Raw genomic sequence first — 128,362 nt, 5'->3', positions numbered from 1 at the left:
GTTATTTATCAGTACCATTATTTTAGTGCACCTGTTTGAGAACTAGTTTATATGTTTATTTCTTTTTCAAAAATAATTAATATTATGCAATTATGCATATTTAATGGGAGAATCTGCAGCACGTTCCTTTGCACATGCAAACAAGAAACCCGGATCTGGATCCGTACCAACTTGGGGTTCAGGGTCCATATGTTCTGGACTCTGAATTTCTCCGTCAATCGCATCGCCCACATCAAATCATCTCTCTGTCTCTCTTCTCTCTCTCTGACGGCTGATGAGGTCGGAAATCCGCCGGCGACGGTCAGCGTGGCGGTGAGGTCTGAAAAGCGACTGACACGTACCAATTGACAGTTGACCGATGATAAGATTTTCTTTCTTTTTTTTTTTCTTTTCAGTTAGTCAAAAGTAAAACTGGATGTCCGTGAGGGCTGAATCGGAAACAAATTTAACCCCGTCCACGGTTCGCAGTTCGTATCGGGATCGGCGAAATTTGAAATTACGACGACCAGGTTCCTGAAATCGAGTGTTTGAAGCGGTGGAAGTTCTTCCAATTTCGTGAACTTGGTCAGGCTTAAGGTGCATAACCGAAGGTTTGTGCTCACCTTAAACCTTGTTGGGGATGATGGAAGAAGTGGGGAGAGATTCGCCCACCTTTTTTTTAAAAAAAAAGTTTTCACTAAGTTCTTCTTTTCAGAGCTACTTCGGGTGAGAGAGAGCCTTGGTTTCTCACAATAGCATTATAAAAAATTATCAAAGATAGTTTAGTTAATTTAGAAAATGGTTTTACATTCAAAACAATGAAAGGTTTGTTTGGATGACACCCTTTTATTAATATCTGTTATGAAAAAATTGGTTTGATGAAGAAATAGTTTTTAAATTATTTTTCAAAAATTGGTTTGCATCTACACCTAAAACTCATTTTCTTTTTCCCTTTTGAAAACCAGATTTTCAATCATGTAAACACTCCGGCTTTTGTATGGCAAATTTTGTTATTGTTTTTGTTTATAATAACTTACATGCCGTTCTTGCAATCAACATATATTTATCACATGTTCTAAGGGCTGTTGCTTATTTAAATGAATAAAGTCCGTTCCGAGTCAATCTGTCGTTTTATGGATTAAGCTCTGTGTCGATTAAAAAACTACGTTTCACAATGTGCTGATAGTTCAGAAAAATACTAGTGTACCGAGTATAAATAAATGGATCACAGTCTATATTATAATATTTTTATAAAAAGACCATAGTTTTATCAATTATAGATATAATCAAACACTAGCATATACCTGGAAGTTAAGGCTTTAGTCTTCAAGTGTACGTACCAATATCGCTTCAAAATTAAGTCTTATTTAGCAAGAGAGATCATCAAGGTGCAACTCTCTTCACCTTATAAAATTGCACATTACAAGAATCATTTCTGCAGTTATACTGTCATACGCTGATCAGTATACTGACGACTCAATCAGAAAGTGACCTGATCTTGCTTCAGTAGATAGTGGCGAGTATTCTCTTCATCACCCTTCACTTTTATCAAAAACATGCACTCTAAGAAGTGTGAACCTGAAAGTCAAGGGCGTCAGAGCGAAAAATGAAGACAAAAGTGAACCAGCTGTTCCTCGAAAGAGCATAGGAACATATTGATTTTATCTCGATCCTGTTTCAACTTCTGCTTGCAAAGAGAACAGGAGTAGAAAAAGTGAAAGATCTTATGCCGAAGAAATGGAAGGCAGTATATATAAACAAGGCCAATTGTCATGAACCCATTAGTAGGAACTTTTAGAGAGTCCTTGATGGCTCACATAGGGGCCTGCCCCAAGGCCTGTCCTCATGTGACATCAAATCACACTATGAACAAGCACCCACAAGGGTTAAAAGCTTTGGTGAAGCTATGTTGGCATTGTGTCCTTGATTGGGAATCATGTACCCAAAAGCACAAAAAGGAGATTGAGGTAGGCACTCTGTTCTTACATCATGAATGTCAGATCCCATGTACCTTTTCCCTTGCTGAAACTTCAAAAGATCAGTTCTATTTCTGCAAAAGAAAGGGGTGAAGACAAAGTCTGCTTGATTTAGTAAGTTGATGAAGATGAACTTAGTTCAGTTTATAACTAAGTTTTGCCAAATGTGTTAGCTTATATGTCCTATTGATCAACAAGATAAAGCTAGTGAATAGCATGTCGCAAAGCCAAGAGCTGGGAGTGCACCAGTGCTTCTCACTTTTATAGGTCTGTCTAGAAGAGGTACATCAAAATAACGGTAACCATTCACTTGGGCACATGAATTCATGGTCCTTTGCAAGAGGGAGAGATCTAGAGAGAGAGAGAGAGAGAGAGCTTCTAGGTATCCATGACTGCAACACTACATGAAGGGCCAATACTTGACGTGAAAGCACAATGAGAAAGGTAGCCTAGATGATCCACTGTGTCGATTGGCGAGAGGAACATTTGGGTAGCCATTCACTCTTGAGAAGTTGAGCACATTTACTATGATATCTTTTCCTGGTTTATTCAGCATTTTGAGGGTGAGCTCCCACCACCATCCTATACGAGGAGAACACCGATGACAAGAAAACAAGGTTGAGACTTGACGTTTTTTACATTGTTCTCTTACTGGTGGAACCGCCTACTGGTGGCACCGCATGGAGTTTTCGCTGACTGATGGGCACTGATTCAAAAAAGAATTATAGTTGGCTGACTCACCCAGTTAGCTCGAGAATTGCCCTGAGTTAGATCGAATCGTTAGAAAACATGGCCACAAGTCCAGTTGGCCCAACTCATCCCTGACTCGCCCTTGGCTCAGCTTGACTTGCTTGATTCAGGTTATTTTAAAACTGGACCGAGTCGATGAGCCAACTCGCCAACCTGGTCATCTGCCAATCGGAATCCAAGTCACCGGTTTGCCAAAAAAATCTTAGATCCTTCACATGTGTAGTAACATGATTGAGGAGACATCAAGTGCAACAATATAAGTAAGTAAATTTTGTGAAATTGTGTAGGTAACTGCCCCGACAAGTCCACATGTAGCTCCGCCATTGCTTCTTACCATTTATTTGCTGTATATGAAGGTCATTTCTTGTCATTTATAAATTTGAAACTCATTAATCCACTTTTGTAATATTTTAAAGGGACATAGTTTCCTAATTCGTTTTCACCACCTAAGTATCTCTCCTTTACAATTAATTTAAAGAAAGAAGATTGATCTCACCATTTCAAATATTTTGTTTAACTTTATATTTAATTCATTAATTGTACCTATAAACCATTCAGACGAGAGTGTATTTTTGTTCCTCCTTCAATAATTAAGCATGTTTTGAACTAAGACGCTCAAATTTTATCATTCTCATATATATATACGAAAATTTTGTTCACCAATATCTCCTTCGGGTGAACAAGGGTATTAATCCCACCCTCCGAAAAAGGCCCGAAGGCCCCCCATTCCCCATGCCTCCGGGGTCCTGATCTGCGTCGGTGTTAGTGATAGCAACGGTGCACCCTTCAGCTTAGATGTCGCGCCTTATCGCCTTAAGACACAGGACACCAATATCTCTTCAATGTGCTTGGTATATAACGCAAAAAAACACCAAATATTATCCATATACATGCATCCAATCATACCGTACCACAGGATCCCAAAGTCACAAGCTAATTGGATTTTACGTGGTGTAGCGATGAGAAGAACAGTACCAATGAAACAAAAGGAATGCATCTAATTCATCTTCAACATTTTAGTATTTTGGGTATCAAGAAGTGCAGTGTGGGTAGCTAGCTAGTCACTACTTTTGGTGTACGAAACAAGGAAATATTAACGAATTTTATGTGAAGGGGAAAAGGACACTCTTCACCAATCATCAATGGCAGGCATACGGCAACCAAGTGGGCGCAATGATCGTGCTTGTGCATGTATATGTACGGGTTCCATACCTAACCAAGGAGCTTTTATAGGTATTTTCATTTTGGTTTTATTTAGTATGTTGTACTATCAATATGTTAATATATATTGGAATCCACTTGCCGCAAAATGTTTTTGGTGCCAATGTTCCTGGTCGCAGTATTTTGATATGCTCGCTTTTCAGTCAGTTAAGAAAGAAAGGAAGAAGATGATGAGCAAGAACAACTAGAAGAAAGCGAACCTTCACTTACCTAGGGTTGCCCCTCTTAAAGATGAGAAGCAAGAGAAATATCGGGTGGGGATCAGGAAAGAATGCGTGGAGTAAGAAGCATGCTGACATAGTTGAACATGGGCAAGGATCGATGTCAAACTCTGCGTATTTAGTGAGATTTTTTACCATTTGCCGAATACATTCACCAAATTGGTACTTAGAATTACATTGAAGGCAATTTTTTCTATCACCGACAGTATATTTTGGACATCAAGAAAGTCCGATTTCATGTTCAGAAAAGTGTGCAACATTTTCTTGTAACATGTCACGTGTTGGGTTTCAAAATGCGGTATCATATCTGATCTCTTGCTTCCGACGCGATATTCCAGGAAAGACTAGTGCATCCATGTGTCGAAACCTGGAAAGTAGAATTAAACCGGGTTAATTTGATGCTAAGACTAGATTGTCTAACATGGTTTAGAATCATATCCAGATGATTGTTCAACGTTGTGAAAAATTATACACTTAGGATTTCTAACCTAGCTTTTAGCTTTTGTGTAGAGCTTTACAGCAGAACTGTAAGCAACAGGAGATGCTACAACAAGAAAAACCTAATCAACAGATTATTTCATCCATCCTCACAAGCAACTTCCATTTTCTTGTTGGTAGTATGTATAAGATGAACACGTAAGTGCGTGGAGAAAGTAATTCTGTAATTGAACTAAACTGACATTTGGTTTACTGAGTATTCAGAATAAGGTCTTTCTTGTTGGTATAGTGCAGAAATAGACAAAGGCAACAAAAGTCCAAAAGCAATCAACTAAAACTTTATATGAAATCTTTTAACATGTTGTGTCAAATTTATAAAGGAAGCTACATTGGTTCCTCCTACCATCTACAAGGTAATTTGGACGGTTTCGATTTCCCATCCTCCAAGACATCTGCTAGCAGTTGATCGCATCCGGAATGGTCCTTCAGCGGCTAGGAAACTATTCTTCTATCATGTTTTTAAATGAAAAAAACAGAGCACTTGCAGTTAAAAGCAAAAGTTCTGCGTTGAATATTTCAAACAATACATACCATTGATTTTCAATATACGATTATTCAATTAAAACAATAATCATTTAGGATCATATGCATCTACATTTTATAAATGCATAAAAAGAAGTAAAAAATTCAAGACCAACCCACACATTCCGGCCATTAAGAGAAAGCAATTGCTCATGTTACAATATGAAACATACAGTGTCATCTCTTCTTGATCCTGGTTAGACCTCAGGGTCGCAGACAATCACTACCAGCGGTGGCATTATTCTATGTGGAAACATCTGCTTCAGCAAGAACACATTCAAATGTCTGTGGAAAACTGATGTTAATCTTCTTGTTTCTGAATATCTTTTGTATCTCACGTTGGAGTATCCCTTTCCTTCTAGACCTCACAGCTGAAAATATAACCGGTATATCAAGTTGTTTCTTTTCTCTCATGAAAAACTTCTAGAAGGATCCACCGAGGAGTTATGCGGTCCTCAGTCATTTTTTTATGAACGCATTTATCTAGTTGACTGCCATTTTGCACCAACATCCATGAAGCTCTTAAACTCTGAACATTTATAATATAATGGTGAAAGTTCAAGTTTCACTGAGCAGCACGGGCACATGTTTTCCCAGTTAGTCGATTGATCATTGATCCGTAGACATTATGATTTCATGATTTCACGAGCACCAAGAAACGCAAAGTTTTAAGACCCCAACCTTGAAGAGTTATTCTGAATTTCAACGTTTTTGCCTCCTCCTGAGCATGCAGGAGCTGAAAAAACTTTTTGCTTATTCAATCAGTCCGGGGAAAAAATAGAAAAATGGTAATTTAACTGAATGTTTTGTGAAAAAAATCTAGAGAATTGTAAACTTACTAACATCTTGGGGAGAAATTTCATAAAAATCTTGTATCACAGTACTTGCTCTGAAACTGTTTTCCTTTACCGTCAGTAGATCTTTGTTTTTTGAAGTTCCTTACAGGCCCTTATTTGCTAACTGATGGAAGGGGTATAATCATGTTATTTTAACTTCTATCCTATTCGTTTTTTCCACAAGATCAATACGAAACATCCATAAAAATATCTGAAGTTAGCCAGAAAAATGTAGACAATGGTCATCTGACTTTCTTACAAAAATCTGGAAGAAGGCAGCCTTACTGACTTCTTTTGCAAGAGTCTCCTGCAAATCTTGTACTGTAGTACTCTCATTGGAGCTGTTGTTCTTTACTGTCAAAAGATCGTTATCATTTGCAGTTGCTTGATGACCCATATCTGCTATCTGAATGAATAGAGGAGTGCAATCATGTTATCTTAACTTCTGGCCTATTAGTTTCCACAAGATAGTTTGTAAACATCTGAAACAATACCTGAAGAACCATCTCCAACCCACATCTTCATGCTCAATATTCCTGAGTGGGTCCTAATCTGCACTTAGAATCATTTAACTTCATTTAAAACACAGTCCTTGAGATTTTGTTTAGTTACATAATGCAGACAAACAACCAAACTAATTGTTGTAACAAAACCCAACCCCTTGATCTTACTACACAATGATTTTGAAAGGGCCCTCTTCTAGACCATGTGAAATCCATGAACTACTAGACAAGCCAAAGCAAGGGAATTATGTCTGAGTATACAACCTAGGCTCACCAAGGTTCATAATTGGGTTTTGTCCTCCAGCCTACCTTATGCTACAGACATTTGTGCATTGAACCAAAGGACAACCTCAGCAGGTCCTGGGCCTAGGTGTGCCCTAATAATCTAGTCGGTCCCGCCACATGGGGCTTGGTTCCTGTCCTTGCCCGGTGAACCCAAAAGAGAGTCAGGTTCAAGGAACCCTGCTGACAGAAAGGCTTCTCTGGTACCCTGTTGTAGTTCAGAATAAAGGGCAGGCCGAGACCCCGACACGTGAGCAATGCACCGGTGTGTGGGGCCCACATTGCCTTGGCATGCAGTGTCTTCATGTCCTAGATGAGTGGAACCAGAATGATGCAACTTCCACTTTCTATCATGGGATCATAGAAGCTGCACAATTATGATCAAGTAGAATATGTAAGAGAGACCCTGCACCTGACCTCCCTTCTCCCCAGCTGAACTTTCTCCTTGTGTTATAAAATGATGGAAATTGTGTAATCTTCTCTTTGGTATCACATGGTACCACCTTCGTGATTCATAAAGCATATTGTGACACTTCCTCTTTGGTGTAGTGGTCATAAATTTTTGCTAGGAAATGTTGATAACCAGCTTATAGGAAGTAGATTGTGCACATTTGGTTTTCATCGACTAGTAATAACTTATGTAACTGGGGTTGCAATTGACAGACTCAAAACTACCACATTTTCTTCGTAGCATCATTCTAGTTGAATATGATTCCAGTTCTCATAATCTAACTTATGGTACTGAGATTGCTAGTAACCAATCAACTATCAGCTTATTTTCAATGTTTCTCAAGGAACATCACCTTCCCTCGTAACCATTTTCTTCTAAGATGCAGTTGCTCTCTCAAGTGAAAAATTAAGGAAATTCAGCTCATGAAAGGCTTCATTGAATTCACAAATTTGGTTCAGCAAATGAGCCTAAGTGATGAGTTGGCCTTAGTTTTGCTCACACAGGCTTGTTGAATAGCAACCAGGTGCTCACTTTTTCTCACACAGGCCTGTTAACTAGCAGCAGATGTGCGAGATGCATTCTTGACATAATATCAATCAAAATGGTTTTTCTGCAGTATTTAGCTCTGGACCAAAAGATCTAGAGCTCAAATCCGACTGCTTTCAGCATTGAAGCGCATAGCTTTTCTGTAATGACCCAGTTCAAACCAGGCTATTTAAATAAATATATTGTCTAGATCCAACTATAAGCATGAGTAAGCTTGACTTGATTGATTTTCTGAATGTGTAGGAGGTTAACAATCTACTGCCCAAAAGAGAAGCCAGAAGGCTACCTCATTCCTCTTGCATCGGGGGTCGAGGGCTACATCAGCAGCCTAAGTGACGTTCAACACACTTTTAAGGGGTATCACAATCCCACTTGTGGGTGGTCCCAGAAGAGTATTATCCACGGGAATCAAGCCGGCAATGTACCTTTTATACACTGCCTACCCGACCAAATATGCTATGCCCCTTAACGTGTGACTTGTCTGATTTCCAACTCCTACATAATATAGTACATATCTTTTAGATAAAGATTCAATGTCCAATTCTATTAGGGGGCCTTTGATTGCCTTGCATTTGGGATCGGTATAGATTTGATGTTGGGCCCAGTTAAAATCCATGGTCTTATTAAACCGCGGATTTTAGAACCATGAATTTATGATATTCCTGTTGTCCACCAAATCTATGAATCTCTAGCTAGAGAAAGGGAGGTGCCGGCTGGTTCAGCCGGCTATATCTGCTTTGGAATGAGGAATCTAAAGTCCCTATTGAAATCTGTGGGCGAGAAACCTTGGCGTAAAATTTGAGAATTTCAAATCATGTCGATCTGAGATATGGGACATGCAATTGTGACGATAAGGTTGTGCTTGTTTCACCGTAGATTTGAGATATGCGATGATCTAATATTTAAGATTCATGGATTTAAGGCCAGACCTCACTCCACCCTTATCCGACCTTAAATCTATGGTCTTTAACATGTAGCATGAATTTAAAATCCATGATATTAAGATACTCGGTTTGTTTAAACTATGGATTTCCCAAAAGACACCTTTTAATGCAGCATTCGGTATTAGATCCATGGCTATCAAACGCAACGAAGACACATGTTACTAATTCCAACCCTAGTTAAAGCCTTGGTTTTAGCTGAAACTTGGTTCTTAATGTCGCTTTAGTGTTATAAAGACCGGCGCCAGAGGGGAAGAGTGTGAGTAGGGATGAGTGAGCCGAGCATCTCAGCGTCTGAGTCATTGTGGAAGCTTTTAGGGTCTAGTGTTGCGTTAGTGGCCAATTTGTGTGTTCAAAAGTATAAGAAACCAGAAAACGTAAGTTCTTGAAACATTTAATTTGCGCCTTTTGAATGTCATTCAAATTTGAAAGAATATGATGCAAAGTAGTCTCGGATTTGAATTGGCAGCTTTCTAACTGCTAGCCTAGAAATCACGCTGGAACAAAAATAAGGTCAGCCGTGTAGTTATTTTCTTTAATTGCTAATATAGCCATATACAATATGGAGATAAGAAACGTCAAATACAAAAAAAAATTGTCCCGTTCAAAAAGTGAAACTTTTAGAAAAGTTACGTTATGTGTATCTGTTTGTAAACTTCCATATCATACTGACTACATCATTGAAAGTTAGTGCCCATCAAGTGTTCATATTTGACTATGTTGGCAGTTGACAGAATCTTGTGCGCGTCTGTGTCTGTGCGTGTATATGCCACCCAATTTTTCAGTGGGAATCAGCTTGTGAAAATATAAATTTTATCAGATTTTACTGATCCCCACTTTGATTCCAATAGATGTTATTTCTACAAATATGTTGCATATATTAATGAAGTACCGTACATCCACCATTTGAAGCACAGAGAAAGAGTGCCCTTGAGAATCGAATTGACGACTAGACTTTTACCAGTCTGCCACCTCACCAGCTATTCCATGCTCCTCTTGGATCAGTCATGGATCGGGTTGTTGCAACCCTAGAGTGAGAAATGGTTAATACCTAACGGCAAATCAGGTAGCTTAAGTGGATTTGGTTGTTTGTCTCTTGGCCTCGAATTTTCAAATGCATGCAAAACCAAGTCCAGATCTGGTCAATGATCAGATTTAGGGAGGTAAGCAGTTTAATTGGATTCAAATTTTTATCAACTTAGCATGATCTTTCTCAGTGTAATTGGGTCCATATTTTGAACTTGATTTCACATCTTATTTCTTTGAAACCTCATTCGGGTCTGACTAGCATCAGATCTCATATTTATATATATGTAATAGATTAATCGCATCTTTATGCTATTTGAGTCGGGTTCGAATTCGGTTACAGAACTTGATAGCATAATAACTGCCTATTTCTTTTGCACTGGAGTTTGTTTCATAAATAGAAGCTAATATTATCCCATAAAGATTCGTTTGATGTGAATCTTACAAGAAATCACGCCTTACAGACAACGACAACTCCTTATGCTCTTTTTTATCTTTCTCTTTCTCGCTCTCCCTCTCTGTCTATGGGGTGCACTAACACATGGATGCTTAAGAAGATCGAGTTGCTCCAAGAGGAGCTTAGAGAATTGAGTAGGAAGGTACCACTTGTACTTACAGTTATACACAAAATTGAACAAGTGATTCATTGTTTTTTTCCTGTTAATTCCATCTTTTTCTTCGGCCATGTAACTTCTCTTCCAAGTTGTAGAGAGGGAAAGAAACAAAGAAAAAGGAAGAAGATATTACATTTTCACTTTTCTCTCGCGCCAAAAGGCAAAGAAGCCCCTAGTGATAGATGACCCAGCACGGGTTTTCGACTTTGGTACTCAAGAAGAGCAATCCAGAGACCTTCAGTGTCAAAGTCGTCAACCCGCACTGGGTCATCTATCACTAGGGGCTTCTTTGCCTTTTGGCGTGAGAGAAACAAGCTAGGTAAAAGTGAAAATGTAATATCTTCTTCTTTTTTCTTTGTTTCTTTCCCTCTCTAGAACAAGGAAGAGAACTCGTTACATGGCCGAAGAGGAAGATGGAACCAGCACAAAAAAAACAAGAATGAATCACCAGTACAATTTTGTGTATAACTGTAAGTAAGTGGTACCTTCCTACGCAATTCTCCAAGCTCTTCTTGGAGCAACTCGATCTGCCTAAGCATCCATGTGTTAGTGCACCCCATAGATAGAGAGGGAGAGCGAGAAATAGAGCGATAGAGCAGAGCATGAGGAGTTGTCGTTGTCATTGTACCTCCCTTGAGCGAACTCGATCTAGTGAAACTTCAAGTTGCTTCTGAAGGTGTTTCAAATCGGTCTTGGTGAGAGTGGTGAGACCCTCCCCAGTTAACTGTCGCATGGTTGCTTGCAGCTTGTCATTCTCATTCTTGATTTTCGTCATCTCACGGTATGTCTGTTGGCAATGGTCAGGTAATCTTATCAAACTCAATTGCGAGAATCAATCTTCTACAATATTGTACATCCTACTAATTTACCTGAAAGGAAAAAAGAAATGCGAAGATCTGTCGCTGCTGACCAACCTGTTTATCATCGTATTCCTGAATTCGAGTGCCTGATGCTTCCTTGAATCTATCAATAATCTGGCGCATGCTGCAAGAATGACCACTTTCTATTTCATCATTTGATACATGGTAATAGCTACTATGCGCTCACAAGGATGAAATAAATATTCTATAACATGACTAACAACATTTAAAAACAGAAACAGAGTATAGACATCTGATTGTGAAAATTATATTTTAGAAGAGAAAACGTCTAAAGATCTGGCAGATTATTAGTGCAATCGACCAACAAAATGTGGTATTTAATTGGGTAGCTCTCCCTTCATAATCGTTAAAGTTCCTAGATCTGGAATTCTCGTTTATATGTCCTGCAGGCTAACTAGTAGCAGTTGGATTGAAATCTTAGCATCTCGGCTCCTCTAAGCTACGCATAGCAGCAAAAGTTTATATGCATGTCGTTCTTTTACCATACAAATTACCAGCTCCTCCTGCACATTTCACGAATAGAGTCATCCACTTCCTTTCCTTAACTATTCTCAAGATGAATCTTGGAAAATTTAAACCTCAAAATTACTCAAGAAACCCATCTACCCCTTTCAGGAAGCCATGAGGGGCAACATACACCAGCAAGCAAGGGGTGTGCCCAAGGGAGGACGCCCAGCGTCTTGAGGCTTCTTGGGCGGGACACTCAAAGCTTGTAAAGCGGGACACGCCGGGGTACAGGGGACACTCTATCGGAACACCAAGGTGACGCGGGCTACCCAGACACGGGTCTGGACCATGTAACAGAGGGCGGGTTTGGATGAGTTATAAATCCATAACCCGAACCCGCATCACTCCTTGGTACTGGATCCGAGCCTTTAGGACGGGTCTGAAACCTGCACCAACCAGGTCCAGGGAACCAACCGATTACTAGGGACTCGGGACGAGTCAGCAGAGGCAAGTCATCCAGATCAGACCGCTAAACCGGGTCAGCCGATTCAGACCCATGCAACATGACCGACCCAAACAGATCTCGATCCAACACCATTTCGGAATAGGTCTTTGGATCAATTCACAAAATCAGATCTGCTATCCTGATCCAGATCCCGGATCCATCTCACCCTCCAGATCCTGACCGTCCATCTCTAGCTTCGCGCTTAGATGTTTCTAGAAACCCTAAGATCCATCCGTTCACCCTTCCAAGCCATCCAGGCCATTGATGTAGCCCGAAATAAACCACAGCCGTCCATCCATAGACCCTAGCAACGGGTAAATCTCAGCCCTCCATCTAGGAACCCTAAACCCTGGCCACCCATCTAAAACATCTAAGCCGAGATTGATTCCTGGCCGCTCATCTCGCCCCACCTAAACCCTAGAGGCGGAAGGAACCCCGACCGCTCATCTCAATCACCAAAGAGATTCAGGCCGTCCATCTTTCTATCGTTGGACCTTAGATTCCGCCTAGCTCCAAGAAGGAACCAGAAACCCTAGGCGCAGCTGAAGCTAAGCCGTCCATCTCTATGATCAACGATCCAAGATCCACCGGCGAGCTAAACGCTGGCCACCCATCTACAGACTTAGAACAGTCTGCCTGTTCAGATGACCTGCAGACCCACATGCCAAACCCAGTACCTCTACTTGATGTCTTGCTCATTAACCCCAAGACTCAGTTAATTTGGTTCGACTATCGTGATTCGTTTATATAATCCTTTTGATTAACAGTCGTGCGTCAATTAACTATGGTTCATGATCATCGTATCGCCAGCTTCTTCATAACAAGCATATCAGAACAAAATTATTTGATAGGCACCTTCGATTTTTTAGTCAAAATAATCCATTGGAGAAGAAGATGGACTCAGAGGCTGAGACAACATGTTCAAATTAAATAGAAAGAAAGCAATGTCATTTTCATGTCAAGATTTACGCTAGCATCTATAAAACCATCTGAAGGAAAAGGAATGATCCTAAATATCTTAAAGCAAAGTCTTTATTGTCAATTCGGTCAAAGATTTCAGGATCTCATAACTATGAAACCTGGAATCGCTTCATAGTCAAATAAAAGTAAGCAGAAAATCAGAAAACTTGTCACATACTACCAAAATATATAGAATCTGACTAAAGGCTTCACTTCATCAAATTTTCTAGACCAAGATCCAAGGCAAGAGAAAACAATTGTAAAACAGAACAGCATTGCTGCAACAGAGATATATGGAGGAACCTGGAGTTGGGACTGCAGTACTCGAACATCTGCCCGCTGCTGGAAAAGAGGATGAGTCCGATCTGGGCATCGCAGAGAACGGCGATCTCATGCGCCTTCTTCAGCAGCCGGCCCCGCCGCTTGGAGAACGAAACTTGCCCGCGTTCTCCATCCTAAATTCCTAATGAGAAACGCGGTGATGGACAGAAGAGAGAGAGAGACATGAAGGGAGGAGGGGAGGTGCTCTCAGTCATGAATGAGGTCTGCCTGCTTCGTATTCGTGGTATTGTCCCGAGAAGGGAAAAAGGAAAAGGTGGTGTGGACGGGTAACCGCCCTCTGGTGCCATTTTTGGGAGGGGGAGAATAGAGAGTCGTTGCTGCACTTTTGAATTTGATATAAAAGCAAGTTAAAATTTTTTTCATGAAAAGGACCCAATTAATTTCTATATAGATAAACAGTAATAGTTATATGTAGATAACGTGTCTTAAGAAAACAGTAAGTCATAATGCTTTTGAGACCCAGGTTACAAAGAAAAAGCAAAGTTATTTTTAAAAATATGATAGGTTTATGCTTACCATTTGATCTATAAATCTAAAAATAACATCAATGGTGACACCGTTTTTCAAATTATAATATCTTTTGTATCATTATCAAATACGGACCTTTGATTATTAGATCTGAAAGTACCTTTAGTAATCACATTGTGTTTCTTGAAACAAAAACACTTTGCTTTTGAAAAATAATCTTTTATTATTATTATCAAACGCCTTCTAAGGCAACGTGCCTTTGTTCTATAACCATCAATTTGATCCTAAAAGTTGTCCTATTTTTGAAAAGCAAATAGTTTGAATAACTCATGGCACCTTCTAGGTTAAAAAATTTATATGTGCTGGATGATTCTCAGGTTGTATTTCGGAAAACATTTTTCATGCCTTTCCTAGAACATAAGGGCCCGACCCATTAATGGCTTCGCGGAGTGGATGGAGGCCAAGGATCCCATCAATGCTTCATCGAGGCATTTGACTGTTTTAGCATAAATACATGGATGGCTGCCACCTTCCACTCACTCAAAGCATAAATAAAACAAAAAGGGGTGGTTGAGAAATTAAAATTGTGACCTTGAATTAGATGGAATTTTGTGTGAGGGAGAGAGATTGAATGTTAGAGCTCTCACACAGTTATTTAAGATAGTTAAGGACTTGGGGCTATATGCGCATTTTGTTGGTCCACAGGGTTAGGTGAAGATTTCATTTGTTGGGCATGGTCTTTGGACTCTGGATCCAACTAGATCTGCATCTGTTTGTTGTGCTCGTCGCCTTGATATGCTTAAAGTGCAGTTTGATTACTTGACGAAAGGACATCGTCCTCTGGTTCAGATCTGCCTAACCCCAACTTTGCCATTCCAAAGAAAGGGAGAGAGAAAAAGAAAGCACCTTGATCAAGTCAGATACAAACCACGACTTGTTCATGATGTGGCATAAATTCTTCACCTAAACCCTGGCCACCCATCTACTGACTTAGAACAGTCTGCCTGTTCAGATGACCTGCAGACCCACATGGCAAACCCAGTACCTCTACTTGATGTCTGCCTGTTTAATGTCTTGTGCTGCTGCTCATTAGCCCCCAAGACTTGTATATCAAGGTGGGTCTGCAGGTCCACCTTGATATACAAGTCATGGGGTTAATGAGCAGCAGCACAAGACATTAAACAGGCAGACATCAAGTAGAAGATATGGACAGAAAGGAGAAAAGAATCATTGTCATTCACAACGACTATTCCTACCTTAGAATGAGGTTTAAGTCTAAGACGCAGAGCACCGCGTCTTTTTCTGGTTTCCTTTCCTTCGCTTAAGTTCTACTTAAGTGTGATGTTTAAACCGTACACCTATCGCCACCACATACCACACCAATTGTCCTGTTTCGTCGTCCCTACCGGCAAGGATTTCCGATGAGGTCAAGGTCGGCCACCTCCTCCCAGTGGTCATATACACATTCCCCCACCCACTTATACAGATGAAACAAAGAGAGGAAGAGAGAGAGTAATCCAACCCACCACCTTCAGCTTATACTAATTGACTATTAGGAAAAGAAAAGTTCTATCATTAGTTTAAAAAAAATTGCATGTCCTTGCATTCTGCTTTCCAAAAGTAGTAAAGAGAAAGGGGGAGTCAAAATTCATCTCCAACTTGTGCCTGCGTTAGGGCATGCCGAATTTTTAGACTTCAATGAATAACCAAGATATTTGAATCATGTTGTGAAGATTAAGCTATTGAACCACCTATCCTCCATGTCCAAACTGCAGGCTTAATTACTGTTACTCATATGAAGCACACAGATGTTATAAGTTACAACCCCTCTTATTTAATGGTTACTGAGGGCCATGGCGACAACAAATTCAGATTTGAAGTTCACTCACCCCACCCTTTCTGTATGCATGCACCTAGATGTGTGGGTGTGTGTATGCATGCGCGATTGACAAGCTTCTCTCTCTTTGGGGATAGGGGAATTATTCTCTTTCTGTAGCTCTAGGCTTGGAATCATGTTCACAACAATGAGGAAGACATGAAAGGAAATGGAGGGACCAAATCTCTCAGCCATTATGGCCTCTAAATGAAAACATGAGGAGTGGTTGATGGGAAGAATGGTGAACGCATAAAAGCTAACACTAAATGTTGTAGAACGCAAGTACACTTATTTCTAAGGCAAGCACTCAACTAAACCCAACATCCCTTTCTTGGGTCTTCTTTATCCATGGACTATGTTTACACTAGAAGATTTCCTTTTATTAACATGGAAAGTTGGTGATATATTGATGTTCAAAGGAACACTTTTCATAGAGCTCAATCAAAATGCGGCCCCACGCGTTGCCTAGATAGCAGGGCAAGCACCATGATGCCTAGAGGCCTCAGATGTCATCTGTTAATCCTCCTTTTTGTATTGGACGCTTCCATCGTAATGCTCTTCAATTTTCAAGTACTGGTAAGTATGGAGATTATCATGAAGCGAGAATGGAACTGCCAGATCGGACTCATAATATTTTCCAGCAGCGGGCAGATGTTCAAGTACTGCAGTCCCAACTCCAGTCTCAAGATCTGCCTAACCCCAATCTAAGTCAGTAGATGGGTGGCCAGGGTTTAGGTGAAGATTTTATGCCACATCATGAACAAGTCGTGGTTTGTATCGTCCAGCACATATAAATTTTTTAACGTAGAACTAACACCACGGTGCCATGAGTTATTCAAACTATTGGCTTTTCAAAAATAGGACAACTTTTGGGATCAAATTGATGGTTATAGAACAAAGGCACGTTGCTTTAGAAGGCGTTTGATAATAACAATAATAAAAGATTATTTTTCAAAAGCAAAGTTTTTTTGTTTCAAGAAACACAATGTGATTACTAAAAGTACTTTTAGATCTAATAATCAAAGGTTCGTATTTGATAATGATATAAAAGGTATTATAATTTGAAAAACGGTATCACCATTGATGTTATTTTTATCCCCAACTTCACCCCTCGTCGCCTCGAGGTTCATGTCGCGGTAACAGGTGCAAAGGGGAATGGGGGAGGAAGATCAGAGGGCGCGCTAGGAGCGGAGGTGAGCATGGATTACCGCTTGCTGGGCGACTATGTAGGAGGAGAGGGCATGAGGGGTGAAGTTGGGGTCGATGCTGACCGCCGAACAGCTTCTTGCTGAAGGAGTGGCTGATCAGGTGGATCACGCCGTGGGTTGATATTGGAGAAGATGCGGTCGAAGATGTCAACGTCGTGGATGAAGACCATGAAGTGGCCAAGGATGAAGTTTGCACAGAGGCCGAGCAGGGCCATCTGGGCCTGCTCCTCCCAAAACCTGGCAGGGTTCAACACCAGGGCGCTGCAGGAACAACAGAGTTAAGGCCGGCCCCGGAATGTATCAGAAATAGGTCAGAGTTCCTTCTTGCTTTGCTAGAGTTCATATCTGAGGCCAACATAACTGAACAATGTTCATACCGTCTGCAGCTATGAAGCAGAAAACTCGATATTGGCTGCAAATTTTTCATTTTGAAAAAAGAACTTTGAGATCAGATTGGCTTAGCGTACTAATCAAGATTAACAAAAAAATTGTTCTATGACTCTTTCAGAATTTTCATTGAGAATCCAGCCTTTCACCACCGAACCTTACCACACGAAAGTCACATAGATGCACTAAAACAAACTGATTTTCCGAACCTTACCCACGCGAAAATCATTAAACTAAAATTGACCAATAAACTTGATGATCATGATGATGATTTACCACAAACTTTAAAACCCAAACCAAGGAAAACAAGCCGAGGTTGGAACATTCCCTACAAAAGTATATATGAAGAGAACATCTGTTGTGCAACCAAATCCAACACTGTCGCATATGCTCCCCCCTCTCATGCTTCACCCATCTCAGCATATGCAGTACTTGTGTGCTTAACAAGGGAAAAGAAAGAGAAAGATTTGCGAATGCAAAGTATAACGTCGTTGAACTCTAAACAGTTTCATTTGCCAATGTGACTCTAGAAACCATAGTATAAGATGATACCCGAAATAAATCGTCCAGTTCTTCAAAGAACTGCAATGATGCAATTCAAAAAACAAACAGTGCACAATCTCTGAGAACAAGAATACCTCTGGTTTCGATGATTATGATACTCTCAGAAAGCACTGTATGCACAACTCCTGGACCACCACAATAAAAACAAAAAAAAGATAACCCGGTTTGCAGGTAATCTTACGGTTGGATAGCCAGAGAGAGAGAAAAAGAAAAGTCATTTGCTCTAAGTAGGACTACCTAAAGAAAAGCTGGAAGAGGTCAAGTAATGAAAGCATGAGATTTAACGTGGTTTTCCACTACGGAAGACCACCAATGGCCTTAAGAATTATAGTGTTTGATTTGATATTTATACTCTCTCTTTGCAATAATCTCTAGGGATATCTTTGATTTTCTTTACAACTCTGGATCGCCAAATTTCCTTGGTGATAGCGATGCAATTATTATTTTTGTTGGTTTCTTTATTTTTCTATCATTTCCTTATAGGTTGCAAAATTGTCGTCAACAATAATAACATTTCTTTTGTTGAACAAAAATACTTTGCCTAACATCAATATTATTAGATTTGATATTTAAGTTCTCAGTTTACAATAAGACCAAGAAACTTGATTTTTATTGCAAATTCAGGTGGATGACCATGTTCATTGATAACAATGTTTTTATTATTTTTATTACATCTTTGCTTCCATAGATGTTGTTCTCTTATAAGTCACCACATTATCCTTAACAATAATAACGTTTTTTAGTGAGAAGATTGTTTTTACAACGTTAAATCATTTGCATAACACTCTCTATTTTCATCTCCAAGACATGCTTGAAAAATCCAAGAGATCGTATTTGATATTTTAAATTTCAAATATAGATATTGATTACTAACAATGATTTCAAATTATTTAGTTAAAAAATTCGAAAATTGCATCATATATTCATAATTGTTGATTTAAGTCAGCACGAGAACAATCAAGTTATGGGAATAGAAATCCGCAAATGGCATAAAACTCTATTTTAAGGGAAACGACACATATAGAATTCACAGACATAAGAAACTAAAGGTTTTCTTTCAAAAGAGCAACTAAATAACAAAACACCATAGAATGCACATCAAACGTCCAGCCAGTTTGAGTAAAGAAGTATACTTTGGTCTTGTTCTTCACAAAGTACTAATGCTTCAAATTCTTTTCAGCAATGCATATTGCCAATACAATGCAAGGAACCCATTAAACGTTCAATTTGCCTAAACAATTACAAAAAGTTCAATGAAAATTAAAGCAGCCAACAACGCACTGCCCCGAGCCAAGCCCAAAATATAAACCCAAACTCTGTCCAAGTGTACAAGGGATGCCAACCTCCACACATATGTGGTTCGCTTCTTTCAACTTCAGACACTAAAAGTGTGTTTAACAATTAGCCTCATATTTTATTTCCAAAGCTCATCTGGCTAAGATCCTTTTTACGTGGCGATGCACAATTGAAACAAACACTAAATTTTGCTACTAAGTGAAAAAAGATGACTTGTTTCCCAAGCACTTACGGCAAAAACATCGGATTTGAGGTTGAATGGGATGAGATCTATCCTTAAATTCATAAATATGTGATTCTAGTGATCTCAAATCCAAGGTTACCAAACGCTCCATAATGGAGTTTACTTATTGTCAAAAAATAAAGTTTTTATTCATCAGACAAACAAGATGCACGTAGTCAACAAATAGTACACAAAACAAAGTACAAACAATGAAGCACTTTATCTCTTATAAATTTGAGCTAAGCTACCCGGAGAAGCCCAGTAATGTTTTTTGAATTTCCATATCAGAATACATGGAATTCGACTACCTTTGTGTTCAAAAGTTGACTAGTATGTTGAGTGCTTGATTAAAAATAAGATCATGCCGCCTTGATGCCTTGACTTGAACAAACTTAGCAAATTTCATACTCGTTCGTTTAAAGCAAGTGTGCCACTCATAATTGTGTCCTCCTGTAAACTTATGCGGATGCAAGTCAACTTGATGCAAAATAACTTCAAATGCCAATTAGTTTAGCCTAAGTGCGATATTGGGCAATGAAATTAATAAGGTTGAGATTAATGATGTGATAATTGAAATTAAACACTTAACGAAGCTGGTAATGGCTGAAGACTCAACTTAGCTCATACTTACCAAGTTCATGGCGTGTAATCGGGTATGTGGTGGCCTACTATGTCTAGCAGTCATTGGGTTCACGTTGGTGGACTTAGTTGAGGTTGGTTGGATAGGCTTATCTGGTTGGGGATTTAAATTGTTACTTCACCCAGATTTTCTTCTAACCTATGTACATTTGGGTTGTCCATGTTTGCATGTTGTTTTGGAGACGTATTAAGTGCTTAGAGGACATTTATTTGCACCTTATCTAAAATCCTTAATAACAGTGGACTTAAAATCAGACTTCCCTTTATCTAATCTTAAATCTGACATTTTCTCAATGCAAAAAAAAAAATGTGAAGTAAGGATTTGAGGATCCAACTTAAGATCCTTAGCTTCGTGAATTATCAGTAAAAAACATGTCATATCAGATTTATATCAAATAGTTCAAATTTGAAGGAACTAAGTGACGTCTCAAGATTCACCCAATGCAATTGATTTATAAAGGAACGGGTAGGTGTCAAATTCCTATAAATCTGTTGTCAATTGTGAAATGTATTTTCTTCATAGTCAACTTTTACTGACGTCTTACTGCCATTTATTTTTATGTCATACGTAGGTTAGTTGATTTGGTGGCTCTAATATATATATATTGGAAAACTTTATATGGGTTTGGTTATCAATACCACTAGTTGTTGCTTGAAAGTGATATATATATATATATATATATATATATATATGTGTGTGTGTGTGTGTGTGTGTGTGTGTGTGTGTGTGTGTGTTACATTTTGAATAAAAGACAAATTTACATGTGAAAAATATGGTCTATCTTTTTGTTTTTATGGGTCATGTCACATACTCTCATGTCTTGATCTAATGCGAGCCATGCACTTTAGTGCAAATGGTTAGGTTGGATGTCACATTGTAGCCATGTTGGTAGTTCAAATCTTGGAAAATGTTACGCGCCCTTATAGATGTTCTTGTCCCTCTCTCTCTTTGGTTTTTGAATATAAAAATAAATAGCCAAACATCTAAAACAAGCTCACCATCATTTTAGTTATCATTCTTAATAATAACATAGAGCACTAGAAGTTTTCCATTAATCAAATGAATAAAACATGAAAATACGGTTGGTGAGACACTGAGAAAATAAAGACAACCCCTCCTTGCTAGCTGCCTTTTACCTTAGCAGGCCAAAGGAGACAAGCCATATTACACTAAAAAATAAGGGGAAAAAAAAACTTGTTCAAGAACTCATTCCAAGTGTTAGGCAGCCCAGGCAGGCACCAATGGATACAGTCGGCGTAAGTCTCGGGGTTAGCCTTCTACTGGGGGTTCAGCAGCTTGCCTTGTCGGATCGTGTAAATGGATGTATGTGCATTTTTCTGGTACTCGGATAGGGTCGTCAGGTTCACCAAGAACACTGGAACCTTCATTGCCATCACTAAGAGTCGCCGGTCCGTTTCCACCTCCAAGTGTGAGATGTTCTTTGGGATCGGCGTGGTGTCCAACGCACACTTGATTCCATTCAGGTCGAACCAGTCCATGTTGCAACAACATCCAACATTATTATTAAGGGGAAAAGTTGCCGGCAATGCCGGCGGTGTCCCTTCTACCGAAGCTTCTTTAAAAATCAGTTTTCAAAAATATGTTATGTTTTGGCAACAAAAACAGTTCGTCACAATTTGTTCTAAAAGTTAGAGAATTTTTGTGAAACATTGTAATACAATATTTTATGAGTGCCTAATTCTTAAACAAATTTACGAAACCATCGGGAGCAAAAAGTTGAGCACTTAGGCATCCAACACTTTTTAGCATATTTGATTTGTTTTAGAAACATTGGAACAAGTAGTTTTAAATTGCAAGGTAAGTCTTACAATAATAAATCAGAGGTGCTTATGGACTGGGGCAAAGCAAAGGGTCCCCCTTAAGATTTTTGAAAAATAAGATGTTAGATGTTGGTGGAAGGCTGGATTCTCAATGAAAATTCTAAAAGAGTTCTTAGAAGAAATTTTTTCTTAAACTTGATTAGTACGCTAAGCCAATCTGATCTCAAACTTCTTCTTTTTTCAACATGAAAAATTTGCAGCCAATATCGAGTTTTCTGCTTCATAGATAGCTGTAGACGGTATGAACATTGTTCAGTTATGTTGGCCTTATATATGAACTCTAACAAAGCAAGAAGGACCAATCTGTTTCATGGAATGAACTCTGGCCTATTTATGCTTCAAGTCGTCCCCAACTCTTCAAACCGAGCAAAAGTTCAAATCTTGCTTTGAAGTAGGAATTTCTTGCCATAAAAAAAACTAGGGATGCACTTGCAGTTGTATATTAAATATGACATAGATGCAGATATCAATTTGTACACCAATGGCAGGATGATTTGTTTACTCCTGTTACAGGTTGGTCAGGTCAATTTCCAAGTGTGAGAAATCAACTGTACTATTTTTGGATGGGTTTTATTGTAATGTTCATAATAAAGAAGGTTTCCTAAAAAAAAGCACAAAATCCCAGTCTTTCCGAAGAGGCCTCGTAACTTTTGTTATATATATTATGTGCTTCTTGTGTAAGCCTGAGCACCGGGCCGGGCCGCCACCGGGTACCCAATACCCGGCCCGCCAAGGGCCCGGGCCTGGGCCTTGAAAAATTAAATTTCGGGCTTTTTTTATCGGTAAATAACGAGCCGGGCTCGGGCTTGTCACTGCGATCGTCGGCAGCCCGAGAAGCCTGTTATTATTATTATTATATTTTTTTCACCAAAGTTAGGGTTTTACTTTTGGACTTTTGTCGAAAAAGTTTCATCTGTCGGCTGTCGTGACTCGTCGACACTGCCTCCTCGTTGTCCTCCCCGTCGCTGTGAAGGTCCGACTTTTTTTCGAACATTTTTTTTCTGCTCCTCTCCCTTGCTACCGCCTCTTCATCACGCTCTCTCTCGCTTCTCGTTATCATCGCCTGCACAGAAACCCTTTGAAGTTCTCATCTAAGCCCCCTACCTTTGAAGCTTCCATCTGCAACTTGTTAGCAAGAACATATGTGGATCTTTCTAAGCTGAACTATTACTTGTGAAATCACATAATGAGATGCCGTTTTATATTGCTAAAGTTTTCAACATATTCAATTTTTATATAGCTTTCATTGGCAATTAATCCGTTGACATTGACACATTGTATCAGTCCAGAAGCAGGCGTGGCCCGACCTGAAAAAGCCTGGTCTGGCCTGGCCCGCTTAAAAGCTCGCCTCAGCCCGCCAGGACCGTTAATAATCGTGTCAGGCCGGGCCTTGGGCATAAGCCGAAGCCTAAGGCCCGATATATAATGGGCCCGGCCCGACCCGTTTCTAAAGGGGCCGGGCCTCGGGCTGGCCCGTTTCTAATGTTAGGTTTTGCTTTTTACATTGTTATTGGGCAGGGCCGGGCCGGCCCGATGCCCAGCCCTATTCTTGTGTAATCCAATCTTACAAATATGATGTTGAGAGTCATTTGATATGCAATGTATATTAGGTTAATTCTTTTGAACTTATAGGTACGTTCTTGATAATAAAAAATTTAAGTGCTTTTCCAACATCAAAATTTTAATAGTATAAAAAGCAATATTTTCCACTTGAATATGAAAAATATTTTGAATTAGTGCATGATTTATATTATGTGGTTGAAAATATTCAATATTTTGAATTAGTACATGATTTATATTATATACACATATTTATGTAAAATATTTTCCACATGATTTTTGTTTTAATATATATATATATATATATATATATATATATATATATTGGAGAACTTGATCATGTTCATATATCATTGTCACATGTCAAAATAGAAATCGACCACAGAAATTGATTTATGTCTTACACCCAATCTAATTATGATTTAGTTCTCAAATCAAATCAAACACTAACTTAGTTGACCATTCATTATGGGCAGGAAAGTTTTTCTAACCATGCTTGTAGATGGACCTATGCTTCATAACCAGATCACATAGAGGTATAGAACATGCATTCTTGCTCCATGGAGAAAGTTTGATGGGGATATAAGATGGCTAAAATTAGATGTAAATGTAATTGCTGTTAGTGTCATATGTGTTCAGCGAATCAGTAACCATGCTCTTTCTGCCTTTGGAATGTCATCCAAATTTGAAAGATCTATGATGCAAAGTAGTCTCGAAGACAGCTTTCTAACTGCTAGCCTAGAAATCATGTTGGAACAAAAATAAGGTAGTCCGTAAGCTAGTTTTACAAAATTAATGGTAAAATGCATGGCCTACTTTACGTAATCGGAAAACCAAACTCACCTGGCAACCAAACTCATCTTTCTGCAATATATATATATATATATATTATATCGAAAGATGTAGCTACTTAAGCTTTTAACTAAAGTGCTAATAAAGCTATTGCACCCACATTTTGAAATTCAATTGGCGTGTTGGCATCCTATACATTTTATTTCATAAGAATTGGCTCTTAATTGGGACATAAAATTAATTCCATGTTTCCATGACGCTTGAAAATTAACGGGACAGAATTTTCTTTTCAACATATTCATGCCTTACAAGCAGTTTTTATTAAAAAACATACGTATGGTACAAGTGTCGATACCTAGTAAAGGAGTCAGGTTTAATATACCTGAGGTCGAATCTTCATAATTTCTTAAGAAGGAAAAGAAGGTCCGAGTAATCAATTTTGTTCATATTGAGTACGGCTTGGGGTGCGTAGGTTTGTGGTTCATATGTGTGCATGTATTTTTTCGTAAAACTATACTCCATTTGATTCATACAACCAACGTAACAGTTGTAGTACTGAAGATGGTTAAGCTTGCTAAATTGGTATGTAAATCATTCATAAGTCTGAACACCCTCATGTAGTTAAAACTCGATATCAAGCGCCGAGCTAGATCTACGCAACACAAGTGTTCTCTATAATGTGGACTTGAACGTTTAGGATATCATCGGCCTTGGTCATCCAAAATTTCTTAACAAAAGATGAGCACGGCTATCCAAGACAAGCGATTGAATATGCAGACACACTTTGGATGCGATTGAATATGCAGAGACACACTTTGGTCATCCAAAGTGTGTCTGTGTTCGTGGCCAATAAAGATGACACGCGATCATTGTAGCGAGTAGGTTTTTCAAAACTTGAAAATGTAACCACTCGGATTCTTCATAATTTAAGGCCCAAAATTCACGCCTTACCAAGAGAAAGTTGTGATCTTGCAGCTGGTATCTACCACATAACTCCTCTTTACCCACTTTGGACCCACATTTGTGAAGAAGAAAGCACAAGGGTCGACAGTTTCGCTTGACGCCCAATTTCATTTTATCGCAAAATAAAGAAAATTGAATGCGGGCGTTAAGGTAGGGGAGACTGCTGCTTCTCCATTGCGGCCGGCCGGCAGCCGCCGACCTCCCTTGCCGTAGGACGGTCTGTCGCAGTGCAAAGGCAGACGGCAATTCACTGGTGACGACAGAAGCGACGGCCTCCCCTTCCTTTGACCGCTAAAATTAAAACTCATGTTCTAGTAGCTGCATGTTTGACGTGCAATGCGGCGGACTAATAAAGAAAGCATGGTGCATTTTTTCTGTTGAGAGAGAAATTATAAGTGCTACCAGGTGATGAATTTTTTCTGTTGAGAGAGAAATTATAAGTGCTACCATGTGATGATTGAAGATCTTCCTTGCATTGAAGTAGAACTTTCGGTCTGACCTTATGGATTTCGTTTGTTCATCTTCTCGGTTAAATAATAAAGCGAGGACCTGGAACACTCCATCGTAAGGCATTAAATCATGACCGCTATATTAGATAACAGTGAAGGTTCGCAAAAGATGAGCCCCCTAAATAAGTTAATTTAAAGATAAATTCTAGATCACCCACGCGTGGAAGCATTCGTCAATTGCGGATAGATCATGCATAAATTTAGAAGACCCAAAAAGACGGGCATCACTTGTCAAATAGGGTTGTCTGCAATCAGTTGGAAAGAAAAGATTTTTTCGGTGAACAGTTGGAAAGAAAATACTAGAAACAATGCACACTTTAAAGCAATCAACTTAGCCGTCTGCCAAGCCTATCCTCAACTCACTTTTTCATAGTACACGGGCACTTCCTCATTAATAGTCATGTGTTGTAGAAAGCACAGGTAATATCCAGCGGTCGGCTGATCTCAATTACCTTATTATAAAGTTCAAGTTCAAATTCCACCATCCCATATCAGGTTTGCCAATATAAAATCATCAAGTTTAACCTAAGATCTTTAGCTTGATGCACTACCATCAATCTTTTGCCACCTAAAAATTTGAGACCTTAAGATAATTGGTAATCAAACATACCCCTGCACACAAATGAAGCTCTAGAAGTCAAGTTGGAGTTTTATGTACTTTGCTACACGACGAAATCATTATCAAGAAAATAAAGATTAGTTTATAGGACCGATATATGAAGAAAAAATCAGAAGTGTATTATAACATGCAGTTCTTAAGAAATTTGGTAGAAAAATATACTTAAGTGTTATCAGCCTCGGTTGGGTGAAAAATGCGAGACTTAAACCTACATGGCTTTTCTCGTTTTTTGGACAGTTTGAGTAAATAAACTACAACTCAATGAGGCAGAGATGCACCTCGCAAATTGCAAATTAACTCATGCCAAGAAATATCATTTACAAGATTTAAACGAGTGTTTTTCATCTCAAATAATACGGTACGGCAAATCTTCTTTTTTTTTTACAAAATTCTTCCGAAATCTTAGAAAAATTTTAAAAAATAAAAACTCTTTAAGAATATATGCGACAGTACAAAATGACGCCAAAACAACACCAAGAAAAACACTTCGGCCTTCCTTTCCTTCGGGATTTTTCCAGAAAATGGGTATTCCAGCAACACTTTTTGGAGCTTATTTCCAACGTATAAAACACATTTCGTTCCGAAAAGGAACTTATTATATGTGACAGTGGTACTTTAACCACATACGAGAAATTGGTGAGCTACTAACTTTCTTTTAACGGGAAAATTAATGTTTTATAAATTATTAATTGTTTTCTTTTGCGCACAGATATTGGTGAGCTACTTACTGCCCCTTCACGAAAAGTTAGTAGTACTATTAGCACTTTCCAAAGGCAATACCAACAGAAAGCAAGAGTTGATCTTATCCCTATCATTTATAGTCCACAACCTATTCATATCGCCTTTGAGTATCTTCAAAATAGTTTCAAAGCTGCCGCAAAACTAAACAAAAAAGGAATGTTCGATACTGTGGTAGTTTCTGACTTTCTGTAGACAGTAGAGATGGAAGGGTACCTCAGAGCAACGTATGAGTCTATACCCTTCAACGTTATCATCTTGAGTTAAACGACGCTGTAACAAAAAAACGTCAGTGCCATTCTTTTAAAGCTGATTCTAACAACATTGGTAAGTAAAACTAACAAAGTATTTAAAAGAATCAGAAACTTACGTCGCATATTTGATACTCTCTTCAAAAAAGGAGTTTATACTAAATTTTCCTTAATATTCATCTTCTCATGTTTTCCTGGTAATACTAACTTTGCCTCATCTTAACAGGTCTTAAAGTACATTTTTTCGCATAAATAAGAAAACATCAATTGTATCCTGATTATGCAAAAAAGATGTCAAGACTCGTCTGGTAAAAGAAAGAGTAAAAAATGCTGAGTAAATTACCTTTGGTACATTTTGGGACGAGGATCTTGGACCCCCCAACTAGTGGATGTCAGACCAACAGCTTTGAACGGTATCTTCGTTTCTTCTCAGTGGTCAAAAATTCTTGGAGCAATAAAGGATTTTCTAAAAAAAACAACACTATGAGATTCAATAAATTATGTGGTGTGTGCACACCAAACATAACTCAAGTGCCCTTTAACCAAAAATATCCTACTGCTGCTACCACAAAAAACCAAAAAATTCATTGAAAGCTGACTGTGGATGCATGTGTGTGTCTTATATGAATGATTTGATGATCCAATATGAATGATTTACGATCAATTGAGTTTGAATTAATGTACGAGTGTGGGGGAGACACAGAGAGCTGCTTTGCACGCTGCTTTGCACATTTCATGTTGTATGTTCTTCCCAATTGCTATAATAATCTTATCTTCCCTTAGCACTTGAGCCAATTAAATAATAAGGTATGTTCGGACGGGGCCTATCACTAGACTGCCTTAAATTTTGTCTAAAAATATTAATAAAGTTTCAAAAACACAACAAGCTGATATTCAAAAGACACCTACATTTTCAATATAGTTAAAAAAACAAATTTTTCTAATATCCTTTAAAAGTTGATAAGAGCATTTTTGTCAAAATGATTGTTAAATCACAAAAGTTTTACTATTGTTAAATCAGAAAAGTTTTAACTATTTCCTAGATTACAGCTAAATTGAGTATAGTTGAGCTACTGATTATTGGGTACGTTTCAAAAGATGAATACAAATTAATGAACTTAAAATTGGTTTTACTTGAGAGCAACTTTAGGTCCCTTATAAAACTAATACATGAGAGACTTTTAGTTCTTTACCACATAAACACCTGCTTAAATAGTAAGCTAGCCATAATTGGTTCGTTGAACCACACACACCATAGTTGTGTTCCATGAAATGTCACCTAGAGGGACACTGCACAACATATTGGATTCGCAGAACAAGGGTACGTACCAAGTCAAATGTCAGGAAACAAAAAGACATGATACTATTATAAAACAGCTACTTAAATAAAAATTGTATGGAAACATAAACACAAGTGAAACATAACAATGAGTAGAAAAGACAATGAAATAACAACAAGCTGCACTCACACAAGGACAGCTTCATAAAATGTAAAGAGCAATGCATGACCCAAAAAAATGGACCAGACAAAGCAACCAAATACGTTAAGAATATCCAGCAAGAAGCAAAAGACAAACCAACTACTGGATTCTGAATTCCTCAAAAATAGAACCTCCCGTTGACCTTATCCTTAGCTAATCCTTGTAAAAGCAAATTTTTGAGTTCCAAAACTTCCTGTTTGTAGAGGAGATTTAAGTAACATGGGTCTGTTAAAAAACATGGATTTGTGCAAACCATTTTAAACAAATGATAAAGAAAATAAAAACCTATGCAAGTTTTTCAGTAACCAAGGTTCCAACATGGTATTCAACAACGAATGATCAGACATAACTAAACGACAACTTTCTATGGTTCATCAAGTTACATTCTACTAAATGCTTTGGAGATGTGGACATGACCGTGTACCTGTCAAATGACAATGTGTTCCCCATGCTCTAACAGGAAATATAATAGAACATCAGATAATTATTTCCATTCCTTGAAAAGTAACTCATTACACTACACATAAAACTGCAAAAAAGATATGAAAAGTATATGTTGACATCCGAAAACATTGGATATTTTCATATTATGCAAGATTTTGCATATAAAGAAAACATCCCAAAATGCAGCTGGAATGACAATTAAAAATAAAATCTGAAAATTTGAAAAATTCCCCCACAATTAAACAACCAGTGGTAAAAATTTGCATTTTCTTGAGAAACAATAAAAAAAAATTAAGAAATTAAGCAAAATCCTACAAAAAATTACCAGACCAAGTGCTTGAGAAAAATATACAAATTTTCTTCCAAAGCTAATATACAATCATGGGCAAAAAATGTCAAAGATGTTGATGAAAATCCAAGAAAATTTTCAATAGAGAGATAAATTAAAAAAAAAAAAGATTGGAACTGTTCAGCCCGTGACAGGAACAATCGGGGAGAAAAGTCATGAAAGTATAAAAAAGAGCATTACTATTCACAAATTCAAAAATATCTAGGAGAGTTTTAAATATTGTGGAACTTCGATCAATGGTCTTATCTAACCTGAAAAGTGCTAAACTTTGATCAATGGTCATATCTAATCCTAGAGTATTCGAATTTGGGTGTATTGTTGTTTTAGATCAATAGTTTTAACGTATCTAGAAATTGTAGGATTTGGATTTGGCAGTGGGTTCAGATCAATGGTCTTATGTGATCCAAAATTGTTGGATTTAGATCAATTTGTGAGCTCGGATCAATGGTCTTATTTGATCCAAAAATTGTGCATTTAGTACTAGTTGCGAGTCTTCATCAGTGGTCTTATTGAATTCATAGATTGCTGGATTTAGAATTGATTGTGGGTCTGAGCTACGGGTCTTATCTAATACAAAAACAATTGGAATTACATCTAGTTGAAGATCGCAATTAGTGACCTAAGTTGAAGATGAATAATTAGTGACCAAACGTACAATTCTTCATATTCACGAATTGTTCTCATGTGGGTTGGGATCCATGGCCGTATAATTTCTAAAAATTGTTGGATTGGAATATATTTGAGAGTGTACATCAATGGTGTTATTTGATTTGAAAGTTGTTGAACTTCGATCAATGATCTTATCTCAAAATTGTTGAAATTCGATCAACGGTCTCATCTGATCAAAAAATTGTGGATCTTCGATCGATTGTCTCATCTTATCTCAAAATTCTTGAACGTTGATTAGTGATCTTATCTGATGTGAAAATTGTTGAACTTTGATCAGAGGTCTTATCTCATATCAAAATTCTTGAACTTCAATCATTGGCCATATCTGAACTGTAAATTGTTGAACTTCCATTAGTGGTCTTATCTGATCTGAAAATTATTGAACTACGATCAGTGGTCTTATCGGACTGAAAATTGTTGAAGTCCAATCAGTGGTCATATCAGATGTAACAATTCTTGAAGTTTGATCATATGTCTTATCTAATTTGAAAACATCTGATCTAAACACTCTTGAAGTTCGATCAGTAGTCTTATCTTATCTGAAGATTGTTGAAAGTGGCCTTATGTAATCAAAAAATTATTGAACTTCCATGAATTGTCTAATCTGATCAATGGTCTTATCGGGTATGAAAATTATCGATCATCGATTAGTTGTCTAATCAGATTTGAAAATTGTTAAACTTCGATAAGCAGTCTTATTTGATATGAAAAGCATTGAACTACCATCAATGGTCTTATCTCATCTAAAAATTGTTTATCTTCGACCAATCATCTTATCTGATATGAATATTGTTGAACTTCAATCGTTGGTCTTATCGGATCTAAAATTGTTGAACTTCGATCAGTGGTCCTATCTGATCCGAATATTGTTGAACTTCAATCGATGGTCCTATCTGATTTGAATATTGTTGAACTACGATCAATGGTCTTATCTAATCTCAATATTGCTGAACTTCGATCAGTGGTCATATCCGATCTAAATATTGTTGAACTTGATCAATGGTCTTATCTGACCTAAACATTGTTGAACTACGATTAGTGGTCTTATAAGATCAAAAAAATGTTGAAATTCGACCAGCTACCTTATCTAATCTAAAACTTGTTGAACTTTGATCAGTGGTCTTATTTGGTCTGAAAATTGTTGAACTTCGATCAAATGCCCTATCCATTATGAATACTATTGAACTACGATCAGTAGTCTTCCTCGATTAGTGGTTTTATCTTATCCAAAGACGGTTGAACTACGATAAGTGGTCATATCTTATCGGAATATTGTTGAACTTCGATCAGACGTCTTATCTAGTCTGAAAATTGTTGAACTACGACCAATGGTCTTATCTAATCTGAAAATTGTTGAACTTTGATCAGTGGTCTCATCTGATATGAAAATTATTGAAATTCGATCAGTAGTCTTATCTGATCCGAATATTGTTGAACTACGATCAGCGATCTTATCTTATCTAAATATTGTTGAACTTCAATCAGTGGTATCTGAATATTGTAGAACTTCGATTAGTGGTGTTATCTGATCTAAATGCTGTTGAACTACGATCACTGGTTATATCTGATCTGAATATTACTGAACTACGATCAGTAGTTATATCCAATCTAAATATTGTTGAACTTCAATCAATGGTCTTATTTGATATGAATATTGTTGAACTTCGATCAGTGGTCTTATCTGATACGAATATTTTTGAACAACGATTAGTGGTATTACTAATTCTGAAAATTGTTGAATTTCGATTATTGGTCTTATTTGATAAGAAAATTGTTGAACTTCGATCGGTGGTCTTATTTGATCAGAAAATTGCTGAACTTCGATCAGTGGCCTATCTAGTATGAAAATTATTGAGCTTCGATCAGCAGCCTCATCTGATCTGAAAATTATTGAGCTTCTATCAGCTGCCTTATCTAATATGAATATTGTTGAACTTCGATCAGTGGTCTTATCTGATCCAAACATAGTTGAACTTTGATTAGCGGTCTTATCTGATCTAAATATTGTTGAACATCGATCAATGGCCTTGTCCAATCCGAATATTGAAGAACTTCAATCAGTGGTCTTATCAGATCCGAATATTGTTGAACAACGATCTACAGTCTTATTTAATATAAACATTGTTGAACTTTGATCGGTGGTATTGTCTGATCCAAATATTATTGAACTACGATCAGTGGTTTTATCTAATATAAACATAGTTGAGCTTTGATCAGTGGCATTGTCTGATATGAATATTGTTGAACTACGATCAGTGGTCTTATCTATCAGATTCAAAGATTGTTGAACTTGGATCAATGGTCTTATCTAATATGAATATTGTTGAACTACGATCAGTGGTCATATCTGATTTGAATATTATTGAACTTGGATCAGTAGTCTTATTTGATTTGAAAAATGTTGAGCTCCGATCAGTGGTCTTATTTGATCTAAAAATTGTTGAACTTCGATCAGTCATCTTATCTAGTTTGAAAATTGTTGAACTACGACCAATGGTCTTATCTAATCTGAAAATTGTTGAACTTTGATAACAGGACTCATCTGATCTGAAAATTGCTGAAATTCGATCATTTGTATTATATGATCCAAATACTGTTGAACTACAATCAACGGTCTTATCTGATATAAATATTGTTGAACTTTCATCGGTGGTATTGTCTGATCCGAATATTGTAGAACTTCGATCAGTTGTCTCATTTGAATTGAATATTTGTTGAACTACGATCAGTGGTCATATATGATTTGAATATCGTTGAACTTCAATAAGTAGTCATATCTAATTAGAATATAGTTGAACTACAATTAGTGGTCTTATCTGAACTTAATATTGTTGAACTTCGATCTCTGATCTGAACATTGTTGAACTACGATCAGTGGTTATATGTGATCTGAATGTTGTTGAACTTCGATCATTAGTCTTATCAGATCTGAATCTTATGGAACTTCGATCAGCTAACTTACCTAATCTAATTGTTGTTGGACTTCGATCAGTGGTCTTATCTGAACCGAATAAAGTTGAACTTCGATCAGTGGTCTTATCTGATCTGAACATACTTGAACTTCGATGAATGGCCTTATCTAATCCAAATATTGTTGAACTTCGATCAGTGGTCTTGTCTGATCCGAATATTATTGAACTTCCATCAGTGGTATGGTCTGATCCGAATATTGTAGAACTTCGATCAGTGGTCTTATTTGAACTAAATATTGTTGAACTACGATGAGTGGTCATATTTGATTTGAATATCGTTGAACTTCGATAAGTGGTCTGATCTAATTCAAATACTATTGAACTACAATTAGTGGTCTTATATGATCTTAATATTGTTGAACTTCGATCAATGGTCTTATATGATCTGAACATTGTTGAACTACGATCAGTGGTTATATTTGATCTGAATGTTGTTGAACTTCGATCATTGTTCTTCTCATATCTAATTCTTATGGAACATCGATCAACAACCTTAACCAATCTAATTGTTGATGGACTTCGATCAGTGGTCTTATCGCATCCAAATATAGTTGAACTTCGATTAGTGGTCTTATTTCATCTGAACATAGTTGAACTTCGATCAGTGGACTTATCTTATCCGAATATTGTTGAACTTCGATCAGTGGTCATGCCTGATATGAATATTGTAGAACTTCGACCAGTTGTCTTACCTGATATGAATATTGTTGAACAACAATCAATGGTTATATCTGATCTGAATATTGTTGAAATAAGATCAGTGGTTATATCTTATCTCAATATTGTTGAACTTCGATCAGTGGTCTTATCTGATTTGAATATTGTTGACCTACGATCAGTGGTCATACACTGATCCGAATATTGTTGAACTTCGATCAATGGTCTTGTTCGATCTGAATATTATTGAACTTCGATTAGTGGTCTTTCCAAATATGAAAATTGTCAAACTTTGATCAACGATCATATTTGATCAGGAAATCGTAGAACTTGGATTAGTGGTCTCATTTGATCGAAAAATTGTTGAACTTCGATTAGTGGCCTATCTAATCTGAAAATTATTGAACTTCGATCAGTGGTCTTGTCTGATCTTAAAATTGTTGAGCTTCGATCAGTTGCCTTATCTAATATGAATATTGTTGAACTTCATTCGGTGGTCTTACCTGATCCGAATATAGTTGAATTTCGATCAATGGTCTTATCTGATCTGAATATTGTTGAACTATGATCAGCGATCTTATATAATATAAATATTGTTGAACATCGATCAATGGTCTTTACTAATCGGAATTTTGTAGAACTTCGATCAACTGTCGTATCTATCTGAATATTGTTGAACTATCATCAATGGGTATATCTGATCCAAATACTACTGAACTTCGATCAGTGGTCTTATCTGATAAGAATTTATTGAACTACGATCAACGGTCTTATCTGATCTAAATATTGTTCAACTTTGTTCAGTGGTCTTGTCTGATCTGAATATTGTAGAACTTCGATCAGTGGTCTTGTCTGATATGAAAATTGTATAACTTCTATCAGTGGTCTTGTCTGATCTAAATATTGTAGAACTTCCATCAATGGTCTTATCCAATCCGAGTATTGTTGAACTATGACCAGCAGTCTTATTTGATCTAAATATTTTTGAACATCGATCAATGGTCTTGTCTGATCTGAACATTGTAGAACTTCGATCAGTGGTCATATCTGATCTGAATATTCTTGAACAATGAACAGTGGTCATATCTGATCCGAATATTGTTGAACTTCGATCAACAGTCTTATATTGTCTAAATATTGTAAAACTTCGATGAGTGGCCTTGTCTAATCTGAATATTGTTGAACTTTGATAAGTTGTCATATCTGATCCGAATATTGTTGAACTATGATCAGTGGTCTTATTTGATCTGAATATTGTTGAACTTCAATCAGTAATCATATGTGATCTGAATGTTGTAGAACTTCGATTAGTGGACCTATCAGATCTGAATCTTGTGGAACTTCGATCAATTACTTTATCTAATTTCAATGTTGTTGGACTTCGATCAGTGGCAACTACGATCAGAGGTCTTCTCTGATCTAAATATTGTTGAACTTCGATCAATGGTCTTGTTTAATGTGAATATTGTAGAACTTCGATCAGTGGTTTTGTCTGATCCGAATATAGTTGAACTTTGATCAGTGGCCTTATTTAATCTGAATATTGTTGAACTTCGATCAGTGGTCTTCTCTGATATGAATATTGTAGAACTTTCATGAGTGGTCTTATTTGATCTAAATATTATTGAACTACGATCAATGATTATATTTGATCTAAATATTGTTGAACTACATCAGTGGTTATATACTTATATCTTATCTGAATATTGTTGAACTTCGATCAATAGTCTTATCTGATTTGAATATTGTTGAACTATGATCAGTGGTCGAATTTCATCCAAATATCGTTGTACTACGATTAGTGGTCATGCCTGATCTGAATAATGTCGAACTTCGATCAGTGGTCTTGTCTGATCTGAATATTATAGAACTTCGATCAGTGGTCATGCCTGATCTGAATAATGTTGAACTTCGATCAGTGGTCTTGTCTTATCTGAATATTGTACAACTTTGATCAGTGGTCTTGTCTGATCGGAATATTGTTGAACTTCTATCAGTGGTCTTATCAGATCTGAATGTTGTGGAACTTTGATCAACTACCTTAACTAATCTGAATGTTGTTGGATTTTGATTAGTGGTCTTACCTAATCAGAATATAGTTGAACTTCAATCAATAGTCTTATCTGTAGTGAATATTGTTGAATTACGATAAGAGGTCTTATCTGATCTAAATATTGTAGAACTTCGATCAATGGTCTTCGTTGATCTGAACATTGTAGAACTTCAAAGAGTGGTCTTGTCTTATCTGAATATTGTAGAACTTGGATCAGTGGTCTTGTCTGATCCGAATATAGTTGAACATCAGTCAATGGTCTTATCTGATCTGAATAATGTTGAACTTCGATCAGTGTTTTTGTCTGATTTGAATGTTGTAAAACTTCGATCGGGGGTCTTGTCTGATTGGAATATTGTTGAACTTCTATCAGTGGTCTTATCAGATCTGAATGTTATGGAACTTTCATCAACTACCTTAACTAATCTGAATATTGTTGGATTTCGATTACTGGTCTTATCTAATCCGAATATAGTTGAACTTCGATCAGTGGTCTTATCTGAAGTGAATATTGTTGAATTACGATCAGAGGACTTATCTGATCTAAATATTGTTCAACTTCGATCAATGGTCTTATTTGATCTGAATATTGTAGAACTTCGATCCGTGGTCTTGTCTGATCCGAATATAGTTGAACTTCGATCAGTGGTGTTCTTTGATCTGAATATTGTGGAACTTCGGTCAGCTACCTTATCTAATCTAAATGGTATTGGACTTCGATCAATGGTCTTATCTAATCAGAATATAGTTGAACTTCAATCAGTGGTCGTGGTCCTATCTGATGCGAATATTGTTGAACTACGATTAGATGTCTTTTCCGATCTAAATATTGTAGAACTTCGACCAATGGTCTTGTTTGATCTGAATATTGTAGAAGTTCGATCAGTGGTCTGGTCTAATACGAATATAGTTGAACTTCGATCAATGGTTTTATGTGATCTAAATGTTGTTGAACTTTGATCAGTGGTCTTGTCTGATCTAAATATTGTAGAACTTCGATCAATGGTCTTGTCTGATCTGAATATTGTTGAACTTCGATCAGTGGTCATATGTGATCTGAATGTTGTAGAACTTCGATCAGTGGTCTTATCAGATCTGAATATTGTGGAACTTCGATCAATGGTCTTGATTGATCTAAATGTTGTAGAACTTCGATCAGTGGTCTTGTCTGATCCGAATATAGTTGAACTTCGATCAGTGGTCTTATCTGATCTAAATATTGTTAAACTTCGATCAGTGGTCTTGTCTGATCCGAATATAGTTGAACTTCGATCAGTGGTTTTATGTGATCTGAATATTGTTGAACTTCGATGAGTGGTCTTGTCTGATCTGAATATTGTAGAACTTGGATCAATGGTCTTGTCTGATCTGAATATTGTTGAACTTTGATCAGTGGTCATATCTGATCTGAATGGTGTAGAACTTCGATCAGTGGTCTTATCATATATGAATATTGTGGAACTTCAATCAGCTACCTTATCTAATCTGAATGTTGTTGGAGTTCGATTAGTGGACTCATTTAGTGAGAATATAGTTGAAATTCGATCAGTAGTCTTATCTGAAGCGAATATTGTTGAACTACGATCAGAGGTCTTATCTGATCTAAATATTGTTGAACTTCGATCAATGGTCTTGTTTGATTTGAATATTCTAGAACTTCGATGAGTGGTCTTGTCAGATCCGAATATAGTTGAATTCGATCAGTGGTCTTATCTGATCTGAATATTGTTGAACATCGATCAGTGGTCTTGTCTCATCTGAATATTGTATAACTTCGATCAGTGGTCATGTCTGATCTAAATATTGTTGAACTTCGATCAGACTTATCTAAATATTGTTGAACTACGATCAGTGGTCATATCTGATCTAAATATTGCTGAGCCACAATGAGTGGTCTCTATCTTAGGCATTTTCAAGTGTATAATTAACTCGGTTGTTTGCAATGGGATTTACTTCCCAACAACCTAAGAGGTCGGTGTTGTTTGGTAAGAGAACCTAAGATGGTTGTTTTGCAATCATAGATTGCACATGTTGATCTATAATGGCGTAACACTCATCAATTTGTCGTATTGCTTCTCAACCTCTTCCATCCACACAACCACAGACTTTCGATCTTCTTGAATCTGCTTTGACACCCAATTGTAGCAGTGGACTACCCTAGGAGAAAACGATGACAAACAAGAATTAAGACTACCCAATAACTCTCAACTCCTTTAATTAAGATTAAGCATCCAAGGGCATTAACTTCTCATTAACTATAGCCCACTTGGGTATCACCTCACCCTACACATTTATATGGTCATTAATGGGGTTCGCATAGGCATAAGACGCGACCCAACTATTAATTACTTCTACACTAACTACTAACTTTTCTCAAATTTCCTTAAGCAACCAACATCTATCAAGAAAGACATGAAAACATAATAAAAAAAACCATTGTTTTCCATGAGTCTATAAATGTCCAAAAGCGCCTATTAAAAAGTATGTAATGAATTTGCTTCAACTTGTTCAAACATTCATCTTTTAATGATGCATGAAAATTTGTAGTTCATTTAGAATCATGAAGGCAATAAAAAATGTTTAAAATCTGTATATATAATTTTCAAAAATGTTATGCAAGTGTTCATCAAACCACATAACGATGCATGAAAATTTGTAAAAAATTGACAACACTTTTCAAACTTCTATGAAAACTTGTGCAAGCCATTTAAATAGCAATAAGTTTGAAAAAAAAAACTTTGTTTTGTCGCATGAAAGTTCACCAAATGTTTATGTTAGAGAACATTTGAATCTTTGTAAAAAATTCCAACATGAGAGTAACAATCTTTGATAATCATGGTATTTTGGGTGTGAAGGGTCAACAAATATGTTTGGGAAACTAAGTACAAATATAAAAAAGAAATTAGAGAGGTACTAATTCAGAAAAATATGGAAATTGTCATCCAAGATAATAATATATGATCATCGGTTTAAGTCATCATAGATGTCTATGGTAATTCCAAAAAAAAAATCTAAAAGATTAAAAAATGCTTGCAAGCATTGGTTAAAAGAATCATGAAAATCTAAAAGAACAAAAATGTTTCACGAGCATTAAAATGTGCACAAGACTTTGCCAAAATCTATATAAACAATTTGTTACTTCCAACTTTTTTTAATAAATGTGAAAAATTAATTTTAGAAATTTCTATAAAATTGTATGAAGCAACAATAATGTTACTAAAGTTTTATAAAAAAAGTTTTAAAAAGTGTTTACCTATGTTCAAGAAACCATATCAAAATACACAAGGTTTCTAAATATTTATGACACTTGTCAAACATTTAAAAAATTTCACTACAAGAAAATGACATTTAGTGATGTACAACATGCTTCAATAAATGTCATCAATGATGCTAACTCTTCATCACGAATGGCACCATTAAAAATAATTACGGAATGAATGGTGCACTCATTGCTATTAACTATCACAATTAGTCATGCATTAACAATGATAATGCAGCTGCTGTGTCACCAACTATCCCTCAACGGTTCATGAAACAACAAAAGCGTAAGATGCATGAACAACCAACAATAACAAATAAATGCTCAAGCAGCAAAAATGAAAAAGTTAAGCTGCAATCAATAACACTAGGATATATAACTACAAAAGCAGTTGAAAGCATTTTCAGATTGAGAGCTAGCAGCATAACTGTTTTACTTACTAACCTTTTATATGATATAGTATTTTCTTTGGTCTAAAAGACAAAAGAAAGTTGTAAACGCTACCATACCACTTTATGGTGCTCTGCAAACTTCTAATATCTGTATAATTGTACTAAATAAAGCAAAATAAATCCTCTAACCTGAATAAGGAGGTCAACTAGCAGCCCTCAACACGCAATTCTGACCGGCTTGGACCAGTATAATCCACTGGCACACCATGAATAAAAAACTTGAGAGTTGGAAACCCACTGCATTACAAGAAAACTTTTTAGATGCAGTCACTCCTGTCCTCAATCTAATCACTAAAATAATGCAAACAACTCAGTCCCTCAAAGCAGGAAAATTCTTTGATGACACAAAATTCAGAAAAAGATCTAGAACACGAAGAAGAAACTATTTTAATATGAAAACAGCTGAGAATAGTAATGAACAATCGATTTGAAGCACCATACTTGCCATCAAATTTTGAAGCAAGATGCCTGCATTTGTCAGCATTTACTTAAGCAACTGCAATTGGTCTCTCCAAGCCTGCTAATATTGGTGCAGCAGCATGTAACTGCTAAAAGAACAATGGAAGCATCAGTTTTGAAGAAAGAAAAATATACACATTGAGAACAAAAAAACAAAAAAAAAGATATACATACAGTTATACACTAGACGGGAAGATACAATAAACAATAGAAAGAACAGGCACCAAAACAAACTCACAGTGTAGTGTAGGACAACTTCCCTAACATAGCAATGCATAGCAAAAACCATAAAACACTTTTGAAACTACAACAATCTAGGCAGTAAATAAAATATGACCAGATAGACAAAAACAAATATCTCCAATATGTGGTGGAATCAACGAAAACTTTGACCATAAATTGTTAGGTAGAAACTTGATAGTCACTATGTGGACAGTGTGTAAGAAAGTTTGTCTATTTAGATTATGAAGGTTCTATTAACTTACAAAAAAAAAAAAAAAGAAAATAGTTAGGTTCTCACCATTCTATATTCTAACTGCATTAGCTCATCATGACAAAGAACCTGTCACTTCTGAAGTCAGAGCTCATTTGATGGATTATATTAGCAAGCAGCTACTTATAACAATTAAAGCAGCTTGATCAGCTCATCTACATCCACCAAGTCCAGGTGCCTGTGTTGCATCCATCTGTGTATATCTATTTGTAATTTGAACTAAAAATTAGTTGAGTACTTCTCTTAACTCCCTTAGAGTGCATTTGTTGTCTGAGGCCAAAACTTGGTTTGGTAACAGACAAATATAAGACTTACAAAAAATTCATTTCTAAAGCAGCAGGCAGCAACACTGAAGATGTTCATTTGCAAAAAGAAAAAAGAAAAGGCTCCTAGGTCCAATTAAAACTGAGAATGTTTGCAGCATTAGCAATTTTCATTTGGTCATTTATGTCTTGCTTCATGTATACATGTATAAGCTCTATTGTGTTTTCTCTGAATATATTTTTCATGATACAAACAAACAAAAATTGGAGGTTATTCTGATTCCTTCCAGCCTTAATGGCTGGATCCCTTTCCTCCTTTTAATGAAGAAAAAATGGTATGTACAAAGAATATTCTTTGTGAAAAAAATCAAAATGTTCCCCATATTACATATTAGATTGAAAGACAGAAACTAGGAGGCAACATGAGCCGAAGGTCATTCCTTACTGAAGACTAAAGAAGAGAAAACTATCGATAGCAAAATACTCCATTTGCAAGACAGGCCTCCCCTCTATGCAACTGCTCAAACCCGCTCCAAGCTTATTGGAGATTATAAAAATCTTCAAGGGATCAGATCATTCAAGCTGATAAGAACTTGCTCCAGCAATCTAGTATCTGAATGACAACCATTTTTTCAAGAGGCTTAAAAAGCCTAACCCTAGGGGTCCCGTGTTTTCACCTAATTTTTCACATAAGAAGAGACAAAAACAATTTAATTGCAATGTAAGTATTTTTTTGCTTGAGATGTTGATGCAGGGGCATGTCCTGCTGCATTTTAATAACAAATTAATGGTTCATGGCTCCAAATATGTGCTATACCCAAGTTCGATCATGCTCATTGACTATTAAAAGCCCACGTTTCACTTGATAACTACTTAGCCAAATCAACGATTGGAATTAGAGTCGCCACAAAAACTTAGACCCACATAAGAGGCAAGTCGACCATCATTCTGAACATGGAATACCAAACCCTAGCAAAGAGAAAGGCAAAAAAAGAAAAACAAAGGAAAGTCGAGAGCAATAAAGTACCAGAGAGTGGAGGAAAGAAACTGAAGATGTGCATAAGGTGCCCGTCGTCCAATGAGTTGATGATCGACGGCCGGCAGCTCAGCTTCGTCTTCCCCCTTCCATCGTTCTCCGTGTCAAAATACACAAAACGCAGAGAGAGACTCAGAGATTGACATGTTTTTATATTTTTAGTGAAGGAAACCCTATAAAGCAAGGAGAGAAGAAAAAGCAATCGAGAGAGATTACTTACCTAGAAAACTGATTAGGTCAAAGTATTGAAACCCTAGAAAGCGTTAGATAGAACAACGGTAGGAAGGAAAGCAACGTTGATCAGATATGAGGTCCAAACAGTAGGGAGGTGAAAGGCACGGTGATCAATCTGCCACTCCAACGGGCGGTGAGGTAGATGGAGAGAATGATCCCGCAAGCTGTCTAGGGCCACATGATTCGTATATGCCTCCCTATGTGCCGCTATCGCCCTCACGAGTAACCCAACATCCACAAAGACTGAAACGAGAAACTGAAGATGTGCATAAGGCATCCGTCGTCCAACGAGTTGATCGACGGCCTGCGGCTCAGCTTCGTCTTCCCCCCTTCCATCGTTCTCTGTGCCAAGAAGTGGTGCACAACCACTTATTCGGCGACTAATATGACAAACACATCATATTGAATTGGCGGTCTTTATCATAAATGGAAGTCAGATGAGCCAAAAGCACTTTGGCTTGCGGTCTTTCAACATTTTCTAACAAGAAATTAATAACGTTCCATAACCTTCAGATTTTGCATTAAGTTCGCTTCTCTTCGTGTTAAATTTTTAATATGTTTATCAATAGCTAAACCCTTAGAGGGGGACTATTAGAGCCGACCAAATGGCGAAAACTTTGACTAAAGGGCAATTACTGTTCCCTATGTTAGGGGGTTCCTAGCCTGTAGGGCACTAACTCGGGGCTGGTGTGACCGTGTGGGTATTCCACATGGGTATTCAAAATGTAAGAGTTTTGGTTATAGGATATTTATTTTAAATTAAATTTTATCTGAATCCAACCACATATTTATGTATTTCTGAAATTGAATCCGATTAGATGTCATTTCTTAATATATATATATATATATATATATATATATATATATAATATTAAAATATATATATTTATCATGATTTATATTATACATACATATTTATGTAAAATATTATCCACATGATTTTTGTTTCATTATTATTATATATATCAGAGCTACATATAAGCTGGGGAGGGCAGTCGGCCACGCCAGCAACAAAATTTTAATTTAACTTTATATACTTTTACATACATTTCTTACAATTACTTATTTATTTATATATGTTGTGCCCCTTCAAAGAAGAGAATTTTTATAAGAGTGTCCCATAGCCAAAAAATTCTACCTCTACTATATATATATATATATATATATATATATATATATATATATATTGAGCATCAATTTTATGTCAAATTTTCATATAAGACTTTATTATTACCATTTTTTAAAGATTATAGCTAGAATTTTAAATTTTTTATGTAATCATTAATTATGAACGACGATTTGGATGTTACGGTATTTTACCTACGGCAGTATTGTCATTTATACATGATTAACGGCAGAAGCAAGTGTCCGTATTTCAAAATGTAACCAAAAGCTAGGCCTGTAAATGAAAAATTTTGCCAATAAAGGTCAGTTGTTGGAGAATGAATAATTATTAGGTTAAACAAACCGTCAGTTCAAGGTACCGCTTCGAGTGAAGAGGACAGATCAAGTAGCGGCTGGTATTTTAATTATCTCTTGCTTGGAAAAGAAATAAAATAAAGAGACTAGAAAGAAAGTGAAACGACGCATATAAATTATTCCAAGTACTTATATTCTCTCCATCTAAAAGTTGAGGTGATCATGATGTGGTCATTTTGCGATGTATTGATTGCGGTCTCAGTTCACTTGATCATGATCATATATCATTGTCACATGTCAAAATAGAAATCGACCACAGAAATTGAGCTTCATTGATTTATGTCTTACACCTAACCTAATTATGAATTAGTTCTCAAATCAAATCAAACACTAACTTAGTTGACCATTCATTATGGGCAGGAAAGTTTTTCTAACCATGCTTGTAGATGGACCTATGCTTCATAACCAGATCACATAGAGGTATAGAACATGCATTCTTGATCCATGGAGAAAGTTTGATGGGGATATAAGATGGCTAAAATTAGATGTAAATGTAATTGCTGTTAGTGTCATATGTGTTCAGCGAATCAGTAACCATGCTCTTTCTGCCTTTGGAATGTCATCCAAATTTGAAAGAATTATGATGCAAAGTAGTCTCGAAGATGAATTAAGCAGCTTTCTAACTGCTAGCCTAGAAATCATGTTGGAACAAAAATAAGGTAGGCCGTCAGCTAGTTTTACAAAATTAATGGTAAAATGCATGGCCTACTTTACGTAATCGGAAAACCACTCATCTGGCAACCAAACTCATCTTTCTGCAATATATATATATATATATAATATAATATCGAAAGGTGTAGCTACTTAAGCTTTTAACTAAAGTGCTAAGAAAGCTATTGCACCCACATTTTGAAATTCAATTGGCGTGTTGGCATCCTATACATTTTATTTCATACGAATTGGCTCTGAATTGAGACATAAAATTAATTCCATGTTTCCATGACGCTTGAAAATTAACGGGACAGAATTTTCTTTTCAAAATATTCATGCCTTGCAAGCAGTTTTTATTAAAAAACATACGTATGGTACACGTGTCGATACCTAGTAAAGGAGTCAGGTTGAATATACCTGAGGTCGAATCTTCATAATTTCTTAAGAAGGAAAAGAAGGTCCGAGTAATCAATTTTGTTCAGATTGAGTACGGCTTGGGGTGCGTAGGTTTGTGGTTCTTATGTGTGGATGTATTTTTTCCGAAAACTATACTCCATTTGATTCATGCAACCAACGTAACTGAGCGCCCTTTGGTTAATGAACTGAAACTTGTTGATTGTCACTATTTTAATATTACAATCATAGTACTGAAGATGGTTAAGCTTGCTAAATTGGTATGTTAATATATGATCTGAATGTTGTAGAACTTCGATCAGTGGTCTTGTCTGATCCCAATATAGTTGAACTTCGATCAATGGTCTTACTTGATCTAAACATTGTAGAACTTCGATCAGTGGTCTTCTCTGAAGCGAATATTGTTGAATTACGATCAGAGGACTTATCTGATCTAAATATTGTTGATCTTCGATCAGTGGTCTTGTCTGATTTGAATATTGCAGAACTTCAATCAGTAGTCTTGTCTGATCAGAATATTGTTGAACTTCGATCAGTGGTCATATATGATATGAATGATGTACAACATCTATCAGTGGTCTTGTCATATCAGAATATTGTATAACTTTGATCAACTACCTTATCTAATCTGAATGTTGTTGGATTTCAATGAGTGGTCTTATTTAATCTGAATATAGTTGAACTTCGATCAATGGTCTTACCTGAAGAAAATATTGTTGAATTACTATCCAATGTCTTATCTGATTTAAATATTGATGAACTTCGATCCATGGTCTTGTTATATCTGAATATTGTAAAACTTCGATCAATGGTCTTGTCTGATCCAAATATAGATAAACTTCAATTAGTGGTCTTATCTAATCAGAATATAGTTGAACTTTGATAAGTGGTCCTATCTGATGCAAATATTGTTGAACTACGATCAGAGGTGTTATCTGATCCAAATATTGTTGAACTTCGATCAATGGTCTTGTTTGATCTGAATATTGTAGAACTTCAATCAATGGTCTTGTTTGATCTGAATGTTGTATAACATCGAAGAGTGATCTAAATATTGTTGAACTTCGATCAATGGTCTTGTTTGATCTGAATATTGTAGAACTTCAATCAATGGACTTGTTTGATCTGAATGTTGTATAACATCGATCAGTGGTTTTATGTGACGTGAATATTGTTGAACTTTGATCAGTGGTCTTGTCTGATCTGAACATTGTAGAACTTTGATCAATGCCCTTGTCTGATCTGAATATTGTTGAACTTCGATCAATGGCCTTATGTGTTCTGAATGTTGTAGAACTTCGATCAGTGGTCTTATCATATATGAATATTGTAAAACTTCGATGAGCTACTTTATCTAATTTGAATATTGTGAACTTCTATCAGCTACCTTATTTAATCTGACTTATTTAATCTGAATGTTGTTGGACTTCAATCAATGGTCTTATCTAATGAGAATATAGTTGAACTTTGATTAGTGGTCTTATGTAACGCGAATATTGTTAAACTACAATCAAAGGTCTTATCTGATCTAAATATTATTGAACTTCGATCAATGGTCTTGTTTGATCCGAATATAATTGAACTTCGATCAATGGTCTTATCTGATCTGAATATTGTTGAAAATTGACTAGTGGTCTTGTCTGGTCCGAATATAGTTTCACTTCGATCAGTGGTTTTATGTGATCTGAATATAGTTGAACTTCGATGAGTGGTCTTATCTGATCTGAATAACGTAGAACTTGGATCAGTGGTCTTGTCTGATCCGAATATAGTTGAACTTCAGTCAATGGACTTATCTGATTTGAATATTGTTGAACTACGATCGGTGGTCTTGTATGATTGAAATATTGTTGAACTTCTATCAGTGGTCTTATCAGATCTGAATGTTATGGAACTTTGATCAACTACCTTAACTAATCTGAATATTGTTGGATTTCGATTACTGGTCTTATCTAATCCGAATATAGTTGAACTTCGATCAGTGGTCTTATCTAAAGTGAATATTGATGAATTACGATCAGAGGACTTATCTGATCTAAATATTGTTCAACTTCGATCAATGGTCTTGTTTGATCTAAATATTGTAGAACTTCGATCCGTGGTCTTGTCTGATCCGAATATAGTTGAACTTCGATCAGTGGTCTTCTATGATCTGAATATTGTGGAACATCGATCAGCTACCTTATCTAATCTAAATGGTATTGGACTTCCATCAATGGTCTTATCTAATCAGAATATAGTTGACCTTCAATCAGCGGTCCTATCTGATGCGAATATTGTTGAACTATGATTAGATGTCTTTTCTGATCTAAATATTGTTGAACTTCGACCAATGGTCTTGTTTGATCTGAATATTGTAGAAGTTCGATCAGTGATCTGGTCTAATACGAATATAGTTGAACTTCGATCAATGGTTTTATGTGATCTAAATGTTGTTGAACTTCGATCAATGGTCTTCTCTGATCTAAATATTGTAGAACTTCGATCAATGGTCTTGTCTGATCTGAATATTGTTGAACTTTGATCATTGGTCATATGTGATCTGAATGTTGTAGAACTTCGATCAATGGTCTTATCAGATCTGAATATTGTGGAACTTCGATCAATGGTCTTGATTGATCTAAATGTTGTAGAACTTCGATCAGTGGTCTTGTCTTATCCGAATTTAGTTGAACTTCGACCAGTGGTCTTATCTGATCTGAATATTGTTGAACTTCGATCGGTGGTCTTGTCTGATCCGAATATAGTTGAACTTCAGTGGTTTTACGTGATCTGAATATTGTTGAACTTCGATGAGTGGTCTTGTCTGATCTGAATATTATAGAACTTGGATCAATGGTCTTGTCTGATCTGAATATTGCTGAACTTCGATAAGTGGTCATATGTGATCAGAATGGTGTAAAACTTCGATCAGTGGTCTTATCATATATGAATATTGTGGAACTTCGATCAGCTATCTTATCTAATCTGAATTTTGTTGGAGTTCGATCAGTGGGCTCATTTAGTTAGAATATAATTGAAATTCGATCAGTGGTCTTATTTGAAGCGAATATTGATGAACTACAATCAAAGGTCTTATCTTATCTAAATATTGTTGAACTTCGATCAATGGTCTTGTTTGATTTGAATATTCTAGAACTTCGATGAGTGGTCTTGTCAGATCTGAATATAGTGGTATTATCTGATCTGAATATTGTTGAACTTCGATCAGTGGTCTTATCTGATCTGAACATTGTAGAACTTCGATCAATGGTCTTGTCTGATCTGAATATTGTTAAACTTCCATCAGTGGTCATATGTGATCTGAATGTTGTAGAACTTCGATCAGTGGTCTTATCAGATCTGAATATTGTGGAACTTCGATCAATGGTCTTGATTGATCTAAATGTTGTAGAACTTCGATCAGAGGTCTTGTCTGATCCGAACATAGTTGAACTTCGATGAGTGGTCTTGTCTGATCTGAATATTATAGGACTTGGACCAATGGTCTTGTCTGATCTGAATATTGCTGAACTTCGATCAATGGTCATATGTGATCTGAATGGTGTAGAACTTCGATCAGTGGTCTTATCATATATGAATATTGTGGAACTTCTATCAGCTACCTTATCTAATCTGAATGTTGTTGGAGTTCGATCAGTGCACTCATTTAGTCAGAATATAGTTGAAATTCGATCAGTAGTCTTATCTGAAGCGAATATTGTTGAACTACGATCAGAGGTCTTATCTGATCTAAAAATTGTTGAACTTCGATAAATGGTCTTGTTTGATTTGAATATTCTAGAACTTCGATGAGTGGTCTTGTCAAATCCGAATATAGTTGAACTTCGATCAGTGGTCTTATCTGATCTGAATATTGTTGAACTTCGATCAGTGGTCTTATCTGATCTGAACATTGTAGAACTTCGATCAATGGTCTTGTCTGATCTGAATATTGTTGAACTTCGATCACTGGTCATATATGATCTGAATGTTGTAGAACTTCGATCAGTGGTCTTATCAGATCTGAATATTGTGGAACTTCGATCAATGGTCTTGATTGATCTAAATGTTGCAGAACTTCGATCAGTGGTCTTGTCTGATCCGAATATAGTTGAACTTCGATCAGTGGTCTTATCAGATCTGAATATTGTTGAACTTCGATTAGTGGTCTTGTCTGATCCGAATATAGTTGAACTTCGATCAGTGGTCTTATCTGATCTGAATATTGTTGAACTTCGATGAGTGGTCTTGTCTGATCTGAATATTATAGGACTTGGATCAATGGTCTTGTCTGATCTGAATATTGTTGAACTTCGATCAGTGGTCATATGTGATCTGTATGGTGTAGAACTTCGATCAGTGGTCTTATCATATATGAATATTGTGGATCTTCGATCAGCTACCTTATCTAATCTGAATGTTCTTGGAGTTCGATCAGTGGGCTCATTTAGTTAAAATATAGTTGAAATTCGATGAGTGGTCTTATCTGAAGCGAATATTGATGAACTACAATCAGAGGTCTCATCTGATCAAAATATTGTAGAACTTTGATCAATGGTCTTGTTTGATTTGAATATTCTAGAACTTCGATGAGTGGTCTTGTCAGATCTGAATATAGTGGTATTATCTGATCTAAATATTGTTGAACTTCGATCAGTGGTCTTATCTGATCTGAACATTGTAGAACTTCGATCAATGGTCTTGTCTGATCTAAATATTGTTGAACTTCGATCAGTGGTCATATGTGATCTGAATGTTGTAGAACTTCGATCAGTGGTCTTATCAGATCTGAATATTGTGGAACTTTGATCAATGGTCTTGATTGATCTAAATGTTGTAGAACTTCGATCAGTGGTCTTGTCTGATCCAAATATAGTTGAACTTCGATCAGTGGTCTTATCTTATCTGAATATTGTTGAACTTCGATCAGTGGTCTTGTCTGATCCGAATATAGTTGAACTTCGATCAGTGGTTTTATGTGATCTGAATATTGTTGAACTTCGATGAGTGGTCTTGTCTGATGTGAATATTGTAGAACTTGGATCAATGGTCTTGTCTGATCTGAATGTCGTTGAACTTCGATCAGTGGTCATATGTGATCTGAATGGTGTAGAACTTCGATCAGTGGTCTTATCATATATGAATATTGTACAACTTCGATCAGCTACCTTATCTAATCTGAATGTTGTTGGAGTTCGATCAGTGGACTCATTTAGTCAGAATATAGTTGAAATTCGATCAGTAGTCTTATCCGAAGCGAATATTGTTGAACTACAATCAGAGGTCTTATCTGATCTAAATATTGTTGAACTTCGATCAATGGTCTTGTTTGATCTAAATATTGTAGAACTTCCATGAGTGGTCTTGTCATATCTGAATATAGTTGAACTTCGATCAGTGGTCTTATCTAATCTCAATATTGTTGAACTTCGATCAATGGTCTTGTCTGATCTGAACATTGTAGAACTTCGATCAATGGTCTTGTCTGATCTGAATATTGTTGAACTTCGATCAGTGGTCATATATGATATGAATGTTGTAGAACTTCGATGAGTGGTCTTATCAGATCTTAATATTGTGGAACTTCGATCAATGGTCTTGATTGATCTAAATTTTGTAGAACTTCGATCAGTGGTCTTGTCTGATCTGAATATAGTTGAACTTCGATCAGTGGTCTTATCTGATCTGAATATTGTTGAACTTCGATCAGTGGTCTTGTCTGATCCGAATATAGTTGAACTTCGATCAGTGGTTTTATGTGATCTGAATATTGTTGAACTTCGATGAGTGGTCTTGTCTGATCTGAATATTATAGAACTTCTATCAATGGTCTTGTTTGATCTGAATATTGTTGAACTTCGATCAGTGGTTATATGTGATCTGAATGGTGTAGAACTTCGATCAGTGGTCTTATCATATATGAATATTGTGGAACTTCGATCAGCTACCTTATCTAATCTGAATGTTGTAGGAGTTCGATCAGTGGGCTTATTTAGTTAGAATATAGTTCAAATTCGATCAGTTGTCTTCTCTGAAGCGAATACTGTTGAACTACAATCAGAGGTCTTATCTGATCTAAATATTGTTGAACTTCGATCAATGGTCTTGTTTGATCTAAATATTGTAGAACTTCCATGAGTGGTCTTGTCAGATCCGAATATAGTTGAACTTCGATCAGTGGTCTTATCTGATCTCAATATTGTTGAACTTCGATCAATGGTCTTGTCTGATCTGAACATTGTAGAACTTCGATCAATGGTCTTGTCTGATCTGAATATTGTTGAAATTCGCTCAGTGGTCATATGTGATCTGAATGTTGTAGAACTTCGATCAGTGGTCTTATCAGATCTGAATATTGTGGAACTTCGATCAATGGTCTTGATTGATCTAAATTTTGTAGAACTTCGATCAGTGGTCTTCTCTGATCCAAATATAGTTGAACTTCGATCAATGGTCTTATCTGATCTGAATATTGTTGAACTTCGATCAGTGGTCTTGTCAGATCCGAATATAGTTGAACTTCGATCAGTGGTCTTATCTGATCTGAATATTGTTGAACTTCGATGAGTGGTCTTGTCTGATCTGAATATTATAGGACTTGGATCAATGGTCTTGTCTGATCTGAATATTGTTGAACTTCGATCAGTGGTCATATGTGATCTGAATGGTGTAGAACTTCGATCAGTGGTCTTATCATATATGAATATTGTGGAACTTCGATCAGCTACCTTATATAATCTGAATGTTGTAGGAGTTCGATCAATGGGCTCATTTAGTTAGAATATAGTTGAAATTCGATCAGTGGTCTTATCTGAAGTGAATATTGTTGAACTACAATCAGAGGTCTTATCTGATCTAAATATTGTTGAACTTCGATCAATGGTCTTGTTTGATTTGAATATTCTACAACTTCGATGAGTGGTCTTGTCATATCCGAATATAGTTGAACTTCGATCAGTGGTCTTGTCTGATCCGAATATAGTTGAACTTCGATCAGTGGTCTTATCTGATCTGAATATTGTTGAACTTTGATCAGTGGTCTTGTCTGATCTGAATATAGTTGAACTTCGATCAGTGGTTTTATGTGATCTGAATATTGTTGAACTTCGATGAGTGGTCTTGTCTCATGTGAATATTGTAGAACTTGGATCAATGGTCTTGTCTGATCTGAATATCGTTGAACTTCGATCAGTGGTCATATGTGATCTGAATGGTGTAGAACTTCGATCAGTGGTCTTATCATATATGAATATTGTGGAACTTCGATCAGCTACCTTATCTAATCTGAATGTTGTTGGAGTTCGATCAGTGGACTCATTTAGTCAGAATATAGTTGAAATTCGATCAGTAGTCTTATCCGAAGCGAATATTGTTGAACTACAATCAGAGGTCTTATCTGATCTAAATATTGTTGAACTTCGATCAATGGTCTTGTTTGATCTAAATATTGTAGAACTTCCATGAGTGTTCTTGTCATATCCGAATATAGTTGAACTTCGATCAGTGGTCTTATCTGATCTCAATATTGTTGAACTTCGATCAAGGGTCTTGTCTGATCTGAACATTGTAGAACTTCGATCAATGGTCTTGTCTGATCTGAATATTGTTGAACTTCGATCAGTGGTCATATATGATATGAGTGTTGTAGAACTTCGATGAGTGGTCTTATCAGATCTGAATATTGTGGAACTTCGATCAATGATCTTGATTGATCTAAATTTTGTAGAACTTCGATCAATGGTCTTGTCTGATCTGAATATAGTTGAACTTCGATCAGTGGTCTTATCTGATCTGAATATTGTTGAACTTCGATCAGTGGTCTTGTCTGATCCGAATATAGTTGAACTTCGATCAGTGGTTTTATGTGATCTGAATATTGTTGAACTTCGATGAGTGGTCTTGTCTGATCTGAATATTATAGAACTTCTATCAATGGTCTTGTTTGATCTGAATATTGTTGAACTTCGATCAGTGGTTATATGTGATCTGAATGGTGTAGAACTTCGATCAGTGGTCTTATCATATATGAATATTGTGGAACTTCGATCAGCTACCTTATCTAATCTGAATGTTGTAGGAGTTCGATCAGTGGGCTCATTTATTTAGAATATAGTTGAAATTCGATCAGTTGTCTTCTCTGAAGCGAATACTGTTGAACTACAATCAGAGGTCTTATCTGATCTAAATATTGTTGAACTTCGATCAATGGTCTTGTTTGATCTAAATATTGTAGAACTTCCATGAGTGGTCTTGTCAGATCCGAATATAGTTGAACTTCGATCAGTGGTCTTATCTGATCTCAATATTGTTGAACTTCGATCAATGGTCTTGTCTGATCTGAACATTGTAGAACTTCGATCAATGGTCTTGTTTGATCTGAATATTGTTGAACTTCGCTCAGTGGTCATATGTGATCTGAATGTTGTAGAACTTCGATCAGTGGTCTTATCAGATCTGAATATTGTGCAACTTCGATCAATGGTCTTGATTGATCTAAATGTTGTAGAACTTCGATCAGTGGTCTTCTCTGATCCAAATATAGTTGAACTTCGATCAATGGTCTTATCTGATCTGAATATTGTTGAACTTCGATCAGTGGTCTTCTCAGATCCGAATATAGTTGAACTTCGATCAGTGGTCTTATCTGATCTGAATATTGTTGAACTTCGATGAGTGGTCTTGTCTGATCTGAATATTATAGGACTTGGATCAATGGTCTTGTCTGATCTGAATATTGTTGAACTTCGATCAGTGGTCATATGTGATCTGAATGGTGTAGAACTTCGATCAGTGGTCTTATCATATATGAATATTGTGGAACTTCGATCAGCTACCTTATCTAATCTGAATGTTGTTGGAGTTCGATCAGTGGACTCATTTAGTCAGAATATAGTTGAAATTCGATCAGTAGTCTTATCCGGAACGAATATTGTTGAACTACAATCAGAGGTCTTATCTGATCTAAATATTGTTGAACTTCGATCAATGGTCTTGTTTGATCTAAATATTGTAGAACTTCCATGAGTGGTCTTGTCATATCCGAATATAGTTGAACTTCGATCAGTGGTCTTATCTGATCTCAATATTGTTGAACTTCGATCAATGGACTTGTCTGATCTGAACATTGTAGAACTTCGATCAATGGTCTTGTCTGATCTGAATATTGTTGAACTTCGATCAATGGTCATATATGATATGAATGTTGTAGAACTTCGATGAGTGGTCTTATCAGATCTGAATATTGTGGAACTTCGATCAATGGTCTTGATTGATCTAAATTTTGTAGAACTTCGATCAGTGGTCTTGTCTGATCTGAATATAGTTGAACTTCGATCAGTGGTCTTATCTGATCTGAATATTGTTGAACTTCCATCAGTGGTCTTGTCAGATCCGAATATAGTTGAACTTCGATCAGTGGTCTTATCTGATCTGAATATTGTTGAACTTCGATGAGTGGTCTTGTCTGATCTGAATATTATAGGACTTGGATCAATGGTCTTGTCTGATCTGAATATTGTTGAACTTCGATCAGTGGTCATATGTGATCTGAATGGTGTAGAACTTCGATCAGTGGTCTTATCATATATGAATATTGTGGAACTTCGATCAGCTACCTTATCTAATATGAATGTTGTTGGAGTTCGATCAGTGGGCTCATTTAGTTAGAATATAGTTGAAATTCGAACAGTGGTCTTATCTGAAGCGAATATTGTTGAACTACAATCAGAGGTCTTATCTGATCTAAATATTGTTGAACTTCGATCAATGGTCTTGTTTGATCTAAATATTGTAGAACTTCCATGAGTGGTCTTGTCAGATCCGAATATAGTTGAACTTCGATCAGTGGTCTTATCTGATCTCAATATTGTTGAACTTCGATCAATGGTCTTGTCTGATCTGAACATTGTAGAACTTCGATCAATGGTCTTGTCTGATTTGAATATTGTTGAACTTCGCTCAGTGGTCATATGTGATCTGAATGTTGTAGAACTTCGATCAGTGGTCTTATCAGATCTGAATATTGTGCAACTTCGATCAATGGTCTTGATTGATCTAAATGTTGTAGATCTTCGATCAGTGGTCTTCTCTGATCCAAATATAGTTGAACTTCGATCAATGGTCTTATCTGATCTGAATATTGTTGAACTTCGATCAGTGGTCTTGTCAGATCCGAATACAGTTGAACTTCGATCAGTGGTCTTATCTGATCTGAATATTGTTGAACTTCGATGAGTGGTCTTGTCTGATCTGAATATTATAGGACTTGGATCAATGGTCTTGTCTGATCTGAATATTGTTGAACTTCGATCAGTGGTCATATGTGATCTGAATGGTGTAGAACTTCGATCAGTGGTCTTATCATATATGAATATTGTGGAACTTCGATCAGCTACCTTATATAATCTGAATGTTGTAGGAGTTCGATCAATGGGCTCATTTAGTTAGAATATAGTTGAAATTCGATCAGTGGTCTTATCTGAAGTGAATATTGTTGAACTACAATCAAAGGTCTTATCTGATCTAAATATTGTTGAACTTCGATCAATGGTCTTGTTTGATTTGAATATTCTAGAACTTCGATGAGTGGTCTTGTCATATCCGAATATAGTTGAACTTCGATCAGTGGTCTTGTCTGATCCGAATATAGTTGAACTTCGATCAGTGGTCTTATCTGATCTGAATATTGTTGAACTTTGATCAGTGGTCTTGTCTGATCTGAATATAGTTGAACTTCGATCAGTGGTCATATATGATATGAATGTTGTAGAACTTCGATGAGTGGTCTTATCAAATCTGAATATTGTGCAACTTCGATCAATGGTCTTGATTGATCTAAATTTTGTAGAACTTCGATCAGTGGTCTTGTCTGATCCGAATATAGTTGAACTTCGATCAATGGTCTTACCTGATCTGAATATTTTTGAACTTTGATCAGTGGTCTTGTCTGATCTGAATATTATAGAACTTGGTTTTATCTGTGGAAATTTGATCAGTGGTCTTATCTGAAGCGAATATTGTTGAACTACAATCAGTGGTCTTGTCTGATCCAAATATAGTTGAACTTCGATCAGTGGTCTTATCGGATCAGAATATTGTTGAACTTCGATCATAGGTCTTATCTGATCCAAATATAGTTGAATTTCGATCAGTGGTTTTATGTGATCTGAATATTGTTGAACTTCGATGAGTGGTCTTGTCTGATCTCAATATTATAGAACTTGGATCAATGGTCTTGTCTGATCTGAATATTGTTGAACTTCGATCAGCGGTCATATGTGATCTGAATGGTGTAGAACTTCGATCAGTGGTCTTATCATATATGAATATTGTGGAACTTCGATCAGCTACCTTATCTAATCTGAATGTTGTTGGAGTTCGATCAGTGGGCTCATTTAGTTAGAATATAGTTGAAATTCGATCAGTGGTCTTATCTGAAGCGAATATTGTTGAACTACAATCAAAGGACTTATCTGATCTAAATATTGTTGAACTTCGATCAATGATCTTGTTTGATTTGAATATTCTAGAACTTCGATGAGTGGTCTTGTCAGATCCGAATATAGTTGAACTTCGATCAGTGGTCTTATCTGATCTGAATATTGTTGAACTTCGATCATTGGTCTTGTCTGATCTGAACATTGTAGAACTTCGATCAATGGTCTTGTCTGATCTGAATATTGTTGAACTTCGATCTGTGGTCATATGTGATCTGAATGTTGTAGAACTTCGATCAGTGGTCTTATCAGATCTGAATATTGTAGAACTTCGATCAATGGTCTTGTCTGATCCGATTATAGTTGAACTTCGATCAGTGGTTTTATGTGATCTGATTATTGTTGAACTTCGACGAGTGGTCTTGTCTGATCTGAATATTATAAAACTGGGATGAATGGTCTTGTCTGATCTCAATATTGTTGAACTTCAATCATTGGTCATATGTGATCTGAATGGTGTAGAACTTCGATGAGTGGTCTTATCATATATGAATATTGTGGAACTTCGATCAGCTACCTTATCTAATCTGAATGTTGTTGGAGTTCGATCAGTGGGCTCATTTAGTTAGAATATAGTTGAAATTCGATCATTGGTCTTATCTGAAGCGAATATTGTTGAACTACAATCAAAGGTCTTATCTGATCTAAATATTGTTGAACTTCGATCAATGGTCTTATTTGATTTGAATATTCTAGAACTTCGATCAGTGGTCTTGTCTGATTTGAATATTGTATAACTTCGATCAGTGGTCATGTCTGATCTAAATATTGTTGAACTTCGATCATATTTATCTAAATATTGTTGAACTACGATCAGTGGTCATATCTGATCCAAATACGATCAGTGGTCATATCTGATCTAAATATGTTGAGATACAATGAGTGGTCTCTATCTTACGCATTTTCAAGTGTGTAATTAACTCGATTGTTTGCAATGGGATTTAGTTCCCAACAACCTAAGAGGTCGGTGTTGTTTGGTAAGAGAACCTAAGATTGTTGTTTTGCAATCATAGATTGCACATGTTGATCTATAGTGGCGAAACACTCATCAATTTGTCGTATTGCTTCTCAACCTCTTCCATCCACACAACCACAGATTTTCGATCTTCTTGAATCTGCTCTGACGCCCAATTGTAGCAGTGGACTACCATAGGAGAAAACGATGACAAACAAGAATTAAGACTACCCAATAACACTCAACTCCGTTAATTAGGGTTAAGCATCCAAGGGCATTAACTTCTCATTAACTGTAGCCCGCTTGGGTATCACTACACATTTAAATGGTCATTAATGGGGTTCGCATAGGCATAAGACGCGACCCAACTATTAATTACTTCTACACTAACTACTAACTTTTCTCAAATTTCCTTAAGCAACCAACATCTATCAAGAAAGACATGAAAACATAATAAAAAAACCATTGTTTTCCATGAGTCTATAAATGTCCAAAAGCGCCTATTAAAAAGTATGTAATGAATTTGCTTCAACTTGTTCAAACATTCATCTTTTAATGATGCATGAAAATTTGTAGTTCATTTAGAATCATGGAGGCAATAAAAAATGTTAAAAATCTGTATATATAATTTTCAAAAATGTTATGCAAGTGTTCATCAAACCACATAACGATGCATGAAAATTTGTAAAAAATTGACAACACTTTTCAAACTTCTATGAAAACTTGTGCAAGCCATTTAAATAGCAATAAGTTTGAAAAAAAAAAATCTTTGTTTTGTCGCATGAAAGTTCACCAAATGTTTATGTTAGAGAACATTTGAATCTTTGTAAAAATTCCAACATGACAGTAACAATCTTTGATAATCATGGTATTTTGGGTGTGAAGGGTCAACAAATACGCTTGGGAAACTAAGTACAAATATAAAAAAAGAAATTAGAGAGGTACTAATTCAGAAAAATATGGAAATTGTCATCCAAGATAATAATATATGATCATCGGTTTAAGTCATCATAGATGTCTATGGTAATTCGAAAAAAAAAAAACTAAAAGAGTAAAAAATGCTTGCAAACATTGGTTAAAAGAATCATGAAAATCTAAAAGAACAAAAATGTTTCACGAGCATTAAAATGTGCACAAGACTTTGCCAAAATCTATATAAACAATTTGTTACTTCCAACTTTTTTTAATAAATGTGAAAAATTAATTTTAGAAATTTCTATAAAATTGTATGAAGCAACAATAATGTTACTAAAGTTTTATAAAAAAAGTTTTAAAAAGTGTTTACCTATGTTCAAGAAACCATATCAAAATACACAAGGTTTCTAAATATTTATGACACTTGTCAAACATTTAAAAAATTTCACTACAAGAAAATGACATTTAGTGATGTACAACATGCTTCAATAAATGTCATCAATGATGCTAACTCTTCATCACGAATGGCACCATTAAAAATAATTACGGAATGAATGGTGCACTCATTGCTATTAACTATCACAATTAGTCATGCATTAACAATGATAATGCAGCTGCTGTGTCACCAACTATCCCTCAACGGTTCATGAAACAACAAAAGCGTAAGATGCATGAACAACCAACAATAACAAATAAATGCTCAAGCAGCAAAAATGAAAAAGTTAAGCTGCAATCAATAACACTAGGATATATAACTACAAAAGCAGTTGAAAGCATTTTCAGATTGAGAGCTAGCAGCATAACTGTTTTACTTACTAACCTTTTATATGATATAGTATTTTCTTTGGTCTAAAAGACAAAAGAAAGTTGTAAACGCTACCATACCACTTTATGGTGCTCTGCAAACTTCTAATATCTGTATAATTGTACTAAATAAAGCAAAATAAATCCTCTAACCTGAATAAGGAGGTCAACTAGCAGCCCTCAACACGCAATTCTGACCGGCTTGGACCAGTATAATCCACTGGCACACCATGAATAAAAAACTTGAGAGTTGGAAACCCACTGCATTACAAGAAAACTTTTTAGATGCAGTCACTCCTGTCCTCAATCTAATCACTAAAATAATGCAAACAACTCAGTCCCTCAAAGCAGGAAAATTCTTTGATGACACAAAATTCAGAAAAAGATCTAGAACACGAAGAAGAAACTATTTTAATATGAAAACAGCTGAGAATAGTAATGAACAATCGATTTGAAGCACCATACTTGCCATCAAATTTTGAAGCAAGATGCCTGCATTTGTCAGCATTTACTTAAGCAACTGCAATTGGTCTCTCCAAGCCTGCTAATATTGGTGCAGCAGCATGTAACTGCTAAAAGAACAATGGAAGCATCAGTTTTGAAGAAAGAAAAATATACACATTGAGAACAAAAAAACAAAAAAAAAGATATACATACAGTTATACACTAGACGGGAAGATACAATAAACAATAGAAAGAACAGGCACCAAAACAAACTCACAGTGTAGTGTAGGACAACTTCCCTAACATAGCAATGCATAGCAAAAACCATAAAACACTTTTGAAACTACAACAATCTAGGCAGTAAATAAAATATGACCAGATAGACAAAAACAAATATCTCCAATATGTGGTGGAATCAACGAAAACTTTGACCATAAATTGTTAGGTAGAAACTTGATAGTCACTATGTGGACAGTGTGTAAGAAAGTTTGTCTATTTAGATTATGAAGGTTCTATTAACTTACAAAAAAAAAAAAAGAAAATAGTTAGGTTCTCACCATTCTATATTCTAACTGCATTAGCTCATCATGACAAAGAACCTGTCACTTCTGAAGTCAGAGCTCATTTGATGGATTATATTAGCAAGCAGCTACTTATAACAATTAAAGCAGCTTGATCAGCTCATCTACATCCACCAAGTCCAGGTGCCTGTGTTGCATCCATCTGTGTATATCTATTTGTAATTTGAACTAAAAATTAGTTGAGTACTTCTCTTAACTCCCTTAGAGTGCATTTGTTGTCTGAGGCCAAAACTTGGTTTGGTAACAGACAAATATAAGACTTACAAAAAATTCATTTCTAAAGCAGCAGGCAGCAACACTGAAGATGTTCATTTGCAAAAAGAAAAAAGAAAAGGCTCCTAGGTCCAATTAAAACTGAGAATGTTTGCAGCATTAGCAATTTTCATTTGGTCATTTATGTCTTGCTTCATGTATACATGTATAAGCTCTATTGTGTTTTCTCTGAATATATTTTTCATGATACAAACAAACAAAAATTGGAGGTTATTCTGATTCCTTCCAGCCTTAATGGCTGGATCCCTTTCCTCCTTTTAATGAAGAAAAAATGGTATGTACAAAGAATATTCTTTGTGAAAAAAATCAAAATGTTCCCCATATTACATATTAGATTGAAAGACAGAAACTAGGAGGCAACATGAGCCGAAGGTCATTCCTTACTGAAGACTAAAGAAGAGAAAACTATCGATAGCAAAATACTCCATTTGCAAGACAGGCCTCCCCTCTATGCAACTGCTCAAACCCGCTCCAAGCTTATTGGAGATTATAAAAATCTTCAAGGGATCAGATCATTCAAGCTGATAAGAACTTGCTCCAGCAATCTAGTATCTGAATGACAACCATTTTTTCAAGAGGCTTAAAAAGCCTAACCCTAGGGGTCCCGTGTTTTCACCTAATTTTTCACATAAGAAGAGACAAAAACAATTTAATTGCAATGTAAGTATTTTTTTGCTTGAGATGTTGATGCAGGGGCATGTCCTGCTGCATTTTAATAACAAATTAATGGTTCATGGCTCCAAATATGTGCTATACCCAAGTTCGATCATGCTCATTGACTATTAAAAGCCCACGTTTCACTTGATAACTACTTAGCCAAATCAACGATTGGAATTAGAGTCGCCACAAAAACTTAGACCCACATAAGAGGCAAGTCGACCATCATTCTGAACATGGAATACCAAACCCTAGCAAAGAGAAAGGCAAAAAAAGAAAAACAAAGGAAAGTCGAGAGCAATAAAGTACCAGAGAGTGGAGGAAAGAAACTGAAGATGTGCATAAGGTGCCCGTCGTCCAATGAGTTGATGATCGACGGCCGGCAGCTCAGCTTCGTCTTCCCCCTTCCATCGTTCTCCGTGTCAAAATACACAAAACGCAGAGAGAGACTCAGAGATTGACATGTTTTTATATTTTTAGTGAAGGAAACCCTATAAAGCAAGGAGAGAAGAAAAAGCAATCGAGAGAGATTACTTACCTAGAAAACTGATTAGGTCAAAGTATTGAAACCCTAGAAAGCGTTAGATAGAACAACGGTAGGAAGGAAAGCAACGTTGATCAGATATGAGGTCCAAACAGTAGGGAGGTGAAAGGCACGGTGATCAATCTGCCACTCCAACGGGCGGTGAGGTAGATGGAGAGAATGATCCCGCAAGCTGTCTAGGGCCACATGATTCGTATATGCCTCCCTATGTGCCGCTATCGCCCTCACGAGTAACCCAACATCCACAAAGACTGAAACGAGAAACTGAAGATGTGCATAAGGCATCCGTCGTCCAACGAGTTGATCGACGGCCTGCGGCTCAGCTTCGTCTTCCCCCCTTCCATCGTTCTCTGTGCCAAAGTACACAAAACGTAGAGAGAGCCTCAGATAAAACACCAATCGACATGTTTCTAGTGAAGGATACCCTAGAAAGAAAGAAGAGAAGAAAAGCAAACGAGAGAGATTACTTAAGTAGAAAAGTGAGTTTTCTCATGCCAAACATATTAGGTCAAAGTATTGAAACCCTAGAAAGCATCAGATGGAACAACGATAGGAAGGAAAACAACGCTGATCAGATATAAGGTCCAAACGGTAGGGAGGCGAAAGGCAAGGGGATCAATCTGCTACTCCGACGGACGATGAGGTAGATGGAGAGAGTGATCCAGCAAGCTGGCTAGGGTCACATGATTCCTATATGCCTTCCTATGTGTCGCTGTCGCTTGCACGAGAAACCCAACATTCACAAAGACTCAAAAGATTCAATGACCATGTTCTTTCTCCTTCCCCCTCTTTCCCTTTTGACAGCGCCCCCCGGCTCTAGAGCAGTTCTCTGGGATGAAGAGAGATGTCAAGATCAGTATATGGATTTGGCAACGCTGCCTAGGGTCAGAGTTCCCCCCGACCCATCCCCTTCCGGAGCAAGCCTTCTTCCCTCGCCATGGCCAACGCAAAGTGGAGAGAGAGAGAGAGAGAGAGAGAGAGAGAGAGAGAGAGAGAGAGAGAGAGGAGGCATTTACCTTGGTGATGGAGGCCTCCGGCTGGAGAGCGAGCAGCGATGGTGGTGGAGAGCGCTGGCGGGAGAGCGAGCGATCGCGGAGGTAGAGGGCTGGAAGCGCGGGAAAGCGAGAGCGGCAACAGACGGTTTCCTTTTTCTTGAAGCAAAATACTTCAAGAAGAGGCGGTTACTTTCCTCTTCCAGTCTCGAAGTTTCCTCCATCTCCGTGTGCTCCACCGATCGTTTGAAATTTGAATTTAATGTCACTTGTAGACTTTGTCGTTAATTTCTTGTAATTTAAAGATTTGCCGATCCTTTTATCCATACAACTAGAATTTCGATTGCTGATTGAAACTTTGAGTGTCCCCGTTGTTGTAATTCAAAAGTTAGGTGCGCACTTGTTTGTTATTTTTCTAATCTTTGAGCAGCCTTTTATAATTTCTTCAAAATAATATTGTCAAAAAATTAAAAAAAAAATCCAATATTAGTCTCAAAGAAATAGTGACATACGCTGGGGTTTTATATTTCAAGTGACTGTAAGTAGACGTCCTGCTTCATACCATCTTAAACTAAACTTTTTAAAAATGATGTAATACCTGAGATCAAAAGGATCAAGCCCTGAGCTGGGGCCATCGTTTCTAAGAATTACCAGAGAAAGGATGGCAGTGGAAGTAACACGTCGTTTTCAGGTTTTCAAAAATCAACACTTTTTCCAGTTTTCAAGAAACCGCTTATATATATTTTATTTTCTCAAAAAATGTCGGGCTTTTGTTTTCTGGTTCTTTACCTAAACACCATCTTATTAAAAAAATAGCTTTTCTATTTTAAATATTCGGTTGTTTGTTATTTGGGCTAACTAAGAGTGCCCTAGTGTAGTGTCGATAAACAAGTCAATATGTGAAAGAATTTAGTTTGCTGTCGGTTTGTGAGCATTTCCTAACAAGAATTGTCATTTCATGATCATATTTATAGTCAAATTTAGTTTGCTGAGAGAAAACTTGTGAAAGTAAAATGTAGTCATAGCCATATATGCTTTTCTGTATGTTCAGATTCAAATGGGAACGAAGACAAGTTGTATTCATATCTTAATCCAATCCAAATCTGCCATTTGAATTTACATCTGAATTTGTATCGGAACTTTAAATCAAATCCAACAGACTTTCACAATAAAGTGCATTTGATATAGGATATTTATGTAAAACTAAATCCAAGTCCAATCAAATACTTATGAATATCCGAATCCGAGTTTGATTCAAATTTTTAATTGGATACAATTCTTTTTTCATATCCATTTTTTTTTTGGACAATTCAATTAGATAACTCATCCAAATCGAATATATTGACATGTTCAAAAGAATAGTCCCAAATGGCTTGAAAGGAAGTTTATGTCTCAAAAGGTGTTCCTATAGTCCGGAGGACCTAAGAGGCAGAGTATTGGGAAGAGAGGAGGGGGAGCTTTCGGGTCTCTGAAAATTAGTTGTCCTCCAAAAGGGCATAACTAAATGCAAAGAAGTTGTGAACAACCACTTACTCGGCGAATAATATGACAAACACATCATATTGAATTGGCTGTCTTTATCATAAATGGAAGTAGATGAGCCAAAAGCACTTTGGCTCGCGCGGTCTTTCAACATTTTCTAACAAGAAATTAATAACGTTCCATAACCTTCACATTTTGCATTAAGTTCGCTTCTCTTCGTGTTAAATTTTTAATTTGTTTATCAATAGCTAAACCCTTAGAGGGGGACTATTAGAGCCGACCAAATGGCGAAAATTTTGACTAAAAGGCACTTACTGTTCCCCAAGTTAGGGGGTTCCTAGCCTGTAGGGCACTAACTCGGGGCTGGTGTGACCGTGTGGGTATTCCACATGGATGCTGTTAAGACAAAAGCTTTTACATTCATATTTTTTTGACCGAATCTGACCCATTTTAAAAATGTAAGAGTTTTGGTTATAGGATATTTATTTTAAACTAAATTTTATCTGAATCCAACCACATATTTATGTATTTCTGAAATTGAATCCGATCAGATGTCATTTCTTAAAATATTTATATATATATATATATAATATCAAAATATATATATTTATCATGATTTATATTATATATACATATTTATGTAAAATATTATCCACAAATTTTTGTTTCATTATTATTATTATATATATATATATATATATATTGCAGAGCTACATATAAGCTGGTGAGGGCAGTCGCCCACGCCAGCAACAAAATTTTATTGAACTTTATATACTTTTACATACATTTCTTACAACTACTTATTTATTTATATATGTTGTGCCCCTTCAAAGAAGAGAATTTTTATAAGGTGTCCCAGAGCTAAAATTAGATGTAAATGTAATTGGTGTCATATGAGAATCAGTAACCATGCTCTTTCTGCCTTTGGAATGCCATCCAAATTTGAAAGAATTATGATGCAAAGTAGTCTCGAAGATGAATTAGCAGCTTTCTAACTGCTAGCCTATAAATCATGTTGGAAAAAAAATAAGGTCGGCCGTCAGCTAGTTTTACAAAATTAATGGTAAAATGCATGGCCTACTTTACGTAATCGGAAGACCAAACTCATCTGGCAACCAACTTAGTTGACAAAATTTTTTAGCATTCAGCCAAAATCCAAGATGAAATATAATAAAGTGTTCAATATGTGTAGTTATTTTTTTTAATTGCTAATATAGCCATATATAATATGGAGATAAGAAACGTCAAATACAAAATAAGTTGTCCCCTTCAAAAAGTGAACTTTTAGAAAAGTTACTTTGTGTATCTGTTTGTAAACTTCCATATCATATTGACTACATCATTAAAAGTTAGTGCCCATCAAGTGTCCGTATTTGACTATGCCTGCAGTTGACAGAATTTTTTGTGTGTTTGAGTCTGTGCGTGTATATGCCACCCAAATTGTCAATTTTATGAGATTTTATTATTAATCTTGATTCCAATAGATGTTATTCTTACAAATATGTTGCATATCTGTCAAATGGAGTATTGTGCATCCATCATTTGAAGTACATAGAAAGAGCGCCCATGAGAATCGAATTGATGACTAGACTTTTACCAGCCTGCCACCCCACCAGCTATTTCATGCTCCTCAATACAGGCTTGATCAGGTTGTTGCAACCCTAGAGTGAGAAATGGCTAACACTTAATGGCAAATCAGGTAGCCTAAGTGGATTTGGTTGATTGTCTTGTGGGCCTTGAATTTTCAAATGCGTGCAAAACCAACTCCAGATCCAGTCAATGATCAGATGCAGGGATGTAGGCAGTTCAATTGGATTCAATTTTTTATCAACTTCGCACGAATCTTTCTATGTGTAGTTTGGTCTGTTTTTTGAACTGGATTTCACACCTTATTTCTTTGAAACCTGATTCGGATCTGACTAGCATGATATGGAACTTTATAGCATAATAATTGTCTCTTTCTTTTTTTTTTTTTTTGCAGTAGAGTTTGTTTCATATATGATGATTGTCTCTTCTCTTTCAACAAACTTTCTCCACAATAATTTTTTATCTGGATGACCGGGGCTTTCCACCACTGACCAAACTCCCCATCAAACGCTTTATCTCCTCATGATAGAGGGTCTGCTTTGGGTGCCTCGGGTACCACCTCCAATATGATTCAGCTTGGGCATTCGAAAGAAAAATCTACCTCTTGCCAGCCTCCATTCCCAGGGACTTACCATCTCTACTTTGATGACAATTTTTTTGCTACCACATATAGAAAAGGAGCTCCTTTGTGCTTCAACTTTGACTAATTCGTTTGGAATTGTTCAACCAAACATGCAGCGTATACTCTGAGAAGAAGAGATATTCCTATCGTTGAAAATGTAAAAAATTATGTCGTCAACTAATATGCGTTAGGGACGTAAAATGGATCAGATATATCAAATTATATTGATTTAATACTGAATTCATTCAGCCAGAATTAGGTGAAGAAATTTAGACTCAATTTCTAGTCTGATTCCGATTCATGTTGCAGTTGTACATATGCCTGAAAATTCAGTATTCAACTGTGATGAAAGGAGTATGTCATTCCATTACCCATGAGTTTCATATCTTATTAGATGGATTTGAATATGGTTTTGAAACACGGGGTCTAAATTTGAATCCAAGTCGGGCGGGCTCCGGTGTACTATACCCACATCGCCAGATCAAACCCAGTGGTCGCCGAGGGATTGGGAAAGCCCAAGCAAACATAGTTCCTGGGTGCGCAACGAAGGCAGCACCTCCAGTCACCAATAACCCTATGGAGATAAATTAAATCAGCCATCACGTATCCACATATATATCGGAACCGTGACATTGCATTGTAAATACGAACGTGAACCTGATCTGCTCTCCCATGGGGCGCATGCTTTGTGCTTATCAAAAAGCAAAATGAAAAGAAAAACAAAGCGCTGTGTTGGTCATGTGCCCACGCAAAGATCATCGGTGGATCAGCAGAAAATGCAGGTGATGGTTCACAAGCAAGTAATTGGTTGATCACTGGATTCATTTGTTTTCCAGTCGCTTATCTGCATTTTTATATATAATGCTTAAGATATTTTAAATTGACTATGATATGCTCTCTTATGAATTAATGCATGGTTCTACTATGTTTACGATTTTATGTGCTTAATTACGCTAAATGTACAAATCAAATATTGAAGCATAATCACTTAGTCTTCTGTGACATAAACTTGTTCAGGGTCTCCATATATGAACCCAAATAGGGTAGTCTGCTCTTCTAATTAGCATGGAAAAAAGAAATTAAAACATAACTGAATAGAAGTCTTCATTTCTCTGCCCCGACTTCACTAGTTCAATGGTCTGCTCTTCACAGCATCATTCCAGACATTTCATCATCAGCAGGACAACCTGCATCATTCCAGACATTTCACTACTACTTTGATCACTGTCCTGCTGATGATGACATGTCCGGAATGATGCTGTGAAGAGCAGACTACTGAACTAGTGAAGTCGGGGCAGAGAAATGAAGACTTCTATTTAGGCATGTTTGATTTTGGTTCGCAAGGCTGTTAATCAAAAGGATTATATAAATGAATCACGATAGACAAACCAAATTGACTGTAAGACTTGGGGTTAATGAGCAGCAGCACAAAACATTAAACAGGCAGACATCAAGTAGAGGTACTGGGTTTGGCATGTGGGTCTGCAGGTCATCTGAACAGGCAGAGTGTTCTAAGTCAGTAGGTGGGTGGCCAGGGTTTAGGTGATGATTTTATGCCACATCATGAACAAGTCGTGGCTTGTATCTGACTTAGATTGGGGTTAGGCAGATCTTGAGACTGTAGTTGGGACCGCAGTACTTGAACATCTGCCCGCTGCTGGAAAATATTACGAGTCCGATCTGGTCATCGTAGCGAATGGCGAGCTCACGGGCCTTCTTCAGCAGCCATCCCGCTGAAAACAATTGTAAAACAGAACGGCATTGCTGCAGCAGAGATATATGGAGGAACCTGGAGTTGGCTGCAATACTTGAACATATGCCCGGTGCTGGAAAATATTATGCTATGGATCTGGTCATCGTAGCGAATGGCGAGCTCACGGGCCTTCTTCAGCAACCATACCCGCCGCTTGGTGGCCTTCTCCATCGTTATGCTCTCCAATTTTCCAAGTTCCATTATCGCTTCATGATAATGGCCATACTTATCAGTACTTGAAAATTGGAGAGCATTACGATGGAGAACGCCACCAAGCGGCGGGGATGGTTGCTGAAGAAGGCCCGTGAGCTCCCCATTCGCTACGATGACCAGATCGGACTCGTAATATTTTCCAGCACCGGGCATATGTTCAAGTATTGCAGCCAACTCCAAGTTCCTCCATATATCTCTGCTACAGCAATGCCGTTCTGTTTTACAATTGTTTTCTCTTGCCTAGGATCTTGGTCTAGAAAATTTTATGAAGTGAAGCCTTTCTTCAGATGGTTTTATAGATGCTAGGGTAAATCTTGAATCTTGACATGAAAATGATATTGTTTTCTTTCTATTTAATTTGAACATGTTGTCTCAGCGTCTGAGTCCATGTTCTTCTCCAATGGATTATTTTGACTAAAAAATCGAAGGCGCCTATCAAATAATTATGTTCTGATATGCTTGTTATGAAGAAGCTGGCGATACGATGATCATGAACCATAGTTATTTGACGCACGGCTGTTAATCAAAAGGATTATATGAACGAATCACGATAGACGAACCAAACTGACCAAGTCTTGGGGTTAATGAGCAAGACATCAAGTAGAGGTACTGGGTTTGCCATGTGGGTCTGCAGGTCATCTGAACAGGCAGAGTGTTCTAAGTCAGTAGGTGGGTGGCCAGGGTTTAGGTGATGATTTTATGCCACATCATGAACAAGTCGTGGCTTGTATCTGACTTAGATTGGGGTTAGGCAGATCTTGAGACTGTAGTTGGGACCGCAGTACTTGAACATCTGCCCGCTGCTGGAAAATATTATGAGTCCGATCTGGTCATCGTAGCGAATGGCGAGCTCACGGGCCTTCTTCAGCAGTCATCCCCGCTGAGAACAATTGTAAAACAGAACGGCATTGCTGCAGCAGAGATATATGGAGGAACCTGGAGTTGGCTGCAATACTTGAACATATACCCGGTGCTGAAAAATATTATGAGTCCGATCTGGTCATCGTAGCGAATGGCGAGCTCACGGGCCTTCTCCATCGTTATGCTCTCCAATTTTCCAAGTTCCATTATCGCTTCATGATAATGTCCATACTTATCAGTACTTGAAAATTGGAGAGCATTACGATGGAGAACGCCACCAAGCGGCGGGGATCGTTGCTGAAGAAGGCCCGTGAGCTCCCCATTCGCTACGATGACCAGATCCATAGCATAATATTTTCCAGCACCGGGCATATGTTCAAGTATTACAGCCAACTCCAGGTTCCTTCATATATCTCTGCTACAGCAATGCCGTTCTGTTTTACAATTGTTTTCTCTTGCCTAGGATCTTGGTCTAGAAAATTTTATGAAGTGAAGCCTTTCTTCAGATGGTTTTATAGATGCTAGGGTAAATCTTGAATCTTGACATGAAAATGATATTGCTTTCTTTCTATTTAATTTGAACATGTTGTCTCAGCGTCTGAGTCCATGTTCTTCTCCAATGGATTATTTTGACTAAAAAATCGAAGGCGCCTATCAAATAATTTTGTTCTGATATGCTTGTTATGAAGAAGCTGGCGATACGATGATCATGAACCATAGTTATTTGATGCACGGCTGTTAATCAAAAGGATTATATGAACGAATCACGATAGACGAACCAAATTGACCAAGTCTTGGGGTTAATGAGCAGCAGCACAAGACATTAAACAAGCAGACATCAAGTAGAGGTACTGGGTTTGGCATGTGGGTCTGCAGGTCATCTGAACAGGCAGACTGTTCTAAGTCTGTAGATGGGTGGCCAGCGTTTAGCTCGGGTTTAGGGTTCCTAGATGGAGGGCTGAGATTTACCCGTGGCTAGGGTCTATGGATGGACGGTGGTGGTTTATTCCGGGCTAGATCAATGGCCCAGATGGCATGGAAGGGTGAACGGATGGATCTTAGAGTTTCTAGAAACATCTAAGGGCGAAGCTAAAGATGGACGGTTGGGATCTGGAGGGTGAGATGGATCTGGGATCTGGATCTGAATAGCAGATCTGATTCTGTGAATTGATCCAAAGACCTATTCCGAAATGGTGTTGGATCGAGATCTGTTTGGGTCGGTCTTGCTGCATGGGTCTGAATCGGCTGACCCGGTTTAGCGGTCTGATCCGGATGGCTTGCCTCTGCTCAAAGCAGTTGTAGATATAAATTAATTGCAGGATAGAAATGTCGAAGCGCTTCTTAATTCAGAGAAAGAGAAAGAGAGAATGAGGCACATAACATGTGCAGCAGATACCTGGGCGATGAGTAAAATAGTAATATGAAGAAATGTTTGTAAGGAACTGGCTTTCACAGAAGAAGAAGAAGCAGGTAGGGAGGAGGAAGGATCTTGATAGAAAGTACATCTACGGTTAGGAATTCATTTTTCAACGTCGATATCCAAAATAAATGTGCTTGGCATAATGTGGTGCGACCACAACTTTCTGGATTTGGTAATAAAGAACCTTTAATCCTAGGGTGGAGTTATAAAGAGCTAGGGTTCTAGTTGGAACAGAAAATGAGGTCCAAGCTAGAAAGTAATCTAAACCAACTTGGATCTCGATCTGCCTGCAACGAATTCAATCCCATTCACAAGAGCTAAGCTACACATGTGAACCAATCAGTGGCGAGGCTGATGCAAGTTTTTAAGTTGGCATTGTCAAGTTTGACACATGAATGATCCTGTCAAATGGATTGCAAAATGATGTAAGAAATATGTTCTTGAAAGAGGATAAAAAGAAACCTTCCTCCAAAATTTGGATATTGATGATTATGATGCCCTTAAAAAGTACTGGATGTGCAACTCCTGCACCGCCACAATAAAAAGGAAAAAGAAAGGATAACCCGGTTTGGAAGTAATCGTTCGGTTGGATAGCCAAAGAGAGAGAAAAAAAAGTCATTTTTTCTAAATAGGACTGTCTGAAGAAAAGTTGGAAGAGGTCTTGTAATGAAAGCATGATATTTAACGTGGTTTTCCACTACGGAAGGCCACCAATGACCTAAGGATCATAGTGTTTGATTTGATATTTATACTTTCTCTTTTCAATAATCTCTAGGTATATCTTTGATTTTCTTTACAACTATAGATCGCCAAATTTCTTTGGTGATAAATATGCAATAATTATTTTTGTTGGTTTTTTTTATTTTTGTAGATATCATTTCCTTATAGGTTGCAAAATTATCCTCAACAATAATAACATTTCTTTTGTTGAGTAAAAATATTTTGCCTAACATCAATATTGTTAGATTTGATATTTAAATTCTCAGTTTACAATAAAGTCAAGAAACTTGATTTTTTTGCAAATTCAGGTGAATGACCACGCTCATTGATAACAATGTTTTTATTATTTTTATTACATATTAGCTTTCATAGATGTCGTTCTCTTATAAGTCACCACATTATCCTTAACAATAATAATGTTTCTTTTATTGAGAAGATTGTTTTTACAATGTTAAGTCATTTGCATAACACTCTCCATTTTCATCTTCAAGACATGTTTGAAAAATCCAAGAGATCATATTTGATATTTTAAATTTCAAATATAGATATTTGATTACTAACAATGATTTCAAATTATTTAGTTCAAAAATTCGAGAATTGCATCATATATTCATAATTGTTGATTTAAGTCAACAAGAGAACGATCAATTTATGGTAATATAAATCCACACATGGCATAAACCTCTATTTTAAGGGAAACGGCACATATAGAATTCACAGACATAAGAAACTAAAGGTTTTCTTTCAGAAGAGCAACTAAAGAACAAGACACCATAGAATGCACATCAAACGTTCAGCCAGTTTGAGTAAAGAAGTCTACTTTAGTCTTGCTCTTCACAAAGTTGTAAAGCTTCAAATGGGTTTCAGCATATTGCCAATACAATGCAAGAAACTCATTAAATGTTCAATTTGCCAAAACAATTACAAAAAGTTCAATAAAAATTAAAGCAGCCAACAACCCACTGCCCCGATTCAAGCTCAAAATCTAAACTCAAACTTTGTCCAAGTGTACAAGGGATGCCAACCTCCACACATGTGTGGTTCGATATTTTATACATATCACGCACCTAGTTCCTTTGGTTTGCGTCTTTCATCTTCAGACACTAAGAGTGTTTTTGACAATTAACCTCAAATTTTAATTCTAAAGCTCATCTCGCTAAGATCCCTTTTAAGTGGGGATGCACGGTGGAAACAAACACTGAATTTTACTACTATGTTCAGTAATGTTTTTTGAATTTCCATATCAAAATACATGGAATTTGATTGCCTTTGTGTTCAAAAGTTGACAGATATGTTGAGTGCTATGATTAAAAATAAGAACCTGCTGCATTGATGCCTTGACTTGAACAAACTCAGCAAAGTTTATACTCGTTTGGTCAAATCAAGTGTTCCACTCTTAATTGCGTCCTCCTGTAAACTTATGTGGATGCGAGTCAACTTGATCCAAAATAACTTCAAATGCCAATTAGTTTAGTCTAAGTGCGATATTATGCAATGAAATTAATAAAGTTGATATTAATGATATGTTAATTGAAATTAAGCACTTAACAGAGTTGGTAATGGCTGAAGACTCAACTTAGCTCAGACTTACCAAGTTCATGGTGCGTAGTCGGGTATGTCGTGGCCCACTATGTCTACCAGTTACCGGGTTCATGTTGGTGGACTTAGTTGAGGTTGGTCGGACAGGCTTATCTGGTTGGGGATTTAAATTGTTACTTCGCCCAGATTTTCTTCTAACCTATATACTTCCGAGTTGTCTTTGTTTGCATGTTGTTCTTGGAAACGTATCAAGTGCTTAGAGGACATTTATTTGCACCTGATCTAAAATCCTCAGGTTTTAACAACTGTGGACTTAAAATCAGACTTTCCTTTATCTGATCTTAAATCTGACATTTTTTCAATGCAAAAAAAATGTGAAGTAAGGATTTCAGGATCCAACTTAAGATCCTTAGCTTCATGAATTATCAGTTTTACCATAGACATTTTGGCACATCAGTCAAAAACATGTCATATCAGATTTATATCAAATAGTTCAAATTTGAAGGAACCAAGTGATGTCTCAGGATTCACCCAATGCAATTGATTTATAAAGGAATGGGTTAGGTGTCAAAACTCCTAAAAATCTGTTGTTAATTGTGAAATGTATTTTCTTCATATTCAAGTTTTATTGACGTCTTACTGCCATTTATTTTTATGTCATACGTAGGTTAGTTGATTTGGTGGATCTAATATATATATATATATATATATATATATATATATATATATATATATATATATATATATATATAATTGTGGAAAAATGGTGGATCTAGTTTTTTATATATATTTTTTTGGAAAACTTTATATGGGTTTGGTTATCAAGACCGCTAGTTGTTGTTTGAAAAAGATCTTTTTTGAAACAAACACACACACATATATATATATGTGTGTGTGTGTGTTACATTTTGATTAAAAGACAAATTTACATCACAAAAATATGGTCTATCTTGTTGTTTTTATGGATCATGTCACATACTCTCATGTCTCGCCCTAATGTGAGCCATGCACTTTAACCACTATTTTTTATAAGTAGTGCAAACGGTTAGGTTGGATGTCATATTGTAGTCATGTTGGTAGTTCAAATCTTGAAAAGTGTTATGCGCCCTTATAGATGTTCTTGTCTCTCTTTCTTTGTTTTTTGAATATAAAAAGAAATAGTCAAACATCTAAAACAAGCTCACCATCACCATCATTTTACTTATCATTCTCAATAATAACACTGAGCGCTAGAAGTTTTCCATTAATCCAATGAATAAAACATGGAAATACGATTGGTGACACACTGAAAAAATAAAGACAACCCCTGCTTGCTAGCTGCCTTTTACCTTAGCAGGCCAAAGGAGACAAGCCATATAGCATTAAAAAATAAGGAGAAAAAAAACTCGTTCAAGAACTCATTCCAAGTGTTGGGCAGCACGGGCAGGCACCAATGGATACAGTCGGCGTAAGTCTCAGGGTCAGGATTCTGCTTGGGGTTCAAAAGCTTGCCTTGCTGGAACCTTCATCGGCATCACTAAGAGTCGCTGGTCCATTCCCACCTCCAAGTGTGAGATATTCTTTGGGATTGGTGTGGTGTCTAACGCACACTTGATTTCATTCAGGCTGAACCAGTCCATGCTCCTACAACATCCAACATTATTATTAAGGGGAAAAGATGCCGGCGGTGTCCCTTCTACAGAAGCTTCTTTACAAATCAGTTTTCAAACATATGTTATGTTTTGGCGACAAAAACAGTTTGTCGCAATTTGTTCTAAAGTTAGTGAATTTTTGTAAAACATTGTAATACAATATTTTATGAGTATGCTTCATTCTTTAAAACAAATTTATGAAACCATCGGGAGTAAAAAATTAAGCGCTTAGGCCTGCAACACTTTTCAACATATTTGATTTGTTTTAGCAACATTGGAACAAATAGTTTTAGTTTGCAAGGTAAGTCTTACAATAATAAATCAGAGAAGTGCTTATGGACAGGGGCAAAACAAAGGGCCCCCCTTAAGAATTTTGAAAAATAAGATGTTAGATGTTGGTGGAAGGCTGGATTCTCAATGAAAATTCAGAAAGAGTCATAGAACAAACTTTTTCTTAATTTTGATTAGTACGCTAAGCCAATCTGTTTTCAAACTTCTTTTTTCAAAATGAAAAATTTGCAGCCAATATCGAGTTTTCTGCTTCATAGCTGCGGACGGTATGAACATTGTTCAGTTATGTTGGCTTCAGATCTGAAGTCTAGCAAAGCAAGAATGACCAATCTGTATCATAGAAGGAACTCTGACCTATTTCTACTTCAAGCCTCCCCAACTCTTCAAACCGAGCAACACTTCAAATCTTGCTTTGCAGTAGGACTTTCTTGCCATAAAAAAACTAGGGATGCATTTGCAGTTGTATATTAAATATGACATAGATGCAGATATGAATTTGTACACCAATGGCGAGATGATTTGTTTGCTCATGTTACAGGTTGGTCATGTCAATTTCCAAGTGTGAGAAATCAACTCTACTATTTTTGGATGGGTTTTATTGTAATGTTCATGATCCGAGTCTTTCCAAGCAGGCCTCATAACGTTGGTTATATATATTATGTGCTTCTTGTGTAATCTAATCTTACAAATATAATGTTAAGAGTGATTTGATATGCAATGTATATTTGGTTAATTCTTTTCAGCTTACATGTACGTTCTTAATAATAAAAAATTTAACTGCTTTTGTAACATCAAAATTTTAATAGTATATTCCACAAGAATATGAAATATATTTTGAATTAGTGCATGATTTATATTAAAGTAGTATATTCAATTATATTAGCATTTTTATATTTTGTCTAAAAATGTTTTAAAATATTCAGTTGTTCGATTTTCGTTATATATATATATATATATAGCAGAGCTACATATAAGCTGGTGAGGGCAGTCGCCCACGCCAGCAACAAAATTTTTATTTATTTTTATATATTTTTATATACATTTCTTACAACTACTTATTTATTTATCTATATATGTTGAGCCCTTTAAAAAATGAGAATTTTTATAAGAGTGTCCCATAGCAAAAAAAATTTATCTCCACTATGTATATATACATATACATTGAGCATCAATTTTACTAGCAATCTTCATATAAGACTTTATTTTTAAGTTTTTTAAAAGATTATAGCTAGAATTTTAAATTTTTTATGTAATCATTAATTATGAATGACGGTTTGGATGTTACGGTATCAGTCTGTTGTAATATATTGTCATTTAAACATGATAAAGGCAAAAGCAAGTGCCTGTATTTCAAAATGTAACCAAAAGCTAGCCCTGTAAATGAAAAATTTTGTCAATAAAGTTCAGTTGTTGGAGAATGAATAATTATTTTTCTAAACAAACCGTGAGTTCAAGGAACCGCTTCGAGTGAAGAGGACAGATCAACTAGCGCTGATATTTTAATAATATCTTCCTTGGAAAGGAAATAAAATGAAGGGACTAGAAAGAAAGGGAAACGAACGCATATAAATTATTCCAAGTACTGATATATTATTCTCTCCATCTAAAAGTTGACTGAGGTGACCCTGATGTGGTCATTTTGCAATTTTATATCTCCGTTTCTCCACCACACAATTTTTGTGATTTAAAGCCAACATCTTATCGTTAATTGCAGAAAGAACCTTACAATCTTAAAATTATATTCCACGGGCCTCCACTATACATAAAACCACCAAATGAAACGTGTTGCTCATATTGGTCACCGACTAAGATGATCAATCCAGCGGCGGAATTTGGGCTGGAATTGTTCACATCAGCTCACGAGATTTATTTTATTTACATAATGATACTTTATTTTTTCTACTTTATTTGTTGTTTATATATATATATATATATATTCTAGTTCCACCACTATAATACTTTTCAATGCTTTTCTACTTTTCAAAAAATTATCTCAAATTAATTAATAATATTTCAATTTCACAAATGCTTGCGGAGAATGAACAAGTATGCACGCACCTAGGTCCCGGCTTTGGTTGCTTGGCCAAGGAGTAAAGCACTAGCCGCGAAGGTTGTGCTTTAGGATAGAACCAGTGCGTGTTAGGCAGCGCTTCTTTGGTTGGAGCACCGCTATTCCCCACGCTAGCTCTTCGTGCATGAGCAAAGCTACCCACTTCAAGGCCACCTTACCAAGATGTCATGAAACAACCATTATCAGTGTGATCTCAATAATGACATTTCATTTCACTTTTGGTCAGCATTTTGAACGATTTGTTTTACTTGAATCAGTGACCTTCATTATCATCAATCAAAATCAAATTCCTCCCTCATAAGGGTATTTTTAAATTTTTTAATAAATAATAAGTATTTTAAACTTTTTACTTCTTCACAATCCCTTTTTACGGTTTTAAAAAGTTTTTTATTTTAATGAGAGTATTTGGTCAATGTCCATACTTTTTTGTGCACATAACCAGCTTAGTCCTTGTGGAGGATTGAACATCTCTCACATATTGTCTTCGTATGCGGCTGTTCTTTAGGTTTTGCATGTGATTCTAAGAATCCTAATCACTCTCCTTACACACATACATACACACACACACACACACACACACACACACATATATATATATATATATATATATATATATATATATATATATATATGATCATTTTTTGGTAGAAACCATAGCAACAGCCTGACCCTTTAAGTATGATACCTAAAATGTGTTTTTTAGTTTAACACTGCCCACATGATCTTATGAATAGGTTGATGCAAAATATATGCTATGTCAATCATTTTTTGGGTTTTAATGCTGTCTTTGTAGTAAGCAAAAATGAATGGCTCTCTCTCGTAGCATCAGATTTTGATAATAGAAAAATCAATAATTTTCATAAAAACCACTTGATTTTAAAGCATGTTCATACCAAAATAGTTTCAATAAATATATCAGGATGTTTATATTTTATTTAACATAATTTTTTAACAAAAAATTAAAGGGTTTGGCTTTTATCCATGAGTGCTTGGTTTTTACCAATATATATGTATAGTAATAATCCATCCCCCATCTGTTTTGGTTTTGTATGGAGTTATATATTTATATATATAGTAATAATCCATCCCCCATCTGTTTTGGTTTGGTATGGAGTTCTCTCTAGAAGTGCCTACTCTAATTATAGCGTTGAGTCGTTTAATCTTTGGTCATTAACAATTACACATGAAAAAAAAGAAGATTTATATGTAGAGTTTGGTAGTTTGTTTTCTAGTGGTCCATTTGGAGCATTAGAAATGATAGTCTGTTTCAGAATGCTATATATAATTGTTAGTCCTTCCACACATATCTTATCACAGAAAACGGGATGCTGGAATATCTCAAAAGTTACGCCTTGTTCAAAAACACTTTGAACTTCTTTCACAGGATCCACTTTTGGAGTGTCAGGTAAATAAATAAATCATATTTATATCCACTCTAAAGTTTTATGAGTTCTAAATGTAAAACTATGACATGCCCACTTTAAAGCAACAAAGAAAGAGAATCAGGTTCAGAAGAATGCACATAATAAGTCGAGCCAATCAAGGCTGGACTCGAGATCCTTCTGTTGAACTTGACTGAGCTCAACTCAGGTGTTAAATAAGTGCAGTTCGAGTTAAGTAATGGACTCAATCAAGTAAACGAGTCGAGCTCAGGCTAAGCAAACTCAGCTTGCTTGAACTCGGTTGAGCTTACAAAGAAGAGAATATGTACAACCAAGGCATTTCACAATATTATGACCTAAAAAGACAATTAGTTCCAATAGATTTTCATGTGGGTAGCAGCTATGCTCAAGCCCAAGCTCGGCTCGAGCTTAACCAAGCTCGGCTCGAGCGGTTGAAGCTCAAGCTGAGCCGATCTTGGGCACAGGTTGTGACCTAAGGCACTTGACCTAAGCTCAAGCCGAGCCGATCTTGAGCACGAGTTGTGACCTAAGGCACTTGAGCTCAGGGGTGGAGCCAGGTTTTGCTTCAGGGGTGGGCCAAGACGATCGTGAATCGGGCCAAAAGGAGTGACGGGTCGGGTCAAACTAAAAAATTTTATTTTTTAATATAAAAAAAAATCATTTTTTCAATATACTTTTTTTTTTCAACGCTCACTCGGGCCATGGCCCAGGCAGCCCCCTCTCCCTCTGCCCTTCTTGCCCAGGTCTTGCTTCAGGGGCGGGCTCGAACGGTTAAATTTCCATAGAATAAAGTGTTAATTTCGAAGCTCCAACCAGCTTCTATGGAAATTTAACAGTTCAACCAAGTTGTTGGTTATGCATAGTACCTAGTTTAGAAATGGTTTCTCGGTTAATTTCGAGGCAAGTCATGCATCATGGTAAGTTCAGCCCCCCTATTTACCAGTTGTGTTAAAAGTCAGATTATGTTAGTAACATTTGGAACAAAATGTACTTCTTCTTTGTTGAAAATAGGGCTTCACGTGAAAGAAATTATGGGAGGGAGAGTGACGGTAGTCAATTTATTTTAAGTGAGGGATTATTTATAGCTGCTTGGTCAATCCCAAATAAAAGCGGAGGACCCAAATGTGAGTGCCTATCCTCACCCTCCCTTCCATTGCATCAAACTTATTATTATTATTATTATTTAATCCCCAGCAACCAATCCCAGTAATCAACTCCTTCCACAAAAGTCACACATAGCTTAGCTTGGTTTTCCACTTTCCCGTCCAGAAGGATCTGCAACTGTTCATGGACACGATCTCAAACTTGATCCAAACCCGACCTCCAAATTCCTTTTTAGCAACAAAAGTTGGACCACACCCACTCCAGTCCCCTTGGCCTACTCGTGCCGTGCTCAAAATGAAATACTTCCGAGACGCACATGTCCACCAAAAATAGCACAACTTTTGGGATCAAATTGATGGTTATAGAACAAAAGCACGTTGCCTTAGAAGGCGTTTGTTGATAATAATAATAAAAGATTATTTTTCAAAAGCAAAGTTTTTTTGTTTCAAGAAACACAATGTGATTACTAAAAGTCTAATAATCAAAGGTCCGTATTTGATAATGATACAAAAAAGATATTATAATTCGAAAAAGGGTGTCACCATTGATGTTGTTTTTAGATTTATAGACCAAATGCTAAGCATAAACATATCACATTTTTAAAAATAACTTTGCTTTTTCTTTGTAACCTGTGTCTCAAAAGCATTATGACTTACTGTTCATTACATCTATGTGCATGCATACGGAAAGGGAGAGGTGAGCGAACTTCAAGTCTGTGTGCTTCATATGAGTAACAGTAATTAAGCCTGCGGTTTAAATTGATTTTAAAAATCAATTATTTTGCATTTAGTAATTTAACTAGGTGGATGAGTGGAAGAAACTGTCTGACAGTCCAAGCCTGCCTTGCCACACGAACCCGATTGAATTGAATGTAGTTTTAGATGTAAACTAATTGCGGGATAGAAATGTTGATCCGCTTCTTAATTCAGAGAAAGAGAAAGAGAGAATGAGGCACATAACATGTGCAGCAGATACCTGGGCGAAGAGTAAAATAGTAATATGAAGAAATGTTTGTGAGGAACTGACTTTCACAGAAGAAGAAGAAGCAGGTAGGGAGGAGGAAGGATCTTGATAGAAAGTACATCTACGGTTAGGAATTCATTTTTCAACGTCGACATCCAAAATAAATGTGCTTGGCATAATGTGGTATGACCACAACTTTCTGGATTTGGTAATAAAGAACCTTTAAGCCTAGGGTGGAGTTATAAAGAGCTAGGGTTCTAGTTGGAACAGAAAATGAGGTCCAACTAGATTATGATTCAGTTTGCAAATCAAACCAGACGCCAACTTAGTTGACCATTCATTATGGGCAGGAAAGTTTTTCTAACAACCATGCTTATAGATGGACCTACGCTTCATAACCAGGTCACAAAGAGGTATATAACATGCATTCTTGATCCATGGAGAAAGTTTGATGGGGACATAAGATGGCTAAAATTAGATGTAAATGTAATTGCTGTCATATGCGAATCAGTGACCATGCTCTTTCTGCCTTTGGAATGCCATCCAAATTTGAAAGAATTATGATGCAAAGTAGTCTCGAAGATGAATTAGCAGCTTTCTAACTGCTAGCCTATAAATAATGTTGGAATAAAAATATGGTCGGCCGTCAGCTAGTTTTACAAAATTAATGGTAAAATGCATGGCCTACTTTACGTAATCGGAAGACCAAACTCATCTGGCAACCAATTTAGTTGACAAAATTTTTTAGCATTCAGCCAAAATCCAAGATGAAACATAATAAAGTGTTCAATATGTGTAGCTATTTTCTTTAATTGCTAATATAGCTATATATAATAGGGAGATAAGAAACGTCAAATACAAAATAAGTTGTCCCCTTCAAAAAGTGAACTTTTAGAAAAGTTACTTTATGTGTATCTGTTTGCAAACTTTCATATCATATTGACTGCATCATTAGAAGTTAGTGCCCATCAAGTGTCCGTATTTGACTATGCCAGCCTCCATTCCGAGGGACTTCCCATCTCTACTTTGATGACAATTGCTTTGCTACCACATAGAGAAAAGGAGCGCCTCTGTGCTTCAACTTTGTCTAATTCGTTTGGAATTGTTTTAACCGAATATGCAGCATATACTCTGAAGAAGAGAGAGATATTCCTATCGTTGAAAATGTAAAAAATTATGTTGTCAACTAAAACCTTTGTTTCTCCATATGGGTTAGGGACGTAAAATGGATCAGATATATCAAATTATATTGATTTAATACTGAATTCATTCAGCCAGAATTAGGTGAAGAAATTTAGACTCAATACTGAATTCATTCAGCCAGAACTAAGTGATGAGTTGGGCTTAGTTTTGCTCACACAGGCTTGTTAACTAGCAGCAGATATGAGGGATGCCTTCTTGACATAATGTCAGTCAAAATGGTTTCCGTGCAGTATTTAGCTCTGGATCAAAAGATCTAAAGTTCAAATCCAACTGCTTTCAGCATTGAAGCACGTAGCTTTTCTGTAGTGACCTAGCTTAAACCAGGCTATTTAAATAAATGTATTGTCTAGATACGACGATAAGTGTGAGTAAGCTTGACTTAGTTTAATTTTCTGAGTGAGAGGTTAGCAATCCACCGTCCAGAAAAGAAGCCAGAAACCTCCCTCATTTCTCTTGCATCTGAGGTCTAGAGCTACATCAGCAGCCTAAGTGACGTAAGTGGTACCACAATCCCGCATGTGGTCCCAGAAGAGTATTATCCACGGGAATCGAGCTAACAATGTACCTTTTATACACTACATGCCCGACCTATCGACCTTAACCTGTGACTTGTCTGATTTCCAACTCCTCCTACATAAAATATAAAATATAAAATAGTACATATCTTTTAAATAAAGATTTGATGTCCAATTGTATTAGGGGGCTTTTGACTGCCATGCATTTGGTATCGGTATAAATTTGATGTGTGGCCCAGTTAAAATCCATGGTCTTATTAAACCGTGGATTTTAGAACCATGAATTTATGAGATTCCTGTTGTCTACCAAATCTACGAATCTCTAGCTAGAGAAAGGGAGGCGGAGGCTGGCTCAGCCGGCTCCGTCTGCTTTGGAATGAGGGCAAAGTCCCTATTGAAATCTGTGGGCTTGAAACCGAAGATTTGATAATTTTAAATCATGTCGATCTGAGATATGAGGCATGATGATAAGAAGGTTGTGTTTGTTTCACCACACATTTGAGATGTGCCGTGATATGAGATCTAGGTGGATCTGGTCTGTTCTGATTCTGGTAGGTGCACCTGACGTGTTATTTCCACGATTCAATAATATTTCATTCTGGTTGTTGCCACCAAGTCTCTTGCTCCTAATAAGCCCAGCCTTTAGATCTAGGTGGCCTTGCTATTAATTATATATATTTCATTATTAAAAATATATTTTATATTAAAAAAATTATTATAATCGGGCCGGACCTTGGCCCGAGTTTAAGGTATCGGGCCCGGGCTCCAGTTTCAGACATTGAGCAGGCCTAGACCCGCTTCTTACTTGGCCAGCCCGATGCCCATATCTAGGTTGGATTCAACTTTTTATCTACCTCGCATGATCTTTCTCTGTGTACTTGAGTCCATAGTTTGAACTTAATTTTACATCTTCTTTCTTTGAATCCTGATTAGGATCTAACTAGCATTAGATCTCACATGTGTGTAAATGTAATAGATTAATCAGATCTTTATGTTATTTCAGTCGGGTTCCAATTCGATTACAAAACTTTATAACATAATAATTGTCTCTTTCTTTTGCACTAGAGTTTGTTTCATACGTGATGATTGCCTCTTTCCTTCAACAAATTTCCTCCGCAATAATTTTCCTTCTTACTTTTTGGGTGATTCCCACCGTTCATAAAAAGACTGAAGCCCCCACCAAACCCCTTATCCTCTAAGGGTTCTAAAGGTACAGGGTCTGCTTTCGATGGCTTGGGTGCCACTCCCGCTGTGGTTACGTTTGCACGTTAGTAGCCTTCCTTTGCTGCACAAAGGATTGGTGCCATGGAAAAATCTGCCGCCTACCAACCCCCTTGCGCCAACCCCCTTGACGTCTTTTCATCTTTACTTTGATGACAAAACTTTTGCTACCACGAATAGAAAAAGGACCCCTCTGTGCTTCAACTTTGATTAATTAGTTTGGAAATGTTCAACCAAATATGCAGCAGCATATACTCTGAAGAAGAGATATTCCTATCGTTGAAAATGTAAAAAATTGTATTGTCAACTAAATCCATTGTTTCACCGTATGCGTTAGGGACGTAAAATGGATCAGATATGTCAGATTATATTGATTTAATACTGAATTCATTCAGCCAGAATTATGTGAAGAAATTTCGACTCAATTCCTAGTCCGATTTCGATTCATGTTGCAGTTGTACATATGCCTGAAAATTCAGTATTCAACTGTGATGCGACGAGTATGTCATTCCATTACACATAAGTTTCATATCTTATTAGATGGATTTGAATATGGTTTTGAAACACGGGGTCTGAATTTGAATCCAAAGTTGGGCGGGCTCCGGTATACCCACATCGCCAGATCAAACCCAGTGGTCGCCGAGGGATTGGGAAAGCCCAAGCAAACATGGTTCCTGGGTGCGGCGTCAAATGCCATCACTGAGTTTTATGCTGCCAGGCAACCGATTAAGTATTTCAACTAAGGTGGCCTTGCTATAACGCTTGCATCAAGAGAAAAAGAAAAGAAAAGAAGGTCTCTGCAGGTAGATATAATTGGAATTTGAGCTATATATAACCATTTGGTGGTTAAGGAGGTTAGCACAAAAGTACCATTTAAATTGTCTATGATATGTTCTCTTATGAAATAATGCATGGTTCTACTATGTTTACAATTTTATGTGCTTAATTACGCTAAATGTACAAATCAAATATTGAAGCATAATCACTTAGTCTTCTGTCACATAAACTTGTTCAGGGTCTCCCCATATATGAACCCAAATAGAGTAGTCTGCTCTTCTAATTAGCATGGAAAAAGAAATTAAAACATAACTATGTCTTCATTTCTCTGCCCCGACTTCACTAGTCTGCTCTTCACAGCATCATTCCAGACATTTCATCATCAGCAAGACAGCCTGCAGATAATCGGATAGTGATCAAAGTAGTGAAATATATAAGATTCAGATGACAGAAGTACGATACAGAATGGACGGTGTGAAGGTGTACCTTTATGTTCTCGGTTTTTTTCAGATTACCGGAGCTGCATGCATGGTGATGGAGGTTTGGATCTTCCAGGTTTGGCTGAGTGGGTTGAAGCCCGTTGGAGAAAGGAGGAGAAAGCTGAAGCAGGTCTCTGGATTCCTCTGTTTTTTCTGTTTCTTTCTCTCTCTAGAACATGGAAGAGAACTCGTTACATGGTCGAAGAGGAAGACGGAATCAGCACTAAAAAAAACAAGAATGAATCACCAGTTCAATTTTGGTAGGTATTGTAAGGCGTGATTTCTTATAAGATTCAGATCAACCGAATCTTTATGGGATAATATTAGCCTCTACTTAAATTTCTTCTAGTAGCACCTTTCCATGCCGATGTAAAATGAATAAGAAAGCACACTTATTCGACTCAGAAACAGATACACCAAGCTAGATTTTAACTTCTATAAGTTACAGATTTTCAGGCTGAAATTTGAAACAAAACTGGCATAAATATGAACAGGAGCCAAAGCCTATCCAACCAAAAAGAACAGTTATAGATCTGCAGAAATGGAAAACAGGAAAAATAACGAAGTTGAAACTTGAAAGTAGAGATTACCGCTCTCGAGAATTTTGCTTCCAAAATGCGCCGCCACTATATTCAAAAGAGAAGACAGTTAACCTGATCTTGATTTTTGTTTATAACTTTATGGCATGATGAACTAAATGAAGAAACCATGCATTTAAGCACAAGTAGTACCTGCCTCCTCAATTCTTCGAGCTCTTCTTGCAGCAACTGGATCTGCGTAAGCATCATGTGTTAGTGCACCCCATAGACAGAGAGGGAGAGCGAGAAAGAGAGCGATAGAGCAGAGCATGAAGAGTTGTCGTTGTCATTGTACCTCCCTTGAGCGAACTCGATCTAGAGAAACTCAGATCGGTTTTTGGTGAGAGTGGTGAGATCCTCCCCAGTTAACTGTCGCATGGTTGCTCGCAGCTTGTTATTCTCATTCTTCATTTTCGTCATCTCACGGTATATCTGCTGGCAATGGTCAGTAATCTTATCGAACTCAATTGCGAGAATCAATCTTCTGTACGATATTGTACATCCTACTAATTTACGTAAAAGAAAAAAAAAATGCGAAGATCTGTCGCTGCTGACCAACCTGTTTATCATCCTCTTCCTGAATTTGAGTGCCTGATGCTTTCTTGAATCTATCAATAATCTGGAGCATGCTGCAAGAGTGACCACATTCTATTTCATCATTTGCTACATGGTAATAGCTACTATGCGCTCACAAGGATGAAATAAATATTCTATAACATGACTAAGTGTAAACACAGAAACAGAGTATAGACATCTGATTGAGAAAATTATATTTTAAAAGAGAAAACGTAAAGGCAAATTATTAGTGCAATCGACCAACAAAATGTAGTATTTGATTGGGTAGCTCTCCCTTGATAATCGTCAAAGTTCTTAGATCGGGAATTCTCGTTTATATGTCCTGCAGGGTCACTAGTAGCAGTTGGATTGAAATCTCAGCATCTCGGCTCATCTAAGCTACACATAGCAGCAAAAGTTCGTATGCATGTCGTTCTTGTACCATATTCCTGCACATTTCACGGATAGAGTCATCTACTTCCTTTCCTTAACTTCGCCGTTTTTTCTCAAGATGAATCTTGGGAAATTTAAACCTCAAAATTACTCAAGAAAAATAAAAAGTCGAGAAGAAATCTTTAAACACAAACATGTAAAAATAAATTGCAAATATCACGAAATCAAATCCCATAAGTTGGCGACACAATAGAAACATATCCCGATGCTTGTGATTATACGCTCGTTAACTAACGTCTAAACAAGCCCGGAAATGATGAGCTCTCATTGGGACTCTGCACCACTTCTCAGTGTGCAGGGTGGTCCTACTACAGACTTAGAACAGTCTGCCTGTTCGGATGACCTGCAGACCCACATGGCAAACCCAGTACTTGCTCATTAACCCCAAGACTTAGTTAATTTGGTTCGACTGTCGTGATTCATTTATATAATTCTTTTGATTAACAGTCGTGCATCAAATAACTATGGTTCATGATCATCGTATCGCCATCTTCTTCATAACAAGCATATCAGAACAAAATTATTTGATAGGCGCCTTCGATTTTTTAGTCAAAATAATCCATTGGAGAAGAACATGGACTCAGAGGCTGAGACAACATGTTCAAATTAAATAGAAAGAAAGCAATATCATTTTCATGTCAAGATTTACCCTAGCATCTATACAACCATCTGAAGAAAGGCTTCACTTCATCAAATTTTCTAGACCAAGATCCTAGGCAAGAGAAAACAATTGTAAAACAGAACAGCATTACTGCAACAGAGATATATGTTGGAACCTGGAGTTGGGACTGCAGTACTTGAACATCTGCCTGCTGCTGGAAAAGATGATGAGTCCGACCTGATCATCGTGGCGAAGGGCGAGCTCACGGGCCTTCTTCAGCAACCAGCCCCGCCGCTTGGTGGCGCTCCCGCTCTCCATCGCAATTTTGAAACGGGGTGATGAACAGAAGAAAGAGAGAGAGAGAGAGACATGAAGGGAGGAGGCGAGGTGCTCTCAGTCATGAATTTCATGAGGTCTGCCGGCCGGCAATACCAAGAAGGGAAAAAGGAAAAGGTGGTGTGGATGGGTAACAGCCCTCTGGTGCCATTTTTGGTAGAGGGAGAATAGAGAGTCCTTGCTGCACTTTTGAATTTTATATAAAAGCAAGTTAAAAAAAATTTCACGAAAAGGACCCAATTAATTTCTATATAGATAAACAGTAACAGTTATACGTAGATAACGTGTCTTAAGAAAACAGTAAGTCATAATGCTTTTGAGACACAGGTTACAAAGAAAAAGCAAAGTTATTTTTAAAAATGTGATATGTTTATGCTTAGCATTTGGTCTATAAATCTAAAAATAACATCAATGGTGACACCCTTTTTCAAATTATAATATCTTTTTTGTATCATTATCAAATACGGACCTTTGATTATTAAGACTTTTAGTAATCACATTGTGTTTCTTGAAACAAAAAAACTTTGCTTTTGAAAAATAATCTTTTATTATTATTATTATTATCAAACCCCTTTCTAAGGCAACGTGCCTTTGTTCTATAACCATCAATTTGGGATTAATCCCAAAAGTTGTGCTATTTTTGAAAAGCCAATAGTTTGAATAACTCATGGCACCGAGGTGTTAGTTCTAGGTTAAAAAATTTATATGTGCTGGATGATTCTCAGGTTGTATTTCGGAAAACATTTTTCATACCTGAGAATCATCCAGCACATATAAATTTTTTAACCTAGAACTAACACCACGGTGCCATGAGTTATTCAAACTATCGGCTTTTCAAAAATAGCACAACTTTTGGGATTAATCCCAAATTGATGGTTATAGAACAAAGGCAGGTTGCCTTAGAAAGAGGTTTGATAATAATAATAATAATAAAAGATTATTTTTCAAAAGCAAAGTGTTTTTGTTTCATGAAACACAATGTCATTACTAAAAGTACTTTTAGATCTAATAATCAAAGGTCCGCATTTGATAATGATACAAAAGATATTATAATTTGAAAAACGGTGTCACCATTGATCTTATTTTTAGATTTATAGACCAAATGCTAAGCATAAACCTATCATATTTTTAAAAATAACTTTGCTTTTTCTTTGTAACCTGTGTCTCAAAAGCATTATGACTTACTGTTTTCTTAAGACACGTTATCTACATATAACTATTACTGTTTATCTATATAGAAATTAATTGGGTCCTTTTCATGAAAAATTTTTTAACTTGCTTTTATAGTAATAGTTTAAATTTCAGAAGATCTTCGAAATGAATGAGATTAAGAAGAAATTTAATGAGCAAGAGAGAGAGAGAACAAAACATTTAACGTATGCACGAGAATTAAATCATTATGGATCCCCAAGAGGTGATCTTGAGATGATGGACGCGACACTTGAAGGAGCTACTTGCAGTTGACAATGCCTGTGGGGAGTTGTCTAACTTGGTCGAGGGGTTTATAGCCTCTAAAGAGGAGAATGTGTTGCTTCTTAAGGCTATGCCCAATGAATTGAAGGATTGAATGGGCTATGAAGGATGCTGATAGAAACTCAGCCCCTTGGCCCAAATAGTTTCACTATCACAACAACTAGGATTTTATCAAGGTATATGTGACCAAAAGACATCAAAGATTAGCTATACTAACGTAGACAGAAAGGAGAAAAGAATCATTGTCATTGACAACGACTATTCCTACCGTAATTCATGAGGTTTAAGTCTAAGACGCAGAGCACCGCGTCTTTTTCTGGTTTCCTTTCCTTCGCTCAATTATCTTCAAGGTCAAGGTCGGCCCCCTCCTCCCAGTCCTCATGTACACATTCACTTATACAGATGAAACAAAGGGAGGAAGAGAGAGAGTAATCCAACCCACCACCTTCAGCTTATACTAATTGAATATTAGGAAAACAAAAAATTTATCATTAGTTTAAAAAAAAATTGCATCTCCTTGCATTCTGCTTTCCAAAAAGCAGTAAAGAGAAAGGGGGAGTCAAAATTCATCTCCAACTTGTGCCTGCGTTAGAGCATGCCGAATTTTGACTTCAATGAATAACCAAGATATTTGAATCATGTTGTGAAGATTAAGCTATTGAACCACCTATCTTCCATGTCCAAACTGCAGGCTTAATTACTGTTACTCATATGAAGCACGCAGATGTTATAAGTTACAGCCCCTCACTATTTGACATGTGAATAATTATTTGAAGTGGAATACCAAGCAAAATGTCCCACGTATAACGCACAATGAAAAGACACTAAGTGTTCATCACCAACCTTCAGAAAAGTGCTTAAAAGCTGCTGAAATAGATTACTAGGTAGAAATTTCACAATGCATTGCTTTTTGGTTGAGCAAATTAACAAGGAAAAAAACTGCCATATGATTGTTCAACAGTAATAAAACTAGTGATTAACAATTAATAAGCCATGTTTTTATAAAATGATTTAATGAACTGAAAGAACAATTTGTTTGTTGTCATTACCCCAGCCACACCCGGCTGTGTCTGCACCCGAGTAGTGTTGAATAGGGTGCAGCAACTTTTTTGAAGAGTATGTTACTTTGTACTAGAAGAATATGCCAATTCAGAGGGAATTAGTGCTCATATGCACAAGGGTTCGGGTTCTTTGGCTAGTCAAGTGGGCTTAAGGGGCCATTTGGCACCCGTAATAAATTTTTACCGTCCAATGATTCTGTTGTACAATTTGGGGTATTCATGAAACCTTATGTTAATATGCTCCAATTTTTTAGCAGTTTTACTGGACAGTAACAATTTGTTATCAGCACCAAATGGCCTTTAAAGGATCCAACTTGAAAGTGGCTTGAAGTTAAACAACAATGTTTCTGTTGGGTAAGAAGAGTTCTGTCAGCCAGCACCGGAAATGGTAAAAATCACACTTCCAGACTCGACTCGATATACCTCTAAAGAAAGCGTCCAATACAAAAAAGGAGGATTAACTGATGACATCTGAGGCCTCTAGCCATCATAGTGCTTGCCATGTTGTCTAGGCAATTGATTGAACTCTATGAAAAGTTTTCCTTTGGACATCAATATATACCAACTTTCCATGTTAATAAAAGGAAATCTTCTAGTGTACACATAGTCCATGGATAAAGAAGACCCAAGAAAGGGATGTTGGGTTTAGTTGAGTGCTTGCCTTAGAAATAAGTGTACTTCCGTTCTACAACATTTAGTGTTAGCTTTTATGCGTTCACCATTCTTCCCATCAACCGCTCCTCATGTTTTAATTTAGAGGCCATAATGGCTGAGAGATTTGGTCCCTCCATTTCCTTTCATGTCTTTCTCATTGTTGTGAACATGATTCCAAGCTTAGAGTTACAGAAAGAGAATAATTCCCCTATCCCCAAAGAGAGAGAAGCTTGTCAATCGCGCATGCACGAATGCATGCATACTCACACCCACACATCTATGTGCATGCATACAGAAAGGGTGAGTGAACTTCAAATCTGAATTTGTTGTCGCCATGGTCCTCAGTAACCATTAAATAAGAGGGGTTGTAACTTATAACATCTGTGTGCTTCATATGAGTAACAGTAATTAAGCCTGCAGTTTCAATTGATTTTAAAAATCAATTATTTTACATTTAGTAATTTAACTCTAAGTAGGATAACCCGGTTTGGAGGTAATCGTTTGGTTGGATAGCTAAAGAGAGAGAAAGAAAAGTCATTTGCTCTAAGTAGGACTGCCTGAAGAAAAGTTGGAAGAGGTTTTGTAATGAAAGCATGAGATTTAACGTGGTTTTCCACTACGGAAGGCCACAGAAGGCCACCAATGGCCTTAAGGATCATAGTGTTTGATTTGATATTTATATTGTCTCTTTGCAATAATCTCTAGGGATATCTTTGATTTTCTTTATAACTCTGGGTCGCCAAATTTCTTTGGTGATAGCGATGCAATTATTATTTTTGTTGGTTTCTTTATTTTTATAGATATCATTTCCTTATAGGTTGCAAAATTATATTCAACAATAATAACATTTCTTTTGTTGAGCAAAAATACTTTGGGCAATGTCAATATTGTTAGATTTGATATTTCAACTCGCAGTTTACAATAAGATTAAGAAACTTGATTTTTTTGCAAATTCAAGTGGATGACTATGCTCATTGATAACAATGTTTTTATTATTTTTATTACATCTTTGGTTTCATAGATGTCGTTCTCTTATAAGTCACCACATTATCCTTAACAATAATAACATTTCTTTTATTGAGAAGATTGTTTTTACAACGTTAAATCATTTGCATAACACTCTCCATTTTCATATCTAAGACATGCTTGAAAAATCTAAAAGATCATATTTGATATTTTAAATTTCAAATATTGATATTTGATTACTAACAATGATTTTAAATTATTTAGTTAAAAATTTCGATAATTGCATCATATATTCATAATTGTTGATTTAAGTCAGCAGAAGAACGATCAATGTATGAGAATAGAAATCCACACATGATATAAACCTCTATTTTAAGGGAAATGACACATATAGAATTTACATACATAAGAAACTAAAGGTTTTCTTTCACAAGAGCAATCAAAGAACAAGACACCACAGAAAGCACATCAAACGTCCAGCCAGTTTGAGTAAAGAAGTCTACTTTGGACTTGCTCTTCACAAAGTAGTAAAGCTTCAAATGGGTTTCAGCAATGCATATTGCCAATACAATGCAAGGAACTCATTAAAAGTTTAATTTGCATAAACAATTACAAAAAGTTCAATAAAAATTAAAGCAGCCAACAGCCCAAAATTAAAGCAGCCAACAGCCCACTGCCCCGAGCCAAGCCCAAAATCTAAACCCAAACTCTGTCCAACTATACAAGGGATGTCAACCTCGACACATGTGTGGTTCTATATATTATACATATCTAGCACCTAGTTCCTTTGGTTCGCGTCTTTCATCTTCAAACACTAAGAGTGTGTTTGACAATTAACCTCAGATTTTAATTCCAAAGCTCATCTGGCTAAGATCCCTTTTACATGGAGATGCACAATGGAAACAAACACTGAATTTTACTACTATGTGAAACAAGAGGGTTTGTTTCCCAAGCACTTATGGAAAAAACATCGGATTTGAGGTTGAATGGGATGAGATCTGTCCTTAAATTCATGACTACGAGATTCTAGTGGTCTCGAATCCGAGGTTACCAAATGCTCCATAATGGAGTTCACTTATTGTCAAACAAAAAAGTTTTTATTCATCAGACAAACAACATGCACGTAGTCAACAAATAGTACACAAAAGAAAGTACAAACAATGAAGCACTTTATCTCTTATTAAATTGACCTAACCTACCTAGAGAAGCCCAGTAATGTTTTTTGAATTTCCATATCATAATACATGGAATTTGACTGCCTTTGTGTTCAAAAGTTGACTGGTATGTTGAGTGCTATGATTAAAAATAAGATCCTGCTGCATTGATGCCTTGACTTGAACAAACTCAACAAATTTCATACTCGTTCGGTCAAATCAAGTGCGCCACTCTTAATTGCATCATCCTGTAAACTTATGCGAATGCAAGTCAACTTGATGCAAAATAACTTCAAAAGCCAATTAGTTTAGCCTAAGTGCGATATTAGGCAATGAAATTAATAAAGTTGAGATTAATGATATGTTAATTGAAATTAAACACTTAACGGAGTTGGTAATGGCTGAAGACTCAACTTAGCTCAGACTTACCATGTTCATGGTGCGTAGTCGGGTATGTGGTGGCCTACTATGTCTAGCAGTCACCGGATTCACGTTGGCGGACTTAGTTGAGGTTGGTCGGATAGGCTTATCTGGTTGGGGATTTAAATTGTTACTTCGCCCAGATTTTCTTCTAGCCTATGTACTTCCGAGTTGTCCATGTTTACATGTTGTTCTTGGAGACATATTAAGTGCTTAGAGGACATTTATTTGCACCTGATCTAAAATCCTCAGGTTTTAATAACCATCGACTTAAAATCAATCTTTCCTTTATCTGATATTAAATGTCACATTTTCTCAATGCAAAAAAAATGTGAAGTAAGGATTTCAGGATCCGACTTAAGATCCTTAGCTTCATGAATTATCACTTTTACCATAAACATTTTGGCCCATCAGTCAAAAACATGTCATATCATATTTATATCAAATAGTTCAAATTTGAAGGAACCAAGTGACGTTTCAGGATTCACCCAACATAATTGATTTATAAAGGAATGAGTTAAGTGTCATATTTCTATAAATCTGTTGTCAATTGTGAAATGTATTTTCTTCATATTCAACTTTTACTGACGTCTTACTGCAATTTATTTTTGTGTCATACGTAGGTTAGTCAATTTGGTGGATCTAATACATATGTGTGTGTGTGTGTGTGCGCGTGCTAGATTTTGAATAAAAGACAAATTTACATGTAAAAAATATGGTCTATCTTTTTGTTCTTATGGGTCATGTCACATACTCTCATGTCTTGTCCTAATGTGAGCCATGCACTTTAACCACTTTTTTTGATAAGTTGTGCAAACGGTTAGGTTGGATGTCATATTGTAGCTACCTTGGTAGTTCAAATATTGGAAAGTGTTACGCGCCTTATATATGTTCTTGTCTCTTTCTCTTTGTTTTTTAAATACAAAAATAAATAGCCAAACATCTAAAACAAGCTCACCATCACCATCATTTTACTTATCATTTTCAATAATAACACTAAGCGCTAGAAGTTTTCCATTAATCAAATGAATAAAACATGAAAATACGGTTGGTGATACACTAAGAAAATAAAGACCGCCCCTGCTTGCTAGCTGCCTTTTACCTTAGCAGGCCAAAGGAGACAAGCCATATTACACTAAAAAATAAGGGAAAAAAAAAAACTCGTTCAAGAACTCATTCCAAGTGTCGAGCAGCCCGAGGCAGGCACCAATGGATACAGTCAACGTAAGTTTCGGCGTCGGCCTTCTGCTCGGGGTTCAGAAGCTTGCCTTGCCGGATCGTGTAAACGGATGTATGTGCATCTTTCTGGTACTCGGATAGGGTCGTCAGGTTCACGAAGAACACTGGAACCTTCATCGCCATCAATAAGAGTCGCTGGTCCGTTCCCACCTCCAAGTGTGAGATGTTCTTTAGGATCGGCGTGGTGTCCAACGCACATTTGATTCCGTTCAGGTTGAACCAGTCCATGCTCCTACAACATCCAACATTATTATTAAGGGGAAAAGTTGTCGGCAACGTCGGCGGTCTCCCTTCTACCGAAGCTTCTTTACAAATCAGTTTTCAAAAATATGTTACGTTTTGGCGACAAAAATAGTTTGACGCAATTTGTTTTAAAGTTAGTGAATTTTTGTAAAACATTGTAATACAATTTTTATGAGTATGCTTCATTTTTTAAAACAAATTTACGAAGCCATAGGGAGTAAAAATTGAGCGCTTAGGCCTGCAACACTTTTCAGCATATTTGATTTGTGTTAGCAACATTGGAACAAGTAGTTTTAATTGCAAGGTAAGTCTTACAATAATAAATCAGAGAAGTGCTTATGGACAGGGGCAAAGCAAAGGGCCCCCCTTAAGATTTTTGAAAAATAAGATGTTAGATGTTGATGGAAGGCTAGATTCTCAATGAAAATTCTGAAAGAGTCATAGAACAAATTTTTTCTTAATCTTGATTGGTACACTAAGCCAATCTGATCTCAAACTTCTTCTTTTTTCAAAATGAAAAATTTGCAGCCGATATCAAGTTTTCTGCTTCATAACTGCAGATGGTATGACAGTTATGTTGGCCTCGGATCTGAACTCTAGCAAAGCAAGAAGGACCAATCTATTTCATAGAAAGAACTCTGGCCTATTTCTGCTTCAAGTCTCTCCAACTCTTCAAACTGAGCAACTGTTCAAATCTTGCTTTGCAGTAGAAATTTCTTTCCATAAAAAAACTAGGAATGCACTTGCAGTTGTAAATTAAATATGACATAGATGCATATATGAATTTGTACACCAATGGCGGGATGATTTGTTTGCTTCTGTTACAAGTTGGTCAAGTTGGTCAGGTCAATTTCCAAGTGTGAGAAATCAACTGTACTATTTTTAGATGGGTTTTATTTTTACCTTTTTTTTAAAGATTATAGCTAGAATTTTAAATTTTTTATGTAATCATTAATTATGAATGACGATTTGGATGTTACGGTATTTTACTACGACCATGAAATATTTTAACATACAGTCTACTTTAATGTATTGTCATTTAAACATGATAAAAGGCAACCGTATTTCAAAATGTAACCAAAAGCTAGCCCTGTAAATGAAAAATTTTGCCAAGAAAGTTCAGTTGTTGGAGGATGAATAATTATAGGGTTAAACAAACCGTCAGTTCAAGGTACCGCTTCGAGTGAGGAGGACAGATTAACTAGCGGCTGGTATTTTAATAATCTCTTGGGGACTAGAAAGAAAGTGAAACGACGCATAAATTATTCCAAGTACCGATATTCTTTCCATCTAAAAGTTGACAGAGTTGATCATGATGTGGTCATTTTGCAATTTTATATGTCCGTTTCTCCACCACACAAATTTTGTGATTCAAAGCCAACATCTTATCGTTAATTGCAGAAAGATCCCTACTTATATTCCATGGACCTCCACTATAAGTCTATGTATGAAACCACCAAATGAAACGTGTTGCTCGTATTGGTCACCAAGTAAGATGATCAAACCCAGCGGCGGAACCGTATTTGTTATTGTTGTTTGTATATACGCTTACGAAATTTATTTTGTTTACATAATGATACTTTATTTTTTCTACTTTATTTGTTTGTTGTTGTTGTTTATATATACGCCTACGAAATTTATTTTATTTACATAATGATACTTTATTTTTTCTACTTTATTTGTTGTTTTACTTGAATCAATGACCTTCATTATCATCAATGAAAATGAAATTCCTCCGTCATAAGGGTATTTTTAAAAAAATTTATAAAATAATATGTATTTTCAACTTTTTACTTCTTCACAATCCCTTTTTACGGTTTTAAAAAGTTTTTTATTTTAATGAGAGTATTTGGTCAATGTCCATACTTTTTCGTGCACATAACCGCTTAGTGCTTGTGGAGGATTGAACATCTCTGACATATTGTCTTCGTATGCGCGGCTGTTCTTTAGGTTTTGCATGTGATTCTAAGAATCCTAATCACTCTCTTTACACACATATATATATACATATGATCATTTTTTTTGTAGAAACCAGCCTGACCCTTTAAGTATGATACATAAAATGTGTTTTGTAGTGTAACACTGCCCACATGATCTTATGAATAGGTTGATGCAAAATATATGCTATGTCGATCATTTTTTGGGTTTTAATACTGTCCTTATAGTAAGCAAAAATGAATGGCTCTCTCTCATAGCATCAGATTTTGATAATAGAAAAATCAATAATTTTCATAAAAACAACTTGATTTAAAGCATGTTTCATACCAAAATAATTTCAATAAATATATCAAGATGTTTATATTTTATTTAACATAAATTTTTAACAAAAAATTAAAGGGTTTGGCTTTTATCCATGACCTAAGTGCTTGGTTTTTACCTATATATATATATATATATATATATATATATATATATATATATATATATATATATATATAGTAATAATCCATCCCCCATCTGTTTTGGTTTTGTATGGAGTTCTCTCTAGAAGAGCCTACTCCAATTATAGCGGTTGAGTCTTTTAATCTTTGGTCATTAACAATTACACAAATAAAAAAAAAGAAGAAGAAGATTTATATGTAGAGTTTGGTAGTTTGTTTTCTAGTGGTCCATTTGGAGCATTAGAAATGATAGTCTGTTTCAGAATGCTATATATAATTGTTAGTCCTTCCACACATATCTTATCACAGAAAACGGGATGCTGGAATATCTCAAAAGTTACGCCTTGTTCAAAAACACTTTGAACTTCTTTCACAGGATCCACTTTTGGAGTGTCACGTAAATAAATAAATAAATCATGTTTACATCTCCACTTTAAAGTTTTATGAATTCTGAATGTAAAATTTTGACATGCCCACTTTAAAGCGACAAAGAAAGAGAATCAGGTGCAGAAGAATGCACATAATAAGTCGAGCCAATCAAAGCTAAGCAAACTCAGCTTGCTTGAACTCGGTTGAGCTTACAAAGAAGAGAATATGTACATGGCATTTCACAATATTATGACAAGAAGACAATTAGTTCCAATTGATTTTCTTGTGGGTAGCAGCTATGCTCAAGCCCAAGCTCGGCTCGAGCATGCATCTAGGGCCGTTCACCAGTCATGTTCGAGCTAAACTGGGCCGGCTCGAGCATTTGAAGCTCAAGCTGAGCCGATCTTGAGCACGAGTTGTGACCTAAGGCACTTGACCTAGTTCGAGAGAGCCGGCCCAGTTTAGCTCGAACTTGACTGGTGAACAGCCTAGATGCATGATGAAAGCTCCCTCAAACATAATGGAAGCAAGCAGAAATCGGACATACAAACTTGAAAACACAACATTGCCTTTTAATAGATACGTAGGCGTAGCGTTTAAATAGAGACACTTTCCCAACTGCTTGACGGAGAACAAGCAAGCTATAATTGAGAAAACCCACCAACGTCCCAAGTTCTAATTGCTATTTTATCACTCAGACAATTTATTAACAATAATATTGCATTAAAAACAGAAAAATACCACATTTATCACTGTTGCCAAGTTGCATAAGGAAAAATAAAAGAAATATGTCAAAACCCCAATCAAAATTTAAACGTGCCATTCAAATTTCTGGAGCCTCAGCTTTCTTTCTTTTCTGGTAAGGCCTAATAAGGGACAGTTGGGACTTACCAAATAGTTATATATAGTAAAACTAAATAATGATTCTAACTATTTGTTGATATCTGGGGGCATCAAGTTTGAACAGTTCGATTTTAAGTCGGACCGTTTAGATCTCTTCTATCTAATATATATATATATATATATATCGGCATCTACATAAAAGGAGGCCCCCATTCTGACTGAAGTAATCCACCACCACACATATGTATATATAATTTTTTGGATTTTTTCATCCTAGTTTAGAAAGAGAAATCCTTCGTCCTCTCACAATACAATGTGCATTGCATCGAGCAACCGTGATGTGGATAAAACTCAAATTTTAATATATATATATATATATATATATATTGGTTCCGATATAATTTGTGGTTTTATCTATTTAAGTTCAAACAAGAAATCGTCTGACGACTCACAACCCAGTGCCTAATTCAAGCTCTGCATTGCATGAATAAGGCGGATATATAAAGGTATGTTTGTTCTAACAAACGTCCAACTAACTAAACTTCACCATCTTGACTAAGGTCATTACGCCTTTGTCTAATTAAGAAGGCACGGGTTTTATTTTAGGGCTTCAAGAGAATTCCATATTCCCTTTTTTTAATAATTTTATGGAACTGCCCTCCAAATTCCAGCAGTATTCATACAGCCACTTAAGGCTTCCATATTGCCACAAGCAGCCTTATAAATTGCACGATTGATCAACGGACAATGCTACGGACAAGATGGTAGCTCAGGCTCAGCCTCTTAAATTATAATTTTAAGATTTTAACAAGAATCGAAATAATAATTTTAGAATTTTTATATAAAAATTAAATTAAAAATTTTAATACAAAATAAAATTTTGATTTTTCTAAAAGTGTAACGTGATAACCAACCTGTTTGGGCCCAAACATGATGCATTTTCAATAACATTAAAAATTTGCTAGTGTCTTTTATTATATAAAATCTTTAGGCACTTTTCATAAAATTTCCTCTTTCTTTTGGTTACGGTTGACCAGTTGTCAGGTTCATGAAGTCATTTTTTAATTCCTTTATAATGAAGCATGGGCAAACTACAAATAAAAGGACAAGGGACTTGGAATACTAACTAGATGGCTGGACATTCCTGGGATTTGACTTCCCAAAATGACAAAAACGCCATTAACGCATTCTTAAATGCCCGAAGGATGTGCATTGGGTTAACTGCTCACGGGCATTATTGGATCTTTGATACTTGATTTGGCCTGTTCGCCCCGGACTAAGCATGTTTATTCAAAACTCTGGTTTCTGTAAATATTTATAAAGTTCTGGTCACTATTTTTCTAGCAAAAAATTCAATAGCAGGAAGAGAAAAAGGTGGATTTTGATTTTTTTTTTCCAATAAAAAAAAATTGCTGGGAGACAGATTCCTTACCTTTATTACTAAAGTTCAAGCTTTTGAGTCAAAAGCACTTTGTGCAATCTATTTATAGAGTGAATTTTCATAAACATGGGCCATTTTTTCTAAAGAGGAATGATACAGTCATTGATTCATGATAGACATCAAATTAAGAAGTTCATCTTATTGCCACTTTCCCGACAATCGCCTTTTAATGACCATTTTTCTCTCATTGAATGGAGGAAAGCAAGGGCGGAGACAAAGTGGGGTCTTTCCTATGGCGTATGCCCCACGAAGCTTACTATAAAGCCTTATCTTCAGTGATTGGATCTCGATAGATTTGGATCCAATTATATGGATCAGCTTCACAAGATTTGAGTCACTGCCCAATACCAATTGGAAATTTGTTGATTATATATTTAGCTTTATATGAAAAATGAAAAATTATCACTCGGCTACTGGAGGAAAGGGTAGAATACTCGATTGACACATGAAAGACCTAAAGGTTGACAATGGAAATTCATGCATCCAGCAAACGTGACCTAAGAAGGACAAAAAATGTCTAATTTTAACCTCATTGATGTGAACCAAGTTATGACTTGCCATATTCATGAAACATTAAGATCTTTTAAACAAACAGAAGACGACATACCTACTAAAGTTCATTTTGCGATGTATTGATTGTGGTCTCAGTTCACTTGATCATGTTCATATATCATTGTCACATGTCAAAATAGAAATCGACCACAGAAATTGAGCTTCATTGATTTATGTCTTACACCTAATCTAATTATGATTTAGTTCTCAAATCAAATCAAACACCAACTTAGTTGACCATTCATTATGGGCAGGAAAGTTTTTCTAACAACCATGCTTTTATAGATGGACCTACGCTTCATAACCAGGTCACAAAGAGGTATAGAACATGCATTCTTGATCCATGGAGAACTTGCATTCATGATCCAGAGAAAGTTTGATTTGGCACTGATTCCCATATTTTTGAAGGTTTTTGCCGTCGAACGATTTGATTTAAGATTTGAGTAAATTTGAGTTGGTAAGAAAACTTGGAGTCTTGGAGACAGATTTCTTCCATGGAGGTATGTTGACTCACGTGTCCTGAACTGATGTGGGAGAGATAGACGACGATTAAGATTCGGCGAAGATCTCGTGATGATATCCAACTCTTTGACGCCTCAGAGTGGGAATAAGGAATAGTACGAGGCTTAGTAGTGTCATTTCGCTCAAGGGACAATCTTGGTCATTGACTCAGAAGCGAGGCAGATTTTGCAGACTTCATCATAATTGATCGCATCTCCGATTGAACAAAGGTGGTGAAAAAGAAAAAGAAATGGAGGAAGAAGGGAGGGCAAAAGGCAAATCGAGCGAAAGAGAATGAAGCAGGAGGAAAAGGAAATTTGGGGGTGGTCTCTGTGTGCTGTCTATGTGTGTGGAAAAGCTCAATCCCCTCGGCCACAACCTCGACACAACCCAAAATTCTTCAGCATCTTTCTTAAATCTTGTATAGTATAAAAGAGAAAGAAGAGAGACAGGGAAGGAGGGCAAAGCCCAGGTGAGCACCGGTGTTTTTCTCTCTGCCCATATCCAAGAAGAAGCCTTTTCTCTCTCTTCTTTCTACACTTAGGGGTTGGGAATGTCTTCTTCTGGTGGCCAGCTTCGAAAGAGGAAACCCAAACTCAAACCCATGGCTTCTCCCTTGTACTCCCTGTAATATCATTGTTCTGCTCCTTTTCTTCCCCTTTCTCCTTTTGGGTTCACTTTGGCTTGTCATCATGTCTCAGACCAACTGGGAAGCAGATAAAATGTGAGTCTCTCTCTCTCGCTCGCTCTTCTCCTTTCTTTCTGATTCTCCGTGTCTTTTTCGCCACTGATTTTTTTTTCTTTTTCCTGGTGTTGATTGTCTCTGCCTGTTGTTGTGAAACAGGTTAGATGTCTATATTTACGACTATTTGGTGAAGAGGAATTTGCAAGCGTCGGCCAAGGCTTTCCAGGCCGAGGGCAAAGTTTCTTCAGACCCAGTTGGTAAGCGTAACGGGAATCCTCTAGCGATCCGTCAAAGTGGTCTTTTTTCGTCTCGTTTTCTGATGAAGAAAGTTTTGATGGTTCTTGTTTCAGCCATTGATGCGCCTGGTGGCTTCCTTTTCGAATGGTGGTCCGTTTTCTGGGACATCTTCATCGCCCGAACGAACGAGAAGCATTCTGATGTCGCTGCGTCATACATAGAGGTAGTCTTGCTTCTTCTCCATCAACTGTTAATCGTATTTCGATATTCTGATGCATCTATTATAATAGTCACTTGCAGTTTGATTATGATGTCAATTTAATCTCAGTGTAGGGAGAGCTTCTATAGTCATTGTTTGTAATATTAAGTGCGCAATTGATTCCCCCGGTGTCATGAAACATGCTTTCCGCGTTTTATATTCAGATCAGCATATATTAAGATGATTCCATTGCTCATATCAAGTATAAATCGGGTGTATATAATCAGACAAGGGCTTGCTTTTGCATTATCAGAATGCGGTTGATAGCATTTTTTTTTCCCGTGGCAGACCCAGCTAATAAAAGCGAGGGAGCAGCAACAGCAGCATCAGCCGCCGCCACAACCTCAGTTGCAACAGCAGCAGCAACAACAACAGCAACAGCAGCAGCAGCAACAACAACAACAACAACTGCAAATGCAACAACTTATACTGCAGAGGCATGCAGCACAGCAGCAGCAGCAGCAACAACAACAACAACAACAGCAGCAGCAGCAGCAACAGCAGCAGCAGCAGCAACAACAACAACAACCGCAGCAACAGCAACAACAACATCAGCAGCAGCAGCAGCAGCAGAGGAGAGAAGGTGCCCATCTTCTCAATGGTACTCCAAATGGTCTTGTTGGTGCTGACCTCTTGAGGCCGACCCAGGGTGCAAATGCCCTAGCCACAAAAATGTATGAAGAACGGTTAAAGTTGCCAATTCAAAGAGACTCGCTTGATGATCCATCCATGAAGGTTTTTCCCAAGTTCCTGTTTCTCTTGGTGTCAAGGCTGTATTAATATTACGCCCCATTTTCCTAATGTTACCATTTATATGTTCAAAACAGAGGTTCAGTGATAATTTGGGCCAGCTACCAGATCCGAACCATGCTTCGATGCTGAAGTCAGCAGGCGCACCTACACAACCTACAGGGTAATGCAACGTCTGTTTCTTGACCATTATAGTCCTTCTCAAATCGGCTAATCATGGCCTTCCAGTCGTCAGTGTCTGATTGTGTCAAACTCATGCACTGTCGAGGTCCCGGAGGATGTTCTGAACTTCTGATAGAAATGTGCTGCGGAGGATGTTCTAATTACTTCACTGTCTTCTTATCGTTTGCTTAATCGTGCCATGGATGCTGTGGAGGATGTTTTGGTTAACTTTATAAATGGCACATTCCAAAGTACATGCACGGTTCTTGCTTATAAACATTTTAAACAAATAAAATTCCTGATCTTATCTTGCATGTCAAGTTGTCAACATGATGGACCATACCAGACTTTGGAAACTTTTGTTATTTAGGCAAGAGCAGAGATTGAGTACTCATACATATTTTCTGTAGTTAATCTATCATGCCATTTTTCTCCCCTAGCTTTTCAATTTCCTTACCTTCATTTTTCTTCTAATTCTCTGGTTTTAGGTCTGGACTGTCTAGTACTTGTCATACTAGTAGGCTGAAGCCTGAAGCACATTTATATATTATGTTTCTTTGTTGTTCTTACTTTCAGGCAACTGCTTCAAGGGACAGCTGGAGGTATGTCGGCAACTCTTCAGCAAGTCCAAGCACGGAACCAACAACTTCAAGTGCCTACTATGGTGTGTGCATGAGATGCAAGGCTTCTTTTTTTTTTTCTCTTATCTACTCAATTTTTTACTCTTTGATATGAATGAAACACATGCAGGACATAAAAAGTGAGATAAACGCTGTGCTGAACCCTAGAGCTGCAGGACCCGACGGATCATTGATTGGAGTTCCTGGTAATGTCTAGTCAGGACTTCTTATGTTAAATTCTTCTCATTATGTAGTCCATGATTTCTTACTTTTAAAATAATTTTCCCTCCTTTTTCTAACCATTTTGGATTGTCCTTGGGGCATTTATATCCAAGGCTCTCCCCTGAAGAAAAGCACACTGATAAATTAACCTACCTGTTGACTTTATTTTGGCTTTACCTCTATCCAGTTTTCCACATTTAATTATCCATTTTTTACCACCTGGTTGTTATTTGAAGTATTGGCAAGCACATGTTATATGATTTTCGAACTTATGGAGGCTAGTTCTAGAAAAGCACACTGATAGATTAACCTACATGTTGACTTTATTTTGGCTTTACCTCTATCCAGTTTTCCACATTTAATTTGCCATTTTGACCACCTGGCTTGTTATTGGAAGCACTGGCAAGCACATGTTATATGATTTTCGAACTTATGGTGGCTAGTTCTAGAACACTTATATATATCTGAATGTGTCTCAATGTGCAGGAGCCAACCAGGGTGGTAACAATTTGACTTTGAAAGGATGGCCCCTCACGGTTTGTCTGCTTTATCATGAATCACCTTTTATTAGTTGCTTTGTGATTCTTCTCTTGCAATTGTTTCCATGTGCACAAATATCATTCTGCCTCTTCTAAAGACTTTTTTCCTTAGTGACAATTTGTAGCTTATTATGTTTGTTTTCTTGAGTGTGACAACTCTCTGCCAATGCTGTCTTTTAATGCATCTTTAATTTTATTAATGATATTTTTTTTTCCATGTTTTTCTTGGGAACCCAACGGGAACCCCAATCTTCACTTTACCGCATATTGGCTAGCTTCCAGTTGGGAAGATCCTTGGGGTCCCCTTTTGTGGCTTTGGCCTCACCACAATGGATTCATACTTGTCGGATTTAAATTTGTGACATCTCCTAGCTTAGTGTCACTTATCAATTATCATATCTGTCTACCAAATGGAAAGAGCCCCTGTCGGCTTGGCTTTTTTCATAATTTAAAAGGAATAAGAAAATGTGTTGCTAGCACCATGTTATGGTTATCACATACTGTACTCAAGTCCCTTTATTTTGAGTACACTTGACTGGTAGATGTGTGAATCTGAAGTTGAACTTGTGCTTTTTTTGGAAAGTCATGCCTTCTAAAAAGGGGCCCCATGTCTTGAGTACTTAAATAGAAAATTTCTGCATTTGTATAAGAGACTGGAAGTGTGACAGAGTAAAATATCTTATCATATGCCCCAAGTTCGAAAGGTTATCCATAAGAGTGGGGATCTTGTTTCTTAGAGACATGAAAGTAACATTTTGTCACTTCCTGGGCATACAGAGGCAGCTACTGATGGGCCAGATCTCATGATGTTTGTGTGTGTAACTGTGTATAACTAATGTGTATAAGTATATTGGCACGTATGTGCATGATTGTGTATTCATGAATCATGAAATGTTTAGAGGGAAACATAAGGTTGCCATGGCATAGAGACACATACAACCCAAAATGACTTCTTTCGTTAGGGTTAATTTCTGTGGGTGCAACTTGAGTTGATATCTTTTAACTTTTTCTTTTAAGTTTTTAACTATACAGAGCACCTATATGTATGACAAAGCTAGACAAAGTTAATATAGGAGGAAATTTCCCTGAAGACTACAAATGGTGCTACTCCTAAGACTTAACTGAATATGTATACATACAAGTTGAATTCAATGTTGCTCATATGACATGGCATTCTTTTATTCTGCACTTTAAAGTTGAGACGATGGAGCATCCAATTGCTTGTATACTGACTAGTTCAACTGTTCAAGAGATTTATCGTCTTCTAACATTTTTTTTTGGGTTCTGAGTTTATGCTGTTAGATTTTCTGTTTAGTTATTTTATTCTTTGTTATGTTGTGCATGGGTAGGGCCTTGACCAGCTTCGTCCAGGTCTTCTACAACCACAGAAGTCATTTATACAGTCACCTCAACAGTACCATCAGATTCAGATGTTAACTCCACAGCAGCAACATTTGCTGATGCAAGCTCAGGCACAGCAAAATATAACATCTACTTCGGCAGCTGATATTGATAGCAGAAGACTGCGGATGCTTTTGAACAGCAGGAATATGGCTCTTGGAAAAGATGGCCAGCCAAATCCTGTTGGGGAGATGGTTCAGGGTGTTGGATCTCCAATGCAGGCTGCATCTCCTGTTTTGCAGAGGGGAGAGAATGATTTTTTGCTTAAGGTCATTTTACCTTGGCTATCTTCCTTGAAATTTGTGGTCATATCTGCTTAATATCTATGCTGCATGAGTATGGGTACAGGGTGCAGGGTGCAGTTGTGGCCCCTCCTTCAAAAAAGTTTTTATCTGGGGACTGGGTGCACACACACACACACACACACACACACACAGAGAGAGAGAGAGAGAGAGAGAGAGAGAGAGAGAGAGAGAGAGAGAGGTACATGATTCTTAGGTGCGTAACTTGTAAAAAATCATCTTGGCCATTGATCTTTTGAAGAATGGAAGACTGGGAGAAAATCAAGGACTGAAAAGGAGATATGTTATTTTAGTCAACAGCCAAGATGATTCTTTAAGGTTCATGCACCTAAGGGTCACGTACATCCTAATCTCTCTCTCTTATATATATATATATATATATATATATACATATATGTAGAAAGCTGAAATCCTCCAGCCATCCATCCATCGGGATCTCACACACATAGCCCGATGCATTGGGCTGCGTCTATGAGATCCGGATGGTTGGAAGAATCTGTTAACCTTATATATATGTGTCTGTCTGCCTGTGGAGAGAGAGAGAGAGAGAGAGAGAGAGAGAGAGAGAGAGAGAGAGAGAGAAAGAGAGCTTGCATGCCTTCATTAAATTATCTTTTGCAAATTCAGTTAATTTCTTTTTTGTCAGTCTTTTTCATTGCTAAATTTTTCTTCCTGATAGCACTAAATATCTACCTCTTTTTGAGTAGCTGAAGATTGCTCAATTACAGCAGCAACAACAACAGCAACAGCCACAACAAAATAGCAATCAGCAGCAGCTGCAACAGCATCCACTCTCAAGTCAGCAATCCCAAAGCAGCAGTCACCATCTTCATCAGCAAGATAAAGTTAATGGTGGTGTCACTATGGATGGCAGCATGTCAAATTCCTATCGGGGAAATGATCAGGTCTTACACTTTCTTGCCTCTATCGAATTTTCAAAACTTAATTTCTCATCCTGGTTGATCATGTCATTCTTTTGTAGTATCTGTAGGTATCTTCTTTGACTTCTAGATAGAATTTGCCATCTTAATCTGACTGATATCTTTTTTTTTTTTTTTTGGGTGAACTAAGACGGCCTCCAAGAACCAGAGTGGAAGAAAAAGGAAACAACCGGTATCATCTTCAGGTCCTGCTAATAGCTCAGGAACAGCAAACACTACAGGCCCATCACCGAGCTCTGCACCCTCTACGCCATCAACTCATACACCAGGAGATGTGATGCCAATGCCATTGCAGCACGGTGCCACTTCATCTAAGCCTTTGGTTATGTTTGGTTCAGATGGAACTGGAACACTTACATCACCATCGAATCAACTTGTAATGTTGCTTCTTTGCTCTGACCATTGAAAACAAACAATATTTTTATTTGATGATTATTTCGTAGATGCTTGGACCTAGAGTCTCATCAGTTTTCAATTTTGGCAGTGGGATGACAAAGATATGGGGTTACAGGCTGACATAGAAAGACTTGCTGAGGATGGTTCATTGGACGAAAATGTGGACTCATTTTTGTCTCATGATGATACAGATCAAAGAGACACTGTTGGAATGGAGGGCACCAAAGGTAGATCATTTTTCTATTTATTATTCTTTTTCTTATTTAATTTCCACCTTAAACTTTGTTCATAGTTATGTTATTATTTTCCCCTCCTTTCGAAATTTGGACCTGATAATGAGCTTGCTTATAACCATAGCCACAAAAAAATGTGTTTTTCGGAAAAAACATGTTAAAAGCGTGAAAATAAGTCAGCTGAAACAAACGGAAAAATTTGCTTTTTTTTTTTTTTGAAAAAACCACCAAAACGAAAAAACACAAAAAAATGTGTTTTTCCCTTTTTTTCATGCCTTTTCCAGCAGTTTTTTCATTTTAAGCATTTTTTCCTCAGTTTTTAATGCCAACCTGCTTGTTTCCAATTTCTAATTTTATTTGTTGCTTATCTACTTATTTTTTGAAGTTGTATTATTAGTTTCTCATTTATTTTATTTTTTCTTAATTTTTAACTTTTTTAAATTTACCATATTTTTCCTTTTTTTTTCCTGTTTTTATCAAGCTTCCAGTATTATACCCGAGAAAAACATTGCCGTTTAAAATACGAAAATGATATTTGTTATGCTTACAACTGCCTTTCTTAATGTGAATTCGTGTCAGGGTTTTCATTTAGCCAGATTAATAATGTTCGGGCAAGTTCAAGCAAGGTCGCATGTTGCCATTTTTCATCTGATGGAAAACTACTAGCTAGTGCAGGCCACGAGAAAAAGGTAAGGAGCTGGGTGTTACATTAAAGTGAGTCATAAAAAAAATTGAAAGTAATATGTATATTTTCCTATTTTATCTGGAAAAATGTAAAACATGATTTAGGTTTGAAATTATGGTAAGCAGGATAATTTTCATGCTATCTTGGTAACTTAACAATCCAGGCTGTGCTGTGGTATGCTGATACATTGAAGCCAAAGAGTTCATTGGAGGAACATTCTCAGTTGATAACTGATGTTCGATTTAGTCCTAGCATTCCTCGTTTGGCCACCTCATCATTTGACAAAACTGTCAGGGTTTGGGATGCTGATAAGGTGAATTATTCTTCTCCTTTTCTTGTTTTATTCCTCTTCATTCCAGATGGTGATTCTTTTTGGTTGTGCATATGTTTTTTTATTTGGTCTTGGTTCGTAGAGATGAAGTCATGGTAGATTATATCGATCTCAGATCTTGTTTGGCACCCTTATGTAAGATTATATTCTGATCACAACTTTTTTTTGACAGCCATCATATTCCCTTCGGACCTTCACAGGCCATTCCATGTCTGTAATGTCTTTGGATTTCCATCCAAATAGAGAGGACCTAATCTGCTCTTGTGATGGTGATAGTGAAATTCGATATTGGAGCATCAACAATGGCAGCTGCGCAAGAGTGTTCAGAGTATGCAATTTATCCGCTAGCACTTCAGACTTTTTAATTGTTTGATCATGCAGCATTTCATACTTTTTCTGTTAATACTTGTCTCCTTACACAGGGTGGCACAAACCAAATAAGATTCCAACCCCGTCTTGGGAAATATCTTGCTGCAGCTTCTGAGACTATTGTTTCCGTTCTTGATGTTGAGACACAAGCATGCCGTACCACTCTCCAGGTGACTGTCTGAAAGGGTTTCCTTATTAGATTATTTAGTACATATTCAAATTGCTGATCTGCCGTATTGCTGCAAGAAAGGTGCCGCATCAATCTTTTCACGGGAAATAACTTAATTTCCTTGTGATCCTTGATAGGGGCATACAAAGTCCGTGAATTCCATATGCTGGGATGCAACGGGTGATTTGCTGGCTTCTGTGAGTGAAGATTCCGTCAGGGTCTGGAGTCTTGGATCTGGAAGTGAGGGTGAATGCATTCATGAACTGAACTGTAACGGCAACAAGTTCCATTCCTGTGTTTTCCATCCTAGCTATCCATCTTTGCTAGTGATCGGCTGTTATCAGGCAAGAAATGCTAACTTTGATTTGCTCCATTCTTCCTTTCTTGTGTAACTTTAAGGTTGCAGGCTCATGCAATTTTCTTTCTTCAGTCGCTGGAGCTGTGGAACATGGTTGATAACAGGACGATGACCATTGCTGCTCATGAAGGCCTGATTGCAGCCTTGGCGGTGTCAAATGTCACAGGGGTTGTTGCTTCTGCTAGTCATGATAAGTTTGTCAGACTTTGGAAGTGATTACGTCCTCATGTATGTATTCTTAATATCTATAGATATAAATGTACATCTGCTTACACTGCCTGACCTCTTAGCTGCAGTTCTTTCTGATTGCTCAAGTTGCTGGCATGAGGTTTGCTAGAACTTGTACCTTCAGTCTCTCTTCACAGATAAGAGGGTATGCCTTCTTATCAATGCTAACAGTTCACTGTAGTCATGTTATAAAAATTATAGAATACGGTACAAACACTTCTGCGTTGAACTTGAGTTGAACAATCGGGTCTGTCCCATATTCAGACTGTCTAGGAAGCGCGCTGTCCTTGCTTATTTTTTTATTTCCATTTTTTAGTTAATTTGTGAATGTGTAACAGTTGCATGATCTTATCATAGTATTCTTCTCAAGTACAGATTTTATTGTCGGTGGCTCGACAGGTGATACATTTTAAACCATGGGAAAACTATTCTAATTAAACTTTCCTTTTTTCTTTCTTTCAGTGCTTGTATCAATGGTTTAGCAAGAACCATGTTTCTTATGGAAATGAAAGATACATTTCCTGGTTTAAACTTTTTCTTTCTTCTTTTATTTAACAAAACTGACTATAAAGGTGCAGATTTCATGGTAAAAAGCCTAAGATTTCTTTTCAGTCATGTTTTCTTTTTCTTTTTCAAATATATACTGGACATTTTAAAGATTTAAAAAATTCAGTATCATGTGATTTTGTGGTTCACTTGTATGTCAAAGCCTTGCAAAATGGAGGATTTCTAAGGGTATGACATGGGAAATCACATTCACATAATTACGGCTGCAAGAATCGCTCTCTCTCTCTCTCTCTCTCTCTCTCTCTCTATATATATATATATATATATATATATATATATATATATATATATATATATATATATATATATATATGAATTTGCAGTGAGGTTGGCATAATATGTGGGTTCTGACGCATTCTAGGTGTCACTTTTCAGAAGCTGAATTTGTCCTGGGGTTGAAGAGTTCCCATCCCTTTCAACTTGTTACGAAGAAAAAAGTACCATGATAGCAATTTTCTAGCTTTACTAATATCTATTTTTATCATAATATGTGAATCTAATGACAGTGCTGACGGGGAGGCGATTCCTTGTATCCAGGCGGAATCATTTTGGCCAGCCAGAAACAGGAGAACCTTTACTGATTTTGTCTAGCTAGGTTTCCTACTCTTTATCTTCCTTCAACCAGTTACACTGGGGGCACTTGTGGAAACTTATGCGTTATTTGGATGGCGGTGAGCCCCGAACAGCAAACCTTGCGCGGACGATAACACCATGGATAAGCGAAATAAATGTTGCTTCGTAAGTGCAAAATAAATGCCCACCAGCTCCTGTAGTCCATGGTAAAATACTGGTTTCTGGACTGAGGGAAGCCCCAGTGATGCATTTTGAAGAGAATACGAATGAGCAAGGTTCATGCATGCAATCAGTTTCCCAACTGTTAAGTTCTATATGGAGGCATGGGAGTTTAGATCACATCAGTGTCTTGAGTTAACAGATGACAGTGGAACAGAACTAGAGTAGTTCATCCCTTTACTAGCATGTCACCATTAGTAGTACATTAAAAAGCTATGAGGCGCACATGTATTCGTATAGTTTGTAGCGCAGGTTTCATAAAACACTTTTAGGCCAGAACTGACTTAATTTAGTTCGGAGTCAACGTATACTTGATGGTGTTACTGACACTGGCTAAGCGATTGGATCTGAAGGCTTTTCAGAATCAGAAATTTAAAGGGTTCGAAAGTTTAATACTCAGAGTGCACCGTGGCTTAAATTATAAAAGAAGATTGCCCCAACTCCGATTTACCGGATAAAAAGAAATGGACGAGGAATCGAGTGTGGACAGGTCTGATTCGGTCAGAACTTACGGCCTAATGGCTTACTTTTGAATATAATGACATAAAAAATGTATTATATCCAAAACAAAGTTAATTAACAACCATGCATGGAGTGTAAAACAACAGGAAACTTTGTAATTTAAGATTTGGAGAAAATTGAAAAAGGTCTCTGGCATTAATCCTACTTTTGATCCAAACGGAACCGTCGGTCAGCTTCGGTCCTACATGTTGAGAGATTGACGACGACATCACCTCTCCTCTCTTCGGTGATTTCGCGCTGCAAGGCAAATTTCGAGCACCAAATTTCGAGCACCAACACCCTATCGTTCAGTTTTACGGATCGGATGCTCCTTTTTCTGTACCCTGGTTGAGCTTGGTCCCCAAATACCAACTGTGGCCCACTGACCCTTATCCTTCATATCCTCAACAGTTGAATAATTGATTAATATTGATAACCAAGTGGATCGTATGTGCTTATTACTGGCAATGTTGCTAGGAAAAGTTAGTGCCAACAGGTAACTTCGTCCGGTTCTTTCTTTCCCGCTATCCTTATAATTTTCTGCAATTTAGTTGGACTGCTGATTCAGCAAGCAATGGTGATTTAAGTTGGTGCCTTTATTTGCTCTTTTTACGTGATCAAATTTTGGACGTTGCAGAAAGACTGGAAAGAGATACGACCAGCATTGAAATGCAAGCAATGCAACCATTCAGCGTCCATAACCTCTTCTATTCAACCTCAGAACAGTTAATTGCATTTGCTTTATCCAACGAACGGGTAGCTCGTTGCAATTCAGCCTGGATTGGTTTTACTTTCCCTTCTATTTTGCAGCTTCTGTGAGAATTATAGTGTTTGTGGCTGCTACATGTTATCGTTTTAGCCTTTTAGGCCTTAAATGCATGTTCCGGACTTTATACGTTTTGCTTTTTTTTTTCTTAAACAAATTTTCCTTTTCCTTTCCTTTTTCGTTTTCCTGCTTCTGTGAGAAACTATGGAATTTGTTCATCCTACATATAAACAATTTAGACCTTCATTGCACGTCTCATAATATCTTTTTTATGTAATTTTCTTTTTAGAACAAATTTACCTTGTTTTTCTTAACTTTTTTTTTGGGATATAAAGTCGATTCTTGAATAGATTGATTCAAGCTGAAGTTGGTTGGGGACAAATTTCTTAATGTACTGGAAATTGATTTGTTTCAGAAACCCATCCTAACAACGTTGATCTCCAGTTAGACCGCAAGACTTGAACTTCCTATCCAATTCAATCAGGAGGTTACCACTCTTAAGTATGTATTATTTTCGCCAACGAACTCAAATTATCACAGACAAGCATAGCGTGTGAGGTCTGTTAACTGTTTGACGCTTCTATTTGTTCATCATTTTCTCATAACAGCATAAAACTAGCTTATTCTACTGATAAAAATTGCCATTAAACGGAGATCCTTAGTCTTTGCTGGTTTTCAAATATTGCGGACTTTATACCAGGCTGGGACAATAAGACCATTCTTTCAATAATTATTAAGGTTTCCACATTATTTCAGCAAAAGGCCTTAAAACTAAGAGGCTTTTTCTGTCCTCATCCTTCTTTTGGCAATTATTTTGCCATTGAACTCTCGCTGAATCCTCAAACACACAATAAAAGCTATCCGCACAACCCATCCACTGCCACCACAGGCCTCCACTATTGATCCAATTATATGGTTCCTTCCAAGTTTTTGCCACACTGATTCATGTACCAAACTTTGTCAATAATTAAAGACTTCATAATAATTTTCTTGTTGTCAGTTATGTCTGCAGCAAAAGTCTGGAGTCAAATTTTGGGCCTCAATATTTCACTTTCACTCCATATAAACTGCAGAGAATTGTGCAACTTCTTTGGAGAACAACCGCAAATACATTTCCTGTAGAGGGCATGATAATCTTTGCTTCTGCATGGGAAGCATGATTTATATGCTAAAAGTTGTTGATGATTTCACATGACCTCTGATGCTAAATTCTATAGCAGGTCTAAATGATAGTCAGAAACTTTTACCAGGCTACATGCATCTTTACTTGCATCTATAGGGATGTTTATGTAGTAGGCTAAAACTTGTCTTAATATATTTCCTCGTTGTATGGTACTGGAGAAATGCTGATTTAGTGTAGGGGAGAACAAAAAACTGAGTTTGACTGTAAAATGAGAGTGTAATGACTTCCTATTTAATGCCTCATATATTGCTAGAGTACTGTTTTAGTTATTATCATGTCCATCTCCTTTATTTTTATCTGCCTTTCTTGCATAGGCCATGTAAAAAATGAGATGATATGGGCAAAGAATGCCATTAACGTGGAACAAACTTGTGCACAGTCTCCTCAATTGATCAAAGTGGGCTAGTTTCTGATATGCATTTTAAGACCTAGTCTATGTGATTCTCGTTGTTTGTGTTGCAATCTCTTACTAATATCTGTTGGATTTAAAAATACCGTGTCTCCACAGAATGGAATCCTGAATTGAAACTTGAAAGTAATCAAACCTGTTTGCACGTAAAATTTGCAGTATGCCAAGCTATACTTTCAGTTGTATATGTGGATGCAAATGTGACGGTGAAAGCAGTTCACTGTTGTAAATATCTGTAACAATATTACTATTCATGCACAGATCCTGTCTGCTTGTACAGCCATTGTATGCAAGCTACTTAACTTTTATATGGAATTAGATGGCTTGAATTTTCTGTTAGCTGCATGTCAAGCTTAAATAGTTTCTCAAAAACATGGTTGTATTTACATTTTTAATGTTATGTACCATTAAGGAACTGAATGAGCTTTAATGTAGCCACAATAACGGTGGGTCAGTATGTGTGTCTTTATTCGGACAGACAGGATGCTTTTCGTCTTCTTTAAGAGATAGAGGAAAGAATTTATTTTGAGTGGCAGCTATTATCAATCATCACCTTATATTCCTGCTCCATTTTAAAGGAAAAATTTAGAAGTAAAATTTGCAGACCATGAAATAATTGCGGACACCTCTATTGAATGCACTTTGTTATAATTTAGAAGGAAGAACTTAGTTCACAAAATCAAGTGGCTTCTTTGTACTTGATAGTTGATACATTAGAGTTGCTGGACAAAGTATCTGGACTATTCTGAGAACAAATTGATGATATTCAGATTGATTTTCTTTGTGTTGGTTTGCCCAAATACCATAGAAACTCTGGGCTAAGCTTTCTTAAAACAGGTTTATGGGGAAGATGATAACAATTATACTTTCCTAACCATCACCTTCCTGCCAATCAACGAAAAAGAAAAAATTCATGCTTTGGGAATGGTAGGTTGAAACCTGCAGCCATACATTCTTCTCAAGAAGTGATTTCTATGAGGCTATGAGCACACCAGCCCAAGTCAAAGTGGGCCATTCCCATTGCCCTGATTTAGATGTGTTTATAATTTTCACCCCCTCTCTCTCTCCTCTTTTTTTCTTATTTCTTGTCTGTAATCCTTTTTATGTGGTAGATCCTTGGGAGGGGAGATGACTTGAAAAACCAGTCTCAAAACAGGACTAGTTTAACTCAATACCCTCCCCCCCCTCCCCAATACACACACACACACACACACACACACACACACACACACATATATATATATATATATATATCATACATAATATGATCCTGCAAACCCTAATGCCCTTTTGTGACATACCATTGCCGTGTCAGCACAGCACTTCTAGTTTCCATAGAAGGGTACGCAGGATATGTAATATGTAAGGCTGAAGTTTCATACGCCTGTGTTTTTGCATACACACACACACAAACACCCCCTACCAAGAAAATAGAAGATTTAATACTCAGTGTTAGTGTCCTGTGTTTGATATTGATAACATGCATAATCTACTCCCGCATGCCATATGTGATTTGATTTATTTATTGGTGTGTGTGTTTGTGTATATATACATGTTGAGTTTAACTAATAAATTTAAAACCTTTTTGTTTTTGCAGTTGGCCAAAGACAAGAAAGATGAACAGCAATCTTTTGTTTGCATGTGGGTGAGCGATCTGGTGCAACTTAGTGGTCAAGTCTTTCTTGTGGGGCCGTTTGTTGCCTTTTTCTCTTTTATATGCATGCACGCACAAGAAGCCAAAGTTCAGAATAGGTCCCAAATAGCAGCTGATTCCTTCTTGGCCAATAAATTATGGATTGGACAAGTGGTAAATGGTACATAAACTGTATATATTACTTGAAGATTTACTGTTGCAACTGTGTAACCATAACATTAATTTTATATGAAATACGTCCTTTCTTTCTTTAGTTCTTGAATATTGTTACGAAATATGCAGTTGAAACATGACTCAGTTGGATGAGAAATGTTGAGCCAAAACCTGTGCATTTCGCCACTGGAGCTGCATTTAGTCCAAAAGGAACTTTGTGAACACATGGACCTGTTTTAAGCTTGAATTAGGATACGAATCACCAAGTCAAGTTGGCTCAAGAAACTGCTTTCAGGTCATTGGTTGGTTGCTGGAATGCCATCTGATAACAGGAGTGATGACAATGCCCTGTTGAAGAGTTTAGCTTTGAGTCTGAGGTAGTCTGCCCATGTAATGGATTGGTAGAGAGGGGGACTCTGCAAGCTGAGGAGCTTAGGATGAGGATAGATGCTTGTTTCAGATGTTGGGCCCCAGAAGTGGGCAAATGAGAAACGATGTTGAGCTCGGCTTACAAGCACACGGTGTAATGGAGAGGAGAAGCGTCCATTTGAGAGGATGTGAAGGAGGTCACCGACGTTGATGACAATAGCACTGGGTACTGGAGGAACATTGACCCAGTGACGTTCTTTCATGATCTGAAGCCCCTGGGTGCTGGTCTGGTAGAGGAGGGTCAACAGTGAGGAGTCAGTGTGTGCAGCCAGGCCCATGGCATTGCTTGGTTGTGGGCAGAGCGGGTAGTAGTTCAGTTGCAGCACACCATGCATGCTTTCGAATCCATTCCTCGCCCACTTGACATCGTTTTTGTTGAGTCCCAGCGATGTTAGTATGAGTTCCATCAGTCTTCGTGCTAGGTGCTCCATTTCATGCTCGTACTCCTGGACTATTGAGCTGCCAGAAAACAAAATGAAGGTGTATAATTTCCATTCTCATAATTCTCAGGTTAAGTGCACTTCACATGAGAACACTGTTGGCTGTTGCTATCAGAACTCCAAAAATTAGAACATGCTTGGAGTGACAAGCTAACAGGCCCTAGTGCTGGATCACTTGGAGGTCGCTATCCTCTGCTTGGTAAGCACTGTAACTTGACAGTGATAACCATCTATGGATGAATGAATGAGAACTTGTACAATCAACATAGATTCAGTTGGGTGGGAAACGATGAGATACAGCAGCAAATGTCATTAGGCAGACTCCTTCCAGATTATACCTAGAGAGTCACCTCAAGTATCAAATTTATTGCCTTTTAACTTCAAGTTCTTGAGGTATGATGCTTTTTTGAAGAAGGAAAAAGATGAAGCAAAAGAGATATTGACATACCAGAAATGCTCATAATCATCCGGCATAAGGCAACGAACATGTTCAAGAGGAGATTCAGCAATTGTAAATCCTTCAAACCACATCAGCTTACTGAAGAAGGGTGATATGCGTGCAAGTCCGTAACCAGAGATGCCATCTGGTGCACGCAAGGCCTTAATCTTCTGCTTCATGGGGAGGGAGAAAAGACGATTTCCAAGGGACTCCATCTCTGAGAGAAGCTGAGAAGATACACCATGGTTCACTACTTGGAACATGCCCCAATCCTCACATGCAGATGAAATTTGGTTCAGAACATCAAGGCTTGGCTCAGAGAGGCTGATTATGGGTATGGAGCTGTTCTTGGCTGTCTCATCATCAAGGTAGTCATCAAAGGGTGGCCATACATAAGACTCTGGTACTTCTTCCATGGTGTTGAGGTCCATGAGAGGGTGGTGCAGGGTGACAGGATGATCTTTGTAAACTTGGGATAGGGAATGCATGGTGAGATCTCTGTGAGATATGTACAAGCCGAAGTGGCCTTCGATGGGAAGAAAATGGGCAATTACATCTATTTATATAGAAATGAAAGTGAATTGGTTCTGGAGATAAGGTTAGTTCTGCAAATATGTAAGGTTTCCATCTCAATCAAGTGAACCCAGTCATTCAGATAAACTTGATTGTTGGAGAAATAAATGGAGGATTTGGACATTTATTTAATTGGCATGTGGCAATGATTTATGGGTTCAGAAACACAAACTTGGATCAGGTTAATAGTCAATTATCTTCAATTTGGGTGTTTCCTCTGGAGTTTGAACCCAGTAAGTGTAAAATTTTGTTCAGTAAGCTATTTTAACCCAGTCAGATTCGGAACAGGTACTGCACTGATAGGATGTTCCTGGTCAGGCTGGATTTGGCGAGAACCACATGGCAGTCAAATCCACTCATTTTTGTTTATTGGATTACTGTGTTCTTCGGACCCAGCTGACTAGATCATACCCAGATGAAATTATCGGTTGGGATCCGAGCAACTGCATCTTGGTCCACGGGTAAGAGGGTAAGGTGTAGTTTTGGAATTAAGTGGCTTTTGGGGAGAGTATTGATAGGAAGAGGTCAATGAATGGGGGTTAGATGTTGGACAAGAGAAAGAACAAAGTTTCCAAGAGCACAAGAGAAAAGATGGCCCTCTCGTCACACTTGAGGATGTGCTGTTTTTATGCCATGTGGTGATGTCTTGTCCTCAGGCAAGAGAATTCCTTTTAAGCAGAAATGGCCAAACAGCAAACTTAGGATTTGCTTATAACCTTTCTCTCTCTCTCTCTCTCTCTTTCGCTCTGTGATGTCGTTTGGGTAAAAACTTTAAAGAGAACTGCCAAATTTTGCTTTCAGATCATCCTCTCTCTCTCTCTCTTTTGCATTTTAGGCTTTATCAACTTCTTGTTAGGACCCCTTTTTTTGTTTCATTTCTCTTGTTTCCTCACAGAAACCTTAAGAAAAAGGTCATTAGCTCTGCTTGCTCCAAAATCGTCCCCTGCTATTGAGCCGCTTAGGTTACCACTTAAAGCATGCTTAGTATGCTTTAGTCAGAATATCAGCATTTTAATGTGTTTATGCTTACTAGTTTAGTACAAACCTGGTATGATTCAAGCTGATTCATCGAAAAACATGTACGACCACATTGGGTGTCAATAAGATCTGTTATTTCTGAATGGTTAAGAAAATCACCTGCAAAACCCAAAAATGGATCCGCTTATCATATATTTCTGCTAAATTATTCTCAAGATCACATCCACGAGGTTAGGTTATGCTAAAAAAAAATATTTGGTGTGCACTTTTAAGTTCTCTGGCTTCAGTCTCTGTCCTAACCAGGGAGAAGAGAGACGGAGGGAGAACTTAGTGTAGCTACTCTTTTTCTCTCCCTACTTAATCAAAAGAGAAGAAAGAGGAGGGATATATTGAGAAATGATCTGTAACTAAGATTAGCAAAACATACAAATTAGGAATCGAGATTGTTTAGAGCTTCCAATATGTTTCGGTATTTACTTTCATATTCATAAATCAAGGGCTCTGTGCATTTTCTAATGAATAAGAAAGATCAAGGATTTTATGCCAGTGAACTCCATGTATTAAGTGTGTTTCCTATATCTATCCATAGTAGATAAGTTAAAGTTAGCTAGAAACATTAAAAAGATTTAAGTTAATTGTCAAATTAGTGATATAATTATACGAATTAATATTGTATATCCTTATAAACTATTCTTTCTCGTGTACCTATAGTATTGCAGAAATGTGGCAAAGTTTAGCTATATACCATGCTACGTAAGTCAACACAAGAAACCACAGTATCAGTTGGGAAGGAAAATGGTCGAAGGACAAGGTGTAAAGGCAAATATAATTACTTCTTGAACGTTTTACACGTTTATCTTTGTTTCGATGTTCAAATAGCTTCCTAGATTTAGTAAAAAAAATATATTTGAAAAATGCAACAAAATCACCGTGCCCTTTAGAAAGTTTATTAATAAATGCAAACTATAGCTAAGTATAAACGTTTAGTTTACTCTGACAAGAGGTGGTAGGTCTCACTCCTAAAAAATTCAATCATAAAAAATATTATATGAAACTATGAAAAAAAAAGCATAACGTATATTCAAATCGAATATGGTTGATGAATAGTCTATGAGGGCCTAACTCGTCTTGTTGTCAACGATGGAAATTAAGGATGTAAATGGTTCAGGTTTAGACAAACTAAGAACATTAGTGAAAATTGATGAATTGGCAAGAAATTAAGAGTTTGAAGACCACAATTATGCATCTTTTCATGTGTTCTCGAACAATATAATATATGATCGTTTCTCCGTTAAAATGGGAATTAATATTGAACAGATAGATTGTAATTTCTGATATGCGGAATGCTCCAGAGTCGGCAAGGAAATGGTGCACTACCAGGGAATAAGTGAAAGTTTATTCAAAACCTACGTAAAAAGAGACCTTTTTTTGTTTTTTTTCAATTTTTCATGTTGCTTTTACCTTGACTCTTAATTATGAAATCCTGTAATACAGCAGATTCCAGTGATTTAGAGGTTGATCGATATCAAATTGACCATATATAGATGGCATGTCCACAAATTAGGGTTTCAAACAAACTGGACCTTCCATGCTAGTTACTGTTCTTGATTGAATGTATTTGCAAATCTACTGCAGATAAACTTGGTCATGGAGATTCAAAGAGATTTTATGTTTATTTATTCCCTTTCATGATTCGAGGAAATTGCATCTGAATCGAGAGATTTTGTCGCTTGCCGAGCAGCGTAAAACTCCGAGGCTAGAGCTACCTAAGCTTTACTGATTACTAGGTACCAACTAGAAAAATCTAAGCTTGTATGCCGACGTGCCGTTAATCTGCTTCCACTAATCAATATAAATTTAACATGGTCTTGTATTATTCATCACTTTTCCTATTGGTTACTTTCCAAAATCAATGGACCACAATCGCTTGGAAGAAAAAGATCTACCACGGTTCCTTTTGTCCTCTCAAATGGCTAACCATGTTGATAGGTAGGATAAGCAGTGGTTGGCTAAATGGGTCCAACCCTGACCCACATGGTTTGTCCACTAGGTTCAATATGTCCAATTTGGTAGGGCCGCGCACCCAGCTTGAGATGGACCCAGTTTTGATGTCCTCACCTGGCAAGACCGGCCCTTGAGTTATGATAGTGTGACCTAAGCATCTAGTTATCTAATTTGACCACCTACTCGAAACCCTGCAGATTCATAGGATATGGATAAAGTTTCAAAGTTGTTTGCCACTGATGCCGATGCCGGCCTCTATCTAAGGTTTAGGATTAACCCTAGCAAGTAGGGTTAATTAAAGCCTAAGTTGACCTCACCATCAAGGACCTTGCATTCAGAAATGATAAAAAGATTTTGCATTTTGGTGTCAACTCTCATCATCTAGGCTTGAGACTATTGTCTCAAACAGGTTGGATCCTCGACAGTTAAATAGATTAGAGTTTGTTCGGTTATGTAACACCTCACTTTGAAAAGTTTAGTCTGTTATCTAAGATAGTAAGTGATCTTTGGGGACTTACAAAGGAGATTGTTAAGTGATTAATTGTTCTAGTCTTCAACATTTTTAAGGTTTCAACGGTTTCAACTGAAACTGTTAAGGGATAGGTTAGAATCCATCAAACCATGGGCCCAAGCACGATATGAGAGTGGGTCAAGTTATTACATATTAGCATTGTCCTCTAGGTACAATGGATGCTCTTGTCCTTTTATGCTAGGACTTGGAGGTGCACACAAACAGCAGACACTAAATCTCATCGGCATTCTCGGCGTTCTGTGCTAAACCACGGAACACATGGAACGGGCACGATCCGTTCATTCCATGGGTTCTTTACAGACAACCGGTCCTTAGAGATAATGGCAAGATTGGTTCTAGAGGATCCAACATAATAACAAAATGTGAACCTTTTAAACCAGATTAAATTTACAAACCCTACTTCGGACTAACTAGAAGCAGAGCTAGATGAAGGGCATTAACGGTTATGATGTATTAACTTATAAATAAGCAATTCATGTGAATATCTGCTGACAATTGCTCACAAAAGATGTACCTCAGCCACTGAGACTAACATTATATACCTTAAACCTTTAATGTCAGTATATCTTACCACCTTATGAACTTAAATCAAATTAAAGAAGGAAAATCTTACAGTAACACGTTCACAAAGTAAAGATCTCAAGAGACGGGCCTGACCCAGCCCGGCGTGGCCGTATTTTCGCGTCCTTTTTCACCAAATTGTCATGTAGTGTTTGCTGTCCTGTTTTCCCCTTGTTGTTTCTTGAAGATCAAACAAGGAAAATAAATGGTTCTATTGTCATTTTACGGACGTGGAAGCATTATTCGGTGCATGTGTGATGTGTGTGCATGTGTACACATGTGCTCATGTAATCTTAGTGCCTCAATTGTGGCGTTCAGAAAACTCAGCCTCGAAAAATTTGTCTGTTTCCTCTTATTGCATGATAATGACTAAAGTTTTCCCATTTTCTTTTTCATGGGTTTTCAAGGTTAAGTACATCTCTTTTGTCCCCAAGCGTTCATGTAAATCGTGACATGAGATAGTGAAATTTTTGGAAGTTTGCCGGAAATCAAATTGAGTGGAGAACTTGTGAAAAACTACAGACTTTTCTCAGTCTTGACGTGGAAAAGGCCGTGATCTAATTGTGAAAAAGAAGAATTTATTTGTGACGGGGATGGACTGTTTGTCTTGAAATGGGCGGCAGCTCGAGTTTGAAGTATGTTGATTCTTTCCCCATGATAAAAAATATCATCTACACATTCATTTTACATATGCAGAGTTGTATGTTAAGCAAGGATGGAGGTAGGTGTGACAACTTCCTTTAGAATACATACTTTCTTGGTAGATTGCTTTATTACTGCAGTGTGTATGGATCCACACTTTTTTGGACCACCATGAGAGTTGTCTCTCTAGTGAAGGTTGCTCGTGGTGTGCACACACCTTTGTATAGTATTTATATGAGTTGTTAATTAAATGAATCGAATGTGAATGAGACAAATGTAAATGAAATGAATATGAGTGAAATAAATGTAAATGAATTGAATATGACTGACAAGTGTATTGATTTTAACTATTGGGTAATCACTACATATTGTGGAATGTTTATGAGAAAGCATGCATGCATCATGTTATCAATTGATTATGCTTTTGAACCCGTATCTTAGAGGGTTAAGGATTTATTCGGTTTGTTATCTATGAAGGCTCAGTTTTTTGTTATTTTTCTTTTTTAGGTTTTAAAGGACCTAGGACAGCAGATTGATTAGATGGCTTAACTAACATCATATTGGAAAGATTTTGGTGTATAGCAGTGCTGACACGACATGTTTTCTGTTATGTCGATGCCTTGCTTTTGTTTAGACATCGATGCTTTCTTTTGGAGGCATTTTTGTCATAAGAGTCGTTGATAAATGTGAATTCATCTGTGTGAATTGTTTTGGTGCATAAATAAATTATTCACCTCACTGTTATTTTGATATGTGTTACTTTTTTTTTGTTGCGTCGTCATACTTCAGTGTGCTACGTTGAAAGAAAAAAATTGAGGGTAATCACACGATGTTGAAAGAAAAAAATTGAGGGTAAAAAGTCGGGGTATGACAATTTTGGTATCACCCATAAAATACTCACTTTTATGTTGACACTTCGGAGCAACTTTTTCTTATTCTTAAAATTTTAAAATTTATTACTATTACTCCTTAGTCATTAAGGCTAAGTCAGTTTGCTTAAGTGATATAAGCTCCGCAAAGTTTAGGTTCAACCCTCTTCACTCTTTGTTTAGGCACTAACTTTCATGCGGCCCTGATTTGAGATTCCTACCTAGCCTGGTGGATTCCACAGCGTCAACTTTCGGCCACTTTTTAGGTTTTCAGTCAATCTGAATTGCTCTCTTTTTGTCCTCTTGATCGGTACCCTAGTAAAATCAGATGGCCAAATCAACTTTTTTTTTTTGTTTTCATATAGATTCGAACAATCCAACCACAAAGTTATATATATATATATAGTGAATGTGCCTAGTAGAGGTTTGTTAGGTGAAGAAATATTTAATATAAAGTACCAAAGTGATGCTTTTTTATGGCAAATATTCTCCACTTAGAGACAAACTTAAACCCGAAGTAGTGCTGAGGGTCATTCCTCAATACACTTTTATAAATGCAGATTTTGGTATCTTGCGATAAAAAATCAGGAAAAGGGTCAGTTTTAGACCTGCCCAATTGTACTTTATACTGCACAAAGATGAAATATCCTGCGGGCGTATTGGCTCTCTTCTATATATGAAGTACGCTATATTTAGAAGGAATATGGACGAGATTTTCAGTTACGAATTCTTTGTGTGGCTATCTGAGCCTTATATGCCTTTATTAAGAATCATCTGGGCCGTTGATTATAAGGAGATCCGATGGTGTAGATTAATTTACATATCCTTTATGGCGTATTTCATCCTTTTGAAAAAAAAGAGAATTTTATATATATCATCTGATCATCTTAGAATCAATGGCCTATATGATTCCCAACAAGTTCAGTATATATATATATATATATATTGAATGGTGACTCTGGATATCAAGACTTACCCAACTCCTTCATGAAGATCGATCGAATATATATATATATATATATATATATATATATATATATATATATATATATATATATATATATATATATATATATATATATATATATATATATATATATATATATATATATTGAATGGTGACTCTGGATATCAAGACTTACCCAACTCCTTCATGAAGATCGATCGATCGATTCATCGTGATGAATGGTTGAAAAAATAGATTATGAGAATATAATTATTTCATTCCTTTTTTGTTCCCTTTTTACCTTTACTATTGTAGAATATCGGAGACCTAATTATAAAAGTTCGTAAGCATTATCTTAGATAATATAATATATTCAGTTATCCATCGTTATCTATATAGTGTTTTCTCTTGGAATATTTTCTATGAGATAATGAACGCATTGATTTTTGCATAATGGACGCATTCTTTATTATGTGAAAATAAACATGTCATTTGGCTTAGTGATCTAAGGTTGCTGAGGTCTCAGCAAAAGGAAAGAATGCATCACGTTTGTCTACACATGACAAAAGATTTGAGGCAAAAATAGACATCGACTATTGGCCTTTACAGTATGGATTATAACAAGTTTTTAATTTCTCTAATTAGCAAACAAAGGTTAGGCAGAATATCCTTAATAGCATATGCTAATGATGCAACATGTACCCAACTCTGGACCCCCTTAGCCCCAAGCGCAATGATCAAATTTCGGCAATGGTGAGAGTGATGGGAGTTCAAAATTCACGAAAGCAACATTAGGAGCAGAGTTTGGATTTTTTTTTGTTTACTAAGGTTCAATTATATTTTTCAAAATCTTTATTGTGGCTGAATTTATTTTTCAAAATTTTTAAAAGGGCCAATAAAAATTTTTGTAAGTTATAACATGTAAATTTCTTTTACCCAAAATCTAGGAATCTTAAGGTACTCAATGCCCCCGGAGTCAGGATATTCTGACTAAGGGGCATTGAAAGCCACCAGCACAAGTTTGATGTGGACACTTCATGTAATTTATAAGTCATCACAATGTCACTTTTTCATTTTTCCAATGAAATTTTTGATGGGCTGGTGTCCGCAGCGGCCGACACCACTGTGGGTACTAACCTCGGATTTTTAGGTTGACATAATGGAATTAAGTCTCTCCGCCCAAGCAGCGGTTTCCTCCTCTAAGAAATACAAAACCCTTGATCTCCTTTAACTTGAAAGTTTCAACTCAACCCACATCCAAGCTGTTCTTGTTTCACATGAAGGCAAGGGATTATGACATTTTTAAGAAGAAAATTATCATAACATGCATGATTGTACTTTGCCTTCTTTTTTCTTTTAATCTTCTCCCAACCACATTTTAGTGACTTTATATGGGATTGGGCTATCATCCATCTCTCTCAGCCCATGTTCAATGCATGGTGTGTGATAAGAATGAGGCAAGTTTATTGCCGATCGATGCAGATGAGGGTCATGATAACTATGTCATGTTTGCACTTTTTTTCCTTGCATTTTATTGAATGGGTTCTCTAGAGAGAAGACTTATAAATGAAGGTTTTAGAATAGATCTCTTATTAATTCCTTGTTATTCTAGGAGAAAAATCAATTTCAAAAGCCGGTTTTGGAATAGATCTCTTATTAATAATTCCTTGTTATTCTAGGACAAAAGTCAATTTCAAAAGGCTCCCAAACATGGGAGTTCTTCTGGAAACTTGTATGAACCACATCCACAGAACTCATTGTTTAGTAGCTATTGTTTGATCTTGACTGGCCAATCTAGATATAGCTTCTAAGATGGAGAACAAGTTATAGGGTTTTACCGCTACTCAGGGTTTGGGTTTTCCTTCAGTTTAATCATGTGGAAACAACAGGATGATTCAAGTATTAATAGAAGGCAATACAAAAGTAACATGAGAATTAGTAGCTGAACCCAAAATTTTCACATTCATACTAAAGAAATCATATGTGAGATGCAACTAAGCACATGTACAATTATTGCAATATAAACAAGAGAAACTTGCTCATTATTAGGAAAGTGTAGACTTGTATTAGACTAACAGCTTCTGTGTTTGGTTTAGATGAGTTATAAATGAGGTTTTACAATTGTGTTTTTGACGCTGCAAAATTTTTTTTGCTTCGGATAAATGTTACCTGGCCCCTAACAGGGGCTACCAAACATGGAAGAAATCATCCATGGATAGCTTTTTCTCCTTAGTGGCCCAATTTAATGTCAAAATCTGAAGACATAGACTCGGTTACAAGAGTTAGACTGGGTCCGAACACGGTACAGTCAAGGTTGGCAGAAACCACTTACCATATCTGAACCATTTGCCACCCTTTGATTAGACTGACTCAAATGTGCTGCTTCATGGTCTGTTGCGGGTCTAATATAGAGATAATTGGACATATGGGGCCTCCAACATCATAATTCATATCCTAAATAACCATGGGACCCTTGAAGGAGATGTAGCAGACTCGTATTTGATCTTATCACATTGCTAACTATGCTTTAAAAATGTTGACTCAATAATACGATGTGAAAAAGAAAAGGAATAATAAGTGCTGGACTGTTGCTTGTGAAAAGAAAAGGGACATTGCACTCGATCTGACTGAAAATATGAAGCCAAATTTTGTGATTGTGGACAAAAAATTGGCCCCAAAAGGAATTTTGATAAGCTTGTATTAAAAATTTTTGTACACTTCATAATACACTGGCTTTCTTAAACTACAAATCCAAGTAGTTTGTTGGGATGGTCTTAAACTTATGTGCAACTTCTCTTTGAAGAATATGAGCATCATGTTGTTCCTTCTTCTTTTGCTCACAAACCCAACCACTATTGAACGGAATATCAGAAGCATGACGTTGGGTTTTTCAGTGGTGGTCTGCCCTGCCTTAGATGCACGTTGATGAGGCCTCTAGGCAGGGAAGTTTGGCCTCACCAGATGGACCCAATTGTTTAACTATCATTTAACATGTTTGGCGAGTAGTCTAGAAGCCTAGAATTGTGTTGGGCAGTGATTCCTTGAGGAGCTGTTTTGCAACATTCTATGAATATGCTGCAGTTTTTTGGGACAGATTCATGAAATGCTGTAACTTGGGCATTGAATCCTTCAGGAGCTGTTTAGTAATAGTAACATGGGCAATTTGATAATAGTAACAGTTTGTTACTCTTCCATGAATCTGCCCCAGTCTTTAGGGTAGATTCATGGGATAACAACAAGCTGTTTCTGTTGCGAAAAGACCTCTCAAAATACCTAAACCATAAAAAATGAAAAACAGTTTCATGGCATAGCTCTTGAGAAAACTGCTTGACCTGTGAGAAAACCACTTGACCAGTTGACCTGCACCAAAGGGTACTACTTTTTGTACCAGCAGTTACACTAAAAACTCATAGTTATTATAGAAACACAAGGCAACAAAATGATTGTGCATGTGCATGTATACGCTGATACATGTAGTGGTCGTTTAGTTTTTTTCTGATCCACCAAAAATAAGAACAGAAGATTCACGTCCAATAGTTGCGTAAATGATTATCACTAACTCGAGCTCCCCTACTCAAGCTCTTTCCCTTCTTTCAGGGGTATGTTCTTTGCCTCTAAACATGCACATCTGAAGACAATGGGAAGCCTATCACTTCAAAATATACACCTTGTTTTCTTCTTGAATAGCTAAGCTGGAGTTAGGCAGAAAATTATTAGACTACCTGAATAGTCTTCTTCTTCTTCTTGAATAGGCAAGCTGGCGTAAGGCAGACAACTATCAGAAACCTGAATTGAGACGCCTTGATAATTGAAGTTGCAAGTTTGTTCAACTGGGAAGTCTGGAGAAAACCACGAAATTTACAGAGACAGACTATTGGGTATTGGGTTAGACAGACCTCTACCGGTTTATGCTACGAGATGCGCTCCATGTATTAACCTTTTGACCTTTTGTAATTTGAAAATCTGAAGTCCAAACTCCTTATCCAAGAGGACAAAGCTCTTGATTGGTAAACCGCCTCTCCAATTGGACTGAGCCGACCAGAGCCAAGCCTTGTTGGGTCCAAGTTTGTGCCATCCATGGAAGATGAAGCCTAAGCCTACACAGAACCTTATAAACATCAGGACTCTGTATCATCTGGGTCTCATAGGCCAGACAGTAGATCCACCCTATATGGAATTTACTGGGCCTCAATGGTTGTGTTGGCCAAGAGACTTCCCCTACAAGTACCCATGGATTAAGTTAACCACACCACCCCCAACATAGCTTGTCAGATAGCGTTTCCCAAAGGTGCTACTTTTCTTGAGTTGGGTTTAAGCAGAGAAGCAGGTATTAAGTGGCTGCTCTCCCCCTCCGTTTCTCTCTCTAACTGGCCTATCAGAACTTAGCAGAAAAAAGGATGTCATTCAGTACAAGAAGGCGGTGCAAGAAGATTAGAAGTATGAACTGATTGAAAGTTGATGACATCGATGATGTGAATCATTACATGAGAACTAGAAACGTGACAAAAGAGCCTTCCAAGTAGTGAGTACCAGCTTCGTTCCAACCACAAAACTGTTGAGGAAACTCCACTGTTACATTCAAACTGAAAGCAAATTTAGATTTGAGATCCACGACTTTCATCTATTCTCCATCCTTGTTCCCTCTGTTTTCTAGTCCAGCTGCCTGTGCCGTTATGAGCTCCTTCGCATCTTTGACAGGACTACTGCCTTGAACCCCTGTAATTATAAATTGTTAACTATGTGCTGAAATAACTGCACTTTGTAAGAATATAGCAGTGCCTTATACCAGGTGCTATATTTGGATCTGGAAAGGATGAAGCCTGACCACCATTGTTGTAGGCACTGGCTGGGGATGGAAGCTTTCCCTGGGTATCTTGAGAAAATAACTTTTTACCACCAAGGTCGCTATTCCTGGCCAG

At 36.9% G+C, this 128,362-nt stretch overlaps 5 protein-coding genes and 3 long non-coding RNA genes across 14 annotated transcripts in view; 2 read left to right on the top strand and 6 right to left on the bottom strand.

Annotated features, from left to right (window-relative positions):
* Positions 1-10,610: 10,610 nt before the first annotated feature.
* Positions 10,611-17,268, bottom strand: LOC116255912 (MADS-box protein GGM13-like). The gene is made up of 4 exons (XM_031631998.1): positions 17,125-17,268; positions 13,463-13,614; positions 11,281-11,350; positions 10,611-11,153 (listed from the first exon to the last, which is right to left on the bottom strand). Exons 1-4 carry the CDS (start codon positions 17,266-17,268, stop codon positions 10,986-10,988), a joined length of 534 nt encoding a protein of 177 aa, XP_031487858.1. The 3' UTR covers positions 10,611-10,985.
* An 8,868-nt stretch (positions 17,269-26,136) lies between these two features.
* On the bottom strand, positions 26,137-62,666 carry LOC116256049 (uncharacterized). 6 transcript variants are annotated; one of them, XR_007573597.1, is made up of 11 exons: positions 62,468-62,666; positions 61,217-61,801; positions 59,418-59,521; positions 59,106-59,213; positions 42,244-42,599; positions 42,015-42,120; positions 40,214-40,317; positions 39,902-40,009; positions 27,780-27,902; positions 27,402-27,458; positions 26,137-26,440 (listed from the first exon to the last, which is right to left on the bottom strand). It is a non-coding gene; the product is annotated as an uncharacterized LOC116256049 (long non-coding RNA). The 6 variants fall into 6 exon arrangements; XR_007573601.1 differs by lacking the exon at positions 26,137-26,440 and having other exon boundaries at positions 27,225-27,458; positions 59,418-59,524; positions 61,217-61,322; positions 61,446-61,801; XR_007573598.1 differs by lacking the exon at positions 26,137-26,440 and having other exon boundaries at positions 27,225-27,458; positions 61,217-61,322; positions 61,446-61,801.
* Positions 62,667-84,168: 21,502 nt separating this feature from the next.
* LOC126410169 (uncharacterized) lies at positions 84,169-85,031 on the bottom strand. The gene is made up of 3 exons (XR_007573675.1): positions 84,889-85,031; positions 84,306-84,467; positions 84,169-84,214 (listed from the first exon to the last, which is right to left on the bottom strand). It is a non-coding gene; the product is annotated as an uncharacterized LOC126410169 (long non-coding RNA).
* Positions 85,032-85,191: 160 nt separating this feature from the next.
* LOC116255911 (MADS-box protein GGM13-like) lies at positions 85,192-86,899 on the bottom strand. Its single transcript, XM_050078300.1, has 3 exons — positions 86,661-86,899; positions 85,436-85,505; positions 85,192-85,311 (listed from the first exon to the last, which is right to left on the bottom strand). Exons 1-3 carry the CDS (start codon positions 86,801-86,803, stop codon positions 85,192-85,194), a joined length of 333 nt encoding a protein of 110 aa, XP_049934257.1. The 5' UTR covers positions 86,804-86,899.
* Positions 86,900-100,083: 13,184 nt separating this feature from the next.
* LOC116255962 (transcriptional corepressor LEUNIG-like) lies at positions 100,084-109,234 on the top strand. 2 transcript variants are annotated; one of them, XM_031632057.2, is made up of 18 exons: positions 100,084-100,842; positions 100,963-101,060; positions 101,154-101,263; positions 101,588-102,034; positions 102,127-102,212; positions 102,788-102,875; positions 102,962-103,037; positions 103,540-103,589; positions 104,942-105,262; positions 106,009-106,200; positions 106,367-106,612; positions 106,721-106,859; positions 107,445-107,554; positions 107,714-107,863; positions 108,054-108,209; positions 108,304-108,420; positions 108,557-108,763; positions 108,850-109,234. In XM_031632057.2, the coding sequence occupies exons 1-18, from the start codon at positions 100,811-100,813 to the stop codon at positions 108,991-108,993; spliced, it is 2,769 nt and encodes a 922-aa protein (XP_031487917.1). In that variant the 5' UTR covers positions 100,084-100,810; the 3' UTR covers positions 108,994-109,234. The 2 variants fall into 2 exon arrangements, with proteins under 2 accessions (XP_031487917.1, XP_031487916.1); XM_031632056.2 differs by having other exon boundaries at positions 100,087-100,842; positions 106,003-106,200.
* A 1,811-nt stretch (positions 109,235-111,045) lies between these two features.
* On the top strand, positions 111,046-115,130 carry LOC116256763 (uncharacterized). The gene is made up of 3 exons (XR_004173195.2): positions 111,046-111,361; positions 111,503-111,621; positions 114,821-115,130. It is a non-coding gene; the product is annotated as an uncharacterized LOC116256763 (long non-coding RNA).
* On the bottom strand, positions 115,036-116,887 carry LOC116256762 (gibberellin 3-beta-dioxygenase 1-like). Its single transcript, XM_031633245.2, has 2 exons — positions 116,348-116,887; positions 115,036-115,918 (listed from the first exon to the last, which is right to left on the bottom strand). Exons 1-2 carry the CDS (start codon positions 116,824-116,826, stop codon positions 115,327-115,329), a joined length of 1,071 nt encoding a protein of 356 aa, XP_031489105.1. The 5' UTR covers positions 116,827-116,887; the 3' UTR covers positions 115,036-115,326.
* A 10,938-nt stretch (positions 116,888-127,825) lies between these two features.
* LOC116255395 (protein TIFY 8-like) overlaps positions 127,826-128,362 on the bottom strand; it is a 5,177-nt gene continuing 4,640 nt past the window's right edge. The window contains exons 6-7 of the mRNA XM_050078561.1: positions 128,230-128,362; positions 127,826-128,159 (exon numbers count right to left, since the gene is read on the bottom strand). The exon at positions 128,230-128,362 is cut by the window's right edge and continues 102 nt beyond it. Coding sequence (XP_049934518.1) covers positions 128,065-128,159; positions 128,230-128,362 — 228 coding nt within the window. The 3' untranslated portion in view covers positions 127,826-128,064. The remainder of the gene's footprint in view (positions 128,160-128,229) is intronic.

This window comes from Nymphaea colorata, chromosome 6 (assembly GCF_008831285.2).
Source record: "Nymphaea colorata isolate Beijing-Zhang1983 chromosome 6, ASM883128v2, whole genome shotgun sequence".
Classification (NCBI taxonomy): domain Eukaryota; kingdom Viridiplantae; phylum Streptophyta; class Magnoliopsida; order Nymphaeales; family Nymphaeaceae; genus Nymphaea; species Nymphaea colorata.
The sequence above is the reverse complement of the archived record's forward strand: the minus strand, read 5'-3'. Positions and strand labels throughout refer to the sequence as shown.

Excerpts from the sequence above, each read along its gene's own strand:
- LOC116255962 (XM_031632056.2), top strand. The coding sequence starts at position 100,811 with ATGTCTCAGACCAACTGGGAAGCAGATAAAAT. Across the intron at positions 106,613-106,720 it reads CATCACCATCGAATCAACTT|TGGGATGACAAAGATATGGG; the intron begins GTAATGTTGCTT and ends CAATTTTGGCAG. Across the intron at positions 106,860-107,444 it reads TGGAATGGAGGGCACCAAAG|GGTTTTCATTTAGCCAGATT; the intron begins GTAGATCATTTT and ends AATTCGTGTCAG.
- LOC116255911 (XM_050078300.1), bottom strand. The coding sequence starts at position 86,803 with ATGGAGAGCGGGAGCGCCACCAAGCGGCGGGGCTGGTTGCTGAAGAAG. Across the intron at positions 85,506-86,660 it reads TACTGCAGTCCCAACTCCAG|CATGCTCCAGATTATTGATA; the intron begins GTTCCAACATAT and ends TCACTCTTGCAG. Across the intron at positions 85,312-85,435 it reads AGGAAGAGGATGATAAACAG|CAGATATACCGTGAGATGAC; the intron begins GTTGGTCAGCAG and ends GACCATTGCCAG.
- LOC116255912 (XM_031631998.1), bottom strand. The coding sequence starts at position 17,268 with ATGGCCCTGCTCGGCCTCTGTGCAAACTTCATCCTTGGCCACTTCATG. Across the intron at positions 13,615-17,124 it reads CACTCCTTCAGCAAGAAGCT|GATGGAGAACGCGGGCAAGT; the intron begins GTTCGGCGGTCA and ends TTAGGAATTTAG. Across the intron at positions 11,351-13,462 it reads TACTGCAGTCCCAACTCCAG|CATGCGCCAGATTATTGATA; the intron begins GTTCCTCCATAT and ends TCATTCTTGCAG.
- LOC116256762 (XM_031633245.2), bottom strand. The coding sequence starts at position 116,826 with ATGCATTCCCTATCCCAAGTTTACAAAGATCATCCTGTCACCCTGCAC. Across the intron at positions 115,919-116,347 it reads GATGATTATGAGCATTTCTG|CTCAATAGTCCAGGAGTACG; the intron begins GTATGTCAATAT and ends GTTTTCTGGCAG.